Source organism: Oreochromis niloticus, linkage group LG4 (assembly GCF_001858045.2).
Source record: "Oreochromis niloticus isolate F11D_XX linkage group LG4, O_niloticus_UMD_NMBU, whole genome shotgun sequence".
NCBI lineage: Eukaryota > Metazoa > Chordata > Actinopteri > Cichliformes > Cichlidae > Oreochromis > Oreochromis niloticus.
This window is the reverse complement of record NC_031969.2, coordinates 18,587,708-18,731,437: the sequence shown is the minus strand read 5'-3', so window position 1 is coordinate 18,731,437 and position 143,730 is coordinate 18,587,708. Positions and strand designations below refer to the sequence as shown.

The 143,730-nt window shown below is 42.7% G+C and overlaps 5 protein-coding genes and 2 long non-coding RNA genes across 15 annotated transcripts in view; 6 read left to right on the top strand and 1 right to left on the bottom strand.

The window, feature by feature from the left end:
• cep112 (centrosomal protein 112) overlaps positions 1-7,052 on the top strand; it is a 130,471-nt gene extending 123,419 nt beyond the window's left edge. Inside the window, exon 29 of the transcript XR_003219967.1 lies at positions 6,918-7,052. The gene's annotated coding sequence lies outside the window, so the exon portion shown is untranslated. The remainder of the gene's footprint in view (positions 1-6,917) is intronic.
• Positions 7,007-20,149, top strand: axin2 (axin 2 (conductin, axil)). Of its 2 annotated transcripts, XM_025906966.1 has the most exons (10): positions 7,007-7,850; positions 9,583-9,714; positions 11,863-11,965; positions 13,739-13,879; positions 13,967-14,499; positions 14,591-14,767; positions 14,859-15,074; positions 15,188-15,316; positions 16,011-16,169; positions 18,862-20,149. In XM_025906966.1, exons 1-10 carry the CDS (start codon positions 7,042-7,044, stop codon positions 18,986-18,988), a joined length of 2,526 nt encoding a protein of 841 aa, XP_025762751.1. In that variant the 5' UTR covers positions 7,007-7,041; the 3' UTR covers positions 18,989-20,149. The 2 variants fall into 2 exon arrangements, with proteins under 2 accessions (XP_025762751.1, XP_025762752.1); XM_025906967.1 differs by lacking the exon at positions 18,862-20,149 and having other exon boundaries at positions 7,042-7,850; positions 15,188-15,408; positions 16,011-16,147.
• A 1,363-nt stretch (positions 20,150-21,512) lies between these two features.
• Positions 21,513-26,801, top strand: LOC102077322 (uncharacterized). 3 transcript variants are annotated; one of them, XR_001223015.3, is made up of 3 exons: positions 21,513-21,782; positions 23,781-24,005; positions 26,118-26,801. It is a non-coding gene; the product is annotated as an uncharacterized LOC102077322 (long non-coding RNA). The 3 variants fall into 3 exon arrangements; XR_001223014.3 differs by having other exon boundaries at positions 25,960-26,801; XR_003219966.1 differs by lacking the exon at positions 26,118-26,801 and adding an exon at positions 24,551-25,939.
• Positions 26,802-63,700: 36,899 nt separating this feature from the next.
• Positions 63,701-93,801, top strand: tex2 (testis expressed 2). Of its 6 annotated transcripts, none has more exons than XM_005461079.4 (13): positions 63,701-63,825; positions 65,328-65,416; positions 79,848-81,588; positions 82,448-82,648; positions 83,569-83,932; positions 84,565-84,854; positions 85,141-85,284; positions 85,408-85,507; positions 87,642-87,762; positions 88,371-88,493; positions 88,804-89,013; positions 89,505-89,625; positions 91,767-93,801. In XM_005461079.4, exons 3-13 carry the CDS (start codon positions 79,870-79,872, stop codon positions 91,911-91,913), a joined length of 3,540 nt encoding a protein of 1,179 aa, XP_005461136.1. In that variant the 5' UTR covers positions 63,701-63,825; positions 65,328-65,416; positions 79,848-79,869; the 3' UTR covers positions 91,914-93,801. The 6 variants fall into 6 exon arrangements, with proteins under 6 accessions (XP_005461136.1, XP_005461134.1, XP_005461133.1 ...); XM_005461077.3 differs by having other exon boundaries at positions 63,799-63,933; XM_005461076.4 differs by lacking the exon at positions 63,701-63,825 and adding an exon at positions 63,943-64,588.
• A 976-nt stretch (positions 93,802-94,777) lies between these two features.
• LOC102077931 (uncharacterized) lies at positions 94,778-95,922 on the bottom strand. The gene is made up of 3 exons (XR_267364.4): positions 95,671-95,922; positions 95,490-95,579; positions 94,778-95,273 (listed from the first exon to the last, which is right to left on the bottom strand). It is a non-coding gene; the product is annotated as an uncharacterized LOC102077931 (long non-coding RNA).
• Positions 95,923-96,028: 106 nt separating this feature from the next.
• On the top strand, positions 96,029-117,874 carry ern1 (endoplasmic reticulum to nucleus signaling 1). Its single transcript, XM_005461083.3, has 22 exons — positions 96,029-96,298; positions 103,438-103,558; positions 106,069-106,102; positions 106,240-106,312; positions 106,510-106,582; positions 107,579-107,701; positions 108,961-109,062; positions 109,157-109,418; positions 110,861-110,939; positions 111,283-111,442; positions 111,824-111,939; positions 112,054-112,248; positions 112,820-113,084; positions 113,179-113,269; positions 113,364-113,553; positions 113,805-113,904; positions 114,021-114,220; positions 114,578-114,725; positions 115,200-115,327; positions 115,687-115,810; positions 116,356-116,423; positions 116,514-117,874. Exons 1-22 carry the CDS (start codon positions 96,221-96,223, stop codon positions 117,030-117,032), a joined length of 3,249 nt encoding a protein of 1,082 aa, XP_005461140.1. The 5' UTR covers positions 96,029-96,220; the 3' UTR covers positions 117,033-117,874.
• Positions 117,875-121,703: 3,829 nt separating this feature from the next.
• Positions 121,704-131,680, top strand: LOC112841697 (sterile alpha motif domain-containing protein 9-like). Its single transcript, XM_025906964.1, has 3 exons — positions 121,704-121,886; positions 125,488-125,549; positions 126,248-131,680. The coding sequence occupies exons 2-3, from the start codon at positions 125,546-125,548 to the stop codon at positions 130,864-130,866; spliced, it is 4,623 nt and encodes a 1,540-aa protein (XP_025762749.1). The 5' UTR covers positions 121,704-121,886; positions 125,488-125,545; the 3' UTR covers positions 130,867-131,680.
• Positions 131,681-143,730: the final 12,050 nt, after the last annotated feature.

Here is a 143,730-nt window from a genome sequence, read left to right as displayed (position 1 = left end):
GTACTCAAATTGTCTTCACAGTCACCACATCCCAAACCAATAGAGCATCTTTGGGATGTGGTGGAACAGAAGATTCCCATTGTGTGCAGCCGACAAATCTGCAGCAACTGTGTGATGGTGTCATCTCAATATGGAGCAAAATCTCAGAGGATTGTCTCCGCCGACTTGTTGAATGATGATGAATTAACGCAGTTATGAAGGTATAAGACAAAAGAGCATCCAGACATCCATCTTTTTGAATTACGTCATAATGTTATTGTTAAATTATGAAACTAAAAGGAGACCCAGAACTGTTGAGATAAAATTTTGTGTCAATTGGTTTTCAAAGCAGAAATTGGGCTTCTTTTAGTTTTGTCATTAATTAAAAAAAAGTAGTTTCAGAACAGTTTTCCATCTTTTTTTTTTTTTTTAAATTAAATAGTTTTGATGTGCTTGTTAGTAGCTGCAGTCCTAAAAGGGGATGTCTAAGTATCTCAACCTTGATCTGATTGTCATGTGTATTTGGCTGCATCTGACGGATGAACAACATCAGATTTTTCTGGGAGTTAAAAAAACAAACAGCTCAAACTCCAAGTCTTCTTGTTAAGCGACACTCTTTGAGCATTTGAGCCCTCATCGTAGCATGCCCCCGTTGCCATGGCGCTCACTCTGTTGATACGTCACACCCTTTTAATGGAGGAACAGGAAGTGGGGATAAAGATAAAATCTGGCATCTGATGAATGGACGAGCAAGTTAATCACCTTCACAGGTCAGGGAAGGGGGGGGACCCGACATCTCCAAGTCAGGAAGGAGGAAGACGGGGTTAAAGTGATAAATTAGGGATAAGTGGGGGGGGTTAGGTTAAGACTGATTCAGAGACGGATCACTGTCCTGTCAAGCATGGCAGAACTGGGGCGTCCAGCTTGTGAAGTGTCTGCATGGTGCTTCAGTGCAAGCAGCAGAGGAAATGAAAGTCATTACTGTCAGTGTGGAGTGAGCTTCATGGCCCAAACGGGATTAGACAGTGCATCCGACATTGTTTCTATACATTGTTAGACTTAAAAGTCAAGCGCAAAATGGGATTAAAACGAGGGGAAAAAACCAATAAATAACCTCCAACGCCCCCCCCCCCCCCCCCCCCCCCCGGCCTCTTTTATTTCTTCTCTGTCTTCCCTACCTACCAGTTCCCCACCTATTTCATAGTCTTTTCTCTTTCACCTGTCTCACTTCCCCTTTTCTGCTCTCTGGGATACATTTATCTTTCCCTACTTCTGTTTTTTTCACACACTCCTCCCCATCATCATAATTCACACGTAGGCGCAGACTCCCACTCGCACTTTACATTCTCTGTTTTGCAAATAAAAAAAATAAAAATAATACATCCTTCTGGGGCCAATTGGTGCTTGAAATCCAACTTTACTCCCCTCAAACTGAACCCTTTCAAAAACAAACCCCCTCCACAGCTCGCTCTCTTTTTTCCCCTCCCTTCCTCCTCTTCCTCTTTCAAAACAGCCCCATAACAAACTGGTGAATTGTTGCCCTTCCTTAACTTTTAAGGGTATTATGCACCATGTCCAACTTCAAAGCCTGTCTTAACTCCACACTTTAATTGTATCTTCCCCAGCTCGCTGCATGCTATTTGATTCTGCTGACAACAGCACTTCTCCCACCGTTCTTCTCCATCCTTCTCCACCTTTACTCTTCTTGGTCCTTCCTTAAGTTGTGTGTGGACACCTTGCACCACCATCAACACTGCTGCACCTCTCTCATCAGCTTCTTGCTCCCTTTAGAGGCCATTGTCCCCCCCCGGTTGTCACCTGCTTTGAAGAGGTGGCCTCCATTTCCTCTCTCGGCAGTCGCTTGTCGCCTGGAGTGTGTACACACCAAACAAACTTGAAACAGTAACCCCCTGTCCTACATTGGTTAGCCTCTTTATCTGTTCTCTCTCTCCCTCTCTGTCTGTGAGAGCTGACTTACACCTCATGGCCCTGGTTGATAATTGCCGTAAGCTTCCCTCTTGGTTTCATTTTCCATTGTCCTCCCCCAAATTCTTGGCTCTGGCTTGAGATAAAGGGATGAGTACTTCAAAGGGGTCTGCAAAGAGTTTAACCCCGAGCCGAAAAGGAACAGCACACAATACTGTAATTGAGAGCAGTTAGTGATCACAGAGCTTCTGCGCAGAGAGGACAGCACCGGTGGACTCGCACACACGCACACACTCTTAGTGTTTATAGCTACAGCTGAAGTGGCCATCAGCGGTTGGGACAGCCCAAGGCTACTCATAACCCATCCATAAAAAAAGAAAAACTTTCCTGTTCTCTGAAGTTAAATTCAGTTTTATTTATATGGCGCCAAATCACAACAATAGTTTATATTGTAAGGCAAATACAATAACACAGAGAAAACCCCAAGAATCAGACGACCTCCTATGAGCAACCGTTTGGCGACAGTGGGAAGGAAAAACTCCCTTTTAACAGGAAGAGGAGAGGGAGAAGTAAGCCATCTGCTGTGACCGGATCGGGGTGAGGGGAGGAAGATAAGATAAAAGATTCTGTGAAAGAGCCAGAGATTAATAATAAATAACTATTAAATGCAGAGAGGTGTATAAACACATAGAAGAAGAAACTCTCAGTGCCTCATGGGAAGCCTCCAGCAGGCTATGCTTCTTTCAGCATAATTAAGGGAGGATTCAGGGTCACCTGATCCAGTCCTAATTATATGCTTTATTCAGGAAATTTTTAAGCCTAATCTTAAAAGTAGAGAGAGTGTCTCCCCAATCCAAACTGGGAGCTGATTCCACAGAAGAGGGGCCTGAAAGCTGAAGGCTCTGCCTCCCATTCTACTTTTAAATATCCCAGAAAGAAAGCCAGCACTCTAAGAGTGAAGTGCTCTACTGGTGTAATATGGTACTATGAAGTCTTCAAGATAAGATGAGGCCTGATTATTTAGGACTTTGTATGTGAGGAGAAGAATAAAGTAAATTTAAAGTTGATTCTGGATTCAACAGGGAGCCAATGAAGAGAAGCTGATAAGGGAGAAAAATGCTCTCTCTCTTTGATTTGTCAGAATGTTTTCCATCAAATATGAGTTAAGGTGAAGTATTGAGATCCATGTTGCGCATGGAGAGAAAAAAGCAGTCAACATTAAAGAAGTAATGGGCTTACACCTGATTTATGTGACTCCCCCTCCCTCCCAATCCAACCATCTCTATTTATAGAGCTCTTTGTAGCAGGTCTGAATTTGACCTGTCCCTGTAATAATATCTGCCCATAAAGAGAGACAGTTACATCCCATAACCTCTCCCCTTGAAGCCTCTCTTTTCAAAGATCTTTTTAGTGGAGACAGAAACCCCTGGGCAGCCCCGCTCTCAGGCTGGTCACAGACCTGAGGTCAGCTCCTGAGGGGCAGCAGGGAAAATCCGAGCTGTTGAACCACGGAGGGGGTTGAAGAGACAGGACACGAGGGTCCAACTGGCCCCTGGTACCGGCAGGGGGTCCCTACCATCACCCTGGTGATGTCTTCCACCCTGATGTGTTTACTGTCAGAGGTCAGCCCTGGCTGTCCAAAGTTAACAAAGACTCACTCTGTCAGAGGTGCTGTTGGTATATTACCCAGATGACCTGTATAACCTGCACACAGACCTCTGCTATGTAGATTTTGGTGAGATAAGAAATTGTGCTTGTGCTAACATTTTTCTCGCCCCAAGTCTGACTCATTATTATTATTATTACTAATGTCTTTCATGGGACAGGGTTTTCTCCTTCATCAAACACACAAATTTTGGTGGCAGTTTATTCTTTTGACCCAATTCCAGTGTTTATTCATTACTTTTCAAGTGTTACAGCTTCCTCATAAAGCTGGTTGAGTTTAAATGACAAATTATCTGCTGGGCTACACAGCTGTTCAACTTTTTGCCGGGATAGCGTGTTTGAAATAGACACAATGGGAATGTTTTTGTGCAGGATGTGACAGAATTTGAAGGCGGTAAAGTGGCCTTTGAATGATGAGTAATCCCTTAGTCATCATGGCCTCTTCCAATTTTCTCTTTTATTAACCTTGATGGGAAAAGAGGCATCAAGGGAGAAAGTCTCACAGCACCTTTAGCAAACAGGCTGATCAAAGTGGTTCCCGTCTTTGTACTGTACTTTTTTTTTCTTCTTTTTTGGATCCCTGTCCGCTGAGACAACAAGGACACACACAGACACCTACTGTCTCTCTTTCAAGAACATAGGCAGTCATCTTGCACAAAGGGTCCCCTGTGGTGGCTCATTTGAACACTAAAGACCCCTCCAAAACACCACTGAGTCTGTCCAGTAAACACTATCAACACTACTGTAGCCACCACGGTACAAATAAAGGAAGTGCAGCTTCTAAAATGTCCATCTCGATGGACATTTTGGCTGCCCGAGCTGCTTTCCAACCCCCTTTTCATGTTATCTCAACACTGCAGTTAAGGAGTAGAGAGCTTCATAGTCAGAAGTGCAAAGAGGACTTATTCTTGTGCTGCTTAAATGATGTGATAACATCTGTCAGTGAACTTATCCACTGTGAGCAGATGTTTTAATCTGCTGTGTATGCACGTGCCCTTCTAAGCCACTGGTAGGAGCTGTGGAGTGATAACAGCACTGTGATTTCCCTTCCTATGGCAACACACTGTATCTTTATAAGCACTGGAGATGGTAAAGTGACTGTCCTTTAGTCAAAACACACGTTTCCACTGTTGGGAATTCCCTTCAGTGTCTTTGAATCCTGCAGCGGCTCAATGAAACTTTCATTACTCTGCAGGATGTTTGCCCCCCACCCACTCCCCTAAACCCCCCCCAAAAAAACAAATCATATTTGTCCATATTACACGTGCTATTTTGAAACGCGCCGTTGCATTTATTGTGCAACCCCATGAAAGAAAAGAAAAAAATGCCCGCGTCTTTAAAGTTTATGTAGCAACAGAGGGATTGTAGCGATAATGCCATTGGGGCGGCAGATCAGTTACTTCTGACGCTCCAAAGCCTCGGGGAGTTGGCTCAAGATTGCCTGTCTTTGATAAGGTCCTCACACTGTAGCTACAACTTCGTGGTCTAAGAAAAGCTTGCCAAAAGATGGGGAGGGAAAGGTCAGGAAATAAACCGAGCAGACTTTAAACAATATTTCGTCACCAGTAACTGCAACAAAACTGAGGGGTCTCCACCACTTGTTTCGCTTTTTTCTTTTCTTTTTTTTTTTTTTGAAGGCACGAGGTTGCAATTGTTTTTTATGCAGCTGCCGGGACCCGGCAGTCGGTTCCTCACTTTGAAGTGCGCTGCTCCAGCCTCTCGGTTCAGTTGGTGTTGGAGTCGCCTACAGGAGAGATCTACTGTGCGGCATGGCAGCCTGAAACCATAGGGAGGAGAAAAGGAGGAGGCAGAAAAGCGTTATATATTTTTTTCTTCCTCTCTCGAGTGCATTTTTCTCTCCGTAAACCGACTCGAATCTGAACGGACTGTATGTGGACGCGCTGAGGAGACCAGCATTGTGGATTATAAGCGATTTTTTTGTATGTGTGTTTATGTATATGTGGAGGGAGAAGGAAAAAAAGAAGAAACCCGGAGTTTTAATTCGAGCTGAAGAACTCGTGGATCGATGGTAAGTTGCAAGAGTGTGTGCCTCCTCAAAGTGGCCCCCATTGGAGTTCTCTTTGATGTGCTGTTGACTCGCCTTTGAAGTAATGTTCTGAGGGTTGGGGAGGGGGGATGATTGGTCGCTTTTCTTACTTTTAAAGCCCAAGGAGGAACTGAGTCATCTCTGTTCCGTGCTCACTGAAATTTCCTTTGCGATAATATTTCTTACTTATATTTTTACATATTGAAGTAAGTGGTCGTTTCTATATATATTTGTGTGTGTGTGACTTTCTTCCCCTCACAAGATCAGACAGATCAGAGACTTCGGTGCACTTGGAGTCTGGACGTTTATTTATTTATTTTTTAAACCAGAGCTTGTTTCGTCTTTAAACGCAGCGTTAAAGAAATATGTGACAAGTGTGTGGGGGTGTAATCTGCGTTATCATTCTCTTTCTTTCATTTTTCGGTATCCTGTGGGAAGCTTTTGACTTGTAGCTGTGCCACGAGCTCTTTTTTCTAATCTCTTGACATGTTTAACAGTCGAGCGGTGGATCGGTGATACTAAGTGACATGTTCAAGGTTGCACAGCAGCCGCTAATACACTGTAACTACCGCTGATGCTTCGGGGACACGTTGTAGCGATCGTCTGTGCAACAAACTGGGGGATGTTTTAAACAGTTGTGGAGGCTAAAGCTCCACAAGCACCAGCCTTGCTGCCCGTATTAACTATTTCGGTCACGTTTTTCCATCACTTGGAGTTTGTCCCACATCGGTGTCCTACAGGTACTTGAAGCAGTGGCTCGATTTGGTGTTTTTTTTTTTTTTAAGATGAGATGTAGAGAAATGAGAGAGTGGCAGGGACGGTAGGGGTAAAACGATCCGGAAGCGGCGTCCGTGCGTAATGCTTTGGCATTTTATTGGGAGGAAGAGGAGTTGGGGGGGGGGGGTACATGTCTTATTAATTGGCGCTCAGGTCTTAACCCACTTTGACATGCATGTAATTACTACTTCTCGTGATGTTATCGAAAAGGATGGCGGTGATCCAGTACAGACATCGCTTAGGTGGGTGCCCCCCCTTTCCCCTCTTGTTAAATGTTTTAATTTAACCAACAGCGCCTTCTGTAGAAATCACATCCCTTAGTTGAGATATGAAGAAGTGCTGTTTATGTAATTCTGCTGCAGCTGGATTCCCCCCCCCCCCCCCCAAAAAAAAATCTGAACTAGTCTGTCTGTCTGTTTCTGTAAAAGTCAGCGAGGGTCTGAAAAGGCTCTTACTGCGTTTCTGCCCCCCTTTGAAGTTGGGGCGGATCTGGTTTTGATTAGATCAATACTTTGTGTTTCAGAGAGAAGCCGGGCAGCCAGAGAGAAGCCCCCCCGCTGACATAAGAGAGTGAGGAGATTACAGTAGAAGCTCAGAGGAGGTGGAACAGCACACACGCGGGCTCTCTCCTTGCTGCCGTCAGAGCCATGAGCCGGGCGCTTATGGACCATATCGCCAGTAGTTTCCGCGAAGATGCGCCTCGACCCCCTGTGCCCGGGGAGGAGGGCGACGCGCCCTGCTACCCCGGCAAACTCCCAGTGATGAAACCCCTGGAGTCCCCCAAATCCGTTCTGCTCGGCTCTCCGGGCTCCTCCGCGAGGAGGAACGAGGATGGTCTCGGGGAGCCAGAGGGGAGTGCCTCCCCGGATTCCCCGCTTTCCCGGTGGACAAAGTCTCTGCACTCTCTCCTCGGGGACCAGGATGGCGCTCTTCTTTTTAGGACATTCCTGGAGCGAGAAAAATGTGTGGACACTTTAGACTTTTGGTTCGCCTGCAATGGATTCAGGCAGATGGACCTCAAGGATACCAAAACGCAGAGAGTCGCCAAAGCAATTTACAAGCGCTACATCGAAAACAACAGCATTGTCGCCAAACAGCTGAAGCCCGCGACGAAAACCTACATACGGGATAATATTAAGAAGCAGCACATAGACTCTGCCATGTTCGACCAGGCGCAGACCGAGATCCAGACCGACATGGAGGAGAACGCGTACCAGATGTTTCTGACCTCTGACATTTACCTCGAGTTCGTGAGAACTGGGGGAGAGAACCCGAGTCACGTCAACTCGAACGGGCTGGCGGACCTGAAAGTTGTATGTGGATACCTGCCCACGCTCAACGAGGAGGAGGAGTGGAGTTGTGATTTGAAAGCTAAAGCACTTATTGGACTTTCGGCTAAAGCGCAGAGGGCCCCCATTTCCCTGAGGGCAGTGGAGGTGATGGACGGGGGATTCAGGTATGGTGCTTTTACTCTGTTTTCTGGTGCAAAGTGTAAACCTGTTGTTGCACACCAGAGGCAACCGTGCAAGCATTTCTCTCGTGTTCAAGTGCTTTTTCTCAACACCACATTAGTTTGCAGAAAACTGGTCAGCCTTCCCCCTTCCCTGTCTTTCACTCTGGCCCCCTCTCTCACCGACTCCAGCAGCAGCAGCAGCAGCCCTCTGCTGGCGCTCGCCTGGATTTCCGGGGCTTTGAAATAGTTCCGCAGAGTGAGGGATCGTCTTCCACAGGAAAAGTTCACAGAGCACGCTGGCTCTGGCCCCAGCCAGCAAATAATAGATGATGACATTGCTGTGCTATGCCTCCTCTTGTACCACACTGTCCTCAAGCTTTTGGCAGAGAGATAAATGTATAGCAGAGCTATAGATGGCACTTTGAAGTGGCTGTTTTGTAGTCTCATTCGGGTGCTTGCTAGGCCTTTTTCTCTTTTTTTTCCACGTTGCATTTAAAGGAGGGCGTTTAAGATTAAGACTGCATCCCAAATAAATTGAAGTGATTCATGAGTTTAAAGGACAGCAAAGACAGCAGTGTCAACTCTGGGGCATCCTCTGATGTTCCTGTTGCTAACTTACAGTGACAGGCTGAGCTAAGCTGACAGCTACCTGCTCAGGACAGCAGGGATTGGCAGCTCTCCCTTTTCTCTGCCCTCCCATTGTTGTCACCCTTTCAGATTCAAAACATGTGCTCTTAATTTCTCCCCCTCCCCTTTTTTTCTCCTTCCCTCTCCCCTTACCTCTTCTCATCTGACTCAGATTCTCTTTAAAAAAAAAAACATAACAAACGGCAGCAGCTACAGTGCAGAATCAACACCCACCACCACCACCACCTCCCCACCAAAAAACCATCTTCACTTTCTTCTTCCCTCTTTTCTTGTTTGCGTCAATTCTCCTCTGATTCCCTCCTTCGCTGCGTTCCCCCCACCCCAACCCACCCGCCTTCTCCACTTTTATCTTTTTCCTTTGAAAACTCAGGGATAGGGACTACGAGGCATGCTTTTGGAGCGAGAGTGAAGGTGGGGAGGAGGAGGAGGTGGGGAGGGGGAAAGGGAGCGAAAGGAAGGAAGGACAGAGGGAGAGGAGGTGGTGGGGTAGGGGTGGTGGTGGTGGTGGGACGCATAAAAGAAAGGGAGGGAGGAGAAAGCATAAATGAGGGGGTGAAAGAGGCAGGGAGGGAAGAATGCAAGGCCAGCTGTGTTAAATACCTGACTCTTTGCGAGCCCCTCTGAAGGTCAGCCCGGAGCTGGGGGCCTACAGCTTTAGTCATGCTGCGTTTCTGCCTCCTCGTGAAGAACCCACCTCTCCCCTTTCTTTCCTTCCCTGACACACTCTCATGCATCCGCTCCATACTTTTTTCCTTTTTTGGGTCATTCCCCCTCCTTTCCTCTCCTCCTGTACCATGGCAAGAATGCATACACAGCGGGAGATGTATGCCGGGGAAATGGAAAGAGAAATTATGGGATATTTAAGAAGCAATAAGGAGAAAACTGAAGTTTTCCCAGGCCTCAGACTGTTCTGTCACATCCATTCGTTGTTGTTGGGAGCAGATGAGTGAGGTTATAGTTATAGTCCTCTGAAACATTCGAAGATGCAGCTTGTTTTGATGTCACCTTCTCAAAATGACAAAAACACAATGAATTTGCACCCACCTGTTGATTCATATTAATCGGATTTTTGTTGGAAACTTCTCAGGTCATACAAGAGAGGAGACTCACTCAACCCCTGCCATTCAGGCTCTTTCGCTCCTGTCAGCAGCACGAATGACAGCGAGGTTTCCAGTGACGCCTTGACTGATGACGCCATGTCCGTGACTGACAGCAGTGTGTAAGTGGATATTATCAAAACATGCATTGTGTGTGTGTGTGCAAAAATGAGAGCAAATCTCAAAGAGCTTTCTGTTTGAAGCTGTAGCCATACTGGAAGAATAGCTTGCCACTGGTGGATTGTGGCTCCTTTAAAAACACCCAAAGATGCACTCCAGTAGCCAGGACGTGGTGTAGATTAATGCTAAGCTCCATCATAAAACACTTTGCCACTGGAGTGTATATGCAGAAAGACTTTGAGTCGATTAGAAGGAATGAGTATAGTAACTTTACATTTGCATCTGTGGACATGAGCAGTGTTTTGATGTCAGCTGATTTGCTTGTTACACTTTCTGATTAGTGTCTCGCTGAGTCTTGCCCTGCTGGGGCTCTCCTTTCCTGTTATTAGGGAGTTTTTCTTCTCCACTGTCACCAAGATGCTTGTTGCGGTGAAGAAAATCAAGAAAACCTCATTTTTAAAAATTGACATTTGTCTAAATTAGCTCTGATTGATCACTTATCCAGGAACTTATAAATCAGTTGCTCATGTTGTACATATGGTTTGCGCTTATCTGTGTACGTGCCTTGGCGCTCGTTCTTCTAAAGGATTGCTTGGCGTAATCACGTGTCTCTCAAGTGACAAGGTGCTATGAAGTCGTGTGGTGCACAGCACAAGGCCAGATGTGCTTTAGTCAGCTGGCTTTTGGACACAAAGCAAAAAGAAAAGTTGGTGCAACAAGTTGCTCTTTACCTCGAGTCACCTGGGAGGCAGGGGGGGTTGTCGAGGCACGGATGGATGCAGTAACTATGACCAAGCTAATGAAACTCAAAGGCTGACACATGGTTGTTCAGCTGAATTAATGGGCTGGGTTACACATAAATATGGCAGCTATAAAGGCTTTTTTTTTTTTCTTTTTTACAATGGGACGTCCTCTGTTCTGGCATATCACTACACAGCCTTGCTTCAAAGAGACCGAGGCCTATATTGCCCTGTTCCGCTGTACTTTGCCCAGAGCCAGTGACAAAGCCCTGGCCACAGGGACGCAGCTTCCCCACCTCATTTTCTGCCCGTTCTGGCCTTGATCTGAATATCTGCCTCGCTGCTTTAGGTCAGTTAAAAAAGACCCATAAACATTTGAATTTCATTTACAGATAAAGGGGAGAAAAAAACAGAGAAAAGGGAAAACGCAACGGGGGAGGAGGCGGTTGGGTGGGAAGAGAAAGAGAGTAGCGGAGGGGGGATTTTTGCTTATATCTTATTTATGGATTTGCTTGGACGCTGGGGAATGCAGCTGCGCAGACTTCAAACATTACCTTATCTTACAAACCAGCCTTTTGATGTGCGGAGATCAGAGGCTGGCTGCAGCAGCGCTTGCCAAATGAAGATTGGGGAGGGGAGGGAGGGGTTGTTGCTTATGCGCATGACTGTGGCATTTCAAAGCAAAAGTGGAAAAGTGCTTCTCAGTTAGGCTAGGTCACCAGGAAACTGCTGTTTAGCATGGAAGGAAAGAGATTGTTTTACACTGTCAAGTGCTTCGGTTTGAAGCTCTGCTGTTTGTTGTTTGATTCCCTCTTTTTTTTTTTTTTTTTTGTGAGTCAGTCAGCCCTTCATCCCCTCAGATTTAACCAGGTTACCTGCACCCTTGGGTCCTATCCTGCAGTAACTCTTTAAAAATGTATAATGAGTAGCTAATGCTAACTGTGTCCTCAGCTTACCATAAAAGTCAGGAGGGAGATGCTAATGCTGACGCTACTTTTGGCCCATAAAGCGGAGCACAGTAACTGCAGTGTGCATTTGTGTGTATGCTGGTGAAAGGAAATGGCCAGCAGGGTGCCCAGTGTTGTGCTGGAGCCAGCCCTGAAAATGAGTGTCGTTTCTAGGGCAAATAAAACCTCACTCATTGCAGCGTAACCCAAGCCGCTCGGAGGCGGAAATGCTGTCATAATTTACCTCTGAGTAGCCTTTTTGTTCTCAGATTAAGCCTGAAACATGAAAAGCTAAATGAATTGGAGAATTAATAAATTAGATTTGTTCTTGCCTGAACTGTGTTTGATCTGCCCATTTGACTAACAAGCTTCTTCCTGAATGTCTGTTTGGTCTTTAATGATGTATCCGATTGGGTAATTGACCTTTGTCGTCTGTCTGCGCACCCCCTCTGCCCCTCCCCAGAGATGGCATCCCTCCATATAAACTGGGCTCCAAGAAGCAGCTACAGAGGGAGATGCAGCGCAACATGAGGATGAACAGCCAAGTCTCGCTGCCTGCTTTTCCTGTAAGTACACAAACGCACGCAGATACACACACGTGCATACGTACATGCATAACTTCACATACACATGCTCAGAAGCCTCCATACCACCCTGTGTTCGGGTCTCTCTGGGTTCTATGAATAGTATCGCACAAACTGTATTTGGCATCTTCAATTCAACAACGCCAGCAAAGATCTAAAGAGTAACGTCAAAGACCCAGCCTCCCACTCTCTGTCGCACACACACATACACACACATTCACATAAGCTCGCATGCAAACACAACCCCGCTCCCTACCTTTGGTGTCACCTACACCCCCATTAGGGTTCCTTGAAGTCTGCGGGAGACGGGGGGGTCTCTAAGCTGTTTATCGCCGCAGCGCTCGGAACACACCAGGGTTTTTCTTCCCCACCGATGGTGTAAATATGGAGAACAGGGAGAGATGAGGAAGATCTCTGCCGCTTTATCCCGAGGGCTCTGAAATCAGCCCGGTTCCTCAACAAAAACACAAAGATACTCAGACACATTCACACGCACGCACATTCACGCACACGCGGCGCTTTGATCCACGGATGAATGGAACAAACGCACAGGGAAGTGACAACTTCCAGCAGAGCTGGCCCCCTTTTTTTTCCCTTTTTTTTCACAGCCCCGCCACCCTTCCAACCCCCAGCACACACACACACATACAGAAACACAAATGCTCAGCCAGCCCCCTCCCCTAAAAGTGAAGGATCTAAGGGGAAGAGTTTGAGCATGTCATGTGAGCTCTCAACAGGTCAGAGGGGAGTTTGTAGCTTAAGGCTTAAGAGAAGCTAACTTCATGTTGAGAGAAAAAAAAAGTCCGAATCGAAGGCGAGGGGGGGCACAACTTGCAGTAGTAGCTGTAACAGAAGCAGCTTGTTAAAACAAACTTAAAGTAACTCCCTTTTTTTTTCCACATTATGAGGTATGCAGTAACTGTTACTGTTGGATCTTGCCGCTTTCACTCACTCTCCCCCTTTTGCTTTATTTTCTTTTTTTTTGGCTTTTATTCTTGTTTTTGTTTCCCGTCTGATTTTTGGCGATGGCTGCCATTCCCATGGTGCACCAGCTCCAGGCACCATCAGACAGCTCCTCTTTTTCTCACTTTTTTCTCCCCTTTATCCCGACTACAAAGGCTTATGAGAAATGGGGGGGGGGATCAAGAAAATCCAACTGCAAAAATAATTTTGCTGTCACTTTACTGTACGTTAAAGATGCCCAGCGTGTGGGGGTGGGGCTAAATTACCTCAACCTTTCTGATCTCCCATCCTGTTTTTCTGGCACCTTTATCTCTTTCCTTCAGTCCTTCTCTCTCTTCATTTTCTCCCACACACATCTCAACTTCTCCCAGTTTCTTTTTCTTTTTTTTTTAAATCCCTCATCCTTTTCCTCCCTGGAGTTCTCTTCCACCCCCTGTCGATATGTGGCTTTTATTTCTAGATGTAAAGCCACTGCTTCCCATCAATCTATCCCTCCATCCCTCCCTCAGCCGCTCTATTCTCCCCCCACTGAGTGTTTGATATTTGACGAGGAAGGCTTTGAAGTGAGCTGACTTTAAAGAGGCCTGCTGATGATGACAGAAGGAACCAGCCGAGGCCCTGGCCCAGCATGACCATGCACCAGGCCTGCCAACCCCTGAAAACAGCCCTGTAGCCATAGGTGCCAGTGCGAGTGCCCTGATCAGTACTGCCATTAGTGGCATAGTAATGGAGGGAAGGCATGAGTCTTGGAGTTTCTTATATATCTTCTTTTTTTATATATCTCCTCTACAGCGTACTCGCCATCCACCCAAAGAGATGATACCAATGGAGCCGGCGCAGTTTGCAGCCCAGCTCATCGCCCGCCTGGAGAACCTGAAGAGGCAGCAGGAAACCATGAACACGTTGGAGGAGAGGCTGCAGCAGATTCAGGAGGTTTGTGTGACTCTGGTTCTTACTGGAGAAATGAAAGATGAAGATGTTTTGTTCTGGCCTTGACTTAGTTTGCCTTGTTTTTGTCAGGAGGAGGAAAGAGAAGATGCCGAGATCATGGGAAGTGCTCCCGCGCTCTCACCCCACTCCTTACCCCTTCTCTCTGCCTCCTCTGACGAGGACCCCCAGGCCATCCTGGACGAACACCTTTCCCGCGTCCTGAAGACCCCCGGGTGCCAGTCCCCCGCCGTGATCCGGCATTCCCCTCGATCCAGCTCGCCAGAACACCGGCCTTTCACCCGCGCTGGCTTCGGCGTCAAGGGCCTGGTGAGAACCGGGCCTTCCAGTTCGTCTGTATCCAGCCCCAACCAAGGGGCGATTACCCTATCCCTGGGTCCCAACAGAACCCTCGTAAGCAGGCAGAGCACGAAACACATCCACCACCACTACATCCACCATCACGCTGGTCCGAAGTCTAAAGAGCAGATCGAAAGGGAGGCAGCCCTCAGGGTGCACAGCGTGTGCTCCGGCAGCAGCGAGTGCCAGCCCTGTCAGCCTTACCAGCGCAGCCGCAGCCTGGGCAGAGAGATGTGTGGGGCCATCACCGCAGACAACAGCATGGGGTCAGTCCCAAGCACTTGTTTCATATTTGTCTCCCAGTTGTTTTTCCTTTTTTGTCAGTGTTTAAAATAAGTAGTGCAATTTCTCTTCTAGGCGTTCAAGCTCTCTATCGAGGCGGGTGTGTCGCTCAGGGGCTGAGGATGGAGTAGCGGAGAGGTGCATGGAGGACTGTGGACCCTTACAGCTGCCCACTGACACAGCAGATCCCACCCAGAATGTGCTGCAGTGGATCCTGGAAAGTAAACGACAGGGCAGGCATAAGTCTCACAGGTGAGTGGAGGCTAATACTAGGAGTATCTGTGTGAGTGTTGGGGACACCTTTTCATGTTGTTAAAGTCATATTTCCCCGTCTCCCTCTCAGTACCCAGAGCACCAAGAAATCCTTTGGAGGCTCATCTACTCAGACACACACGTGGGGCGGGGGTGGAAGCTGCGGCCACCTACGTGGTCACCAGCCGGCCCAGCCATTCATCCAAGACCCAGCTATGCCTCCGCTCCCTCCTCCCAACACTTTGGCGCAGCTGGAGGAGGCCTGCCGCAGACTGGAGGAGGTATCCACCAAGCCCACCAAGCAAAGGTACACACAGACTTCAAAGAGCAGATTATTATTAAGTAACGCTCTTGGTTATAACTTTAAACTATTCCAGATGTGCTTTTTAAACTCAAGTCTTATTTCATTTCTCTTCCCAGACATTCAGTGTCCAGCCTTCAGCGAGAGAAGACCCACCTCACGCCTGTTCAGGGCGGGGCGTCTGTCCCCCTGTCGCTCGTCAGTCCCAGCCCCGCTGGCGTCCCCGCGACCAGTCTCCAATCAGAAGAGTACGATGCCTCTACAGTCCTGCCCTCCCTCTCCTCTCCTCCTTTCTGCTCCTCTTCCTCCTCCTCTCAGCTATAGCCTCCAACTTCCAAGTGTACTTTGACCCTTTTTAACTCTTCCCACTTGTCACCCGCACCACTTGCTTGCACACAGATAGATGAGAAGCAGCTAAGCTACACACCACACACATTACACCCCCACAGACACTCACTTATTTAAAGCTTTGTACACCTAGCACTGCCTCTTACGTCTGCATGAATCGTGTGCATTTGTGCTGTGCATGGAGAGTGTGTGTCTGTGCGTGTGTGCAGTCACTGCACCACCTGACCGAGACATCCCTTTTCATATATATGTATCATTTCTATTGGCTGTCCTTCAGTGAGCTGGCACTAGGTTGGGGCAAGCAGAGCTTAGCAAAGGGAGGGTTCCTCTGAAGTGGGCCTACAAAGCCTTGGACGTAGCTGAAGGGGAATTGATAACACCATGCACACACAAGCACAAACTTATAGACGGCACTGGGTCACTCCCTCACTCACGATGCTCTTAGTTAATGTATTTCTGGTCTCTTGTGGGAAAAATTTAGTAGATTGCTTGTTGGAGAACTTCTTATTTCTCTTTTGTCGAGATGTTGTCTGGTATAGTGAAAGCGCTCGCTGCTTCTGACACCCTTCCTCTCCGTCTTTTGTTTCCCGGCAGGTGTAAAAAGGGTTCAGGAAGCCACGCGGTGAGCAGCGGGGAGACAGTGGTGACGTACTTCTTCTGCGGTGAGGAGATTCCTTATCGGAGGACCATGAAGAGCCACAGTCTGACGTTGGGTCACTTCAAAGAGCAGCTCCGCAAGAAGGGCAACTACAGGTGTGTGGAGGCACATTAAAATATACAGATCAGTTTACAAGTTTTACAGCAGTGAAGTAGATTTAGTGACCTAAATACAGTTAACTTTTTATGAACTGGGATTAGTTCATTGGCCTTGATATAAAACAGTCTTTGTGCTGACTTGTAGACAAAGTTTACAGTGGGATCATTTGATTTCCAAGGTGTGGAAGTATCTTCATGTCCAACATTACTGAGGGCATGTTAGACACAGTGACCAATCAGAATGATGGAGACGCAAACCCTGCTACCCTCTCTAGTGGTAAAATTCTGCCTTTGAATGGCGGTCAGCACCTGCTAGCATAAAACCCTGAAATACTGTCTCCGTGACTACGTGAAGGACTGATATCAGCGTTTGTTTCCATTGGTGTCTGCACTCAGGCAGGCCTCTGGATAAGTGAGCGTTTGGTGCGAGGGGTGCAGTGAAAAGGAAGGGACAAGAGGGGGGAGGGAGGGTGGTGCAGGGGTTAGTGGAAGAGTTTGAACTGGAGCGATTTTTGGGTCCCATCTGGTATTGATTTCCATGCTAAGGCACACTTAATACACATGGCTTTGAAGCCCCAGCCCCTTTCATTTCAACCAACAAAGACTCACACAAATGGCCAGCGTGCAAATTCTTCACTGATGCTATCAGGGCCTCCTTTTTTTTCCTTCTCTGGGGTCTTGTGTGTGTGTGTGCGCGTGTACCCGCGCGTGCATTAATGTGCTTTGCGTTGAACGCGCACAGTGTTTACACATGTTGTAATCATTTTATGGATATTTTTGAAAGGCATATAGTTAAATGCCAGATCCGCTTGTTTGCTCTGCTACGGGGCCTTCACCCAGGCCGCTCGGCTCCGATGTGTGTTTGTGGAGAGAGATTTAATTTGATTGTTTCTTTCCAGTGGGCATTAAAGGGGGAAAAAAGATCAAACATTTATTGTTTAGACTGCCACGGTCTCCAAGATAAGCACGGCCCAAGTATTGTGTTAATAATTACAGGTATCAAACTGGTGATGGGGGGGGAGAGAAGAAAAAGCAAAAGAACTTAGCAAAACCTCTTCCTGTCCAGATGTCCACAACATTTTCAGATCAACAAATGTGACAAGCACTTAGCGCCGAGTTCTCCACATCTGTCTGTTTGCCCCCACCCCTCCTTACACCCCTTACTTACTCTTCTTTTCTCTCTGGCTCACGAGCTCAGTTCTTCTGTCATACCATCCACATTTTTTGGAAAGAGAGCTGCACGGCGCTTTAATAGCAGCCAGAGAATGTGTGGAGTTGGGTCATTTCAACATGGCAGCGGTTCAACAAAGAACAGTACTGCTCGGCCCTGCCAGACGATATTGGTGCCAGATGTCAGTGCAAACGGAGGGAGAAGGGGAGGGGAGGCAGATCCAGCCACATAAAACATGTTCCAGTGGAAATTCAGGCTCTCTGTGTCTCTGTCTGTCTCTCTTAGCAAGAAAAAAAAAAAAGAGCGATCATAGCTCTTTGAAGATTTTGTTTTTTTTTAAAGTAGGAGGGCCTGACTTTTCTTTCTTCCTCTCCAGATAGACAAGGAGGAAACAGTTATCAGGCGTGTCCTTCGCTCTTTGATTTCATCTGATCGGCACGCTTTATCTTATTTACTCACTTCGTTTTCCTAAAAGGAGGTCGTTTTATTTCACACCCTGTGTCGTTGCCCTTTATTAGTGATTACCCTCGTGTTAATTAGCACACGTGCACGCTTGTGCACCTCTGCAATGCTGCAGTTCTGGTTTTATAAGTGTTGCATGTCTTAAAAACAAAGAACAACAACAAAAAATGCTCGCAAACATGCCCGCATTCCAGTCACCACACACCGAGCAGATCGAGGAATTTTTCCATTACATAGTTAATGAGTGGATTTCGAGTCCCGGTTAACCAACCCACCCCTGCTGATTTCTCTTCCTCTAAAATAAGGACTGAGGGGGGGGGTTACATCATTATGGCCCAGTGAAGTCATGGCTGACGAGAAGCCCCTCCTGAGTTTTCTTCTTCTGCACACATACACAAAAGTCAGCTGCCTTTCCTATAGGTCTCAGTAAGCGCTCACACTGTCAACACGGGCGAGGAAGGACAAGGCATAGTGCTTGCTCGTTCTCCTCCTCCTCCTCCCCCTCTACTTTGTCTCTTTTCTTTGTCCCTGTAATAATGAACCGGGGATGAGGAGTGAGTGAAAGCCCTGTGCACGAGCGGGTGTGTAGGAGTCAGGGGTAATGACAGGCAGACTTGCAGGCACCCAAAATTTCAGCCTTTGTCAAAGGACCCCTTCATTTGCACATGGGTCTAATTGGCCCCTGTTAGCCAGGGCAAAACTCACAGCAACACAACGGGGGGAAGAGAAGAGAAGGAACGGGAGAAAAAGTAAAAGAGAACAAGTGGAGGGAGGGATGTGGAGAGAGGAAGCCTGCTGTTTAAAACCAAGTCTTGTCAGCAGCAGGTTCCACCCTGCCCTGGTATCAGCAGGCTTGGCTGATTGTGTACTCAGTGGCTCGGTTGCAGATAGCAGAAATTAGACTTTATGTTTCAAAGGGGAGTGGCAAAGGGGAGCGTTTGACTTATCAGGTTTTCTTCTTCTTTTTTCTTTGGACTTTTTGTTTATGAGCTTTAAAGTATCTTGAATCAAAGGGAGAAGTACTTTAGTGTTAACGCTTTCATCTCTCGGTCACAGGTACTACTTCAAGAAGGCCAGCGACGAGTTCAAGTGCGGCGCCGTGTTCGAGGAGGTGTCCGACGACTGCTCCCTGCTCCCCACCTACGAGGGGAAGATCCTGGGAAAGGTGGAGAGGATGGAGTGAGCGCTGCCGGAGTTGATCAATAACTCTGCGGATGCCCTCCTTCATGCGCTCTCACACACACATGTATGCAGCGTGTGTGTGTTTTTTAAGCTAAGACTTGAAGGACTGGAGATGTTGTTGAAGGAACGCCGATTGTTGGGCATGCGGACTGGAAGCGGGACAAGATATCCACATTACCGGACTATCAAGTGAAAAGCTCACCTAGAAGTGAAGAAAACGTGGACTTAATGCTGCTGGGCTGAAAACTTTCCAAAAGAGGAATATCTAGAGACTCTAGGTGAATGACCACTTGTCATAGAAGCAGGGCGCTGTGGGTTTAATTTGAAACTGAGAGCCTACTTGAACCCTCCCCGTGCCAGTGTCTGCCTATAGTTGCTCACTAGCGCATTACTAATATGTATACGCAGATATACATGTACATTGCATTGTATTGTGATGCTCGTATTGCTGTGTAAAGATTTCTATAGCTATTTATTGGAAATACCCCTTTCCCAAATCCTATCCTTCTTCTACTTCCATGGACAAGCTGCTTGGAGTTGGACAAACTTCTCAAATTATCCACATCTGTGAACGCCCCACCCTACTCCACCCAACCCTCTCCTTCTGAGCATCAGTTCTCAAGCAAAGGTTTTTATTCCTTTTCAGCCCCTCATATTGAACTGTAAACATCAACAATACCTCTTCAAGAACTCCACTCCCACTCCGGGACATCTCCGCTCTCCTGGCCGGAGAGCTTACTGCTGAAGCTTTGAGAATGGCTCTCTTATCACTTAAAAGTTCGATAATATATTTACTACTGCAGTGCTATTTGTGGATGTGTCCCCGTCTGCTCTTAGGGGTGGGGGGGCCGTCAGTGTGCTATGGAATTTAAAACAAAAAAAGAAAAAAAATGCTATTAATGTTTAATTCCGTACTCTGGGACTGTGCCCAGCTAGCCTTGATCTGTCACGTCTTAGTGCCTTTGTTTCAGTGGCGCAGGCATCGCACAAATAGCCTACATATTTACGAGGAGGAAACTGCCCTGAACAGGTCTTTGAGTCCCCAAAATGTGTTTACACCATATTCATATTTACCAAGAAAAAGTTCTATAATGTGTTCCCCTTTGTGCTTACCTGTGAGTGAGTGTGAGTGTGTGTGTGTGAGTGATTGAGAGTATTTTAAGCCTGCACTATGAGCTGCAGATGCTAATGATGGTGGTGATATATATCTATCTATCTATATATATATATATATACACTATGTTCATAGTGTCTTTATTTGAGTACAGTAGCTGTGCCTACATGGATTCTTGCCATGTTTTTCACCCAGTTTTCAGGGTCCTGTTACTCCCTTGGTTTTTACAAGGGGCCTTATGTTGAAAAGATATTTTTATGCCTTTTAGTATCATCATGTTTATGTTTTATGGTATTTTTCATGGCTTCCTTGGTTCTTCTTGTAAACTGTAAATTATGCGTTCTATAGAGCTCAGTTGAAAAGATGCCTCGGTACTTTAATTATTGTAATTATGAAGAGATGTAGCCTTTAATAAAATGTTCTATTTTTCAAATTAGCAAATTGCTTCCTCTGGTTTCTGTGTGTGTGTGAGTGTGTGTGTGTGAGAGGGAAAGAGTTTTGATTGGACTTTGCTAGCTCTAATTGGGATATTAGGATGGTGGCGCGTCTGTGTGTGCTTGTGTTTAGAAGCAGCTTCACCACACACATACACACACCCCTGCTGTGCAGAGTAAAACTCATTGGATCCAGTGAGAAATTTCCGCCAGATTTGCATCCATTATCAGCTCTTAATGTACTCCCTGTTGGAAATTAAAACATGCAGCATTAATTTGGCCACTAGAGCCTCCGTGTGTTTTAGGGGAAGAAGCAGAAAGAGACCGGGAGAGCTAAGTGTGTGTTAATGAGACATTTGGCAAATATATGTCATAAGTACATTTTACTCAGCTATTTACATGGTAAAATGTTTGGCCTCCTGTGGCACTTTATGAACTGCGTGTGAGGGTATAATGTGCTCTTTTGCTCAGTCCCAATTAGGGCAGAGGGATGAGAACTCTCAAACACGATGCTGTTTGAGTAAAGGTTACTCATGTAGTCCGACAGAGAATCCCAAGACCGTCTGATGGGCTACATCAACTTTGTGTCTCTGAACTGAACGGTAAAAAATAATCTCATTTACTGGAAAAGGTATGTTTGGTTAAGTGAGTCCAGGAGGCGGGACGCATGATGTCCGCTCGCTCGCTGTGGATTCAGCGGCACGATCAGATATTACATGGACTTTGCACTGCAGCGGTGGGGCATTAAAGACTGCAAAGAGTCAGATATGACTGTGCAGTGCACGTGTGAAGGGTTTTTCTCCCCTGATATTCTCATAGAGTTGTTTTATGCCCCCGTGATTTCCCATCTAACTCCAGACTACTCTGCATATGCAGTGTTTTTAAGAAGTTTTTCAGCACCATCATTTTCTAAACAATTAGCAACTATGGGTGAACACAGTTGATGCAACAGTGAGTCGGAGTGGTGAAGCTAATTCAGCATATGTGTGTGGGGTTGGTTTTTTTTATTTTCCTTAAAAATGAGGTAAACACAGGTGTTACTAATGACATTAATGAAGGTTTTGTTTAATATAGCCTTAATCTAAGTGATTAGTACCACCTGTGTTTATCTACTGTTTCATGTGAAAGAGGTCTGTCGGAGGCTCTGGCTACATGCAGTCATGGTAAAAAAAAAGAAAGTATCCTTTTTTCAGTTTGAAGGTTTCAGGTATGAGGACATAAAAATTCTGAGGAAGTTTTAAAATGAGGTAAATACAGCTTCAAATGACATTACTTGCTACACCGTGTCATTATTTGTTCAACAATAATTAAGCTAAATGGCAATTCAGTAGCTTGTACAACCACCATTCGCAGCAATAACTTGGAGTAGTCTCTTGCATCGTTGTTGAGGGATTTTCGACCACTCTTCTTTACAGTGTTGCTTCAGTTCATCGAGGTTTGAAGGCATTCGTTTACACACAGCTCTCTTAAGGTCGCACCAAAGCATTTCAGTCAGGATTGAGGTGTGTGCTTTGACTGGTTCATTGCAACACCTTAATTCTTTTCTTTTTCAGAGATTCTGTTGTAGGATTGCTGCTGTGCTTGGGATCATTGTTGCATCACCAAATTTCTGCCTGTAGCTGTCTGATGGCCTCACATTTGACTAGTTTGCTACACAGAGAAGTTCGTGGTCAACTCAACAACAGCAAGGTCCCCAGCCTGAATCATCACCCCTCCAACACGGTGCTAGACCGTTGGTATGAGGTGTTTTTGCTGATATGTGGTGTTTGGTTTCTGTCCTGAGGACAGACGTCCTAGAAGTCTTGTGGTTTGTTCAGATCCAACTTGTTGTTTTTAAAGAGTCTAGGCTTCCTCCTGGTCGTACTTGTTCATCCATCCATTCTCTTCCAGTTATCCTTTTCAGGGTTGCAGGGGGCTGGAGTCTATCCCAGCTATCATAGGGCGAGACATAGGGCCTGGACAGGTCGCCAGGCTCTCGCAGGGTTAACACAGAATGACAGGCAACCATTCGCACACATTCACACCTATGGACAGCTTAGAATCACCAGTTAATCCAACCCCACTTGCGTGTCTTTGGACTGTAGTACCTGGGGAGAACATGTGAACGCCACACAGAAAGATCCCAGCCAGATGGTAGATTCAAACTCAGGACTCAAACACAGCTCTTCATGCTGTGAGGCACGCCCCATATTTGTTCAGCCTTTTTCTAATTGTTCTTTCATTAACTTTAACGTTTAACATACTAACTGAGGCCTGTGGAGCCTGAGATGGAGACTTTCTCTGAGCATTGCACGATTTGACTTTACTTGGACGTCCACTCCTGGGAAGACTGGCAGCTGTAAAGATCTTCTGCTCAGACCGATGGGCAGCAATTGCCCCTCTAAGAGCAATGCCGATGACATTTAAGTGTGCATTAACACCAGACTTAGGTGCACACACTTGCTGATGATCAATTAATCAATAAAGTGCATTTGATTTCCTTCTACCATGACTGTGCGCAATACTTGTTAGAAACTCCTTTTTAGATTTTTTTATTGCGCTTATGGGACGTCTTAAATTAACACTGTCCATCTTTTGCAAAACTGTTCCTCAGTGCAGTATCAGGTGAAACCTCGCGTCCTTCAAGTTTCATTGCTTAAGAGTGTTGCTTATGCTGCCTTTCATATTGAAAGGGCATCATGATATTGTTAAAATACCATTTTCAGCCCTTTCATCAGCAAAGGTCAGTGCATACACTTGAAGGCCATCTTTTAGAATCTTTAGAACTAAGAGGCCCTCACAGAGCGGCGCTCCACTGTCAGAAGGCCCTGTGAACCCACCTTTGTATGGGGAGCTATTTTAGATGGGGTCATCTTTTTGAAGGATTCATGGGGTTGGGAAGACTCTAGACTGCTATTCATGAATGTAGGAAGGCTTTTTAAACGTGAGTGAGCGATGCATTTTGGGGTTGTTTCTTTGACCGTTAGCTTTTATATCTCTTTTAGCTTAACACTCAATTAGTGCCATAGAGATCCTGAAACCAAACAGTGCTCCTTTGTGCTGGTTCAGAGTTATTGGCATTAAAGATTGTGCGTTCATGTGGTGTGGGTAAAATGGGTTTCTAATTTCTAATGGGAGAATGCACATAAACATTACTTCAAGTCTGAACAACAGCTTAGAGAGTTTAGAAAGCCTTGCTTGGTCTGTTGATATCCATGATAGAGAAAAGAGTACTGTCTCTCTTTCTAATCTGTGTGTTTTAAAAGGACAAGAAAAACACTGCAGCTGAAAGACCAGGAAAGGAAGGATTCAGGAAATGTGACCATCTGAGGAGCACGGGAATGCACAATGAGGGATGGGCGCAACACATGGGCACGTAGCGTATCACAGGGGATGCCACATCTGTGATGCCTCACAACATCCCGGCTCAAAGACTAGCATATTGGGCCCCTTGCTTCCAAGGCTATTGCTCATTTACAGTCTCATCTTTGGTAGGTTACCCCTGATACATCCTTCCTAATGACAGGTTGACTGGTTGGTGCCCAACGTTTAGTCTGTGGCTGTAAAACCTCATTTGACACAGTGATCATCCTGCTAGCCATACTGTGTCATGTGATAGTTTAAAAGGTTTCAGGAAAATGCATGCATGTGAGCATGTGTGAGAAAGGTGCTAGATCTAATTTCCCAAATAAATTTACATGTAATCAAATGACAGTGAACCCGGCAGGATCGAGACCATCGGCCAGTTTCTCATGAAAGCATTCAAAGTGTGTTTGCCGATTAAAAAGGAAGGCAAACAAAAGTTTGTGAAATTGAGAACAAAAGCAAGAACTTTTACACATTAACCTGTTTTCTGTCCAATTCTACATTTATCCACTGATATCTGTCTGTTGGATCTTATGCAGTAAGTACTGGCACATACTTGGGTGCACAATTCAAAGTAAGCAGCTGTGAACTGTAATCAACTGGCACGACTTTGAGCCAATCTGCCACCTCAGCCGCCCCCTCACATCTCTGCTTGCTATTGTTTCACCAGTTCATATCCAAATTCTGCTACCTGTCCCGCCCACACGATGTGAGATCAAAGGCTTCTGACTTGGAACAATGGCAAACAGGAACCCAAACAGGATGTGGAACCAAAATCTCACAGAGGCACGCTGAATGGCAAATGCGAGCCGTTGACGTTTGTGCGCGGTCGTTACAAAGCCCATTTTCAAAAATGGATTGTTAGTGAAGAAAAGGTGTGACCTTGATCCCATCCCCCCTTCAGAGTAAAGCCCTTTCAAAGCAGTGGTAATGCACTTGCCACATCCCCTTCCTGAGCCTTAAATGTTTGGGATTTTATGGCGAAATGGCACGGCAGTGTGCATTAAAGCACACGATAAGTTGATCCAGAGTTAGAAACACAAAACTAAAGAACAGCTGAGTTGCTCGCTTTCTGTCACCGCAAACCTCATTTTTTAAAAAAACAACAAAAAACCCTTCAGTCATTTCACCATAGACTTGTAAAAGAGAGCGAGACCCCCAATTTTCCGTCCAGGTTTAACAAACCCCATCATTTAACCTGCATCAGCAACTGCAGTCGCAACCATCAACCCAGACAACCAGTGACTGTGGTCAATCAGCGGCCCACGTCTGGATCCTGAGTAGACGCCACTGTGGAAACTGATCCCTTCACCGTTTAACCAATCAAGTGACCTTACACTACTTTATACTAACGATGTCATGTTTAGACAACGGCTGCTTGGCCATGGTGAGCTGGACGGTACCCATAAGAGGGGAATTAACAGAGTTATCACTGTAAGGCATAAACTGGATCTGCATTGTCATTGTGGACTTATAAACGTCCTGTCGGAAGGCTTGAGAGGAGTAGCTGCTCTTTTATCCAGCGGTACAGACATTGTATTTTCCTCACCAATCAAACAGCAAGAAACTGAAGAGATTATGTATCTCACTGTGCTTTGCGGAATAAAGAAGACAGGGGCTTGACACTGAAAGCCAGAAACCCAATCTGCTGCCGCTGCGGTGAAGCAGCGCCCGGATGCTGTGCTGCCAAAGGGCACTGAGGACATGAGGCGTGATAGCCGGCCGGGCCGCGTTGGGGAATTCTGCGTGCATCCTCCCCACAACTGAAGGGAAGGCATCTTTTGTAAAGAGAGGGAGCGCCTTTGTCCTCCTTTGGTGTTTACGTTTGTCTTAAATTTCACCTAGTGCACAGCGCGGCTCCACCAAGCCACAGGATAGGCATTGTTCTGGGCCCCGTGCAGGAATGGTAGCCTGCAGTCACCTTCTTTCTGACTGTCGCCATTGTCCCACCACCAACCCCCCAAACTTCTTTGTTTTTGCTCCCTGCCTCAGACAGCTCAGATTGTTGCCTGATGTTGCTTCCTCTCTTCCCATTGTTTCCATGTCTCCTCTAATGTATGACTTTTCTTCTCCTTCTAGGTCGATGTGTGTGTCGGTTGACTGGGTGGTTGGAGGGGATGAGAGCGTGGGGTGTGGAGGGGGCTGGAGTACACAGAGTGCATGTGCAGTTTTATGGTTAACCACATGTGTTTTTGAATCTTTGAGCTTCCACGTTTTTTTCCTTTTTTCTTTCCCAGGGTAAGGAGTCGGGGGAAGTATATAGCATGAGGATGGGGTGGAGAGAGGGAAGTCGAGCAGGGGAGAGAAATTATTAAAGAACCAGAAATCAGACATGTGGTTCTTGTTTGGGGTGCTACATGCAGAGATGGTGGGTTTGGCTTCTCTTTGCTCCAACCTGCATGTGTAATCTAAACATCCCACTGATTATTAAACAATATGGATGCCTCTCATGCCCCCTCGATGTGAACCAGAACCAGATAAACACAGCAGGATCACAACAAATTAGCAGCAGCCACGAGGCCAGCTTTTTTCCTCAGTGAACAAGCAAAATTCAAGAACACACCACTTTTCACAAATCTTACAGATCAATATTTTTTCCTTTGTAATATTTTATCCTTTTTGTTGGTTGTAGCTACGTGGGAGCATATTAGCATTATGCAACAAGACTCTGGGCTCGATACACAATGTAGTAGAGTTGGACCACGTGAACATTAAACATCACAGCACGCCTTCAGTCTGTTGGATACAAGCATCACCCACACAGCTCCACTCATCTGGGTGATGAGCTGTTTTACATGCGCACACCCTGAAAACACCAAAAGGCCACCATATCATACCGCCGGACCTTTGGGAAAATTAACCAAAATTCATTTTGTCATGATTATTTATCTTAGAAGTAAATGGATTTAGTTATGGATCTAGTTACAGGGATAATTTTCAATAAACACCAGGTTACTGCAATTTCATTAAAGAAGTAAACATGAATTTTAACAGCAATAATATTTCATAGATAATACAAAGTTTAATTGTAAAATAAAAACTCATTTTGCTTTGGTTCAAATAAACCTGCTTTGTTTTTCCCAAAAACCGAAACCTCAGATTTTTTTTACTACAACATGATGACATCAGCATTGGTGTTATAGAAATCTAGTGTAGTATATTCATCTATATAAAATATTATGTCATTGTGAAGTCATATATTGTATTTGCAAAAATAATGTTTTAAAGAGCTCAAACAAACAAAGATCTTATGACTAATATGTTGCTTGGAGATGATCCAGTGGAAACTAAAGCTTTTTCCTAATTCGTGTGAGCCTGGCCTTTGACCTATGACCCTGAAGCATTACACAACAAAATGGTGTATTTTTATTTTATCTCTATCCATGTGATTGGAGCAGAATTGGATGAAATCTTTGGCTTCTATGAGCTGTCACAACCTGAGATTTTAAGATATATTCATGTAGTGTGTAATTTTGCAAAATCTTATGGTGTCATTGTGACGCCGTAAGGCATTGAAAGCATTTAAAAAGCGTTGTACAGCTCTGTCCATGCCCTGTCATGTGATATATTACTCAATATGGTTTCTTAAATTTTTTTTCTAGGTCAACTTTGAACTTTGGCGCTAACATCAAAGGTCACAGTCACACACTCATCCAAAAGTATTCATGTCCCACAAAGCCTAGCATGTTGTTGTGAAATTTGTAGGTGATCCATAAAAGTATTGTGGGTAATATAAAGTTTTTACTAATTTTCACATTTGGTGTGACTTTTCCCCTAAAATTCAATCAGCTCGAGCTGTTACTGGCATCCACCATCACACAAAATTTAAAAATAATATCTTGAATAATCTTGAATTACACTGCTAACAAACAGACGAACCAACAAACAGAGCTGATGATTACTCGCTCCCTCTTAGGGGAGAAAACTCTCTCAACTGCTTCTGACAGCGTCTCTAAAAACAAAATTTAATGTGACGTCTTCTGTTTGTATGTTACATTTGTAAGCGGGGTAAGACGGGGGCCCTGCAATGTGAATACGTTAACCTTATTTGTTATAAACATTTCAATTATGTAATAACATTGTAATAATACCCTGATTTTGTAGTTACACTAGTAAAATTGTATGTAAGTTCGTCTTTTTATGATTACTTGTTAACTTTGAATAATATAATGGTACCAGGCAACTTTAATGAATGCTAAGTTTACTCTTTTTTCACTATACTGCTACTCAGGCATACAGTGTATATGCTGGTCTGCACAAACAGTACATACAACCGTGCAACATGATGCAGTGTTTAATGTTTAATCACTTTTTTTGTTTTAGAAATGTGTCACTTACATTTTACATTTTTGTATATTGACTACAAACTAGTTAGATCACAATTTTTGTTTAATATCTGTTTATTTTTTAATAATTACCTGAGGTAGATGCTTTATATGTTTGACTACAAAACCAAATTAATCCTAACTCATGGCCCACTTGATAGATTTTAAGCTCTTAAAGTCCTCAGCAGATGAAGACTGCTCCATAAGGTAAGCTTTTTAAAAAAAAGAACAATGAAAAAGTCATTACATGCTAACCGTACACAATCATAATTTCTGGTTATTTGCTTTTCATCTTGTCGGCATCCTGCGACCCCCTTGAATTATGTCATCTCACCAGCTGGGAAAAGAAAGAAAGGGAGGAAGGTGAGAGCGCCAAGGAGCACGGTGAACTGTGAGCCGGAGTCCTCACTCCTGATGGTCTGCCTGGGAAAAGAATGGATCTGGCTTCACATCACACGCAGCTGCACCAGCACAGTCTACGTGTGAGCGCACACATGAGTGGATTCACATGCATGGACGTGCGTGACTGGGAGAGCTCGCAAAGAGAGGGGGATTGCTTCAAAGTAGTTGGAGAGTCTGAGGAAAAAAAGGATAACAAGGAAGGTGTGAGAAGGCAGAATAAAATCAAGGAGAGTGTTTCAGTTCAAAAATAACACCTCATAAACGTGATAAAAGAAGCCATGAGGCCCGCAAATATGGATGATGGCTCCACGGGTAGAAGGGGAGAAGTGAAAGGGGGAATCGATTAACAATTAGACGAATGGTTAAAAAAAGTATTGGATACGTGTTGAATGAAACTTTTTTAAGTGCAAAGAGAGGTGGGGGAAATGAGAGAGGGGAGGAGAAGTCTGTGATGACAGCAAAAAATGCCAAATGTGGAAAAAGAGCTGCAGTGCTTGTGCGTCCCTGGCTGGGTGTGGGTCAGAGCTGGAGTAAACAAACCCACAGCTTTGCAGAATGTTTGATCTGTTCGACTATGAAACACTGAGTGGAGTAAACAGAAAAATTAGCCTGGGTCAGCTACAGGGGGGAGCTGTAGAGGTTGTGTGTGCATGTGTGTGTGTTTGGTAGGGGGGTAAGTACATACACACCAAAACAAGTTAGCTGTTCCAACCCAAAAGCAAACGAATGGGGATTCTCACCATCGTCTGTTACGACCACTTTTCAGCACCTCAAACTCGGCCTGTCATCACTTATTTTGAGTTCCAATGAAACGTGGAGCTTTCCAACAAAGTGAGCTTCTGAGTTAAACAAGGATGTTATTCTACCAAATGAATGGCCTGAGTAATGTAAATCCAACATAAATGTTAATGGGAGCTGTCCTCACCAGAAAAACTCAAGCAAAAGTTGTTAGCTGTCATTTGTTCAGACGTTTTACAGTGATCTTTAAATAGCAGCAGCATAGCAGGAAGATGGTTTTATGTTTTATGTTTATTTAAGGGGTTCAGCACACCAAGAGGGACCACCTTCTGCCTTAAGAACAGCCTTAAATCTTGATGACATACACTGAACAAGGTTCCTCTGAGGTTTTGAGCCATATTGACATGATAGCATCACACAGTTGCTTCAGATTTGTCGGCTTCTGATGCAAATCTCTCCTTCCACCTGACCACAGGTGATCTTATGGATTGAGATCTAAGGTCTGCAAAGGTTTTAGGTACAGTGCACCAAGATGGAAAGTTATTAGTGTATCAAGCGTCATCAACTGGCAGTTAATCACTGCATCTAGGCATTGAGACATGGTCAAGATGAACCTCTCAAGTTTAAATAGAGCATCAAAATGGGGATAAAAGGTGATTAAAGTGACTTTGAACAAAGTTATTGGTACCAGACAGGCTGTTCTGAGTCTTTCAGACATCTGCTAGAATTTTTCACACAAAGCGATCTCTAGGTTTACAGAGAATAATCTGAAAAAGAGAAAATATCCAGTGAGTGGCAGTGCTCTAGGAGAAAATGCTTGTTGATGTCAGAGGTCAGAGGAAAATGGCCCGACTGCTGATGGCAAGAAGTCAAACAGCAACTGAAATAAACACTTGTTCCAACCAAAGGTATGCAGAAGAGCATTTCTGAATGCACGATGGGTTACAGCAGCAGAAGACCACACCGGGTGCGTGTCCTGTGAGCTAAGAACAGGAAACTGAAGCTACATTTTAAATGGACTCAACAAAATTGCACACAAGAAGATTGGAACACTGTTCCCTGGTCTGATGAGTCTCAATGTCTGTTGGATTGATTTGGTTGGTAGGGTCAGAGTTCGGCATAAACAACATGATACATGGATCCATCCTGCCTTGTATCGACAGTTCATCCTCCTGGTGGCGTAATGTTGTGAGTGATGATTTCTTGCCTCACTTTCAGCCCCGTAGCACCAACTAAGCATTGTTTAAACACCACTGCCTACCTGAGTATTGTTGCTGACCACGTCTATCCCTTGATGGGTACCCTTACAGTGTACTTATCTTATGATAGCTGCTTCCAGCAGGATAATATACCACGCTAGAAAGCTGAAATCATCTTAAACTGGTTTCTTGAATGTGGCATTTCACTGTGACTGTGAGATGAAATGACCTCCACAGTCACCAGATCTCAGTCCAATAAAGCACTTTTGGGATGTGGTGGAACGGGAGATTGACATGATGGATGCACAGCCAACAAATCTGCAGAAACTGTGTGATGCTGGCATGTCAGTGTGCCACAAAGAATTCAGGCAGTTCTTCTTTTTAAAAAAAAGTATTTTTAATCTTTATTATGACAGGAATCCTGGGAGGGAGAACAGAGGGAAGACACATCAAATGCCCTAGGGCAACTCAAACCTGAGGTCTGTGACATAGCTTGACAAGCTTAACCCAGTGAGTTACACCAGTTTTCCAAATTAAGGCAATCATGAAAGCAAAAGAATCCTCAACCTAGCACTAGCAAGGTGCAAATAAAGTGACTGGAGAGTCTATATTCCTGTTTGATTTATTCACCTTAAAATGATAAAATGATCTTATGCAGGTTTGAAGTCTTATTCAGGATGGAAAAAGCCACTGTGACGCCATCTGCCCTCCCAGCGCTGACAGTGCTGAAGCCTTAAGGACATATATCCCTTCTCCACCTCAGAAGTTCACCGGTGTGTTTGATGCCGATGCCAAATTTTGAACCAGTTCTGCGTGTTTCAACAGCTAAAGCTTTTAGCCAGGAACGTTAGTTTGAGCGTGGCTCCAACAGCTTTGTGGTCTAGTACCAACTGACAATTTAGACTACCATTGTTGTATTTGGCAGTAATTTTGTGTATACAGTAACATCATCCGTTTCTCCAGACTGGCAAGCAAATTCTTAAAAGTTTAATTAATCTGAACCACCACTGGTACCAGAGCTAGACCCATGTTCATGTTATTGTAGAGGGCAGCAGTCCCCAACCTCTTTTAGCACCACGGACTGGTTTATGTCCAACAATATTTTTACAGACCGGCCTTTAAGGTGTTGCGGATAAATACAACAAAATAAAACCAGTACTGGTACAAAAAAAGAAAGAAGATTTATTCATAACACACGATAAAAACGATTAAAAAATAACGCTAAAAACTGATAAAAAAACCCCCTGAAAACCCTGAATTTCACACCCAAGCCTCAACTCTCGCGGCCCGGTACCAAACAACTCACGGACCAGTACCGGTCTGTGGCCCGGGGGTTGGGGACCGCTGCTTTAGGGTTAGCTTAACTTGGATTGAGCTAGCTAGTTAATTCAGTTGTATTGAATCTCTCATGAATCATTGCGGTCACCGAATTCACTGATTGAACTCTATGCAAACAAATTCACAAATTGTGCCATTTAATTGATGTTGCTCTTGGAATGATGGTTAGACTGGGACCATAGTCCCAACGGGGGCGCCAGGCCGGCAGAAGATGCAAATAAGTTTTGCTGGCACGGAAACAAACACTGTCATACACTCAAGATAAAAGCTGATGTGCAAAGCCCGTCAAAGATACAACACTCAGTTTATCAGCCTGCTGACATTGAACATCAGAGACATGGCGTTACTTTGGTGGACCTCGGCTACCTTTGAACGCTCGTTACTTGGCTGAAAAAGAAGCACGTCGGGCAGAAGAATCTTCGATGCGCCTTTGCCTGTTTTTCCAGCCTTGAAGAAGTTAAAATTAGTCTTTTAAAAGGCAGAATTCAAAGCTGTGAGCATGAAAAGGAGGGCAGAATGAAATGTCGGCACTGCAGTGTTAAAAGGGAGATGGGAGATGAGAGATCCTAGTGTCTGACTTTGGTGTGACTTCAAAAGGCTGTGTTTAAAGCGGCAGGCCTTAATGCTGGCCTGATAGCAGAACTGTCATGTCTGTGTGACCTCCCACAGCTGGCCAGCCAGGGACACAGGACTCCTGCCATGTGTGTGTGTGTGTATGCGCTTGATGATGTCTCGATGTGTGTGTGCAGAAACTTGTTTGCTTTTTTTGTATGTTTGTGTGTCAGCACTCTTGTGGCTCTTGCTGTGTGTCTTGATGTGATTGTCTGCGTGCCCTTTAATGTTTGTGTTTTGATGTCAGTATATGTGTTTGCCTAAGCTGTGAATTGGTGTGTGTGTGCACGCGCACACAGAGGTTGAAGATCTAAGCCGGGCTCTGCCCTCTCTCTCTATGCACAGGGGCCTTTTTTCCTTCTTGTTAAGATTCAAACGCTGATAGGCTTTGAACTGCAGCTGTAGACTCTGCATTCATTTCACCACTTTAGCTCAACTAGCTAAAGTTGCCATTGCACTGCCTGCAACACTATATTGCTACTGCTATTACAGACCATCACACCAGTCGCATTAACTGCACAGCAGTGGGCGAAGGCGTGCAGCTCTGTTTATAAAAGCAAGGATTTGCCTTTGATGTGGCAAAACAGACAACTGGTCTGAACATGATGTCACTTAGCTCAACTTTTTGCTTGTGGAGAAATACAGTAGCTCCAGTGTTTTAAACTGAAGAAAGGTATATTCATTTAAACTGTTGCGTGTCTCTCTTGGCCTTCGCTGCTTTTACAGTCACCTTTCCCGACTGTAACGTGTTTGCCTTGAAGTTTTGCACAGATTAATGTTCCCTTGTGGTTAAATGAAAACAGATTTGGTATAACGTCTCTAATGACACTAGCAAAAGGCCAGCCTACAGGAGTTGTTTGGCAGGTCTGTGGCGCTTTTTGAAATTCTTCATTCTGTATTTAATCGTGAGCTGAATAAATTTCCAGCGCGGATACAAATTTTGCTACGTATGGAGGATGTATGTTGTGCATGACACGTGAAACAAACGCAAACAGAGAACCTAGCATCACATTCACAGGGGGATAACTTGGATTTATAATATATATTTTTTGAAAAACATAAATTTTAATAATTGCTGTAAGTGTTTCAATGTTCATGCAAAGTTGTTCATATTGGTGCAGCAATTAAGAAGGATATAGGGTGTATATAAACATATATACATACGTACACTGTGATGATTATGTTAAGATTTTCTGTCTGTTTTAAAATGTGCTGATATTCCCTTTAGCTTCTATTGTGTCAAGTATCCATCCCATTCTAGTAATAGGTAACAAATTAGCTAACAGGCTAAACTGTGCCTGTTTGTTTCAGCGTTCTTTGTGTGACTGCTAGCATGTTGAGATTGCCATTTAACCCAACAAACTGTCACAGTCCTGTGTTTTGAGTTCTGGTATTATTCTGTATTATGGGTTTTGTTCTGATTCTCTAGTATTGCTGTTTTGGTTATGATGATCTTAGCTCTTAAGTGTGATTCCGTGCTCCCTCTGTTCTGTTCTGTGTCTTCCCTGTGACTCTTGTCTCTGTGCCTCCCTGTATGCCTGGTGTCTTATCCCTAGAGAAGGTTTAGTCTGCTCAGTTTTATCTCCGTATGTTATGTGCTTGGTGTTAAACCTGTCATGCCCATGTCTCTGTGTCAAGTCTGCTTTTGTGTCCCCCGTCTTGTCTGTGTAATTAGTGTCAGCCATGTCTCCCAGCTGTTCCCTCTTGGTCCTGTTCACCTCTTGTATTTAGTGTCTGCGGCTTCCCCTGTTTGTTGTCGCGTTGGACCCTCAAAGTTCTGTTCCTCATCTTACCAGTTAACGTTGTCTGTTTTAAGTCGCCAGCAACAAAGCTGAGTTTTTTTAAGTTTACTTTTGCCTCCGTGAGTCCTGCACTTGGGTCCTTCATCCTGCCTGCCTGCACACAGCCATGACACAAACCACTTGCTGTTTGGCTAACGACCTTTCTGAAACATTTTGTAACTGAAACTTACAAAATAGACCTTTTTTTAAAAAATTAATTGTCACTCAAGATGAGTGGTGACCCATAAACTCATCAGGAAAGACAGAGAGCTGTTTTTTTCTATAGATTTCTATAGGATTGTAAGTAGGATTGCAAGGTTTAAGGCTTCATTGGCTTCAGTTTTTTTTTCTTGGGAATTTTTGTTGAAATAATATTTGAAGATGGAAGATGTTTCTGAGTTCCCATTTGAAATTTTCATAGAATTTGCCCCCTAGAGTTGCATCAACCCTGACTTCACAATCCAAGATGGTGGCAGTGCACATAAACAATAGTAAAACTTTTAATCTGCGCTGCCACTGTTGTATCTTTGTAACATGCCAAATGAGCTACACACAGAACACCGACCAGGCTTTTCCGACTTTACTACTGGAATGGGCTAAAGTGTAGAGCGATGTCACTCTTTGCTCCAACATCTAACTTCCGAGAAAAATGGAAAGCAGCATATGTCTATACTGCCTATGGGGGTACACACAGGAAGAGACTATGGACAGATTAAATGGTGATGTCAGGAAGGGTACCTGGCATAAAAATCTGCCCAATTAAAATTTTGATTTGTGAATAAGGGAGCAGCCAGATGTAGCTTTTAATTTGCAGACTTATCATTAGCCTTTTGGCTAGCACTATGTTGGTTTTTGGAGCCAGAAGTGATCATATTTGGATGAAAGGGTGCTATTGCTATGAAGCTTGGTTTGCAAGCTGCATCCATAAACTTTACAGGGAAGGAAAGATCTTTGTTAATTAATAGTTAGTAACAGACTAGTAAAATGTTTCACCCACCAAAGGTACAATTTACGGCGGCCCTGAGAGGCCAAACGGACTGCAACTCAAGAAAACACCAGCAATAACAAAGACGCTGCAAAAGCACACAAAAGACAACGGAAATAGGAAAAAAGAAAACAGAACGACGGACCATGCAACTGGTCTGTCGGGTTATTGTTTCCCCAGAAACACTTCCCTTGTGCTTTTGGAAATCTGTTTTTTCCTATTTCTGTTTTAGTTTTTCCTATTTCTGTTTTGTTTTTTCCTATTTCTGTTTTGTTTTTTCCTATTTCCGCTGTCGTTTTTCCTATTTCCGTTGTCTTTTGTGTGCTTTTGCAGCGTTTTTCTTATTGCTGGTGTTTTCTTAAGTTGCAGTCCGTTTGACCTCTCAGGGCCACCATAACAATCTCCCTGGATGGCCTGCATTGCTCACTAAGCCATTTTATCAGTCAGATAACTCCAATAAAAATCTCAAAAAAGGAGTTCAGGGACCCTAATTACTGGAGGTGCATCCTAGCACACAGCTACTGGCTACAGGTGCCTTCACTGGGACCTCTGTTAATCAAAGTGGCCATGGCCCTATAATTCCCTCTTGGTCCTATAATATCCAGGTGACTCTATAGGGATGTACTCGCCCTCAACTTCAAGTAATAAATAGCAGAACTTCAGTTTTTGGGAGACTTAAAGCAAAGACAGATGAAAAGGTGACTTGAGTTGAGTGCAGTGCCCACTATCACTAATGCAACCAGCTGTCATCTACAAAGCAATGGGTGAAGAGTGAGTTGCTTTATAGATGGGGCTTTCTCTTCTGTAAAAAGTTCTCTAAGAAGCGTCTTTAATTTCTAAGACTGAACTCAAACATTGCTGATAATCGCCGTCATCTTGACAGATTAATGAGTCTGAGTTTCTTTTATAGCGCTTATCATCTCGCAGACGCTTGTCAGTTTATTTTCCTCTTGCTTTCTGTCCCTCGTGTTCCTTTTGCTGCTTCTCCGCTTATCTGTTGGAGCTGCCAGGCAAGAAAAGGCGAGCAGTCTCCTGCTCTTTTAAGTCCAACAGGCGGGATACTGCTGAGGACTGCCTCTCTTCTCCTGCACTTGTTTGTTCTCATTTCATCTCCCTCTACCTTCTCTCGGGAGAGAGCGAGCCGTCCGGCGTAGATGTTGCCAAAAGACCACCACATACACACAGATTTAACGCACCTGAGTATTACACACACACACACACACACACACTCTCTGAGGGGAGCCCACCAGGGAACCTTTCTCTGCATACGCATCCTGCCACGTCCATATCCTCGTTTCTTGTTTTGAACTAAGCTGGTGAAGGGTTCTGTATGCGCCTATCAGTTGATCAAATAAAAAGTTTCCAGTGGTCACCTCCGGGCGTCTGACTGTGTGTCCGCTTTGCTGACAGCGGGAGAGCAAAGGAAACATCGGGAGACGCTCCTGTCACACCCTGATCTCTGCTTTGATGAGTCACATCAAACTGTGTCCACATCTAAACGTCATCCTCAAAGGAAAAACTGGGGGAGGTGTGTGTAGCTTATTTGTGTGGAAGACACACTAAAGGGGAAAAAAAAAGAAGAAGAAGAAGGGGAGTAAAGACACGCATAAACAGTGGACTGAGCTGTTGATAAGGTTTACTTACTTAAAAGTGCCAGATCCAGACACTGCAGTTTACTTTAAAGCTTTGTTCGTACAGGGTTGTGTGTTTGGTCGAGAAGCAAGTTGCCAGGGAGAGATAATGGACTTCTAAAGGGATATTAAGTCTTGGAAGTCTCTCTCCGGGCCATTCAAGGGCAGAGATTTAACTACTATCCACTCAGTTGTGAATTTGCATCTCATACACTGGCTCAACTGTTTCTACAGATCAGGTTTTATTCCAAACCGTCACATGCTCGCGAGGAATCTGTGATGATAAACCCCCGTGGAGAGCAAAGTCAGGTATCCCGATGATGCTACCGGACTGGATATGAATTCAATCTACTGTTCCTCTCATTCGTATTCTACTTCCTGTTTCCCTTTAGCTGTTGCTGTTATTGTCAGTGTTGTTTTCCTTCTGTACTTTCTTTTCCTTCAGTTTTCCTGCGTTGTTATGTCCTCTGGCTCTTCTTGGCATTGTGTTGAAACAACAGCTGCCAATAAAGCGACTTTTTCCTGTGATGAAGATTTAATGTGCTTGTCAGATGGCACAAATGGCATATGTTTGCCCCTGTTGCTGCTGCTCTCCAAATAGTCAGCCCAGGATCAGGTTGGAGGCATGCATTTATTAATCATCTCCTGGAGGTTCTGGTGCGGAAGTCGTGAGCAAATTAACAAATACGGTTTGGCACCAAGGTGAAAGTGTTTTGGGAAGTATAGTTTTCTTTGGAATATGTCACTAACTTATTTGGATATGATCCTTTTTTCATGTCAGTCAGATTCTCTGCTGTGAGCTCACCATCTTCCCTGCTAGTCTTCAGTCTTTATTGAAGGGAAAAAAAGTTAACCAAACCTACCTGCTCCTGTGTGAAAAAGGAATTGCCCCCTAAACCTAATAACTGATTGTGCCACCCTTGTCAGTATGAAATGCAGTCACATGTTTGCGATAACTGGCAATGGCTTTTTCACATCACTACGAAGGAACTTTTGTCCACTCTTCTTTGCAGAATTAATTCAGCCATGTTGGAGGGTTTTTGAGCATAAAGGTCTGTTTAAGGTCACACGAAAGCATCTAAATCTAATTTAAATCTAGGAGTGTAACCAAAGTATGAGCTTCAGGGCATGAACTAGTGTCTGGATATTCACCTTCAGGACTTTCTGGTAGAGAGCAGAATTCATGGTTCCTTCAATTACTACAAGTTGTCCAGGTCCGAAGCATCAAAGCACCTCCAGATCATCATACTACCACCACCATGTTTGACTGTTAATATGTTATTGTTATGAAATGCTGTTAGTTTGACACCAGATGTAACAGGACACAAACCTTCCACGAAGTTCAGATTTTTGTTTCATCAGCCCAAAGAATATTTACCTAAACGTCCAAGGGATCATCATAATGTGAGATGAGCCTTTGAGCTCTGTTTGGTCAGCAGTGATTTACACCTTGATACCCTCCTGTGGCTGACATTGATACCCACTCTCTTTCTTATTGTTAAATCATGAACTCTGATCTTATCTCAGCAAGGTGAGGCCTGCAGTTCTTTACAGTAGATGATATTCTGGGTTGGTTGGTGACCTCTTGGTTGATGTGCTCTTGGAGTAATTTTGGTAGGCCGGTCACTCCTGGAAAGTTCAGCCCTGTTCCAAGTTTTCTTAATTTGTGGTTAATGGTTCTCACTGTGGCTCACTGGAGTCCCAAAGCCTTAGAAAAAAGCTTTGTAACTTTTTGCTAACTGATAGGTGTCAGTGACTTTGTTGTTCACTTGTTTCTTTAGGTCGTGGCATGATGTGTTACCTTTTGAGATCTTTTGGCTCGCTTCACTTTATCAGACAGGCTCTATTTAAGTGATTTATTGGCTGAACAGGTCTGACAGTAATCAGACCTGGGTGTGGTGTGGTTAATCTCAGGACATTTAAGATTTAATAAAGGAGGCAGTTACTTTTCCACATAGGGCCAGGCAGGTTTAGATAACTTTTCCCCCTTAATAAATGAAATCATCGTTTAAGAACTTAATTTTGTATTTACTCAGGTTGTGTATATGTATCCTTTTAACCCTGCACGAATTTGAGAAAAATTCCAAAATAAGTTCAGACATGTGCACATAGTTGTTATTGTTTTTTTAAGTCTTTAAAGATGTTTGCTCTACAATTATTCCACTCTGGAAAAAGAACAGAAAGAAAAAACAATTAGATTAATTACCATGACATTCATGCCCGTGATGGGTGTATGTAATCTTCTGACCACAGCTGTAGGTGTGTGTAGAACAGGCAGTCTCACCCTAAATCTCAGTCTACAGGACTTTCTAAAGACAACTTGGAGGTCTTAATTAGCAGAAAACTGAGCGGCTCCTTGAACAAAATGAGCCTCATCCTCTCTTTACATCTACTAGAAGACAACATAATAACATGCTCTTCCATTCACTCAACTAAGTGAGGAAGGGCAGAGCCTTGTTACAGAGATGCATGAAAGGCAAATAGGATTGTGACATACAGTGAGCATAGACATTTGTGTCCCTGTGTCTGGCTGGATTGATGTATGTAGCGTGTTGCGTTTGTCTCCATTAGTGCCACCCTCCCACCTCCGCGCTCCGCGTTGTTCCGATGAAAGTGATCCAACATCCTGTGCCAGCACGGGGCCCGGCTGGCTGATTAAAAATGCTAATGTCTCCCGTTGGGTCTTTGATGCAGGACCCAGGACCACAAAGCCAGCCAAGGTTACTAAGGGTCTGTGTAATCCTTTATTCGGGGCCCGACGCAGGAGGACACCCAGCTGAGAGTCCTGACAGTCACAATCAATCATGCCAGGGACGCCTCACACAGGTCCGCTAACCCCCTGCTACATGTTCTGCTTTAATTAGCAAACACTGGAGAATCACAAGAGCCGCCGCACATGCAAACGCACTCACAAACTTAGAAATACACATATTACCGTCATCTTCTGCTAAAGTGGCTTCAGATGAGCATCAATCTGCACGTCCTAAGCTGTCTAATGTGTGTGACTTAATTACTGCTGCTAGTGTGGGTGATGAGAATCAGATGTGTATGTGCATGCGTGAGAGAGAAGAAGTCTTTGCCTTTTCTCCCCTGACAGCAAAGCAGTGATGCTTTAAAGAGAGAGAAAGTGAGTGAGGGATGAGGACGTGTGTGTGCGTGGAAGGGGTGGTAAAGAGGCAGAGGATTGAGATGGGGGTTATTTTGAAGTTTGCTTGACATCGTGTTAACAAAGCTTGGCTAATCCCTACGGATGGAAGGCTGGGCAAGAGCTGTGCTGATGCAGTCGTGTGTGTTTCTGTGTGTTTGGGACACATGCTAAGGTCTTGTCTGTCTCGTAACAGCAACACATCAACACAAATCTGCAGCTCCTCACCAACATTCACATCCATAAATGTTCAGTATTCAGCATGGCAGCTCTGATGAAAGCATTTTATTTCAGATGAACGCTTTATGAATTTTTACCAAACTGACCCTGACGTTATATTTTTGTTATTGTTGCTGGAAACCTGGGCACAAACTGAGAAGTTTCTGCACTGATGTCATATTTACCGAACTTATCACCACTTAGGTCTGTTAGCCTTGATTCTAAAACGCTGTCCTGTACCAAAACACACACACAAACCTGGTTATGATGAAAAGATTGTGGTTAAAAATTACAAAAAAATGCATCTGAGATTTCTCATCCATCCATCTTTTTTGATCTTCACATCCTTACTTGATGATCTGTTACGTAAATCTGGGGTTTGGGATCCACATGAAGAGGATAAAAATGTTGGTTGCGTGATGAATGAAATTGTTTCTCTGAAGTACTTTCAGACCTCAAAGAAATAGCCAGTGGAAAAAATATCGATCGGGCGATGATTAAAAGTCTTCTTCAGGTTTCTCATGTGATATCATGCGCATGTTGCATGAGAGTTGTTAGCCATATTGGATTTGATGCTTGGAAAACGTGTATTCCCCTGCTGATCGGCAGTGTTTCCTGGAAGTCCTGGAAATTCCTGGATTTTGCAGTTTGAAATGGGTTGCAAAGGTCCTCCACCAAAAACCTTCTTGTGATTGCTTTGGTTGCATGTTTGTCTGCAAATACTCGCCAACTAGTCTTAGTACAGCTTGATGAAACTGGAAATGGAGAAGGTTTGCCTTCGAAAAGGGCGCTACTTTTACTTTGAAGGTTTATGACAAACTTTTAACAGTTTCACCACAGCTCGGAGAGTCGCTGGCCAGTGCTTGTAGAAAATTTCGTTACTTCCATTCAAATTATGACCACAGCAATGTGCTGGCAACCGAACCAATCACAAGGAGGTTTTTGTTAACTGGTTGGGGAAAACACATTACCTATCAGCTAGTGATATTTCCCCAGCCACTGCAATCAACCTGCCAACTTAATGTCTAATGTGCGTGACTTTTCAACCACTTGAAACCGGTTGGTGCATGCTCATTTTTACCTCACGACCGGTGGTTGACTTGGACCTTAATCACGCGATCCTACTCAGTCACCATGATTGTATGGGGCACCATTTGTAAACTTAAACATTGTCACATGTCCAAAATGGCGGACAATTTAACATCACATGGTTGCAAAACCTGTATGTGGGTCCAAGTCAGGTAGTCGCTTTCATAACAGGATGAAAGTAAGTCTTCATGTGGACATTTGCTCTTTAAAACACACTAACAGCTGCGGACACCATAAACAAGTTTTAAGGACTCATTCATTAGCAGTATCTTGCGGAAGAGGGCTCCTTGCTGTCTTCACTGCCTTAAGGCAAGAGAAACCTATGCAGGTTGTTTTTATCGTCTTTGTTGAGCACTTTGGGTTTGCGTTTGATGAATTGTGCTATATAAATAAAATTGCAATTACCTGAGTATGACTAGCCTAATTTATTTCAACCATGTACACTTTTCCACATAAATACTAGTGGCTACACATACAACCTGGAAGTAGACTGGAATAACAAGTAGTATAACAAGAACTATTCATCAGTGGTGAAATCTTGGCCTTTATTTGCAATGAATGAATATGCATGTAATTCTTTGGCATGTAGGGTTTCATTCCATTTGCAAAAACAAATACATGGTAGTACAGACGGTAAAGTTGCACACCAAAGTTGTTTTGCTGTGTAGTCAGACATTTCTCTCCGAGTGTTGTTGCACTGAGGGACTCTGTGCTCTTTGTTGTCTTCCCTCAGTGTTTTTAAAATCTAGAGGTGTAAATAGTGTAAACAGAAATCCTTATATTTTACGGATCTGCTCACACCATCTACATGTAGCCTGCACGGTTAGCACAGCACACGGTTTGAATAGCATTTGCAGTTTCATGTTGTGTATTTACATACTTTGAGAGGCTGATATTAGAATTCGGTGCAGGTGGGCTGATGTAGAGCTTCCCTCAGGAGCAGAGTTACTTTGCTCTTTGTAACAAACTTCTGAATCCGCTGCACACATAGTAGGCTCAACTCCAAACAAAACCTGAGCATACCTTCTTTTCCCGCTGTCACGCTCTGCTTTTATTTTGTATATTCTTAGCTTCCCCAGCCCCGAACACTTGGCACAAAGCTGCAGTGTGGCCTCATCATCATCCACTGTACTCAAAAATAGAGTGCTGCTTTCACTTCAGAGCTGGGCCAACTCCTGTTTGCTCTGAGTCCTGACAGCGGAGCAGCCTGGTTGGAAGGTGGCTCAGAGAGGAGACAGAGCAGACCAAATGTCTGCATGGGACTTTTTTTTTCCAGGTGCCTGCTGGAATGAATTTGATTAGTAACTGGGAGGGAGCACCGAGGCAATCAGTTTGGCATGAAACAATCTGGTTCATCTCCTCTTCCTCCTCCTCCTCCTCTTGCTTCACCTTTTTGGTGCCACACGTCAAGGGGAGGCAGGAATGCAGAGAAGGGGAAGCAGCAACAGTGAATGTCCTTTTCCCTAGAGCTATCTGGCAGGGTTAGATTACAAACTGAACACACACGAATGTATGCACACACGCACTCGACTCTTTGTGGTGAATCTACCTCTTGTCTCACCTTTGCCCATTCTTGGTGGTTGAAATGTGAGAATACGCTGGCTCCAGGGCTTGGCTCAGGTTGGGGCTTGGCACGATTTCCACTTTTTAAGAAGAAAATCGACAAATCCTTAAGCCTTTTAGGAAGCCCTCTGCTTTTAGCTTTCTAAATTGTCAATTGAGGTCAAATTGATGTTTGTGAATTACAATGATCTGATCCGAGTACGTAGTGGATGCAGAAAAAAAAGAAAAGAAAAAACAGCAGGATTGATGGATTGAGAAGCCAGCCGGCTTGCTGATGAGTCGGCTAATCAGTCAGGCAGCTAGAACATTTATTCAGGCTGTCAGTTAAAAAGCCATTCAGCCAAGCCAGTAAACCATACACTGACTAGAAAACACAGAATTGAAAAGACAAGCAAAACTGGAGAGCGTTCAGTGGCGGCTCCTACTTTGAGATTCCAAAGGAAGCAACACTGTCATCCAACACTTTAATTACCCGTGTGCTGTATGCCTGCATATCATATCTGTGTGAGTGTCTGTGTGTGTGTGTGTGCGTGCAGCAGTGTCAGACCTGTCTGACCAGATAGGATAACTGTCACCTCTCATATTCTCAAATTAGTCCCCCTCCCACTGCCACCGCCACCTCCTATTATGGGGCAGCCCATACCAAGTTTCAGCCACGCACTTTTCAACACGTTTCGGTGTTGCTTACACTGAGATCCTTGGCCCTCATTTTTCTCAGCAGAAATGTAAACATATCCTCCTCTTTCTCCTTTTATCTTTTTTTCTGCAACTTGTTTTTTACGCTTTGAACCTGACAGTACATGCTGAGACCCTGGAAGTGTGTGCTGTATGTCTGTCTGTATATATAATGCAGGAATTCACACGCAGCCATAATGTTTTCCTTTAAAAGGAGTTAAATATTTTCCCATTGGATTTTAAATTCTTGTGTCGTGATTTGGCAGAAATTTCAATCGCGTACTATAAAGGAAACTCTCACAGCCCCCAAAATAAAAAGGATCATACCAATATCATGTTTTTGAAGGTAATGCATTAACAATAGTGTTTGAGAAAAGATTAAATTCCAAAGAGGAACAGGTTAGAATTAGTGAAATCACTCATCACTCACTATTTATTCACTAACTGCAGGACTCAGAGACAAAGGGATAAACTAGAAGAGGTAACTTTATTGCTATTACTTAAAAACACAAAAAAAATACAAGAAATCAGGTGAGGCTAAAAACTAGAACTCACTAACAACATGAGAAAACACACTGTGAGTGGACAACACAACAGAGAACAGATGGAGACGCAGACAATATAGATACAGGTCACAATTGTGGTGGAGTGGATACACCTGTGGAACACAGCTGAACAGAATCTAAACACAAAACACAGCTAACAAACTAAACATGACATACATGAGACAAAGAACTGTCAAAATAAAACAGGAAGTGACACACACACACACAATACACACTAACACTAAGATAAATTAACTTCAGAGACTGGGGAATAAACAAACATGGAGAAGTAACAGACTGGGGAGACAAAAGGGTGAAACACAGAAAGAGGCGAGCATGGGAACATGAAGCGAGAAAACACAAGGACAGGACTACAAATGTCTTAGCTAGACAAGACGGGGAACGCAGACAGCCACAGAGACAGCACACGGAGTGATCAGACAGACTCGGGTATATGACTGGGGAGACTGAAAGGATAACAAAACATGGAGATAAGACAAGGACAGATTGGACACGAAGGGAACAAACATGAAAAAAAAATAGAAATCAAGAACTATAAATAACAAACTCAGAGGCACTGGAAAGTAAAACACAGTCATAAACTAGAATATAGTTATCCTATACTTTAAAAGACGTAAACAACAAGAAAACAAAACTCAAAAACTGTGTCAAAGACCCAGGACCATGACAGAGCACTGTTTCATCTGTTTAGCAGTATTTTGCTGAATCTGAGCAGTTCATCCTGCTGCTTCTATCTGCTGTCACATCATCACTAGTGAGACTAGTGGGATTACTTTTTCATGTAGGGTTAAATAGCTTGTTCCCTCAATAAATGAAATCAGGATTGAAAAAATACATTTTGTATTTACTATCTTGTCTAATAATAAAATTTGTTTGACCTAACCTGAAACATTTAAGTGTGATTGATAATTTGCAAGAAACTGAGAAATCAGAATAACTCAGAAAATAAAAAAAGAAATCGATGTCTGAAGATATGTTTTGATTTCCATCTTTTGCTCTGTTTCCAGATGAAACATTTGCACTTGTCTTGCTCGTCTCTGTCTACGGTCTGATAGGAAGCCTTTAAAAAAAACCCTCATCATTTCCTTTTCATGCCCTATTCTCTATTCTTTCAGATAGGTTTCTTACAATAGACCTGCAGAGAGAATTTGTTGACATTATTTAAGTTTTTGTAGTTTTGTGTTGTAAGTACCGAGGCTCAAGAGGTAGAGCAGGTCAACAACCACTTGGGAAGTTGGTGGTTTGGTCCCTGCATCCTTCAGTGTGCATGTTATCTTCTTATGTTATAAATCTAAAGAGGCAAGGTTAAAGCACCAGTACTTAAAATGACCTACAGTACATATATTTTTTCCTGTAAAATGTAAATGTTACCCACTTATTATGTCCACTAGTAAAGATTTGAAGATAAATATACTTACATAATTACATAATTTATGATAAAATAGACTGAAATTCCATGTACTTCTTGGTTAATCACACCCTTAATCACAGGCTGTATTGTAAAGTTATACCAAAAGAAGCTAATTAGACAGGTTTTAAACAAACCTTCGGGGTTTCCTGATGTTTGTTTTGGGGCTTATTTCTCGGTTTAACTTGAAGTAGTTTAACGGTTGCTTTGCTTACAACCTTTGCCTCCATCTAAATCCTCACCTTTATTGTGTTTTGTTGTCGCAGCATCCCCCACGTCTTATCTCTTCTCCCCATCTCCAGCTGTTCTCTGAATACTTTTTTCCCATCAAGCCAAAGCTGCCCTCCTGACCCGTCACCTGCACATGCTGACTCAAGGTGTTCGCTTACCCTCCCTTCCCCTCCGCCAAGTACCACTGATATACACAAACGTGCACCTGCAGCCAACAATAGAGGCTTTATGCAGGGTGGGCACACTGCTGATCCAGCCGGCCGTCTATCAAAGGCTAGGATCTGGACACGGGTGGATATCATATCAAGGCCATGGTGCTTCTGAGGCTTACTTAAAAAGTGCACCAGTCTGAGAGGTGCATGAGTTTTTACTCGTGTCTGTTTAACAGTCCTCATCAGCCTAAACAAGGGCATTATCCAGAGTGTCACAGCTTTGTCACGTTAAAAGTAGAAAAGCCTCTCTCCACCACACAGGGGGATAAAAAGCTCAGCTGAGCAGTCTATGATATGACTGTCTGTCATTACATTTTGCAGGCTAAAGCCAGTTTTGACCGCGTCTAAATCCTGTGTTTCTCCTCGCCGTTGATGCATGGCCTCAGACATAACACAACATCCCCATGGCAATGACATCACTGTCTAAATAACATGCTTGTTAGGAATCTCCCTTGATGTCTGTCTCTGCGCAGAGGGATAAAAGTGGGCGAATGAAAGAGAGGGCAAAAGCCATCAGACGCATCTTCAAGAGCAGCTTTGGGCTTCAAAGGTAAACCTCAGGCGCTGTGACAGAGAACAACGGCTGATGACGTCACGGAGGGCGCAGGACGTTTAACCGAACCTCCTTGCAGCCTCGGAGCCTTTTCTTGAGCAGGAGGAGAAGAAGACAAAGGTGCACGAGAGAGCTGAGGAAGAGAGGGAGAAGCGAGAGAGAGAGAGGGAAAGAGAAAGATCCAGAGAGAGCAAGGGTTCAAGGGGGTCGGTTTGTGCACACATCAGGGCGGCAGGCGAGATCACATCCACAGGGAGCGTTCCTGTGTTTGGGATAGGAGGGAAAGATAAATAAGTCAGTATGGCTGCACAAAGAGCGGCAAAGGAGGAAACGGGAATGTTGAGATTCCAAAAGGAAAATTCGTGCCTCCCGCTCTCCCCCTCACACATAAACACACACAGGCAGGTTCAGATGGAATGAAATGGTAAACAGACGTGTGTGTGTGTGTGTTTTGTAACCATGGAACACGAGTTTTAGAAGTTTGTTATGGATTTGTTTTCAAACTGACGGCCTTTCACAACAACTCCCTTCCACTGCTGCGTGCTAGCGGATGGCGTATGTTTTACATCATGGCTCTCGTCCTGATGCCTCGGAGTAAATAATATGCAAACAGCAAACTAGCTGGCTGCACACCGCATATCACTAGGTGCTCTTATTTTCGTAGGACCGAACTTGAACTAACTGCTTTTCTAAATCTTAAAGAAAGTAGAGCATACATGTCTAACTGTTGTGCTATTTGGATGTATTTTATCTGTTTTTATCTGCCTCATGCCCTCCTTTCTGACTCGGCTTCTCAGTCCCAACTGAGGTTAAGGAAAGAAGGTTGCAGTTATTGATCTCTATTGGAAAACTCATCCTAAGTACACCAGCATTGCTGTGCCAGGTGTCCAACTCCAGATGTGAGTGAGTGCTTTGGTCAAGGGTTAAAAAAAAGCAATCCATCTGGAATTTTTATGATGACACCAGAGCCCTCCCTTAACATGGGTTAGGATGGCACTCGAGCCATTACTCTGCCAGTCGGCTCTTTCTGGATGATTTCCGGTGTCGTGATGAGGTAAACCGCTAGACACAATGGGACTATTTTATCACAGATATGTCAGAGCTTGACATTGGCGCTCTCAAGTCCTTGCTCATAGAGGGTTGTTTGATTGCTGGAGTTTTCTCTGGATTATTGTACCATATAGTATAAAGCACCTTGAAGGGATTGCTGTTGTGATTTGGCGCTATATAAATAAAATTGTTTTGAAATGAACTCTTTGTTTTTTGACTGACCAGCTTAATGAGCAGAGTAGTACCTGTCAACAATATCCCGCATCCACACATCTAAACCACACGTTTTCTTCTACACTTACAGCTAAGTGCATCCAGAAGCATTTTTCCTTGAGCTTGCAGTGAGGGAGTAATGAGAGGACACTGGCACTGCACAATAGCCATAAAAATCCAAAGTATCCCAAACAAACTTCATCGTTCCCCTGCCGGCCTCCCCTCCCCTCCCCTCTGATCTCTCTCCTCTTTCATCCTCCTCTGGTAAGACCCCCCTCTTCCTCTCCCTCCGTTGTCCCCATTCTCGCTCCTTTTCATCTCCAGGCAACAAGGCAACGGCAAGGTTTGAGCAGAGAGGGAGGGAGGGAGAGAGAGGGAGAGCAGCAGACGGAGAGATAGCGAGCTGCTCTTGAAACTTTTGAGACAGCAATGTAAGGAATGCAGGTGCCTGCTGTGAAGACAACAAAGTGAGGGGGACCTCCATAGGAGCGCAGCGTGGCCGAGCAGCACGTCGGTGCGAGAGGAGCCAGCCCACATTTCAGCTCGGCTGAGCCGCCTCTCATGTAAAACACTTGTTCCAAAGTTCACTTTCAAAGATATGCTTGTTGCTGCATGAGGCTACGTGACGCCAAGTCTAAGAAGTCTAAGAGCTTTGCGTTTATCATTGTTATCTGGCTTTCACAAAAACTCACCTGAAATATTTGTTTACCATGAAAATTCGTAGCGGTAGATAAACACATTTCATGCAAAAACAAACTTGAACTGAGCATGACCTTGTCTGATATTTGGGGCACATTCTGTTCATCAGTGTTGTTCCGTGTGGTAATAAGAACAGAGAATAAAGACATTTTAACTCTCTTTTTATTGTCTGTTTTTCCCGTCATAGCCTCCTCCCCCCCCCCCCCCCCCCCCCCCCTTTCTCGAAACATCTGCATTTCTGTTAGTCTCTCACCTTCTCGCCCTCTTTCCTGGGCTGTGTTTTATTCAGCAGAAAACAGAGTAGCCACAACACAAGGATACCAGAAGGGATTGAAAAGGAGCACATGAGGGAAGAGAAGAGAAAAGAAGAAAAGTTAAAAACAGGAGAGAGCTGCAGAGAGCGCGTGTGATGTGGCTGAGTAAAAGGACACAGATGACAGAGAATATTTTAGACACAGATATAAAAGAACATTATTTAGTGGTGCTGTGTGTGTGTGTGTGTGTGTGTGTGTGTGTGTGTGTGCTGTTTGTGCCAGTGCTTGAAAGTATGTGTGTCATATATGTATAAAATCTTGACTAGACACATGTGTGTGCATAAAAAAAACAATTTCTGCCGGTGTGCTTGGTAGTTTGTGTGTGTGTGTGTGTGTGTGTGTGTGTGTGTGTGTGTGTGTGTGTGTGTGTGAGTGCGAATTTGTGTGAGCAGCTGCTCATCTGCCTGGTGGAGTTTGGGGGCCCTGCGGCCCTCACAGCCAGTGACTGATGTGATTTAGTGATGCAGGTCAAAGGTCAAGAGCCCCTAGTCTCCATCTGCGTCTGAAGAAAAGGCCATCAGGAAGGGATTAGGTTGGAGTCAATGGTCCTGATGACATGTGTTCTCCTAGAAACACACGCACACACATACACTTACACACACACATCGTGCTCTTGTGGATTAACCATCCATATCCATTAAGTATCAGTATTTACACTGGTGTAAAGCCTTGGTTATCTGCAATGGATTTTTAATATGGTCGCTATCGCTCTTCCCCCATCCCTTTGGTCCAAGTTAAATTGACTAGCTGGGAAATTTGTTTAAAACTGACCATTGGCTGTTGTCACTACAAATGAAGGTTTCCCTTTTCAGTTATAAATATTATGCTACAACAGTAGATGTTCATATTTAACATAGTTAAGGTTTGAAGTTGTAAAGTTAAGTGTGTGCACGTTGTGCCTATGAGTCAAAATGATCAGGATTCAGTTAGCTGGAAATGCTCTGTTTCATTTTGTTTTCTTCTTTTGAATCTGCATGATGTCAGATGCGAGCAGTTTGTAACACAAATCACTTGGTGTGTACACAGAGCCCTGCCTGTACCTGTACACAAACCTTGTGTTTATGAGAGGCAGCCAATCAGAAGAAAGTTGGCTCAAAGACAGGATTGACAGTGGATGATGTGTAGGGCTGCATTGAGGCTTGGTGTAAGATAAATAGGGATTATTTTGAACTATAAATCATGCAAAGCTACTCTGGCGTAACATAGCACGGTTATTAGTAGTATATGACTGGCCTGTTAGTTCTGGTACACCGGAATCTGTATTGCCCACTTTGTCCTTGAAAGCCCAGAAAATTCAAGCTGCTTGTTTAGTAGCTGCATCTCTGTAGACGGCAGGAGAAACCCGAGGAAAGTGCAATTTATGATGAGCCGTTTGACAGACAGACAGGCCTGCGATGGTTGAAGACAAGTGTGTTTGATGAAACATGGCAGGAGCCAAATCCCAGTCAGCCCTCTTATTGAACCTACTGAAGGAAGACTGTGTTGTGGAAAAGTTACCCAAAGTGGCTCAGAAAGAAGTGCACGCTCTTCTGCAGGTGAAGGGGGAAATGGCGAGCTGAGGGAATAATGTTTATGTATTACATTTCAAACACTTCCGTCTCGTGAGGAAACCCAGATGTAAAGGTATGTTCCTCTGCCTCCAGGATCTGACGGATTTCTTCTTCTTTTTTCTCTCTTATTTCCCGATATTTCTTTCTCCCCGTGCCACGACAGAGCGACAGAGTTTGACTCTCCATCATCACAACACACAGAGGATTTTTTTTTTGGAGCTAAATATGCATACAGGTTGGATGTTTTGCTTCTTTTTAAAATTTACCATGTGGGCAAAGTGTGTTTTTCTCACAGTCTCACACACCTTTAAGTTTGTAAAGTGGAATTTAAAAAAATAAAAAAGCCTACCATTAAAAGGACTTATATCAGTTAAAGGCTTTCCCTATAGACAAACCAATTTCTAGACCATTTCTATTTCTTTCAGGAAAGTAGCCCGTCCTATGATGGCGACAGAACTTTTAATCTTCAAACAAACCATATCCAGCTCTAGTGGGTCTTCCCCCCCTCCCCTCACTGCTCTTATCTTCTTACGAGCGTCGTCGCTGGAGTGAATTTCTATATATTCTTACTTTCTTTGTCAGCACATATAAACAAACCCAAGGCCTTCACAAATACGTACCGCCCTGCTTTCAGAAGTCTGATAAAGTCTTTCTTTTTCTTTTTTCCCCCCACGCTACTCAGAGAGGAGAAAGCGGGTTGTTAGCTCTTTGAGCCGGCTATCAGAAAATCCGGGGGAAATTACGCTGAGCGCAGCAGTCGTACAGCAAAGGGTGATTACAAATTCAAATGGATGCTTTTTGCATCAATGGAAGGCTTTGAAGACCTCTTAATGAGCAGATAGCCGGAGTTAAACATTTGTGGAACTGCCATCTTCGAAAGAGAAGCAGAGAGGGGGGAGAGAGGGAGAGAGGAGGAGAGGCGAGAGGAGAGAAAGAGGGGTTTTGATCCTGGCAGATATCTGCAGGGCAGCGCTGAGCAACTGTCTATAACGGACCAGCGGTTGTCTTCTGAGAGGGAGAGAGAGCCGGTCGAGGCTCTGTTTGGATCCAGGGGTTGATGGGGCTCTTCAGAACAAACTTGCACCAGGACAGCATCCCCGCTGCTCCGCGCTGATCAATGTCTGTCAGATTTGAAAGACTGGCACATGTGATGAAAGCTGGATTGAGATACAAAGGGGGGTGGTGGGTGGAGGGGTGGGATAGGAGAACAAGAGGGCTGCGTAGAGCTGCACGCACCACGAAATCAAATATTGAAAAGGCAATAAGAGGAAGAGACAAGGCAAGAACAGGAGAGAAGGAAGTCAAAGGAGAGCTAAGTTGAAAAGAAAGAGCGGATGCTAAATAAAGTAAAAAGGGGGTTTTGCTCAAAGAAGAGGGGGATGCAGAATAAAGGGAGGAAAGCAATGGAAAAAGAGAGTAAAGCAGGGAAAGAGAAGGTTGAAAGAGAGCAAAGCAAAAGATAAACAAACACAGGGAGGCAGAGGGAGACGAAAGAGTTGTTCCTCCATCTCAGCAAAGCAGCGGGAGTCTAGTGGAGCTTTGAACTTGGCCCCCATTAGAGGCCTGATGACGGTTTGAAGTGAACGGTTGAAACGAGCCGGAGCATTTTAGATGTTAATTTGTTTTTGTTGTGTGTGTATGTGTGTGTGTGCATGTGTGGGTGGGTGGGTGTATTTTCTCATCCTTTTCAGGGCTTCCGAATCGTTCATAGTCACACCCAATTTAACACAGCAGGATAAAATGCTTCCTTTAGCTTTGTTCTTTTCTTCTGTTTTCCTTTCGTCTCGTTTTCTCTTACCTCCTTGTTTTGTTTCCGGAAGGGAGACAAAGATTGTTACAGCACAACTTTAAGTTGAATTCAGCTTTTCTTTATTCAAAGGAGAAAACAAAAATGAATCTGTGGAGATGTTATCTTCATGTGAAACTGTCTTGATTTGAGATTTTGTTTTTGATCTTCCCGTCTTGTTTTCTCCGTTATCACTCGGAAGTGCATTGACAGGGAGATATGAATCTTTCAAGTGTGCAAATAGTTGGAATATTTTGGGATTATGACTCATTATTCTTGTATTCTTTTATTAAAGTCGAGCCATTAGAGATTTTTCTCATTTTCTTTCAGATATAAACTGTTGTAACGGTGGATTCACGTATTACACGTGCTCTCTGTAATTAGTCAGTTTTTGTGTTTGTATGATATCGTACAGCTTTCATATTCCTCTTAAGGTCTGAAGCCCCAGCCAGCTGCTGTTTAAACCCTCTGTTTGTGAGGAACAGCCAATCAAAAGAAAGCTGGTTTGAAGAAAGCAGAGCTGAATGGCCTGTTTTAGAGAGTCGATGAAGTAAGGCGCAGCATCAAGGCCCAGTATAAGTTAAATAAGGATTATTTTGAAATATGGATCATGCAGAGCTACTCTAGTAGAGTCCAAGTATACAAGTACAGAGTTAGAAATGAGTAGAATCAGTCCGCTGTCATCTTCTTTTTCCAGTTGTTTCTTGCACTGAGAATTGAAGATGATCATGAAGTTATTGCTTCGTTATTTTTTGCATGTTTGAGGTCAGTAGCCCCTTCAGGACTTCAGCACAGTGAATTCACGTTAAAACAGCTGCAATCACCATCCATCCATCAAGCTACAAATGTTTTTGCTGCGTCGCTGGGGCAGCAGCCTTTCAGAGAAGCCCCCCTCTCTCCAGCCACCTCCTCCCACTCCAGATATTCCCAGGCCAGCCCAGAGATGTCTCCGGAGTGTCCTGGGGACACGGACTTGTTCTGGACATGCCCAGAACATCTCAACCAGGGGTGCCCAGACATGTTCCCATAGCGAGCTTCAGTAGCTGGTGATCGGACTGCCAGGGCCCCTGTCCTTGACCACTGCTCAACATACATTTTACCCAATCACTTTGGTGCCAGCTGCAGGTGTTGGGACTCCTTTTTGGGCTGTGCCTGGCTGGGGCCATTGCCTAATACTCAACCTCCCTCAAGCTCTCTCCCCATGTCTGGCTAACCCTATCCTGGGCAGGCTAAACTGTGATTTCGTCTCATAGGAGTCCTCTTATTTTCCTCTTGCTCATCATCACCTAGGACCAGTTTGCCTTGGGACATCCTATCGAGGGCAAAGCCCCAGACAGCATAGCTCCTGGGATCAATGCGACATACAAACCCCTCAACCACGATAGGGTGGTGATTCACAACAAGCTCCAGTCACAAGACATTAAATTCAAGTGTGTGCTGGGAGAAGTTATCAAACAACCCAGGGAAGGTCAGCTGACGTTTTTATGGCCACTCTGACCTGTGACCCCTGGTTGTATCTCACATTTGGTCAGCAGCAGCGTGATCAGATTAGAGAGCCAGTCTGGCACCATCACCACCACCATGTTAACTCCCAGTCTTTGTCCCCAAGCCTCCTCAGTCTGGGTGACAAGTTTCTGTTGGGACTGGTGGAGGGGTCTGGTGGAGGGGGTTGTGTGTCTGGATTGGTCTAGTGTGTAAACACTGAGCGTCTGTGATCTGGTGACACATGAAAGGGATCCGCCTGGGGGGTTGCCGGCCCATCGTCTATATGTCGGGATCCCCCACCTACTCCGCCCCATACACACACGCACACACACACCCACACATTGACATCAGATTTATGTATTTATGCATTGCTGTGGCACAGCTCAAAGGGCTATAGCTGGAGGGAGGGGTGAAGGAGAGTGGAAGGGGAGCACGGCTGTTTGGTCTGCAGACAGAGACTGATGGGGTGCTGGAGGTTGGAGGGCAGCTCGTGGGTGACATGAGAGATTGAAACGCAGGAGGGTAAGGGGTGTGTGAGACATCTGGAGAGCGATGATGCTGATTTATAACTTACTGCTTTGGTGCTTCTTCAAACCTGTGTGAGTGCATGAACGTACACACACACTGAGATGTCTGTGATTTTTAAATAAAGCTGTTTTTTTTGCTCTTATGTTGAAATTATAAGTATGTTGAAGGTCCAAACTACGCATCATATCATCATAAATACTTCAAAATTAGACAATTTCGCTGTTAATTTGAAGTAGTAATCAGTCATTTTTCTGTGATTCAATTCAGCAAAAAAGTGCAGTAGCAAAATCTCAACACTAGTGGGTATTCATGTTCGTGTATCACTGGATGCCTTCTGCTTAGAGCCATTTCTTGAAGATAGCAGCCTCGGCTGACAAGAGGTCATCAGGCGGTACCCACCGTCCATTGAATAACCACAAGACTCTCTGTTTAGCAGCGTCAGCCAAGTCCCACATCCAGACCTCCAGCTCAATTTGTCCCGTTTGTGTCAGAGCCAACACGAGGGTCTGTTACTGCTTTTCAGTCCCGCCTTAGCTGACCACACACACACACCTCCCTCAGGTGACTCTCCACCGCCTGGGTGGCGAGGCATTAATGTTCCACATACACTCTAAACAACCATGTTTTGTGAAATGTGTTCAAAGTCCTGCACCAGCTGTTGTTACTGCTTGGGTCTCTCCACAGCCCTGTCAGAATAATCTTTCCTTTGCTGACCAGATGACTTCATTTGACCCAAAGGTTGTGGAAAGTGCAGCTTCAGCTCTGCTTTCATCTCTCAGGTGCTGACTGAGTAAAGAATGTCTGGTTTTGCTGTAATTTTCTCCCAATCTTGATGAAGCTGATTTGGGTTTGCTGCCACTGGGTTTTCTTCCAGAATGCTGGCAAACAGACGTAACGCTCTGTTAGGATGACACCTGTATCTCTCCTGGGTTAGTGCTACTTTTCACACAGTCAATATGCAGTCATGCGCTTTGGTTTCTTATTAATTCCACTAAAAATACTTTTATTCTCACTGGTAATGCCTTTTCAATGCTACTAGAAGTGCGGTGTTCATAGGCCACGTTGGTTGTCTACAATGACCTTGATTTTTTTCTTTGAAGACAAGAGTTTGAACTGATCACACCCTGATAGATCTAGTTGTGATCCCTCTTTCATGAATTCCTTGCGAGGCTCTCGAGATCATGGACAGCGTGCATTTGACAGCTTTGAACTCAACGGGATGGATGGGACTCTGTAGCTGTGTAGCTCTTTAAATGATGTGAGCCTTCAAGGTATTTCTAAAATGCCAAATGGAGATTTTTGTTTACCTTAATATTTCCCCCTCCACAAGAATGCATGAAAAGCCTCCTAGTTTTACTGAATTCTAATAATAATAATAATAATGATAATGATAATATGAAAAGCACCTTCTAGTGTACCTATCTACAAGTAAATACAAATAAACAGTGACTGACCATACCAACCACAAGGTCTGCTTTTGCGGATAACATGAAAAAGAAACATATAAACAAGCCGAATCATCTCTGCAGGCCATGAGTGAGTAAAATGAGATATTTCTTGACTGATTTGTGCTGGGACACCTAATGAGTTCACACTAGGATGTGGTTTGTTGCTTTTGAAGAGCTGATGTGCCATACATGATTCCATTTGAATTGGAATAAAAACTTTGCTCCGATTAAAGTTTCAAATGTAGTTTTCGTTTGAATAATTTAAAAAGATTACATAAAGATGATTTTTCTTCTTTTTTTAAAAATGAATTCCGGTTAAATTCAGCTGAAATAATTCAACCTAATCGGCTCGTGTTCTCAAAGCCGTGGCCATTGTGGTTCAAATCAAATCAAAGCTTCTAACGGTCATATTATATTATGTTTGCTCAAAAATCACAGATCAGATTTTGTCACAAAAATGAACGCAGGAATCATTTCAGCTCCCCGAACAGTCTTTTACTCTTTTCTTTCTTTGCGAACACCAAAGTCTTCAAGATTACAGAGAGAGAGAGAAAGACAGAAAAGGAAAGAAATAAAGGGGGACGTCTGGGTAACTTCAATAGCCTCTCTGTGTCCATCTAATATGGAAGGCTAGCATGCTGGGAGTTGGCCCTTTCCATTCAGACAGACCCCAAACTCATAAAGACCTCTTCTATGGCCCCCAACCTGAAACCCACCCACCAAAGCCCTCATTGGTATAGGCCTCTTCCATGGGAACTTGCAATCTGCAACGTAATCCCACTTTGGCCCCTGGAGAAGCCTTTCCAAACAAACCATGTGAGCCCTAATACCCAGGGCTTCACAAGTGGCTCCTGGCTAGGCCTGAGCTCCACCACCAACAACAACTTGGCCCTCCTTCTTCTTTTTCTCTCATTCTCTTGCTTTCCCTCTTTCCACAGATAGACGACAAAAGAAAGGGATCTCCTTCTAATTGCTTCGGAGATTGAAAAGCTGAGAGGGGTGGTGGGCGGCTACAGAGGGAAATGAGACGTAGGCTCTAGAGGCAGCGGGGGACTGTCAGTCTGGCTTTGGCCTTCCCTGGGTGTGCGGTAGCTGGGATAAAGGAGCTGGCAGGACAGCCTCTGCTGCAGAGCTGAGCCGAGTGGATCAGAGTGGAGGCGGGCGACTCCCAGGGCCTGGCTTTACAACTCCGGCCAAACAGAGGACTATGAGAACGTTGAAGAGCTTCAGCGGCTCTGCTGGAGGCCTTCTTCACACATGGGAAAGAACGTCTGGTCCTCACAACTGGGATTCAGAAACCATAGGGCCGTGGAGAGCAGTGTGTCCAAGCCAAGAGGGAGTGTCCGACACAGAGAGGGCAGAAACACGGTGTATTGGTAGCCATCCAAACATTGTGCTCTGTACGAACAGTCGAGCCACTGTTGATCAGTGAGGTCGATGATGAAGTGTGTGAACACACAGCTGGGGTGGTCCGTGACCTTTGGATCTGTTGCCATGACATGCAGAGTTGCTAATAACACTCACACTCACTCACAGACACATACCTTGACCTCTGGAGCATGCATTGCCACAAATCCAAGCCTCTTTCGCTTACTCTGCATCACCCAGCAGCAGCAGCAGCTCTTTGAAGCCTGGCAGAGGAGTTTTGCTCAGCTGTCTGCTTGCGTGAAAGAAAGAAGCTTCTTTGGCGATGATGAAAATGAAGATAGCATTGCCTATTCCTTGCAATTCAGTAATGGGAGAACTGCAAATGCAATGCAAAAATCACATTTTAAGTTTTAGTGCAGCTAGATTAAGCTTCACGTAAAGTTTAAGTTCAAAGGTTGAATATGAAAGGGCCTGCTCTTCTGCATGTTTAGTGACATGGGATCCAAAAGGATTTTGGCCTTACTAGCTCCTGAAATTTCCTTTAGTCTCCCCTCCCTGACCTCCTTTCATCCCTCCGCCTTTCTTCTTTTTAATACAAATCAGCCACTCAATGCCATGCACATGTTTTAGTGTTATTTGAACTCTGGCAGTGAACTTCAAACAGCTTTTAAAGTGAACAGTTTTTTCCTCTCGCGCTCTCTCTTTCTCTCTCTCTCTTTTTTTTTGAAAGAACACAGCCATGCTTCCAAGTACACCTGATCAGAAGGTCGAGAGATGGGGATTATGATATGCAAATGAGGCTTTGTTATCAGCGCTGACATTCGTTATAAAGCTGAACAGCGGAGAGGTAACATGAAAAGGTGGCAACTCGCTACCCCCCCTCCGCCCCTTTTTAGCATAACCTCTCCTCGCAAACACATTGGCCTACCTAAGCCCTCATTTTTCCCCCCTTTCAGATCAAAAGGTTACACCAACAAAGAAAAGCCTGTGTGGTAAAAAGAAAGTTCCCCTATTCTACGTACTTCTATATAGTCAGGAGTATTGATTGGTCAGTCGGTCCTAAGGTGTGTGCACCATCTCTTACTACTTTTAATGCAAGACCTGATATCTAGAATCATCCATGTGCTGATGAGGGTGTCGTCTCTTGTGCTGTTTAGGCAGCGCGCAGGACTTTGCAATTACCAATCACTGTAGAAAGGCTTTCATGTCTCTCCCCTGCTGTGACAGGATAAGTGTGAGGACACACACAAGTACACACTCTCACACGTATACACCGAGAGATTTGGTCTTCCTCTTTTCAAATGCACACAGAAAGATGCATATGGTTGCCCCCCCTGTTCAATCTGCATACGGTTCAGTTCAAAGGAGTCCAGGCGAGGTGGCGGTCTGTGCTACTTTTCCAGCTATTAGCCTGGCCCACCATCTGCAGTGATCTAGTGAGGAGTGGGTTTTATGAAGTTCATAAAGGGATGGTTATTAGAGCGTCAGAGTAGAGATTGGCTGTCTGGCCTTTGAGTTTAACAGCAGGGGTCCCGGGTGCTTTGATGTGAATCATACTGTTAAATAACTTTGGAGAGGTAGAGGGAGCCACTGAAACCTTACAAAAAGGCCAAGCCCTTGTTATATAACTGATAATTGACCCATTTTTGTTCCTCTTCCTCTTTTTTTTAATGTCTTTGAGTGTGATGACAACCCCAATGAGATGCAAATGATGAGCCATGTGGTGTCCATCGGTTTCCAGAGTTAAAAACCATAGTGACCTTTGAACTTCAACATAATATGGTGTCCAAGTTCAGTGCAAGTTTTCACAGTGCTTTACTTATTCCACATTTTGTCATGTTACAGCCTTATTCCCAAATGGATTAAATATATTTTTCAACTCAAAATTCTACACATCATACCCGACAAAGTGACAAATGTTAGCTTGAAATTCTTGCAAATTTTGTAAAAAAATTATATATATATAACATGATTATTCACAGCCTTTAATCAGTACTTTGCTGAAGCACCTTTGGCAGATATTACAGGCTCAGCTCTTTTTGAGTGTGATGTTACAAGTTTGGTCCACGTATTTTTGGGCAGTTTCTCAATTTATTCTTTGGGGAACTTCTTGAGCTCCATCAGGTTGGATGGGGTTCAATCAGTTTCAAGTACTGGCTCTGGCTGGGCCACTCAAAGACATTCACAGAGCCACTCCTTTGTTATCTTGACTGTGTGCTTAGGATTGTTGTCCTGTTGGAAGATGAACCTTCACCCCAGTTCAAGGTCCAGAGCACTCTGGAGCAGGTTATTGTTAATAATGCATTGTTATATACATTGCTGCATTCATCTTTCCCTTGACTCTGACTGGTCTCGCAGTTCCTGCTGCTGAAAAACATTCCCACAGCATGATGCTGCCACCACCATGCTTCACATGGGATGTAATTGGCCAGGTGATGACCGGTGCCTCGTTTCCTCCTGACATGACGCTTGGCATTCTGGCCTAAGAGTTCAATATTTGCTTTATCAGACCAGAGAATACTGTTTCTCATGATCTGAGAGGCCTTCAGGTGCCTGCTGGCAAACTCCAGGCTAGTTGTCATCTGCCTCTTAATGAGGAGTGACTTGCCCTTCTGGAAAGTTCTCCTCTCTCCACAGAGCAAGGCTGGAGCTCTGTCGGAATGACCATCAGGTTCTTGGTCACCTCCCCAATTAAGGCCTTTCTACCCCGATTAGTCAGATTGGGCAGGTAGTCAGCTCTAGGAAGAGCCCCGGTAGCTCCAAATTTACGGCCACTGTGCTCATTTGGACTTTCAATGTTGGAGAAATCTTTCCTCAGATCCGTGCCTTGACAATTCCTTGGACTTCATGACTTGGTTGGTGCTCTAACATGCGCTGTCAGCTATAGGACCTTACATAGACAGGTGTGTGCCTATATTTTTGTTTTTCATTTTTAACAAATTTGCAAGAATTTCAAGCACTTTGCCGTTATGGAGTATTGCGTGAATTTAATCCCATTTTGGAAAAAGGCTATAATGACAAAATGTGGCGCGGGTGTAACGGTTTGAATACTTTCGGGATGCACTGTAGTGCATGATGCTGCCCAGTTTGATGTTTGGTGTTTAATTCCCTTCATTCGTGCTGTTGTGGGTGGAGGCTGGACTCAAACAGAGAAGGTGTTTTGAACCATGACGTCCTCCCTGTGGGAGGTGAAGAAAGGAATGTCGTCCTGGATTTAAGCCTTTTCACAATTTTCCATCACAGTTTTGGGGTTAAAATGATGGTTCAGACATGAAATATTAGATAAGATTCTTGAGCATCAGATGGGAATTAAGGCCTTTGTAACTTTCCATCATAATTATCAAACTGTATCTAACTACAAACTGAGAAAAACTATGACACGAACTTCTATACCCTTTGTCTTTAATAAACACTAGATAATCCACACCTGCTGCCACTTTTTTCTGGAAGATCCTCTTTTGTTAAACATTCCAAATGGGCTGCGACTAAGGGTCTAATTCCCTTGTAATTAAATGTAATTTCAACATATTTTGTTTGAAATTACAATATAATTATAATTACCTACAAATAGGGTCAACAAGTTAAGTTTTTTACACTAAAGGAGACACCAAGTTATTTAAATTAGGAGCCTATCCCAGCTACGAGAGGCGGGGCACACCCTGGACAGGTCACCAGCGTGTTGCAGGGCTAACACAAAGAGCCGGACAACCAATCACAATTACTTACTCACTACTTAAATTTACTGACAGCATAATTATTTCTCTGTTTCCTGTTGAAACTGGACTTGATGCCCCCTTTTTGTAGTGTACCTACCTTTTAGTAGGTAAATGTAGGTAAATATAATTACAATGTGGTTTCAAATAAATTAAATTAAAATTGCACTTTATGACAGGGAAATTACACCCTTAGTCACAGGCCGTATTATAAAGTATTACCAAATCCACCACTCATTTGGTCCGATCTCTGCCCTCCTCGTTAAATAACCACTTCTCTCTCTTCCATTTTGGTCAAATGCCTTTGTGCAGAATTGGAGGTCAAAAATAAGCCCAAAGTTCCACACAGAGCTTAAAGAGCTGACAAATATTGTTTACCCAGTAAGACTTAGATATACACTTATCAACAAGTAAAATGTTTTTAAGAAGATTTGACAACTTTGTCGAGAAAGATGGGAGACAGACTGCAAGACATCCACCTCATGCACCATGTGTCAGCTGCTGCTTTGTAGCCTTGGTCCTTATGCACTTATGCATGTGTCTTTTCAATTTAAAATATAGAAAAATATATGCACATATAAAACACAGGTTATTCTTTGTTAAAACCTTTGTTTCTTCTCTTTTATATGCATTCAGTTTTAATGTGTTACCTTGATGGATAGATGGACTGAAGTCTTTTTTAACAGCAGGGACACTGGAGCGAATCAGAAGACCATCCTGCTTACAGTCTAACCCATCAGAGGAGGATTAACACCATGAGCATTCAGATAGATGTTAGTATCTCATCAGAAACATAAATGGCTCAGTTTGACATTGCTCTAACTCTAGCCTGAAGGTGAACAGGCTAATCCCTAAGTCCATCATTTAAACCTTATATTCAGTACAAAGTAGGACAACCACAATATATCAAATGATGGAGCAGATTCACATATTTTTTTTAAAAATACACGCTTATTTTTTATTTTCATGCCGAAAGCATCTTTCAATAAAAAAGATAGGACAGTGGCGTGTTTACCACCGTGTTGCATCATCTCTTCTTAAAAACAGAGAAAAATAAATAATAATAGTAATAAAAAAAACTCTGTAAGTGTTTGGGAACTGAGGAGACAACTGCTGTAGTTTTAAAAGCAAAATGTTTCCCCTTTCATTTCTGATATGTTGTGGCTTTTTTTCCCATAATGCACCCAGGTTTTCAGTGGGTGACCTGACTCCTTCACTGTGGAGCTTTGCTGCTGTTGGAGGCACAGAATATGTTTTGAGGTGAAAAAAGCTTTTAGAGAAAAGACAGCATGTTACTCCACATCTGTGTATACTGTTCGTACTACAGATGATTCTTATATTCTTAAACAATTTTTAGATTTAGTGAATCCCTCCTGAGCTTTATTTACTCTCTTGAATGCTCCTTTATTGGCCAGTTGTTTTAACAACATGTTGATTATTCAGCATGAGCTATGTACAGTTTTTCCATCCTTTGTTACTCCATACCAGTTCAAATTAAATGTTTTCTTAAACTTTACTGCTCATTATACACATGAATTAATAGGTAAAATTTCAGTTTTAACTTTTGATTTGTTGTTTAGGATTGTTGTTGTGCTGAAAACAAAAACAGCAGCTGGTAATCAAATGCTTACCAGGTGGTATTGCATGGTGGATCAAAGTCTGGTGGTACATTTCTGCTTTTAATATTCCATCAATTTTGACAAAATCTCCAACACCAATGGCTGAATTGCAGTTCCACTGTGTTTTACAGATATGGGTTGACTCTCACTGTGGTACCTCTCTACTGAAGTCCTTCATACATATTAATGACACGCTGAAACAAAATTTTCAAATTTGGATTAATCCCTCCATAAGACCTGTTGCCACTGATTTTTGGTCTAGTTCTTGTCTAATTTGGCATCCTTCAGCCTTTTCACCCTGTTTCCCTTCCTTAAGCATGGCTTCTTGATCTGTCCACTCAGAACATTTCTCATGAGGCTTCAGTGAACAGTAGATGGATCAACTGAAGGTCCAGATACATCTCTCAGGTATCTGAGTATCTAAATATCTGAAGGTCTTTGCTGACTTTCAGATACTGTTCATCTGCTGTTGACAGTCTTTAAGTTTATTATTTTTAGCTCTGACATTTCTTTTATCCCCCACTTCTCCGGTTTTCCCAATCTTTTAAGGAGATATCTTGAGCATTTTTAGTTGATACAACTAAAGAAGTGGGAACAAATGATGAATTTTCTGACAGGCTGCCTGTAACAAAGTGTGTAAAGATACAGTTTAAAGTTGGTTATTTTCTAAGTTGTCTGTTATGTATCGTTAAACAATAGTTTGTCTCAATTTAAGTGACTTTTTATCCTTGAATGATTCATAGGTCTGTGGTAATTGGCTTAACAAAATGGTCAGGTATAAGTATTGGACTGAAAACGACTGAAAAAGCAGCTAATGTCCAAAGGGGGAAAAAAACTTTCACTTTCAGATCGTTTGGAGAACTTTTGCTCAGGACCACTTTCAAAACCACAAAAAAAGTCTATAAAGAAACCAGGTGTGGCTCAAGACTTCTGCACAGTACTGTATATGGTGTTCTCTGGAAAGCTGCTTCTCAAATGAAGGACTGGAACACATTTACAGCAACAAGAAACAACTCCACCATAAACCGCAAGTCATGAATAAAGAAACTCAAACAGGGCATTCTGTTAAATTTTCTTACACCTACAAAGTGCTTTTTTATATATTATCTAAACTGCTTTAACATGTCGTCCAGGTCCTCCACCAGGGCCTCCACTTTAATCAGCAAACTGTGATGAGAGAGACTGGGTTTACAACACTGTATCATTTATTTGGGATTTGAGTTGATTTATTGAATTTTGAATGCAATCAATGCTTTTCTGCGGCCCAGCATTAGCATTGACGTCCACTAGATGGCCCCCTACACCGATAGAAAGGAGGTTGCTGCTGGGAGTCACTTCTGATCCAACCACAGATATATGCAACAAACTTACTGCAGTGTAACCGGAAGATCAGTCGATTTTAGTGTGCAGGTTATATCAGATGAAAGAGGAACCGGCTGGGCAAAAATCCAAAAAAGGACGCACGTGGACGATTTCTCTTGATATAATCACATCGATCCAGTAGGTGGCAGCCTATTCAAGCTAATATAATCAGATTAAAGGAACCCAAATTTAGACAGATCTCCTCAGTGCCAGAAATGCTGTACACCTAGTGGACTTGATCCAGGGGTAGGCTGAGCTCTCTGGGTTTTTTGTTTGTTTGTTTGTTTGTTTTTTAACTTGATGGTGAATGTAAAAAATCCATGGCGTCTATGAGGGGATAAAGCTGTTTTTTAAACTGTTTTGGAGCCTTCATGTTTTCATCAGCTGATCAGGTTCTCAGCTGTAGGCAGCTCTTTATCAGAGAGAGACTTTGCTGTTTGCGGAGGGAAATCCGCGTCTTGTGGGCATACTGCAACGCCGTGACGCAACTCGCACTCTCCTGCTGCATCACTATAAAATATGAATCACCAGTGTGCCGACGATCAGGACCTGATTTGGGTGTAAATATCATGTAAATGGTGAGGAAGGAGGGGGGTGTGGCGCAAAGTATCGGCCATTCACCAAAATCAGGACAAGCCCGGAGCTGGTGCACTCGTGCACAGGGAGGCAGGTTTGATCGCAGTGGCGCTGCCTGTGTGCTCGGACTCCGGCTGGGTTCTCAGGCCAGCCAGCCAGCCTTCGGCAGCCATCCCCGCCGTGCCCCGTCCCTCCGCAGGCTCCGGGCTGCAGATAAAAGCGCTCCACGCAGGGACTCGCGTCGCGTTACGCAGCTTCAAAGCCTGGATGCAGGGCGAGCCAGTGGCCTGGGGATGATGATGCGATGCCCACGGTGTGATTAAAGGTGCGTTTGGGGTTTGTCTTCTTGTCACTTCGATCTCGGTGTCACCTGTTCGGCCCATGGATGCGTTACAGTCAGACATAAACCAGCGCAGAGCTGAAGCCGAGACGTGCGGGGGGACAAAGGGGCGGATGGAGCTGTAGGTGCCGTACCTTCTAAATATTCCTGGTATGTTAAAGGACCAAAAAAAATGTTGATTTCTTTATTAGAGCAGCCACACTTTACTACAGCTCTCAGGATGCTTCAGTTTTATCAGAGTACACTGAGAACTGTGGCGATGTCTCAGTGGTTGGACCATGTTGTAAGTCACAGCTAGTAGATGAGACGGGTTTATAGGAAGTGGCTGTGTCTGCTGGCAGGTGACAGATGCATCAGCTGAGGCTCGTTATCCATGAAGCCTGCTGTGTGCTGCACAGGTCTGCATGGATAGCTCCTCTCACTCTGGGCTCTGCTTTTAGTGACAGGCCACAGCGTCACATCCACACACAGCAGTAGATGCTTTCATCATTGTGTAACTTTATGACAGCTTTGTTTATGTCAGGAATGGATCACAGCAGGTCTGTAATGACACTGCTTTTCTTTGTGGGGGGTGCGGTCTGTGTCCAGTGTCCACATCTGAACCGGTTCCTTAAGGAGCTGGAGGCTGACTTACTAAAAGTGTGTACAGTCTTCCAGGAAAGAGACCGAGGAGGGACTGATGGACACATTTGAATCTGACAATCCTTTTCCACTGTTTTCCCAGGTACGTCAGCATCGTGATCCATGGCTGTGCTGTGTGTGTCCGAGCAGATTGTGATGCGAGAGAAGATTGAATGCCTCTAAAATCTCAAGGTAAGACACCCCCTCCCTTCTTTGACCTTGTGTGTGTGTGTGTTTGTGTATATCTGTGAGGTGGTTGCGTTCAAATTGATCCATGGCCTTGAGCGCTGCTCCCTGCCTCACTTTTCTTCTCCTTAATTGTCTTGTTCATCTTGACTTCTCTTACTCAGTACCAAACATCTATCTCATTAGCGTAAAAGCACATTTCCCTGTTTGAAAGCATACCTGGAATTTCACTTGTGTACATTTTATACATGCACACACGCTGTGTTTAGGACACAAACATCTTTGACGTGTTTTTCTGCATGACAGGGGTTAATAACTTTTCATAGGCTTAATTAGACAAATTGCTTTGAGGGTGAAGCAAACAGGGGCAGCTGAACCATCTGAATAAGCTGTTGTTTTTTACTACAATATGAGCTAAAAACAGGTTTTCACAGCTGTGTGAGGCCGAGGAGTTGGATGCCATTGGACGGGTCTGCTGTGTTTCTATGTTTGCTCGCTACAGGCCGTGAACTTTCATGGTTCAGCTGCAGTTTATGTTTAGTTTAAACTTAAAATAAATTCAGCTCGAAGTCGTCTGACAAGCTGTCTCTGAGTCAGCAGTTGACCCCAGTGTTTCCTCTTCGCGGCATGAACGACAGGGGTCAGCGTGTGTGATGTGTTAATCCTGTTAACACTTATGGATGTATGCTGTTCTGTTCAAAAGAACAGTCGTCTGCACGTTTATTGTGTTGTTGTACTTTCTGCGTCCTGGGGAAAGAGTACCATCAGTGAGAAATAAAGAAATATGAAAACAATGGAGTATGCATGCTCTATAGGAATAATAAGAGGAAGGTTATAGACAAAGCATGTGTGGTTAACTATGTATTTATGTTACAGTACCTATGAGAAGCAGTTTGTCTATTCAGGTATAATGTCAGTGCATTTTGGCAAGTTTTGGGAAGTAAAGTTGTCTTTGTTAGCCTTCCCACTTTGACCATTTTATAGCTGGTGTCATACTAATGTGCCTTATAGCTCTTTCACTTTCATCTCCCTGTATTGTTTACCAAGCAGGTGCAGGTTGAAAGCATATAAGATAATGGGCAGTGCAACTCTAACAAATGTTCCTGATGACGGTGTAAGAGACTCACATGCATTAATTTGGTTTTAACTGGTCTTGACTGGCTGCTAGACTAAAAACATTCTTCATATAGCTTTGATCAGAGGGTGATGTTAAGCCTTTATGTTGTAGCATTTATTGATATCTTTGATCTTTGAAATTAAGGTTTTGCTAAAAATAAAATATACAGTCAATTTTGTTAGGTGCACCTTGCTACTACAAGGCTGAACCCTGTTTTGTCTTCTGAGCTGGCGTCATTCTTCATGATGTAGATTCAAAAAAAGGTGCTGGAAACGTTCCTCTGAGATATTTTGGTCCATATTGACATGATAGCGTCACCCAGCTGCTGGTGAACAGGCTAGAAGCATGGCAAGAAAATATCCCCCGCACCATTACACCACCACCACTAACCTGAAGCATGGATACAAGGCGGGGTCGATCAGAGTTTTAATGTAGTTTAAACTGAGTGTTGCAGCAGTGTTTTCCACTATTCTATTGACCAAGTGGTGAGCCTGTGTGAATTGTAGCGTCTGTTTCCTGTTCTTGACTCACAGGTGTGGCAGTTCTGGTGTAGCCCATCTGCTTCAAGGTTTAACGTGTAGTGTATTCAGAGATGCTCTTCTGCATACCTTGTTTGCTGTTGCCTTCCTTCAACTTAAAGCATCACTCTCTGTAAACCCTTGAGATGGTTGTGTGGGAAAATCTCACTAGATCAGCCGTTTCTGAAATACTCAGACCAGCCTGTTTGGCACTAAGAACCATGTGATATTCAAAATCACTTAAATCACCTGTCTCCACAATCCCGATGGTCGATTTGAACTTGGGGACACTCATATGGACCCTGCTACTCATGGTAACCATATTGTTGCAGGCATTTAGTGATCTAAGAGAAAAGATTCCCATAAACTAATATTCATTATTGGCTACCTCTTTAATAACCTCTGTGTGTGTGCCTCCTGCAGCTTGGGCATGTAAAGTGTGTCTTCTAGAGCAAACATACGTATTTATAGCTGTTTGTTTTAACAAAATGTCTGAATTGCTCCTTCCTGACACAATCGTTTTTTAATCTTTATGTCATTGTTCCTCTTTTGTTTCACCTACTGATAAACATTTACCATATTTGGGGACGATATTAATGTTTCACAGTGAAGATCATGTAATGTTTGCAGGGAACAAGAGTAAGCTATATGATTCTCACTCTGCAGTGTAAGCAGATGAATGGTGGGGTTGGAAACGTCAGGTTATGTAAAAGTCATGGCTCTGCAAAGTGTTCTGTTACAGTCTGTATGTATAGTCATCTCTCAGCACCAACTGTTTACTGCAGCGTGAGCAGTGTTTTTAGCAATATATGCAGTCAAATGGATGTCACCGGCAGACTTTTAAGGATAGATCAGGAGTAGTGACAAACTATTTCTTCGCCCTCTTTGGCACCTCACCAGGTGGTGACACTTTAGGTGACTTTCTTACATGGCCTGAGCCAAAACTGTCCCTGGCACGACTTTATTGATGCTCCTGTAGAGCAACCGAGTGTGATCAAATTCCTGCAGCCAGGTTCTAAAATAGTTCACAATCATTTTGTAAGTAATATTCAAATGTTGAATTTCCTCACTTCAAATGCACCTCTGTGGTTTGAGGTGTGGAGAAGAAAATGCAAATTAGCAGCTGATTAGTTCTACAGAAATTTGCGTTTCCTTACGAAATCTTGTGGACTAATTTGAAATTTAACTGTCATCAACTGACTGTAAAACTCTGTCTTCCTTCCTCTCTCTTTATTTATATAAATTACAATTTTATAAAAGCACTCGCTGACAAAGCAACATACTGGGCTGCACAATGATTTACTGCAGCTGGAAAAATAATTCACTCTGGTGAAGATGCATGAATTTCTCTTTGCACTAAACAAGAGCGAGAATAATGGGTGGTGCTTTCCTCTTGTCGTAACTATCTTGACAAACAGGAAGTTCGATTTAGAGAGAAAGGAGGAAGTCTGTGTTGGTTTGATCACGCAGAGAGATTTGACCACACGGAAAACACACTTGATATTGCCACACTGCGCTTGGCATGAAAGCCGTGTATGTCCGGCCTGGAAATTTCAGTGCAGTTTTATAGTGTAGGGTCTCACATATACACCTGGACTTTACAATTAACTGTTAATTGTTCATGACCTGCTTGGCATGTCATGAGCTAAGGACCGCCCCGGTGATGTTCCATATTTTACATACGCCATTCATTCATTGTTCAAAGACTAGGAGGCTGTAATCTGTTCCTTCATTACTGTGAACACGGGCATTGTAGTTTGCTTTGACTCAACCCCGCTTAACTCTAAATACTCATTTCACATCACCAAATGTGTATTAATCCAGGGCTGAAAATAATCCCCAACAAATACTGTCTAATGACAGTTTGCTAAAAGCACTTTGTCATTTCCGCATGAGGTTATGACATGATCGTATCTGCAGTGGTCTGGTTTTTCTTTCATGCAATCTTCGCAGAACATGGCTCAACTTATTACAGGTGGATTTTTGAGAGATTTCTCGTGTCAAGCCTGATTTTAAACTGCCTGTGACAGTACAATGTGATGGCTGGATTGTGGGTGTCCTACTTAAGAATGAGAAATGGAGCTTTTCAGCTGCTGACAACTCATGAGGGTATTGCAGGCTCTCATTACCACCACTATTGTTGAGTGTGTGTCTGATCACAAGCTCAACAAGCTAGATATAGGGGGAAAAAAATGGCACATTTCAACACGAAGAACCATTGTTTGAAAACCGCCCCCTGTTATTTTATGTCATTAATATGCTAATGAGCCCCTGTGCCGAAGCCTCTATTGTGCGGCACTTCACTGTCAAAAACGAGCCGCAAAGAAAGGAGATTAGATATTTCGAGCTGTTTCATTGGGCTGGAATCGTTTAATGATGTTGGTTTTGCAGGCTGTGTTGATACTGTGAGTCTAGTTGGTAAATACTGCATACAAACATAGATGTGAATGTAATTTAAATAGTTCTTCTTAATGCCCTGAAGGCTTGCAGCAACTTTAAGGAGCAATCCATGAATAGAAATTGAAAATCTAGGTTGCTTCCCTACATTTAGGCCTCTTTAATGCTGGCAGTTTGTCCTGTCCCTGTGAACAGAATATTACAGAAATATCTTAAAGGAACAATGGATTTGGGAGATCACGATCACAAGCCTTGCCAGGCTTCAAGCTATGCGCTTGTAGCTGAGCCAAGCTAGTTCTGACCAATAACAACCTTCCTACTGGCCAGCAAGGTTACACAGCTATGGTCCTGCTTTAGGTTTTCCATTACATCATTTCAATAGGCTTTTGCCTCACCATTTAAATCTGCCCAGATTTAGATTAATTTTTCACCAAGATCTTGTGTTGATGATTGGAGAGTCAGACTGCTGCCTATTCCTCTGCACATCCCCAAAGATTCGTAATGGGATTGAGGTCTGAACTCTGTGGTGGCCAATTATGTGTCGGCACCATCAGGGAAGAAAAAAAAATCCATTGATGGAAAAACATCCATTTGCAATGGAAGACTCGTACCTGCTTGTTTAGTTAAATCCATGTGGTGCCATTTTTTTTTGCCAGGCAGCATATCACAAGCTGAAGGCCTGTTAGGCCTGTGCATTGGCTAGTTTCTGTATTTTTAGACAAAAGCTACAACCATTAAGTTTGCAAATGCGCTGTATTAGCCTCCTGGTGGTGTTAAGTGCTTTCACACTTAAAATTCAGTTTGAAACAACCAGGTAAATCTTATTGCTTAAATTTGTTTTGCTGCTCAGCTAATAGCAAATGGCAAATGTCCACTAATCAAGGTAAGCTTAAGCAGGAATTACACTTTCCACGTCCACAAGTCCACTAGGGTTCACTCAGATTTCATCATCAGATGGTTAGTGCAAGGATCTGTACGGACGTACGTGTGCCTGCCTGTTTTTTGGGACCACGTAGACTAGTCCGCAGAGAATTTACATTACAGTGCACCAACTATGCCTGCGCCCCAGGCAGTGGACTTCTAGTGGAGGTAAAAAAAAAAAATAACAGGATGAGCACTCGGCAGTCAGATTTCCAGCTGTCCATGTCCACAGTGGAGTATTATCTAAGCTTAAATCATTAATGGCTGTATAGTGAGTGAAGGTAAATGTGATTTGGTGCTCCTCCAATGTTTCCCAGTTAGCAGATAGCATTAAGTGAGTGGATAGCTCTACGTTAATTGGGTGAAGTATTAGATTGAACGGATGGGTTTTCTGAATTCCTGCCTAGCATATGAAAAAGAGCATGCTCTTTTCCAAAATGTTTCAACAACTTTCCATATTGATCCTGGCACATCAAGTTAGGACAAGTAGTCACTTGGACTCAAGTGTCCACATAGGAAAAAATACACACTTATGTGGCAGCTAGAAACTGTAGAAAGTCAATGACATTTGGGGATTTCAAGCAACAGCCGGTGGGCAGGTCCCCAAATGAAACATCTCTTAACTTTAAGGTTAAGAGGCAGGGTGGCCCACTAATTGCCAGCTGCACTTTCACTTGTCGCCCAATGTGGGACGTTCACACATGAAGCAATTCTCTTGTTGCGCATTGCTTTATCGCCAATGGTCGGTTGCAAGCAGACATTCCAGGAAACTTTTGCCTAGGTAACTTTTTAATCTATTTGCCATCTTATCACATGTCAATCATCTGTTTGTTTGTTGAAGTCGTCAGATGTTGCTGACTCTCTGTGGTCTCTGGTAACCAAATCACCACAAATAACCTCCCTTAACGCCCACTCACATCCTGGTTCTTCTGACCTCAGCGGGGCTTGGTTTCACAATAAGTTCACCCGAAACCTTGGCTGATTGTGACCTACACCCGTTTTCACACCTTGGTTCATGTGGTTAGGTACAGGTGTTGAACTCCAGGCCTTGAGGGCCGGTGTCCTGCAGGTTTTAGATGTGTCCTTAATCCAACACAGCTGATTTAAATGGCTAAATTACCTCCTCAACATGTCTTGAAGTTCTCCAGAAGCCTGGTAATGAACTAATCATTTGATTCAGGTGTGTTGAAACAGGGTGATATCTAAAACCTGGAGGCCTGGAGTTCGACACCCCTCGAATTGGATCATTAGGGGGTCCATTGTCCCTATTGGGGGGACACTCCCATAGGGCTTAAATCTGGGACTCTCCACCATTTGACCTTAGAACTAAATAAGCTTCTCGGATGAGAGGTGAAACGTCTTCAAGCAATTTAAAGAATTCCAGATGCTTTTCTTTCCAAGCTCCTTAGACTCTGGTGTACATGCAGCTCTTAATTTTTGTCAGCTTCAAGGTGACCAACTGAAGAGACTACCAATAAGAAAGATGAAGAGTGAAGCTGAACATGACTGGTTGTGTCTGTCCAGGATGTACCCTGCTTCTTGCCCTAAGACACTGGGGATAGGGTTCAACTCCCCTGTGACCCTGAACTGAATAAGCAGTTAAGAAAATGGATGTGCATTTTATACTTTGTCAAAGATCACTGTGACATTTTAACACTCAGGAACACATTTCACTTTTGATCTGATACTTTAGTAAGTTGGGAAGTGTTTGCTACCTACAATATATTATATAAGTCTGACAGACGATTCATACTGCAGTATGAATCGTTGGTGGAAGGTGTGCAACCTGAAGGCTGCAATATTAGTGTCTATTTCTGTCCTACTTTTTTTCCAATCTAATTTCCTTCTGTGACTTTCAGTTACTAAGTGTGTGAAAACCTAACAAAAACTGGCACTGTATCTATTGCTCTCAGCCACAAACAGCAGCACTATTGTTTAATGTTTCAGCAATACAGACCACTTATTTGTGACAGTCAGCTTTATCCACAGAGACACACATTTTTGTCTTTTTTTTCTGCCCCTCATGTCTCCCCCTATTCCCTCCGTTTCTCCATTCATCGTGTAATTGGATGGATTATGACTAATGCCAAATCCTCCAGCTGTTTTCGGGTCATCAAGCAGCTTTTACATGGATTATAAATAACTTAATATGTTTGTACTGGATGCCTGCATGTTTGTGTGCATTCAGTCAGGATTGCATGTTCGTCCGCCTTTTGATCTGTCAAATTGGGTAAGACGCTGCCAGATTTGGATATCTATCCCAAATGTGTTCTTTATCGAAGCGAAGCGTCAAACCAGCTATTTGAACAAATCAGCTGCTTGTGATGTTGGTAATAGGCACATGCTCATCTCAACACTCAAAGAGAAGATTAAAGTTGGCTTAAGTTGTCAGGAGAAAGTTTATTGATGTTGGCAACCATAATCAGAGTTTATTAATTGATCGGGCACATTCGCATCTTAGACAACACAATCCCCAAAATGACCAATTGATGTGCAACACATTCTCTTTTTCACATATCTCAGAAGTTTTGGCATTTCTTTTTCTTGTTCTGTGGCTTTGTACCCACACATCCTACACACACACACACACACACACACACACACACACACACACACACACACACACACACACTGAAGACAGTTCGCTGACAGCCTTGTGCTAACAAACCCTCCACACCACACACTCCTCGGAGAGCACGGTTAAGGAGCGAGAAGGAGCTGCCCTCCCTAACAAAAGGATGCAGACACGAGTGCAGAGCAAGATGAAAGCTTCTCGGTTGGCATGGCAACCACCCCGATCATCTGCCGCACGGCGAGGCTGGATGTTTGACGTGTCGATGGTGCATTCTGGGTTAGAGAGACAGAGGACGAGAGGGAGAGGTGAAGAAAACTGGTTTGATCCAGCTCAGTTGAGCGTGTGCTCTTTATCTCGCTTGGCTTTTATTTTATTGTTGTTTTACGTCTTTCTTTAAGAGAGAGCTGCATGATTCAGCTCACCATCAAACCGCTCCTCAGTGTTTCCTCTGAGCTCAACCGGAGCTCATCAAACTACCAGCTCGTGTACTTTCAGACCCTGGAGGTGGACTGTGTTAAGCTCTGTGTGCTTGTGTGTTTATATGAGAATATTACACAGCAAGTGTTGTTGTTGTGCAAACGTGCTGGTCTAACAGGCTGAGTGTGAGACAGGAAGTGGTGATCACTGCTGATGTGAATGCCCAAAAACAGTCAGTAAAACTGACATAATGTCCATTAAGGGGCGGTACAGTATCAAAAGGAGGTTTCACTTTTGCATTTGGGGGCTATTTAACTTACATAACATGTCTTATTTTAGACTTTTGCAAAACAAAATGTTCAAACATGTCTTTATTTTAAAATACTGTCTTGTGTAACATTCACTGTTACACTTTGCTAGTACTGGGCTGGACTCTCTTTTTCCTTCAGAGGTGCTTCAGTTCCTCATGGTGTAGAATTTACAAGGTGCTAGAAACGTTCTTCTTAGGTTTTGGTCCATTTTGACATGATAGCATCACACAGTTGCTGCTGATTTGTCAGCTGCACATCCACAATGTGAATCTACTGTTCCGCCACATCCCAAAGGTTGTATTGAGATCTGGTGACTGCTTAAGTTGATTTGAGCTTTGTAGAATCCAAGCTGCTGGAATCAGATCAGAAAATGGATACACTAGAGTCATAAAGGGATGGACATGGTCAGCAGCAATACTCAGGTAGGCTGTTGCATTGCTATCTTCTGTGTGCTAAGAAGATATTCTGTACACCATTACACTACCAGCACCCTGAACCATTGATACAAGGCAGAATGGATCAGTGCTTTCATATTATTTGCACCAAATTCTGACCTTTCGCAGCAGAAATTGAGATTCATCAGACCAGATGATATTTTTCCAATCTTCTTTTTCTCCAATTATGTTGAGCCTGCGTGAACTGCAGCCATTCCCTGTTCTTAGTGGACAGGAGTTGTAACTTGTGTGGTCTTCTGCTGCTATCGGCCATCTTTTTCAAGCTTCAAAGTAAATGGTAAATGGTAAATGGCCTGTATTTATATAGCGCTTTTCTGGTCTCTAAGGACCCCAAAGCGCTTAACATATCCAGTCATTCACCCATTCACACACACATTCACACACTGGTGATGGTAAGCTACGTTGTAGCCACAGCCACCCTGGGGCGCACTGACAGAGGCGAGGCTGCCGGACACTGGCGCCACCGGGCCCTCTGACCACCACCAGTAGGCAACGGGTGACGTGTCTTGCCCAAGGACACAACGACCGAGACTGTCCGAGCCGGGGCTCGAACCGGTAACCTTCCGATTACAAGGCGAACTCCCAACTCTTGAGCCACGATCATTGCATTCAGAGATGCCCATCTGAATACCTTGGTTGTAACAAGTGGCTACAGTTTCTTTCCTATCAGATTGAAGCCATCTGGTCATTCTCCTCTAAACTCTGACATGATTCACACAGAGAGCAGCTGCTCACTGCATACTTTTCTGACCATTCTCTGTAAATCTGATTATGTTTGGAAATCCCAGCAGGTCAGCTGTTGCTGAAATACTCCAGCCTATATGGCACCACCAACCATACCAGGGCACTTAAATCCCCCTTTTTCACAATTGTGATGCTGGGTTTGAACTAAAGCTAAAGGTCTAGACCATGTCTGCATTCTTAAATGTGTTGAGCTGCTGCAATGTGATGAGCTGATTACATATTTGCATTAACAAGCACTTGAACATAATGCCTAACAGAGAGGCTGATGAATGTATATGCAAATAAGAGTTTGGTTAACACATTTAACATAAAATTTGAGAAAACTTTCAATGCAAAATGTGAAAAACACATTAAAGCCCATTTTCTCTTTTTTTTCACACACCGAGCCCGAAATAAATTTGCCATCATTTACTTTACAGATTTACCGAAGGTTTGTTCGCATATCAGAAACGGATTTCTTCTGGCTGCTGACAATAATTTAGAATTTTTCTGAATAATAAATAAAGATATTCAAAATCCCCCTCTAAAAAAAACCTCTAATGTTAACAAATTGAAGCACGAATTCTGAATCTGGCTTCAGCCATTATTCAGATTCCTGTTTTTAAAACCTGTGAAATTAGCATACATTTAAAAGTCTAATTCCTTATTTGCATCTCTAAAAGAGCCATTCGAAACACTTGGAAAAAGAAAAAAAAATCATGTTCTTGGTAAGTAACCAACTCCCGATAAGCCACACTGCAGGAACTACAAGACATTATCACAGAACTTTACAGACGTGTTGTTGTAGGCTAGATATGGAATATTGTCACAAAAGTTAATGTCATTTAGTAGCGATTTTAAATTGTCTTTGTCTGTTGAAGATGCTATTATACAAACACTAATGCTTAAAACCATCTCTACCCACTATCCTTTTTAGTCTCCCATCTGTGCGCCGTAAACGACCAGTCTGGTGTTGGGGGACAACACCTCCACAGCCTCGCAGAGCTATTTTAAGAACTGCTGCTTGTGCTTGTGTTGCTTCTTCTCCGTGAGAGGCAGGTCAGGGACTCCTCGGCTGATGTGGCAAATAAAAGCGGGCGTAGTCCGGCTTTCATGTTGGTCTATGATCGTGATGAACTCTCTTCATTTGTGTTCGACTCGTCTGATTTAAGTCACGGTGGGAAATGTTTGGATCATTCCCCAGCTGACACGCTCTGACTCACCCTCTGTACAATATGCTGTATGTAAGCAAACAAAGTCCAGTACAGTTTGCGTAATAGGGCCAGGGTGCCCGTGATGACTGGGACCTGCGTACTCCCCAGAGCGAGCAGCAGAGCATGAAACAAGGTGCGTCATGTGTTTACCTGCTCTAAGCTTTTGTGTGACTCTTCAGCCTATAGTGTGCTCGGCGACAAAGCCTCCTCGACCTTTGTGTCTTTTTCTATTTCTCTCCCTCCGCTCGCTTTAGCTGCTCAGACTATTCTCCCCTTTGTCTCAGTTTGTCTGCACCCTACTCATCCAGGCTACTGTGCACATCACGAGTCCACAGAGTGTGAGTGTGCGTGCACTAGTTAGTGAGTGAGGCCTCTGTGTATCTCGGTTGTTAGTGACAATCAATTGCGCCATCACCCCCCCTCCCCCCTCCATGCATCCTGCGTTCATCTCCGATCTCTCTGTCTCACTCAATTTATCTTCCCGCCGTCGCCCTCCCCTTTCAGTCCCTTCGCTGACTCGCTTCTTCTTTTGATGTCCTCTCTGTTCTCCTCTCGCAACCATTTTTCACCCCGTGGGCTCGCGTTACTCCTGGACGCCTGCTTTTATTTCTTTTCTTTTCTGTTTGTTTATCTAAAGGTAAAATTTCTTTGCAGACTTTAGGCGAGGTCACGCCGGGCTGTCCTGAACACCCGCCAGTCACCTCGGTGCACTGTTATTTAATTACAGGGATGCACTTAATAGGTTGGGATTAACTAGGAAACAACAACAACTTGGTACTGGCCCTAAAAATCCAGTGTTGACTAAAATTCCCACCTTTCCTTTAGCAGCCCACTTCCATTAATATTCCTTCTCATGTTCCCTTTCTGTGTCTAATAATGGATAGGAGAGAATTTCTGTGGAGTAGACGGACTTTGAATTGAAGCAGGATGTTGGTATTGGGCAAGGATCTTTTTGTGTATAATATTGATTAGCAGACACTACATTACAAAAACACTGTTTTATGTAGAAGTTGTCATTGAACACCTTTTACGCGGGCCGCTGTGCCCTGTGCTGACATGCTTGTTGCCCTGTAGCCTGTTCAGCCTCTTATGTCATTATGTTACCTTGCTGCTTTTAACCTCCCTCCCTTTCTCTGAAGTCTCTCCATAGGGCTGGCTTGAGCTGATTAGAGAGGCCATGCTTGCTTTGATTAATTGGATGAGTCTCGTCTCCATGCCAGTCTCCTCTCGTCTCCTCTCCTCTCACAGAAGTGGCTAAAACAAACACACGCAAGGCGTTTAATGGCAGTGGAGCTTTGATGACAGGAAGTACCCGAAACTGTGGGTGTGTCAGGAAACACAGTGTTGGTGTGAACCTGAATAACACCCATCTTAACATCAAATCTTACATCTACAGAGGAGAACAACAGCAGAATACCTTAAAATGTGTAGGTGCGTGCAAGCGTGCTGTTTTGCATCGATTCAGTGTGCGATTTTTGTCTTTTGGCTGCACCTTGCTAAAACCTGACTCTGAGAAAACTTGGAAACGTTGCTCCCTGCTCACCTTGTCAGCCTCCATAATGCTTTAATTCGTCCTTCAGGCTCTGATGACAACAACAACCTCTCCCATGACTCTGTCTCCCCACTTATTTGTCTCCTCTCCATGCTCTCCTCACACTCTCATCCACTTCCCCTCATCTTTTTCGTCCTCCCTGTTTTCGCTCTCCGTCCTTGCCGTTCTGCTGTCTTTAAGTGAATTCTGCTTCAAAAGCTTGTCTCTGAAAGGTCGTCTGCTGCTTCCGCAGACCCCCTGTGGCCTTTCATCTTTCTTCTTTATGTTGCTCTTTTTTTTTCCCTGTATCTGTCCTTTTTTTGTTGTTTTTATTCGATCTGCTCTGCCCCTAGCACTTACCATGGCAGAACCAACAGCACACACACATATACTGAAAATGACACACACAAAACCTATTGTAGCTCAGCCAAGTGAATGGCTGGCTGGGAAAGTCAAATGCTCTGTTATTCCATCCCGGCAAATGCAATCTCTGGAGATACAGTGCCAACCAGAGAGCCCCTAAGGGGCACCGAGGCTTTCTCAGAAATGCAGACAATCACACAAGCTAACTGCTATGTTGTCCCTCTCCCGTCCCGCCTTCTTCCATTACAGACCTTTTTTTTTATCAACCAGCTGAAAGCCCCAACACCAAAGAGGCTGCATGGTGCTGTGTGCACAAACAGCATGTTTGCACATATGTGTGCTCTGACTGTTTGCTCATGCTAACCAAGGATGAGGTACCAATATGGGAGATGTGGAAGAATAAACAAGCACAATAACTCAATAACGACGCGAGGCCTCATTCGGTGAAATCATTGCATGATGAACGCCTGCGGTTCCACTGTGTCGACTACACAAAAGACGCCTTGTTTCTGTGATCGCTTCAGCTGAACGGCCACTTTGTGGTGTCATTATGGCCCGTATATTGTTTTGGATTGGTGAGGGAAAGTGGGGGGTTTTTCTTGTCATGTGAATGTTTATATCTTTTTCAAGGTCAAATAAGGTCAACCCTTTATAAAATCTCTTATCTTTCAAACTGGTCTTAAAATTCTGCTGCCTTTGTTTGTATTAGCTACATTCAGGAAGTCATACTGGTATATGTGGATTCTAAACATCACGTTATAGTTTGCATCCAAATATCATGTCACGTTTGAACTTTGCTTACCTGTAATGCTTTATTTTTGTTGTACTGCTAACTTTAATGTTTAAAAAGAATTCTCATGAAAAACCGCCCAGAGAGTGAGCTGGCCTGGGGGAGGTTTGAGCTCTTGGAGTGCTCCTTGTTTTGATCCGTTCTCATCTTCACCTCTTCTCAGTATTTAACCCGCTGCATTCTTCCCCCTTTGGAGGGTGGAGTTAAACACAGCTGAAATGTTGATGGCCCTTCTTCTCGAGGCTTGTGAGTTCTGAAGTAACCCATTAATCATGTTGCCATAGTGGGATGAGTGACTGGGTGCTTGTAAGACAGAGCGAGCGAGAGAGAGAGGCTTGGCCTGAGAGCGACTCGGTCTTCCGGCTACAACCTTACATAATGAGAGCTAATGGGTTGGGGAACATAGACATACCTGTCCAGTCCACTCACATTAGGGTGAACAGAAAGCTGCAAGGCTGTTCTTTTCTGTCTCAAGTACTTTGTGTACAAGGAGTGTATTTAGAGCTCGTGGGGGTCTCTGCAGTTGTCGCATGAACTTGAGAACTCTTGCATCAACAGCACCTCGTGTAGGAATGTGTTCAGTCAGTTTAACTGGGTAGACCCTTCTTTCAGCTTACCATTTATCAGTTAAGGGCAGTTAGCAACCAATAATTTCATGGTGCATAGTGAAAATCTTGAAGTGTTTATCCATCATGTTTAGCCATTAATGTATTTTGTGCTGCTGGGTAACAAATTTAATAGTTTAATCTATACTTTTATCTACTTGGGTGTCAGTCTCTATGGGTGTCAGTTTTCTACTGCTTATCCACTACTTCCAGTAGTTTTCCGCTCAGACCTTTTTGTTCAGGCCCGCTCAATTCTGTAATTAAATTGCAATGTAATTTCTTTCCCCATTAGTTGAACTCATCTTTCCCACCTATCCCCTGGCTACTGCAGAAGTGGCCCTCAGGGTACTTGTACGTCTGGTTTGAAATCACTGATTAAATCGAATTGCCAGTTTGTACTACAAACACTACAGCCTCCCTCCCCCCTGCACTGATGCACTATTGCTTCATTGTTTTTTATTAACCACGTGTTCCCACGGTCTCTGTGTTCCTCCCCCCAGGCAGTGAGCCCTGTGCTGGGTGATGATGAGCAGTCAGGGCGGCAGCAGTAGGGGAAGTGGCCAGCATGCTGACACTCCTCCCCCTCGTCACACCCCCGGACCCAAGCTGCAGGTGCAGCGTTCCCACTCTCGCGACACCATCACCATACACTTCTCTGCTCTGGGGAAAGAGGAAGACGATGAGGAAGAGGAGCTCTTTGGGATACCTGCTGGATCTGTTAAAGACAAGTCTGTCCTCGATGGTGCAGGGGGGCTTCAAGGTCCAGCTTCAGCAGCTGATGACCGGTGTGTCGCTACAGGCTTGGAAGCAAAAGAGGAACTGCTGTTTGAATCTGCTGGTGCAGACACCCCCTCGGGACCTGCTGTTCTCCCAGTTTTATCTACCACCTTATCTGTGCAGCCCTCAGACCCTCAGCCACACACACACTCTCCTGCCTTGACTATTAATCCCACATCCACCCTCTCCTCCAATCCTCCTGCCAGCTCTTCCTGGCCATCTGAACGGCTCCCGGTCAATCCCTCGCCCGCAAGCTCCAGCTCCTCTTCACCATGCAAGTCTGCAGCACTGTCATCCTCCAAGCCTTTTCTTAGCCTGGTCAGGTCTTTGTCCAATGACGTTGAGTCTCGAGAAACTGTCCCTTCACTTTCCACCGTAGCGCCAACCCACGCCCGTCATCGACACTTAATGAAGTCTTTTGTTAAGTCTCTGTCCACGGACACTTCCAAGGCTGACCATTCGGAAGGGCCTCTTCAGCATCAGCAAATACAGCCATCCCATCGGCCTCCACCTCGCAACATGCAACTCTTCAAACAGTTCTCCCAACCCCGTTTATCCTCCAGTCCCGTCATCGTCACTCAAGCAGGTGGAGACTCTAAAACAGCCCCCTCCTCCCCCATCATGTCTCCAGATGGTAGGTCCTTCTTCAAAGTCCAAGAGGTGGAGGCCAAGATAGAGGATACCAAGCGGCGGCTATCGGAAGTGATGTCAGACCCTCTGCAGCTTTTTAGTAAGATCATGGGGGATGAGTCTGGTACGGGGTCTGCTGGAAGTGCTGCTTATCGTGCCAAATCGCTGTCCTCCAGCGCGTCGGAGCTCAGCGGAGTAACGGCGGTAAATGGGCACGGAGAAGGTGGCAACAACTACAGCATCAAAGAGGAGGAAGGGGCAGAAGGAGAAGACGAGGAAGAAACCCCCACAGCTAAGGGCCCAGAGTCATGTTTTTTCTCTTTCCCGTCACTCGCGCCAGCCCTCACCCAGGCCTCATCTTCTGCCCTCCACAAATCTCCCTCTCTCACTCTGGGCCGCTGTTCAATGTCAGCCCTGGTAGCTCGACAGGAAGACGAGGACTTCTGTGAGCTTTACAGTGAAGACTTTGAGTTATGTACTGACACAGAGACACCGGACGGTGATCGTTCTGGGTCCCGGCAACCCCATACTGGTAGCACTGGTTTGTGCAGTGAGCTCGATCCAGAGGAAGAGAGAGCCGAAGAGGAGGCCGAGACCTTACCCGTGACTGGCCTCATTATTTTAACACAGTTGGTGTATTGGTATTTGGTCCTTCCTGTGCCACCCTGTGTATGCTCAGTAGTGCACGGGATAATAGCGGGGTTCGCGTTGGCCTTGCTTGTGCTTTGGCTGTCATCCCCTCAGCCCTCCTCATCAGCGAGCAGAAAAAGGAGGCGAAGGATAGAGCAGTGGAATGTGGCCCAGCTGGATATCAAGGAACCAGGAATATTCAAGGTAAAGGCAAAACATGTGACTTCAAAAGTAAACTTGTGATTAGTTTTCCCAAGTGTGGTGCCTATGTTCAGTTTGCCCTTATTCTGAAAAAGACTATATGTTTCTACTCTGTTATTTCAGTTGAATTGCCTTTGTTAACAGAGTGCCCTTTGGGACCAAAAAAGTAGGAGTGTGGATGAGAATTCAATCTGTGCAGCCTCTTGGGGAATCACGAGGTTGTATTACACTTCTTCTCCAGTGATGGCTCCAGTTTTTCTTTAAGCGAAACATTTTAATAAGAGCACCACCGTTTGCTCCTTATTCTCAAGTAACCTCAGAAACTCTGAAGAGAAATCTTTAGTAATTTGACAGAGTTATGCAAGCATGTGTATGTTTGTGTGCCTTAGTGGATAGCAAGCTGTTGCACAGGATAGCCTCATGGCTGGAGGCCACAGCTGTTCCAAAAAGAGGAGTCTGCAGAACATGATACAGGCAGATGAACGACGGTCCCTCGGGCACACAAGTGTGGGGAAGCGGTCCAACAAGCTTTATCTTTTTCTTTATACTTGTCTTTCTTTGGGAATACACAAAGACTCAGATGCCCCACTTTATCTTTTGCTGTGTTGCATAAATTTTAAGCAAGAATGTCTTTTTAAATCAATGGTATGTGATACATAGTGGAGATTCAATAAACTGCAGTTTTTGGCACTTTAATGGTGGTTTCATTTTTTATCTCAGGAGGTTACTTAGTTAATTTGAGCAAATTAATTCTCTGGTTTTAAACTGGAAATCTGATGTATGTTTAAAAGACTGTGCAAAAGTCTTGAGAGGTGACTTTTAATTCATTGTAGCTGAAAAGTCTTCTGCTTCTCTCTCGCAGGGCTGGATGAATGAGATCCACAGCTATGACCCGGAGACGTACCACGCCACCCTCACCCACTCTGTTTACGTCCGTCTAGAGGGCTCCGTCCTGCGTCTGTCCAAACCCAACCGGAACATCTCCCGCCGTGCCACACACAATGAGCCTAAACCTGACGTCACTTACATCAGCCAGAAGATCTACGACCTGACTGACAGCAAGGTGCGGTGGCTTAAACGAGCCTTTTGGTCATGGAAAGAGAGATTTTTGCTAACACCACTCAAAGACGAGGGCGAAATTAATGTATTAAGTGTGTGTGCGTCTCCTCAGTGTATTACTGTGCTTGATGATAAGCTTAACATATAGTGACATCGAGCACACGTCCCGTCACATTTGCCTTTGCCCGACTGCATGCTCGCTAATAGGTGGTGCTCAGTGACAATCACAGCTTGTGACTCGTACACTGTGTGTAAACATAGAGTGAATATCACAGGTCACTGACCTTATATACACAGTTGTGTATCTTGTGTACTAGCATGCTGATTCAACAGTTTTGCATATCTCAAGGCACAACTGACATTTCTCATGTCAGTGTATCACAGAGCAAAAGGTTTCATCATGCACCCTTAACCGACTCTTCTTCTCTGGTTTCCTAAAGTGGCCTTTCTGAGTTATTATTGTAGATACTTAGTGTGTAGTTTATTCAGACACTCGTACAGGAAGAGCATCCCTGAAGGTCTAATTTCTGCTCATGGTGTTATTGTTTTGTGTAATCTGAGATCCGATACCGCTCCAACCCAATACCACCACAGGGATGAATGAAATGCTGCTGTCTGTGTTAGAGAATTGTTGGGCTATAGCAAGAACAAAAGCAGAACTACATGAACCTTTACAGCCCTGAATGGTCCCAAATCTTGGTTACTTATCAACAGAAAACAGGCATATTCTTACATTTATTGCGACCAGTTGTTTCCACTCATACCCTCAGGTATGAATCTGCCACATAAAAATGTGAACACTTTTTTTCTTTATCTTCTTTTCTTTATAATCATTCTGTTGCCCTAGAAACACCAATAAAAAAATAAAGAAATCACTCGTGTTCATGAGATTGATTTAGTGAAGTCAGTCTTTATACCCCACAGATATACCTGATGCCTCAGAGCCTGGCTAGGAAGAGAGTTTGGAACAAGAAATACCCCATTTGCATTGAGCTGGCCAAGCAGGATGACTTCATGTCCAAGGCCCAGGGAGAGAGGCCTGAAGGTGGGGAAGAAAAATCGACAGTTCAGAGTGAGAAGGTGGATAAAACGGACAAGGGCGAGAAGGCAGAAGGATCAGCGTCAGCAGAGGAACCCAAAAAACCAACCTTTGGAGGCGGGGATCTGACTATCTACCTTTTCGGGAGGACGGGTCGGGAAAAGGAAGAGTGGTTCCGTAGATTTCTTCTAGCATCCCGAATGAAGTCAGAGGGAAGAGGTGGCAGTCTGCCTAGCATCTGCAAGAATGGTGAGCTTTCAGACTCAGCTATGCACACTTTCCCAGATCAAGGTGCAAACACACACACACACACACACACACAAGCATTTGTTATCCATGTTCTTTCTTTCTTTTTCTTTTTTTACACACCTGTATTTGCACAGACACGCGCTACTCCTCGATGTCAGAATAGCCGTTCTATTAAGTAGGCAACTGCGCAGCAATCAGATCTGTGCATAAGCCCCAGCTTAGGGACTGCCAATCCCCTCAACTAAGTGAACCGATGAGTGTGGTGGGTCAGCAGGATTACAAGCACAGAGCATCAGCGTATTATAGCATCACTTTCCACAGTGGGATGTAAGCCTGTGCGGAGGAGGCCTTATACAAAGAGAAATGCCAAAATTGTGTGGGTCAGGAGATAAAGGTAGTAAAGGTAGGGCTGGATTACTGGAAAGCAGTGTAAAGCATGCTAATTCAGAGTGCTGCAGTCTACTGTGAGAAAGGAATACAAAAATAGCTGACAGCTATCTAAGGCTAATTAAATTTTGAGCATTTATTATTATTGTATACAAATCTGGAATCACTAAAAATGTTCCGTGTTCAAGCATAATTGTGTCAAAACACCCCCTTCACATCCCACATTTCCTTCCTTCCATTTGTAGCCTTCTTACCCTCCCACAGTCGCAGTAGCAGCATTCAATCTGTCGGAGGCCTGGAGGCTGACAGCAGGAGCAGCAGCCGGGGAAGCCTGGAGGAGCTGTCTCAGTCTCGTCACAGAGAGACCACCGCCGCTCTCTCCTGTGGCTCTACTGCAGGCTTGAAGCAGAAGATGCTGTTGGACTATAATGTCTACATGGCCAAATACGTGAGTCCCCAGGTGCCGCCTAGAAGCCCGACTGCCACTGACAGCGCTGGGAACAGCCCGGATAGCAGCCCCCAGACTACCAAAAAGGTAGGAGACAGATGGATGCATGTCAGGCTGAATAGAAAAAGAGACTCATTCAAAGTGGGCATCTATCAAAAGCCCCCCTGGGTTCTGCACGTCTAAACCACAATATCAACTAAATCAGTCTGTTGTCACCTGAAGTTACCCCAGAGAGCTCCGAACCACTGGCACCTCAATGAATCTCACTGAAGGGTTGCTGGGAGCAAACTCAGTATATCAAGCTCAAGCTTGATGCACAAAATGATTATAGATATTCAAAACTGCCATTCATACATGTATGTGTGTCCTTTAGCTGCGTAGGAGTTCAGAGGAGACTGCGGAGCCTGAGGCCTGGGTAAATGCATTTCTCGGAAGGATATTCTGGGACTTCCTGGGAGAGAAATATTGGGCCAATGTAGTCTCCAAAAAGATCCAAATGAAGCTCAGTAAGATCAGGGTGAGTAGTAGTAGCAGTAGCTATAGTTAGTAATATCCAAATGCAAGAAGATTTCTTCAAGAGATAGAAGTTTGTCTTTGCGTTGACTGTATTTGTATCTTTTTTGTACATTTTGTCTTTTAGCTGCCATATGTTATGAATGAGCTGACTCTGACAGAGCTAGACATGGGCTTCTCCATTCCTAAGATCCTCCGTGCCTCCAAACCTTCAGTGGACCACCAAGGTAGGAAGAGAAACTACACTAGGTGTCTTATATTTTTACAGTTTTCTGGGTGCTTTCAAGATTTCTTATTTTTATCTTACTCGAGCCACTTATTAATTCCCTGTCTTTTCCCCAACCCGTCGTCTTCACCTTTCATACCATATCTCCATCTTATTCCTCTTCTCACTAGATTAAGCCATAACCCCCTACCCTCCAACGCTCTGTCCTTCTCTCCTCTGGAGTCTGGCCTTTCTGCGTGCCTTGCGCTATTAAGCCACAGTAATTAAACTTCATGTCTTGGCTCCCCCTCATCCATTACTGAAACACTGACTCACCCAGCCTGCCTTGAGCCCGAGCAAAGGGACTAGTTTGACACAGAAACAGAGCAGAGATGTGTATTAATTCCAACTGCACCGGCTGGTTTAAGGCAAAAAAAGAGATTGTCAAAAGCTTCAGTCATTTGGGGTGTTTTAAAAAATGTTGTCATTTCTTAAAATATGATGATTATACACTTGCTAGCCATTTTGTTAGGTATTGTTCAACTGGTCGAATGCCTCATTAGCCAATGACATGGCAGCAACTTAGTGCATTTAAGCATGTAGACATGGTCAAGATGACCTGCTAAAGCTAAGGCTATAATTGACCAAAATTGGACAACAGAAGAAAAACGTTGAATGCTGAAGACTTCACTGGATTCAAATGGCCTCCACAGTCACCAGAGCTCAAGATCTCTAGAGCACCTTTGAAATGTGGTGGAACAGAATGCATGGATGACAAATCTGCAGCAACTGCAGCAACAACACGGACCAAAATCTGTGAGGAATGTTTCCAGCACCTTTTCGAATCTGTCTCATGAAGAATTAAGACTGTTCTGAAGGCAAAAGGGGGTCCAACTAGCAAGGTGTACCTTATAAAGTGTCCAGTAAATGTAAATGTAATGAGGAGCCGCCATATTGAAATTTTTGTTTATCAATTTCAGATTAAGAACATTCAGCTTAAGTCTAAAGATTCTTGTTGTTCAGTTGTTGGAGCTACATTTGCAGGGTGTCTGCAGAGCTCACAAATGTGTTAAATCTGAACCGATCCATCCTCAGATATATACTAACAAAGCATCATTAGCCGATGATGAAATGTGCGCTTTCATCCTGCATGAACTGAACACGCTTTGTTTGCAAGCTTGTGATTTCTTCGCTTGTGTGATGATGGCAAAATTGAGGGAAAGACAGCTTCTCAATGCCTTATTTATGGGGAGACATGGCTTGATTGACAATGTTTACACTGTGCTTCGATAACCGCACAATACACACAAACTTTGATGTTTGTCGGTTGTGCAAAGATGTGAAAATGAGCTAGAGGCTTATAACAAACAAGTGGGTATAACATTCTTTACATTAGTGTATGCACAGAACCATTTTAACCCTCTTAGCATGCAGACATTTCATAATTAGCTCAGAGGAGAGTTGGGCTGAAGCGTCACTTTTGCAGTTGCTTGGTCATGCACATGCTGCACAAATGGAAATTATTAATGTGGAGGCAAATTCACCACACTATATGTATGACAATGAGAGCAATTTAAAGGAATATCTAATGCAGGATTGCTGTGATGTTTCCTGGTTCTACATCTGTCTGTGGTAGAGATGTGTTGGCTCCTTCAAATTTAATGAGAAAATCCAGACGGTCTCTTCCTCCTGTTTGTCTCGTGCGAGACACTGAGACACTGTCTTCCATGAGGTGCCTTGCTGCTGTCATGTAGCTTCTCTCTGGCACTGCTGTCACACAGACTGTACGAATCAATGAGCATTTACAGGGAGAGGGGAAGTGAAGAGGAGGGAGGGGGACAGACAGAGGGGATAATAAACGTCAGTTACCGGCTGCAGACGTTCACTGTGCAAACAGCAGGGGGATCGTAATCTGAATAATTCTCCTGCCGCCTGCTGAGGAGTGGGATGTGTAAACAGGAAGTAGCCTGATAAAGAACTGCTTCCTGAGAGGTGAAGAGGTGACCTTTTTTTAGGTAGATGAGCACTGGAGTAAACCTTGGAACAATTAAACAGAAATCATTAGGTTATTATTGATTTTCCTTATGGTATTGACGAGGATGTCAGCAGGCATGGGTTTGGCATAAAAACCATCATAAGTCTGTTTTTTTTCTCAGGTTTGTGGTTTGATCTGGAGGTCTCCTACACGGGCTCTTTCCTCATGACGCTGGAGACCAAGATGAACTTGGCCCGTTTGGGAAAGGAGGGCGAGGGCCTTGGAGAACATGGGAAAGACTGGTGAGGCTTTAAAAGTGCATTTCTTCTTTTAAGCAGAATAATGGAGCTAATGAAGCTCGGTCTGATTTTATTTTGTTTTTAAGAAGGCTTCCAGATTTTACAGAGTCGTCCTCCACAGCTTGTCCTGATTCCTCCATGTTTGTTTTTTTCTTATTGTCTCATTCTCAGTGACAGTGCCAAAATAAAATGTGTGAAGGATTCGATTTTCTGCTAAAGAAAACCAGCTCTGAATCGGATGGTAATCGGGTGCATTTGCATTTTTAGAGCCATATTAGATGTCACATGCGTTTTTCACAGTTCCTCCCCTTTTGTCGTGTTGCCTCTTCCCTCCTTCTCTTTATATACTAATCCTTCCTGTGGATGCTTACCGCTATGGATTTGTCCAGTAAACAGTTGAGTTTGGGAATTGGATGCCTACAGTTGCTGTCACTGAAACAATACCTTTTGTTACCCATTTGGGTTATTGGATCCTTTTTTTAGTGAGATCGGTGGAGAAGTAGTTCCTGGGATACATTTAATGGGAATTAATATTGATTGATAAGGGTTCTTTGCAAAGCCACTGAGGCCTGACTTTGCAACACGAGTGCTTGTTTATGTGTGCGTGACAGGTCAAGGCCACGGACATACTGTCTGGCAGACAGTGACGAGGAATCGTCTAGTGCCGGCTCATCGGACGAGGAGGATCCTCCAGAGCTCCTCAGTGACAAACCTGTTCTGCCTGGAGGAGAGGGGTGAGCAAATGTCTCTTTCTAACAACATTAGTGCACCTCTGAATTGAAAATGAGCGGAATAAGATTCATACTGAGGTTCTGAAACAGAACATTTTTCCCTTTTCTATCCATCCATCCGCCCAACTAGCCACCCACTCAGACATACATATTTGAAAGCTCGCTGATGATTTAATGTAGCACCCGGTCACTTGCACACATAGTCCCTCGATAGTGGGTGCTGAGTAGCAAGAGATGCCGTTATGAATTAATTATGAACCTGACTCACTCCTTGTCTCCCCTCCTCCTCTGTTTCCATCATCGACTCACGTAGCTATGTGGGAGGCCACAGACCCAGCAAGATCATGCGCTTTGTGGACAAGATAGCCAAGTCGAAGTACTTCCAGAAAGCCACAGAGACGGAGTTCATCAAGAAGAAGATGGAGGAAGTATCCAACACGCCCTTGTTGCTCACCGTAGAGGTGCAAGAGTGCCGCGGGACTCTGGCTGTCAACATCCCACCTCCCCCCACGGACAGGATATGGTATGTTTAGGAGGATATGGAAAATTGCAGGATTGAGTTGGTATGTCACAATCTATGTGAATGGTTTGAGATTATAGCACTGCGCCCTCTGCTGGGCAGAAAAACACAAGCAAGTGATGAGAGAATAAAAATGTTTAATCACATCTAAGAAACGAGGGCACAAAGGTGTGTTTTCCATTAAAGATGTGGAACATTAAAGCCTTAAATACACACTGTGTGATTTATATTTGGCTTAATTAATGTGAACATCTTCATCTGGGCCACTAAATAGGTGCTAAGAAAAATTTAATTAAAACAATATATAGAAAAATCTGTTTCTGTTACATGCTATATATGTTTTGCATGTTTTCCTCCTTAAATACTGCTAAAAAAAAATTTTTAATTGAAATGAAGCAGTCATTGAAGGAAAAAAGCATCAGTCGACATCCGTTTCATGAAGCTGGTCTGAAAACTCAACATGATTATCACAAACTTCTCCTTTTGACTGTCAGGTATGGTTTTCGGAGTCCGCCTCACCTGGAGCTCAAAGCACGGCCCAAACTGGGTGAAAGGGAGGTGACGCTAGTGCATATAACAGAGTGGATTGAGAAGAAGCTGGATCAGGAGTTCCAGGTATACACTGAGAGAAACAAGCACGGTGAAATCTAATCTTAAGTCATAATAAAGTCTACTTATTGTCCATTTGTGAGTTCAATTATTAAAAATGAGGAATTGCATGGTTTTAAATTTACACTCGCTGGTCACTTCATTCACTATACCTGCTGAACTGTTCATTATTGCAAATATCTAATCAGCCAATCACATGGCAACAAGCAAATACATTAAGACATATAGGCATGGTTAAGACGACTTGATGAAGTTCAAACTGAGCATCGGAATGGGGAAGAAAGGTGACCTGAGTGACTTTGAATGTGGTATAGTAGTTGATGCCAGACGGGCTGGTCTGAATATTTCAGAAACTGCTGATCTGCTGGGATTTCCCCACACAGCCGTCTCTATGGTTTACAGAGAATGGTCAGAAAAGAGAGAAAAATATCCAGTGAGCAGCAGTTGTGTGGATGAAAATGCCTCGTTAATGTAAAAGGTCAGAAGAGAATGGCTAGACTGTTTTAAGGGCAAGAGTAACTCAAATAAGCACTCATTACACCCAAGATATGCAGAAAGGCATCTCTGCATGCAGATGGACTGCAGCAGCAGAAGACCACACTGGGTGCCAGTGTGGTCAGATAAGAACAGCAAACTGAGGCTACAATTTGAAAAATCTGACAACAGAAGATTGGAAAAATGTTACCTGGTCTGATGATTCTTGATATCTGTTGCAATGATCATTAGAATCAGAATTTGACATGGATCTGTCTTGTGTTGTATTAATGATTCAGGTTGGTGGGCTTTGGGCTAGTTCTGGTTCTAGTTGCTGACCACATCCACCCCTTTGTTACCACAGTGGACCCATCTTCCGATGGCTGTTTCCACCTTGTTAATGCACCATGCCACAAAGATCAAATCACCTTAAAACTGTGTCTTGAACACAATAACAAGTTCACTATGATCATGTTCAAATGGCCTCCAGAGTCACCAGATCTCAGTTTAATAGGGAACCTTTTGGAAATGTTGGAATGGGAGATTCTCATCATGGATGTACAGCCAATAAATCTGAAGCAACTGTGTGATGCTGTGATGTCAATATGGACCAAAGTCTCTGAGGAATGTTTCCAGCACCTTATTGATTCTATGCCATGAATTAAGTTAGCTCTGAAGGTAAAAACGGGGTCCAACCCTGTAATGAAGTGGCTGGTGAGTGTTCAGTTTGAATTTGACACTCTCTGTTTGGGAACTGAAGAATGGACATTTTATGTATTTAGCACATCTGAATACACCTTAAACTAATCATTTGATTCAGGTGTGTTGACCCAGGGTGAGATCTAAAACTTGCAGGACACCGGCCCTCGAGGCCTGGAGTTGGCCAAGCCTGCCTTAAATCAATGTTCTTTATGTAAAATACCTTTGGCCTATTAAGAATTACCACCCACGTGTGCATGGGAGGAACATGCAGATCCACACAGAAAGTTTTAACCAGTAGGTTTAAATCCAGTATGTTGTTAATACATTGTGCTATTTTCAATTGAATATAGTTAAAAATAACCTCCAAATAACTGAAATCTGTTTTTACGTTTAACACAGCACCCTAACGATTTTTGTAAACACGGGTGCATTTAGTGCATGATGTCATATCCTGTGGTATTTATCAACTGATGTAACGTTTGAAAGTCTACCATTGGCATGGCTGAGAAGCTGAAAGTTTACTCACCAAGGACAAAGAGCACCTCTGCAAACTACCGCAGCAAATTGTCCCTGTCAGGTTTACCACACATCAACATTTATCTCTGCCTCCTCCTCAGGGGCTGTAATTACGTTTTGGCCCCCTCCACAATGCTTCTAGTAAAATATAGCGCTGCGGTGCACACTGTTGTCATTTGTGAGCAAGTGTTTACATCTGGCTTTCAACAAACGCTGGACTCAGGCTTCATTGGGTTTCAGACATAACAATACAGGGTTGCTTTGTTGCTTTCTTGTTAAAAGAGATAGTTTGAAACTTTATTTTTGTTTTCATTTTGTATATTTTTGATGACAAAACTATAATTTATAGGTTCTGTTCCTCTAATAGTCTCTCACAGTGGTTTTCGAGTAAGCATGCTTCACTGTCCTCCACCATATTTATTGCTAATCCTTGTTTTCTTTTCATCATTTCACAGAAAATATTTGTGATGCCAAACATGGATGATGTGTGGCTACCCATAATGCACTCTGCCATGGATGCGCGTTCAAATGCCAACTTGTTTACTGTGACAAATGATGCCTTGAAGGATCCAGAACCCGAATCTGATGTCTCTGACATGTGAAGGCACGCTGGTCGAGGTGTTCAATGACAAGCTTTTTATCGCCGTGTCCCCGCCCCCTCTCAGAGATCACAGCTCCAGCAGTGGGCTCGGTCGGCTCCCTGGTATTTTTACCTGTACTCCAGTCCTGCTGTTGCACCGGTCCATGAAGTCCACGCTTCAGAACGATCTGAAATCTACTCATATCTGGACAGTGACTCACAGACTGACGACCATTCACACAGTTTTAGTGTGACATCAAATATTATGATTCACTCTGATGAAATAACTTTTTTTTGGGACATGGTTAAACTGTTTAACAAGTGTGTGTGTGCGTGTGTTTGTGTGTGTGTGTCATGGTGGATTGACAAATAGCCATCCGATCCAACCAGAGGAACCATAATACCTGTGATGTACAGCTGCCCCAAACGTGATAGTTGTACAGTGTAAACCTTTTACGTGACGTTTCTAATTGACTGGTTTATTGTTGCTATAACTCTTTGAGAACTCCTGAGGCCACTAAATGAAGAGCGTGTATATCTGAGGGAGCAAACACCTGACAGAATATTCCTTTAAATTTGCAGGCGATTTCGCCGAAAACCCCAGCATCTGTGATTACACGTTTCACAGGGATGTCGAGACACATTTATCAACCACTCACACTGCTGCCTGTGCCAGCTGCCTGGCACGTATATGCAAACCAATCAACGGCCCTGTGTCCATAAAAGACACCGGGCTTGTTTAGAATGAAGGACTGTCATTATGCTTTTTACCTGTGTCATAGGACTTACAGCTAAAACGGGCTTCAGAGGGGTCGTGTGAATTGAAGTACATTTGCAAACGCAGCAGCGAAACATTGCCTAGGTCTATTGAATGTATACATAGGAATGCAGCTCTCTAGCTGTGCAATGGAATAGCTCATTCACTGAAAACGTGCTTCTAAGCAACATGTTTCAAGCGCTCTTTTCGTGTTATATTCAGAGTTGACAAAAAGTAATAATTTTCTATTTTTTATTGCCAAAGCAATCTTTCAGTGTGGTTTAAAGAAAAAAAACAGAGGGTTGTGTATGAGGTAAACAGAAATTCAGAAGACGGAGAAAAATAATCTGCAGGGAGTGATTTTAATGAGCAGGAGACTGAAACACTTTTAGTTTAAATGGAAACACAAACTCAGAAATGTGTAGTTTAAAGAGCGGGGACGTCCACTCTTGCTGTTTTATTTTAAATCAATAACATACTGGATATTAGCCATATTATTTAATGCTCTCAGCATACATCCAGCTAATGAATGCTCCGTTTCTGTTGAATTATTTATTGATTTCCTTTTTTTTAAATGCTGTCTACTGTTGTACACATTAAAGAAAAACATGACATACACTAGAACTACAGGATCTTTGTAATCTGCCAAGACGCCCTGCTTTACAGGTGACTTTTACTTTATATGTTTTAAGTTCAGATGTGTGTGTTGGCAAGTGTATGAGGCAGAAAGTGCCTTTAAAGTAAATTAAACATTCCTCCATAGTGAGCCGCCATGTTTCTTGCATCAGTTGAGAATAGGTAAAGGGGAAAAAAATATGTCTGTGCCATTACGGTGTCTGTTAAGACATTCCCATTTTGGTTTTTCACGTCTCGGTGTTGTTTATTTGCACAAGTGATGACAATATCAAACATTGCTGTTGTGTTCAGTGATGTCGCAGAATGTTACGTTTCTGATCATTGTGGATCAATAAAATCTTTTTGCTCGGAAAGAATATGTATGGATTTGCTGTTCTGACAGATAAGATGAGGAATAAGAAGACGGAGCCAGATTCTCGTCAGAAGACATGCATTTATATGCTGTTTCGCTTCACAAGGTACGCCTGTTCAATCACAAGGCGCCGACTCGGTGAGTTGAGGCGTATCAAGGATGAGATACTCCAGAATGGAGAAGAAAGGTGTTTGAAGTGACTTGGCGTGGTTGTTGATGCCAGATGGGCTGATATCTACTGGGATTTTCCTGCACAATCATCTATTAAGGTAACAGGGAATGTTCCAAAAGAGAAACTATTCAGTGAAAAACGCTTTACTGATGTGAGAGGAGGGCGGGAAGAATGCTTTGAGCTGATTGGAAGGCAACACTACCCAAATAACCACTTGTTATGACTAAAGTATGCAGAAGAGCACCCTCTAATTACACACCAAACAAACCTTGAAGCAGATGGGCTACTGCAGCAGAAGACCACACAGAGTGCCACTCATGTTAGCTAAGCACAATCCACAGGCTACAACCCACAAAATTAGACAATGCAAGGCTGGACTGGTCTCTGTGTTCCCACTCGTGACCTGGAAACTCATAGCAGTTTGACCTGCTGAGAGTTGTCTCAACTCCCGCAACAAATCTGTGGGGGGAGACGTTGCATGGGTGTCGTTTGTGGAAGTGTTTATACACATGAAGCAGTGGTGGCACATCACCGGATAATATGAAGCCTGCTGAGTTGGACTTGAAGATATTCAACAAATGAACTTTCTGCACTTTAGCATTTCCAATTATAAATAAATAAATATAGTGGCTGCCACTTATGACACGATGCCGCTGTCCCATGTCACAAGTGGCATCTTATTTTTGTTAACCAGTTTTTCCTAGCCTCGTCTGCTCTCATCTGGGGGGAGAGGAATCAAGGACGTGCAGTATGAAAGACAACACTTCACAATCTAAAAATAGTGTGTGTGGATGTACATTTGCTAGACAAGAATATCCAGTATTTAACAGGCTGTATTTTTTTTTTTTTTTTTTTTGTTGACCATCCAACTTGTGCTGTCAAATTAAGTGTTAATGCTAACAGATGTGCTGACACCACAGATGGGTGTTAAACTCCATCAGATGTGCAGCTTTTGCACTTTGAGAACACTATTCATGAACTTCATCTCGAGTCTGTGTCTTGCTTTAAAAGAGAGACTTGGTGAAATAAAAGCCAAGAAACTCCAGTTATGACAAGACATGACTTGATCTTGCACTGCTCTCGACCTTTGAGTGGCCACGGAAGAGGCCAGCCAGGTTCAGAGGAGTGCCCAGAAAGAAGTTAAAAATAAGAAAAACAACACTGTTGGTTTGTAGAAAAATGCTTTATTCTTTTTAAAGATTCAAGATTCAAAGTGTTTATTGTCATGTGTCACAAGAGAAAAGGCATTTCTCTGTGCAATGAAATTCTTCTGCTGTCCACCCACAGATGTCGATTAATATATACAATAGAAATGGAACGTGAATACAAATAGTACAAATAAATACAAATAAAATAAAAAAGATGAAAAAAAAAAAAGACATGTTTATCAGTTACAATCGTTTTGCATTACACTCAAATTACTTACTGTGCCATTATCCTGAACATCCATTCACACCGAAGACCCCTGTACAGAAAATGATTTAAAAAAAGCAAAAAAAAAAAAAAAAAAAGCTTAAGTGCATGTGATTGTTTGATTACAAATCCTGACCTGTGTTAATGAGTCAACTCAGATTTCATTTCTGACTTCATTTTCATATCAGAAGTCTAACGCACGAAAACTCATCATCCATGAACCAAAGTGAAAACACATTTTCTGTACTTCATATTTCTGAATTCATACCTCGCTGCTGGCCGTCCTCCATGTGACTGTATGACACCACCCTGTCCACGTGGTGAGGTGCAGAAAACATCCACCCGAGTAATCACCATCCTATTTCACAAAGAGACCAAAATACATGGTTACAGATGGGAACTCAAGGGGGTTGTATTTTTGGAGGGGAATTTTTTAAATAAAATCTTACCTTCGTTTTCTTTGCTCATGCGGCCTAGTCAATTCCGCTGCTCAAACGCGCAGTCATTGCTTTCGGTGCTCTAACTTTACACCTTCCCATCATATATGCACTTGCAGTCAGCTGCAATAATAATAACTACAACATATGCGTGAATAAAACTTCACAGCCAAATTAAACACGACCATGCCGCTGTTCGCTTGCCCAACGGTGAGAAGCATGCTTCCCATACTGTTCGCAGACCGCTATAGAAAATGTCCCCCGGATCTATTTTATACCACATCCGGTATCCGTATCGCTTTTCTCATTGGCTCACAGACTCTCGACATTTCCCCTCCTCCACTCGTGTGGATATCTATCCCAAAGTCCAACCCCCACGGTTTTCATTTCAGGAAGAAGCACATTTAACGTCGCATCCAGTGCGGCTGGCTCGATGCCTTTAACGTTTCAACATTTACAAAACTATTTATAACACCTGTCTGCGAACCAGAAAGCGGTTTCTATGTAGTCTGCGGCCGCTCGGACCTCCCCAGCTGTCTATCCCGGTTTGAGACCAGAGAATATGGACTGGACAGTGAGCAGTCGGGCCCTGGTGTGGTGCATTTTAGCCCTGCTTTGCTACGCTGGTCTCCCACAAAAGGTAAGAGAGCTAGCTGGTTAAGCTAGCTAAACTTGGAGGACACTAACAGCAAAATTACGGTTTTAAACAAAACGTGGGCTGACATTTTTACTACACGGGTATCACCGCAGGGAGCTAAAGTTGTGTCATTGAAGCCTCTGTTTGTGTGCTTCGTGATGCCCCAACATGACAGAAGTGAGCTAACACAGATGTTAGCTACTTGGCTGAAAAGCTCTAAAATTGAACTTTACTGGAACTAAGTTTACATTTTTAGCGCTTCAGACCCGCTTCGCAAGCGAAAGAAGCAAACATGTATCGCCATTTTTGTTAAACATCTGAGTTATTGAGGAAAACGAGAAATTTTGTATTTACATGTTTATACGTTTTCATTTGCTTGTTTCAAAAACCGGATTTTTAAGTGTTTTTGTGGATTGGTGATAAGTTAATACGCAGTATCTTTTACAAGCCTCAGCACACATCCTGTCCCTTCACATCCACATCAGTAGCATCAGTAATCGCTGTAGTATATTTAAGCTGCAGAGGTGACAAACCAGGCACCACAATGTGATGGCTTGAATAAACATTCTCCAAACGCTGGAGACATTGATGAGATATTACAATTGCAAGCTCAGTTCAAGGTAATAAGAGGTGGCTACAGAAAATGTGCTCCCTCTGTTGTTGGTTTTGTTCAGCTCGAAGGATAACATTGTGCATAAATTAAGCCATCATGCAGAAACACCTGCACTCAGTAACTGCACGCAAGAGATAGAATATGTATGTATTAGTAAGTATGCTAGTGATGTATTGGTATCAAATAACTTCTTTTTTTTGCAAAAGAAATGGTTCTCACAAAAGCTTTGAAAAGCTGTAATTGGATCTGGGCGTTCTTTTAGTTCTGACCAAAACCCCTATGGCGACCCTCTCTATTATCCACCAACACCTATCCTGTAAATGAGCCAGATCCCATAGTAAAAGGCTGGAGGCAGAGACCCTTCAGTGCCCAGATACTAAACCACTTCAGCTAAGCAGGAGATTAAACTAGCTTTATAATCCCCTATCATGTCTCAGGTTACTCTCTTAGCCTGTTAAGATGGTCTGTTGGTGTAGCGAGGGTGACTGATGATAGGCTATCTATAGATTCTGACTAATGTGTGTGTGAGTGGTAGATATAAATTGAATATTTTCAGAGAAAAGACTGAATATATCTCTTTCCTTGTCACTGTTTTTTAAGGTCAGCTGATTTTTTTTTTCTTTTTTCCATTGAGGGAAGGACGTCTCTGACTAAAAGCTTGATAACTGTTTCAGCAAAACATAATATTTGTTTTTAGCTGCACTTTCTAATGCCTCACTTTACACTCTGCAGGCTGTGTATGACAACACTATATTTAATACTTTTGTCCTCAGTTGTAGTTTACCCATTGCTTGCTCACAAGAGCAGCATTTTATTTTCCTCCTCATTTTTTCAGTATGGAGACAAGATTAAGGTTTGTTTTTAAAAGAAAATGGATAAAAGGCTGCGATCTTACTGTCTTATCACAGGAGTGGATTGACTCCACTTTGACTGAGCGCGCCTGATCGTGGGCCAACATGTGACATCTTCCACTTTGCAGCAAAAGCATGGGGAGCATAGGTCCTTCAAACTTTCTTAGACCTGTCTTTGTTACACAGCTCCAGAGGAGAACTTTTATGTCTAGAGATATTACCAGGACTCCTTAATCCTAAAACGCTAACGTCTGATGTTTTGTCACCCACGCGACTGTAGTTGGGTGATTTTCATTGTGCTGCTTTAGAGCCTTTTTTCATTTTATCAGATGTAGTATGGGGAAGGGGAAAAAAGTACATTGATTTGCCATGCATTGTTATACTTTAATGTATTTTGATGGGAAGCATGCTTAAACCGCTATATTATGTCTGGTATAATGATGGTTTTGTCATCACTATAAATGAGCTTCTTAATTTACATATTTTTAATGACTTGACGTTGCTACTGCACTTCATTTGGCAGAACAAGTAACCCGATCTGTGATAAATTTTCTTGGTTCCTGTGTTGTATTTTTTTTTTTCTGCTTCCTGCACCAAAGCAAGCTGCAAGCACAGCTTATTGCTGCAGACAAGCTAATCGGTAGGACTGGCAGAGGTAATTTAGCAAGAAGTTAATTACCACACAGAGGTAGTTTTTGACTGGTGAACTCTTAATGCCATTCACAAATGTCGTTATTCCTGTTTCTATTACTATTTATTTTCTAAAATTTATATTCACAGAACCCTCACCCCTCTTATGTATGTGATCCAAAAGCCCTTGCTTCACAGCTTAAGGGGGAAAGAAGCGAAATAATTTTCTGTTATACTTTACTGTCTTTATCAACCCTGCTTTATAAAGTCTTTATTGTTCTTTGGCTCCTTAATGCGCTTCTCTGTAATCACATAATCGCCTGAGAGGTCAGATAATAAAGGAAAATACTTGTGTCTGTTGGAGTACCCTGTACTCAGACAACCAAACAGATGACTACATCTGCACACATGTTTTTATAGTCTCTCCATGGTCTGCTGCTCTAAATTATGAGGATGATGACGCTAAAACGAACAGGCCATGCTTTCTCTTAATATGCCAGGTATTTGAGGTGTGTATCAACCCAAACAGAGAGGTGAGATAGTTATCAGTATAACTCAGTCTGCTCCTAACCTCGTGTTGCACTGGGACTTTGGTTGTTAGAAAAAATATATGAGAACAAAAACAAACTATGTTTTAACCCCTGTCTGTTGGTTGGTGATGTAGTCCAGCATCTTATCAGACACGGAGGGTTGTGATGCATGTAACATGCTATCAAAGTGCTTTGTTTACACTCAGCTGGAAAGCTGCCAATTACAGCCAGTCCCGTGTTCAGGTTGGTCTGGCAAGCAACAGGCTGTGAAGCACCGTGACACTTCAGTGACTGCTAACAGGGATACCATAAGCATTGTAGTCTGTGTGCCTTTAAGTCATGCCGGGCCTCACTGCAGAAGGACAAGAAGATCTTTAGAATAAGCCAAGAATTTGGTTTCACCTCAGTCCTGTAGTATTATGTAACACTCTTGTGCAATAACTTCACATTTCTCTTTTAGAAAAAAGAATGAGGAAATGAGAGGGAGTGCACCGATATTTCACCATTAACTTATACAGCGCTTTATAACTCACATGCTCAATCATGGCTAGCAGCCAGATGCTGTCTAGCAGATGTCCCTGAAGCTGAATACTGTAGAGTATCCACCAGCTGATGAATATCAGTGTGCGTCCAAAACTAGGAGGCTAGCAGATGTTTGGAGAGTTATTTGTTTGCAAAACCAAGAGCGCTGGTAAAGGTTACAGAGGGCCTAAACTGGATTAGTTATGATTTTTCTCGTGAGTTCGGCACCCAGTGGGAACTGTCACAGATGCACATTGTTGACACAAATGCTTGTATAGGATGGGTGAGACTACAGCAGGGGTTTTGTAGGCAAATGTCGAAGGACACAGTTTCTTTATGTAGATAGTGTGAAACTTTCAGGGTTTGTTTGGCCTTGGTTTCTGCACAGACTATTAAAGCATGCTAGTGTCTTCCCATTTTTTGAGCAGAATGACTCACAGGAAGAAACAAGTGAGCGTTTTAAAATGGTAAATTTTGGAGTTTAACTGTGGTGCTCTCCCACTAGTACAGCTTGTATTACCTTTTCTATTCATTCTTTAAAGTGGGGAAATACACTCCTTTGTTTCTCCCCTTTCACTAGCAGTGCTTATCTGAGAGCCTCTTGTCTGTGCCAGATGGTAATCTTTGTGAAATGTAGAAGTAATTTAATTGAGTGCTGGTACACGAAGACAACACTTGAAACCTGGGTTGAAGAATATTTATGGTAGTCGTCATTAACAGAAAAGTGTTAAGACTTGAGGTTGATCTGGTGACCCCCCTCTCAGCCTCGAGTCTGTCAGATCCTGTGCCAATCCAAAGCAGCCTGACATTCATCCTATGCATTGCTGTGTTGCAACAAAATGTACTATATAATGGCCTGCTATTGTATCTGACTGCCTTATAGTGCTGACACCACAGCAGTAATCTGCCAGAGTAGCATCTGCTGTTTCCTCTGCATTTCCCAGCTTTGCCAGTCATTTTACAGTATATAACAGTCAGTCCTTCTCTCATTTCTATGTTGCAATAATTTCAGTTAAAGTAAGTCTTGGGTAACATCGTTTAGCTGTTTAACTGTATTAATGATATTTGAAGCACACGTAAGCTGAACACAGTGTCGTAATCAAGTAGTGGTTTTAGAGATGTAATTACAGACCAATACAGAGGTGTTAACTGTTAAATAAACTGTTGGATACACTACTGTTTATATATATATTTTTTTAAGCCAAAAGATTGTTTTGAGTGGGCCTGGTAGCTTGTCCAATACCTGTTGCAAGATTGAGAAAATATCTCATCAAATGATCACGGTAGAAGGACTGATCAAGTTGGGTTTGTGCATTTTTCTGTGGGGAGGGCAGACAGAGCTCAAGCATGTCCACTGGAGATTTTTCCTGCCAGAAACTGTAAGATGCCCACGACTTGGTTATCAAGAGTGGAGTTTCTAGCATTCCTTAGTGGGTGACTGGAGCACTCTTCACCCACAGTGTTGTTAATTCTGGCATAAGCCAAGTCATGGGGCTGGATTGTTTTGCCACTGTTATGGGTTTTGTGGGTTCAGTTGTTTTCCCTGTGTCGTCTTTCATTTTACTTTCTCTTTATTTTCTCTCTGTGTGTACCAGTTTGTCTCCTCCTTGTATACTGGCTATTTCTTTCATGTACTGAACCCATGTCTGTTCTTGTGCCACATATTTCTGAGTAGGAGAAAAAGGTTTTGAAAGGATTGGGTGGCCGTATGGCTCGTCAGCCTACTAGTCATCTGTGCAGCGGGATGCTGAAGCACTCTTCTGAGTTAATCCATTGCGAAATCTGTTTTCAAGTAGAGTGACCAAAGAAAACCCCTGAAGTCAATTTACGATTCCCTTTGTGCTCTTGGAGGCTTGGCTTACCTCTAGCTTTCATTTTATCTGGGATTATGGTATATAACTTTTTATTTAGAAAAAAAGAACTCAAAGAAAAGCTGAGCTGCTGCTGATAGAGGTTATACAGATAAAAATAGCTGCATAGGTGGTGAGTTAACAGTTCTGTATGATGACCCTTAATGCTGCTGCAGACACTGACACATCATCAGTGTCAGTGTGACATGCGGCTCTATCCAGCCACAGCTTTCTGAGTGCACACAGCCCGACCACTTACAGTCACCACCTTTCTCCGCCTCTTCAGCCAGTGGGCACTGACCTCTGGTCCTGCATCCTGTAGTGTGCACAATACAGCACTGGGAGATCAGTTCGACAGAAAGACAGGAGTCTGTATGTTTGACTTCAGACATTTGGTGTTTATAAATAGTATTATAAAGTAAGATTCCACCCTAACTGACTCACCAACCCACACACAGCTCTGACTGATAAGTTCTGGCAGTTTTTGTCTGGCTGACGAGCACTTCAGCTTCCACAATCAGTAGACAAGTAGACAAGCTTCAAACCTCATCATTTCTAGACAAATGGTCCGTTTCCATTTCTCATGCAAAGCAGACAAAATGTAGTCTAAAGTCGAGCTGGATACTTCGTGGCAGCATGACAGTAGATTAACTCAGCCAAAGGCCCAGTTCGATAAGCTTTTCACCAAGTAACTCTGTCTGTGGTGGTAAAGATTGAATGGCAACAAAAATGTTTTTATTTATTCGGTTTTTTATTAAGATATTTTATCATTGACCAATTAGGAAATCTATTAATTGGTTCTAGAAAAGTGTTTCTGCCACCCTTAAACACTTGATTGGAGAAGGGCATTAAGAGTAAGATTGTGGTACTGTGTTTGCATTCGTTTGAATTGGTATTTGACTACGGAGAAGGGTATGCAACCTACAACCGCATGCATACATACATGCTTGGGTAAAAAAAATAAATAAAACTCGTGGCACATCCTGTGGTAGGCCCAATGCTGATTGGTTAAAAGGTTGGCCAGAACAGAAAAGCCAGCGGCCTTTGGGTTCGTCGTGAATAATGCTGCGTTCCGGATATGTCAGAACTTGGGAATCAAGTGGTTTTTTTGTGTGTTCTTTTTTTTTTTTTTTTTTATTTATTTATTTTTTTAAATCAAGGTAGATATTCTGGTATCGATCGCAAAAAAGCATAATCCTTGTTCTGTTGCACTGAAACACCACTACAGCCTGGCCAGTGCTCTGTATATGGCTTATTTAATGAGGCACAAATACAGAACAGTACTGATTTAAAGTTTTACAGTTTTAAGTTCAGGGTTGCCCTCTTGGATTGTTAGCTCAGGGTTTCTGGGGGCTTCATCGACTTTCCAAGTGGAAAATCAGTTCAGGGGTCTTTCTAGATTCAAACTTTGACTGGGAACTTGGAAATTCTGGCTTCAGATTTTTTTGGAATGCACCACAAGCATAAAAATAATTAAAAACGGCATTAAAAACACAGGCATTGGGTGCAAAGCAAACTTTCTATTATTTGTAACACCCATTTTCTCTTTAGCTGTTTGTATGTTTTATCTTTGCGACTGGCTGAAGGACCAACAGCAGCACAAACAGTTGTAGCCCACAGACCACATGCTTGTGAAACTGGCCTGCAAAGTTTCCTAGGCTCCATGTGGGACCAATGTAAATGCATGAAAAAGCCATAAGGGCTTATCCAGTAACCTTCCCCCTCTCATCCACCCTGTCAGCTGCTTTCTTATTGCCTCTTCTGCTGTATTGATTTAAAGTTCATTGATTTTTATAGGGGTGGCAAACTCCCTGGGGCAAATGACTGCCATACAAGTTCTAGCAAAGGCTAGTTATTGCAGGGTGATGATGAAAGCATCTTTTTGAGGGTGTAACATTTTCTTGCGTCTGATGCCTTCGTCTTGTAGTGTAAACAATTTCAACATTTTCCTAACGCTTGCTTCAGCCGTCTGTGCTGATAATTAATGGCTGACTGCAAATGAGATTGCCGTTCTTTCCCAGTATCTGATTATGATTATTTTATTTTATTTTATTTTTTTTAACTTTGCAAATGTGATCATTTTTATTTGCATCAACCATACATAACTTGTTGTATTAAAAGCTGTTTGTGTTTGTGCTCTTTGTAGGGGCTTTGCAGTGGCAGCACAGTGTCGCTTCCTGAAAGCCTGCTCTTTGTGTCCACCCTGGATGGAAACCTGCATGCTGTTAGCAAGAAATCAGGCTCTATTAAATGGACTCTAAAAGAAGGTAAGAGGAGAGGACTGGAGTCAGGTTTAGGTCTTTGTTTGTGTTTTTCTCTGTTCAGCACAATTAAAGCCCTGGCTTTTTTTTTTCTTTTTTTTTTTCCAAGCAGCCACAGGAAAAACGATGTATCCTGCTGCTTTTGAAAAGGAAAAAAGAAAGTATCAGAGAGATGCCTCAGGCTAATTTTAGTTAAGTCATGTAAGCTATACTAGAAAACAACAATAAGATGTAAACTTAATAAAAGAATTTAAAAAGAATGAGCTACAGGTGACAAAACTATTCTTGTCATTTTAATTCAGTTTCATTTAATTTTATTTATATAGCGAATCACAACAGCAGTCGCCTCAAGGCGCTTAAATATTGTAGGGTAAAAGATTGTAATATTGGAGAGCCCCAACAATCAAATGACCGCCTTTTATGCAAACACTTGGCAACAGTGAGAAGGAAAGAAAAAACCCTTTTAGCAGGAAGAAACCACAGGGATAGGCAGCCATCTACCAGGACTAGGTGAGGGGGGGGGGAGATGGGACAAAAGGCACACCATCCATGAATTGCATACTTCATAGATAATACTTGGCTTTCTTGTTAAACTGGCCTGTTGATTTGCATGGATGCAAGGTTGTGCAGTCTGTCAACATATTAACACTAGGATTTAATTTTAACATCACATTGAATATTAGGCAATATTTAAACCCAATTTATTAAAATGGTGTAATGCTGTCTAGGGCGTATTTATACTGGTAATGACTGTAACCATGTGAACAAACTAAAAGCAGTTAAAAGACATCTATACCTGTGAATTATATTGTCAAGATAGTTATTGACAGGCGGTGTTTTCTAGGCTTGAATCCTATTTTCAGTCTCTACTTGAAGAGAGTCATTTGAAAGGCTCCATTACGCATGAAAACTGGTTAATTATTAACTGAGAGAGGGGAAAATATAGCCTGTAATCAAGGTCAGAGTGGGCCAGGGTAAGCAACGTTGCCGTACTGCACATGCACTGTGTGCTGGGATTACCATGTTAATGTAGGAACTGTATGTTTGGGAGTTATAGTAGATAAGATACACAAAGGGATACTTGGAAAACATTCAAGAGACATAATACATCAGAAACTTTCCCTTTTTCCTACATACATTTCTGATACTTTTCTGACATTTTGAAGATTGGTAAAAGTAGAGATGTGGGCCTGTAAGTCCGTCTGCTACCCCAATCATTAATAATGAGAGGCAGAAGCTGCCTCCTCCGCATCATCTGTTTTTCTGGAACAACTACTGAATATAAATGTAACCAGTTTTGTTCCAGGCTTTGCACACACCTGTTGTTGTGCGTCTGTCAGGCAACTGTAATCCTGCATAACGAAGAGGAGGCAGGAATCTTTTATCTAGACCAAGGTGGTACAAGTCAAGCCACATGCTTGCACGTGCACATGTCCTCTTACTGTTTGCTTATTACTCCATGTTGGCTTTGTAAACATACACTTGTATTGGAGCCGGTCAGGGGGGTAACATCCTTGTATGTAGCACAGAAAAAATATATTGTTTTCTCCACACCCTCTGTAACCTCGTTGAATGAATGCTTATACTGTTCTTTAGCACCTCCATATAATCTGTGCTTACCCCCTGCTATTGTTGACCCCTTTGGGTGCTTCCACTGAGATCAACTCCACCTGGTCCACACCCTGTATGTTCACAGTGTAAGGGAGGTGTGTGTTTAACCTGTTTAAATGGAGGCTTCACATTTTGACTGTTGTGTGTCAAGGAAGCACACTGGTATTTTAAAAGTCTCTCTAGTGGCTGGCCGTATTAGTGTTTTCTCTTTTTTTAAAAGGGATTTTCCCTTCTTTTAGGGAACTGCTTGTTTGTTTGTGTGACATGGTAGGGAAATAAGAGACTTTAGAAAAGATGTGATGAAAAAGTAACTGAAATGATGACAGCAGTAATTTTTCTTTGAAAATGAACCATCAATTTCTCTTTTTGACAGATTAAATGATACGAATGCTTCTGTTTCATGTTCATATGAAACTAGTTTTCACCTCTACTAAACAGCTTTCCACCAGATAGTCCAAATGATTGCATTAATAGTAATACAAAGAGCTTGAAATATTTACTAAACTGGCAGAATTTCAGGTGGGAAATGCCCTGAAAGCTTCACAATGCCTCTGTTTCCTTAGCAGGGCAGGAGTAGAAAAAAAAAAAAAATTCTGTTGTAGTATGAGCTGAGGAAAATTATCACAGTTGTAATTATTTCCAATAAAACAATCACATTTTGTGCTCTAACAGTTGGTGTTTACATGTTTGATTTATTCACTGACAGCTGTTTGTTGACATGACTGTTTGCCTTTGATGTTTGCCACAGGGGGGAATCCATGTTCATTTGGACTCTGTGTCCTCTGCGATTTTAATGTCACCAGTGCTCATGTCATCCTCTTACTCAACCGCTCCTGGCAGTGCTTTTCATTGTCGGTTGATATTCTTGTCACTCCTGACTAGCATCTTCTGGTCTCTCTTCACAGATCCAGTTCTTCAGGTCCCCACGCATGTAGCAGAGTAAGTATCTTTGTGTTCACACGCATCCTTGTGTATTGTGTCTAACTGTCAAAAGTTGATGAATGCAAATAATTGTGGCAACCTGTTGAGGTCATCTTGAGCCATGATCCTGATGCCGTTTTTCTTCTTTGAACCAGGCCGGCCTTTCTGCCCGACCCAAATGATGGCAGCCTGTACTCTCTAGGCGGGAAGAACAATGAAGGCCTCACTGTAAGAGGAAACAAACTTATCACACACTATAATCTCCCCCCTCTTTACTTCTCACTTCTCTGTTCGGGGGAAGAAGTATCTAAAAGTAATACTGTCTCATTTTAACTTGCAGTTGTGGGGATGAATAGATTCCATATATTATTTTAGGATTGCAGATTAATATTGTTTTCTAATGTTCATTCATTTTCCTTAAACAGAAATTACCCTTCACCATCCCCGAGTTGGTCCAAGCTTCTCCCTGCCGCAGTTCTGATGGAATCCTTTACATGGGTAAGGTGCATTCATAAATAAAATGATTAGGACCCTTTTGATTAAGCTCAGTGTTTTATTTTCCGTGGCTGTGTGCAGTCCATGTCCTGTGTATCACCTTGTCTAACTGAGGTGGTGACCTCAACAGAATATATCACAGTGGTTTTCTTTTCCACTCAGCCTGCTGTCATTGCCTCTGCTCTTTTGAATTTGCAACAGTTAGCACAGAAAAGGTAATCTGCTGTGGTTACTATGTGTCATTGTTAAAAGAGAAGCGGCTGCTATTTGCCTCCCTGTGGTCATTATCAGTGAAGGTATTTGCTTTCATTTAACTGACACTGCAGCCAGCAAAAGCATATTGGAGCTGACAAGTGTTACAAATTCTCACTACTTAAATTTGTTCATGTATGAATTTTTTGCCAAGTAGATTTTGGAGTTATCAGGGCCAAACAACCGTCCCTCTTTGTCTGGTTTCTCTCAATCAATCAATCAATCAATCAATCAAGCCATTTTCTGCTTTATGGCTTTTGTATTGATCTATAATTAGGAACGACTGGCATTGCTTCTACACCCTGCATTGACAAAGTAGGCGAGGCAAGGCGTCCGTAAGCTGCTTATTGAATTACAGAATGGTTAACACCCATTTCTGTCAATCTTTAAATCCATATTGTTTTCCTTGGCCAGTTTTCTTTACATGTGGCAAATATACGTTAGGTGTTTTGCACTCTCTGCTGCTACACCTTTGTTTCCGTGTGACAAAATGAAGAGTAGGAAGTAAAATTGGAAAAGCCTCAAGAGAAGGCGCCCTCTTTCAGTACAGACACACACAGTAGTAGTAAAATAAAGCAATAGTGAGAATTCAAATGTCACGATTGGATACATAAAACCCCGCCTATGAATATGTAAATATGAAATGCAACAACAGGTTTGTAGGACATGATTATGAAATCGCTTTTGCAAGGAGCAGTTTGAATGTTGAAATCTTGGTAAGCAATTGTGTTATGTGCTCACACACAGGTAAAAAGCAGGACTTGTGGTATGTGGTGGATCTGTTGACTGGTGAGAAACAGCAAACCCTGACCTCATCCTTTGCTGAGATGTTCTGCCCCTCTTCATCTCTTCTCTATCTGGGACGCACAGGTAAAAGCAAAACCAACCCAGCAACACGGTTAACTGACACAACAATAGTCTCTGCGGTTCATCCTGTTCGGTTGTTGATTTTAATCAACTAAGTTTATTTGTCTTGCATACTCTGGTAAGCCCAGACGGTTTGCAAACCATTGTTTGCCTCTTACTCATCCAATCTCCAACCTCGCCTCAAAGAGAGTGCTATCCCCTGATCTGCCCTTGCAGACTTTAATGTCTGGGTTAAACAGGATGTTATGGTCCAGCAGAGGTAGGCAGTTCACTGCTCGTCTGCCTACAGTGAGCTCTGTTTTCAGATGGGTGCAGTGTGCAAAATATGTAGTACAACCTGTCTGTGGGCCACTCTTTCCTTGTACTGTTGTTGGTCTGTGAGCCAGTAAGAGTAAAGTTTACAACATAAAAAAAAGCTGATGTGAAACAGTGTTAATAACAATGAAAAGTGTCACTGCGTTCACTGTCTGTGCTTTTCATGCTCCTCTCCCATTCCTGGTGAGCTCTGCTGTTTCTCCCTGCTCTATTCCACCCCAATCTAAGCTGGAGGAGTGCAAATGAGTACGTCTGGGGGTGTGTGAAAACCCCCTCTCCCCCTTCTATCTTAATTGTATACACAGACGGGCACATTTGCAGGAGCATGAAAGCTTTAGCTGTAACTATAACTGTAGACAAGGAACTAGAGTCCTGCAAATCTCATCCACCCATCCATCATCTCCTTCCTTTTCTAGGACTTGGTTGTGGGGGTAGCAACCTAAGCAGAGAAGCCCACACCTCCCTCTCCCCAGTCACCACCTCTAGCTAAGCCGGGAGAACATCTAGGCATCTCAGTGTGTGCAGTTTTGGTAACCACTATAAATCCTGCACATGGTGTTAGGTCAAAACTTAATTTGTAAGGACACTGCATATAAGCTGAATTTTCTTTCTTTGCGTTCCCATTGTTGTGAATCCTGTTGTTGCAGAGGAAGTTGAACACCACTTTACATCTTTCTTACTATCTGAAATTGATACTAAAAGCTTTTTGTAGGTTACTTAAGAAATCTGCAAAATACTTTCAACTGCATCCCTGTCAAAAGTGGTCATCACAGCAGGCAGCTTAGCATATTTGATTTGGAAATATTTTCTTCTGGATCAAACCAGGCATCTTTTCCTTGTTAAGCAAATGTGTAAACCACTACACCACAGAGCACGTGGCGAGTTTGTGTAAGCATAAAAATGTCTTCCTTTTGTGAACATATCCCTGCTGTTCATTTCTCTGTTAGAGTATACCATCACCATGTATGACACCAAGAGCAGAGAGCTGCGCTGGAATGCAACCTACTCCGACTACGCCTCCACCCTCCCTGACGATGACACCAAATACAGTAAGATCCTTGGACAGTCTGTGTGTTTTATAGCTTTAGTTTCCGACAGACTGACTACAACATGTCTGCTTTTTTCTTTTTTTGTCTTCCTCAGAGATGGCTCATTTTGTGTCCAATGGTGACGGCCTTGTGGTGACCGTGGACAGCGAATCTGGAGATGTCCAGTGGGTCCAGAACTATAACTCTCCAGTGGTGGCCATGTACATCTGGCAGCGCGAGGGCCTCCGCAAAGTGCCCCATACTAACGTGGCCGTGGAGACCCTACGTTACCTCACTTTCATGTCTGGAGAGGTTGGCCGCATCACACAGTGGAAATACCCATTTCCTAAGGAGAAGAAGCCCAAGAACAAATTCATGTAAATTATGCTTTTGTATGCTTCACTGCTAAAGTGGATGTTGCATGCTGGTTCCTGGAGGTCAGAATTGTTTTTTTCTGAATATTGTTAGAGCCAACCAAAATGATTCATTCATTTTCTGGAAACAAGCATTGGCTAAGAGTTCTCTCAGGCATGTTTCAGCATTTTGTGTGAATCACACTAAGAGGGTGGAATCAAAATATACTTTTATTCATGCAGCCTTTGATTGCGTACTGTTTGAGTCGAGACATGCAATATCTAAGTGGCTGCCAGAAGGCCCGAGGCCTGTACTATGAAGCAATTTAAACATACCCAGAAGTGCAACTGTCCACTAATCAAAGAACTGGGTGTTGGATCTACAGCTTGCCCTGATTTGTTACCAGCATGTAAATGTGCTTTGTAGTTAAAAAGACTTTTATGGGGCTTTGTTAGACTAAAAGTGTTACATAAAAGCAGACCATATACCAAAAGCAAAATGGCAGTCGCACAACGGTGGTTATCAACTCTGGAGGTCAACCCAGGTTTTCCAAATCTAGCTGCGAGCACGTCCACATAGTATCAGTGTTGGTCCCAGATAACCTGTTGCAAAGGCTGAGCTGAACATTATTCACGAGAAAAACAAATCATCTGAAAAATGAGCACTTTACAAATAACTGGGGTATCACTGTGACATTTTAATTACAACTGTGTCTTTATGACCTATGAAATAGTTTCAGCCTCATTCTTTCTGCTGCAACCCTGCTGTTGTTAAACTAATGTTAAACATTTAGGGGCAAGTAAAGTAGAAATTCAAATAGTATGCAGGCTTGTTTACTGGTCTCACTGTCTCAAGTACTTTGGTTAACAGGTTGTGTAACTTCTTTACACTGACAGAAAGGAGAGTTTCACTGACCCGGCTCACTTAAGATCAAAGTGTTCTGTATGTGGCCTTTGATGTAAAATGAGTTTGACATCCCTGGTTTAGACCATGATGTTAAGTTTCCTACGTTTTTTTAAAGACAATTAATTGTTTGGCAGTGATTTTTACATGGACTGTTCTTTTAGCTTAAACACAACTTGCTCCAGAGCCGGTTAGATCTACAGAGTAACTAACATGTACCAAAGAAACGAGTGGCTCGCCTCCAAATCCTTGAAAACCCAGGTTTATACCAGAAGCTTCCTCGCTAACCTAAAGGCCAATTCTGTATTACAAGCCTCTAGTTTCAGCTCTTGTGTCGCACTCTTGTATATTTTTACGTCTTGTATCAACACCTGCTGATGAAAAACATTCAACGGGTTTCAGTACTAGATCCTCTGTGAAAGTTTCGCCTGTATAGAGAGGTGATTTCAGGGAACGTGTTTTTTTGTTTTGTTTTGTTTTTTGGAAGTGGTTTTAAATTTTTCATGGTGTGTAGATTCTGTTGTTAGGTTGCTTTATTTTGACTCTGCTATTTGTTTTCCAGGGCTACTTTGTATGTGGGCAAATACTCGTCCAGTCTGTATGCTTCTTCCTCCCTGGTGCACGATGGAGTTACTGTGGTGGTGAGTGATGGCTGCATTTCTGTGTTCATTTTAGTGAAACATAAGTTGTGCATGACAGAGCAAAACATCAGTCAACCATCCTCATAGGTGATCTCCCTGTGTCAGGGTTTTTTAATCTGTCTTTATTGTAGTGAGTGGTTTTCTGGAAGGAATGTTAAAAAGCTTGTGTGGGTACATCATGCCCATGTTTTGTCTTAGCTTGCCTCAGCTCGGGTTATTTTGACTCACAGGCCCTGACTCCCTAACATTACTGTACTCTTGGGCTACATAAGAAGCCCATGAGGAATCTGCTTGATTACTCTGACTCGCTAAAATGTTTGTATTTGTGTTTGTGTATGTTTAGCCTCGTGGCAGCACATTCCCCATGCTGGAAGGCCCGGATAGCCAGGAGTCGGAAGAAGACAAGGAGTGTGTCATCACACCCAGCACCAGCGTGAAGTTCAACGCTGCGCTCCGTGAGCGGAACCAGGTCAACTTTATGAGGAACTACCTGCTTCTTATAGGTACTACGCCAGTATAGAAACCAGACAGTAATATTAGGTCTAACCTACTAGCTTATTTTATTTTATTTTCCGAGTTGATGCAATCAGGAAGTGGGTATCACACCTTTTGTTTATGTGTGAAGGTGTGTAAGCTGGTGGGTTTTGCACACAGGTTTCACACAGTTCAGGACCTTAAATGATCCCATGTTCTTTCAGTGAAGATTTTGAGCCGACACTGCCCTCTGCTGGATACATTGTGGACCCACTATAGGCTTTTCTTTGTATTGAAACACAAGGCTGAAAATTATAACAGTTGAAATTGGTTTCTAGGTGAATGTTCATGAGTTTCCTAATGATAATGATGACAGTAGTGATATTTTGAAAATATTCTTTGTTTATCAGGTCACCATGAGACGCCTCCAGAAGCTCACACTAAGATTCTTGAAAAATTCCCTGACAGCTTCCCACGCCATCAAGCCAACGTCATCCCACCAACGACTGACAAGAAAGTAGAGGAGGTGTGTCAGTGTGTCACCCATGAGTTATTTTAAGGTTTTATGCAGAATTTTAATAAATGTACTCATGCTTTTCTGCCTTTTTTCTCATTTTTGTGTCTCTTTGCCTTCATGTAGAAGGTTAATGACAGCGGTATGGATGATGGGCCCCCTTCAGCTGTCCCTGAGACGTCTATCCAAGAACCTGGGACTGGTGGCCGCGCTGTACGCCCAGAGGCCCCGGTGGATTCGATGCTTAAAGACATGGCTACCATCATCTTCTCCACATTCCTCCTGGCTGGCTGGGTTGCCTTTGTGATTACATATCCCAAAGTAAGTCAGTTACAGCCTTCCATTGAACTGTTGATCATTTAAGATTAATGGTGACCTATAACTGTGAGGTCTAAAAAAACTGTTATGAAAGAAGTAGGAAGACAAACCCAAAGTATTTAAAGTTGATTAGCCATAAAGCATTGTATTAGTTTTTAATAAATAATTGTAATACATAATTATTCTTTTCCATTTCTAACTAGTTCACGTGGAGCTACTGTTAACTATTTTATATAAAACGAGGTTATAGAAAAGAGGAAATGAAGCCTGATCAGTTTGTTTTTGGGGTATGATCACACTTTTTAAATTAAATTTTAGCTTTTGCATCTCTCAGAACTTCTAAAATTGTGCACTGGCTTTTCAAACATTAATTCCTGAGAAATATTGTAGAGAATTTATTAACCTCCAGATTGCTACTAAATTGCTTTTCACCCTGGGTTCAAAACCAAAATGAACAGTTATTGTCAACTAAAATAGTTGCTAGGTGACAACAAGCTTAACTGCTGTGTTCACATCACTCACAGCTACTAAACCGTTGACTTGGAGCGTTAACATATTATTTCTCTTCTAACAGAGTATGCACAAGCAGCAGCAGCTGCAGCACCAAGAGTTCCAGAGACAGATGGAGGAGAGGTTGGAGATGCTGCAGAGGCAGCAGCCTTTTCCACCTGCAGACATAGGCATGGGTTTGACTCTAGAGAGCGACTACCTGGAGGTGGCACACATTCGCTCCGAATGCTCAGACCACAGCAGCCCCAATGTCACCCCTCGTGCCTCCAACCACTCCAACTTGTCTGTGTCTGAGCTGGGGAGCTCAGCCAATGAGCACGAAGATGGAGGTAACGACTGGAAACTTGCAGCCACGCTCTTTAGGCTTGTTCAGCACGTTAATGGTTTAATCTAGCTTTCACTAACCAACACTTGTATTATCAGAGGCAGACTCCAGTATTGTCAGAGTGGGGAACATAACTTTCCATCCCAAAGAGGTCCTGGGACATGGTGCTGAGGGGACTATTGTGTACAAGTAAGTTAACCAGCTAGTGGTTATTCACAGTGGTGGTTTTTTAAACTGTAAAACGCTGATGACCAATGTTGTATTTTTACCATTTCTCCACTAGGGGTCAGTTTGACAACCGTCCAGTTGCAGTGAAGAGGATTCTCCCAGAGTGCTTCAGCTTTGCAGACCGAGAAGTTCAGCTGCTGAGGGAGTCTGATGAGCATCCAAATGTCATCCGTTACTTCTGCACGGAGAGGGACCGTCAGTTCCAGTACATCGCCATTGAGCTTTGCGCTGCCTCCCTTCAGGAGGTAATCACTGACGTTTTTGGGAGTATGGAAAAGCTGATTTTAGGTTTCCTTAAAAGTGCCTTACTCCTGTGTAATTTGCATGTAGTTGTCTGAATTTAAGTCTACCACATGATGGTTTTCATTGTCACTTTCTACCAACAAGTACAATAAAGGACTTCCCATGTTAAAAATAATGTTGCAAAAACTGTCAAATTTTTAAAAAGTTCTTATAACTCTCTGATAGTGCTAATGGCTGTCCTTCATCTCTCTAGTATGTGGAACGAAAGGATTTCAATCGTCATGGACTTGAGCCTGTTATGCTTCTCCAGCAGACCATGTCTGGACTGGCCCATCTGCACTCCCTCAACATCGGTATCTATCACTGAACACAAAATAGTGTTCATGTTCTTATTATCATTAAGTTTTTTGTGTGACTAAACAACTCTTTCTGTCTTTTTCTTTTCGTCCTCATATTTTTTTGTCTCCAGTCCACAGAGACCTGAAACCTCACAATATTCTAGTGTCCATGCCCAATGCACACGGTCGGGTCCGCGCCATGATTTCAGACTTCGGCCTGTGTAAGAAGCTCGCAGTGGGCCGCCACAGTTTCAGTAGGAGGTCTGGGGTGCCCGGCACTGAAGGCTGGATCGCTCCAGAGGTCCTCAGCGAGGACTGCAAAGACAACCCGGTGAGTTGGTGGTAGTTCTGCAGCTCAGGAATTATTACTAAGTCAACTGTTACTGTCTCTATTGAGGAAATAAAACTTCCAACTGATGCAAGTTTAGCTAATACTTGATATTTGAAGTGGATGCTTTTGAGAGTAAGAGGGGAAAAAAAGGATTGTAGAACCCAATCCAGGATTAATAACAATAATACTAATATATATGTTGCAACAATGCTTTTAAATTGGTGTTAGCCTACATGCTGGATAATTTGTGTAAACAGAAGAAACCTTGTTAATGATGATGGTGGTTGGTGGTTATTGTTCTGTTTCATTATATACACAGCTGTGACCTCTTCTTTTCTTCCTCTCTGTCCCTTGTAGACCTGTGCAGTTGATATCTTCTCTGCTGGTTGTGTCTTCTACTACGTTGTGTCCCAGGGAAGCCACCCTTTTGGCAAATCACTGCAGAGGCAAGCAAACATCCTACTGGGCTCGTACAGCCTGGACCATCTGCAGAATGACAAACATGGTGAGGATTCAGCTTCTGGTTTTAGTAAAAGTAATGCAGGTTAAGTCAGATGATTGTGTTGTTTGAGGACCTCGGGGGTTTCTCATTTTAAGGCAAAATAATTTAAACCTTTGAAGATTTTCCCAGTGTGTCCAACCTCTCAGTCATGGAAAGGTTTCTCTAAACAGCACATCCTGATAGACGTCAGACCTGCAGACAAGAACTGGTTCATTCAGACGAGAAAAAACAAACCGATACAAACTTGACAACATAGCCGAAACATATCACTGAAAGTAAAAAGAAATGCATGTTTAAGGAGATACATATTCAAATTTTGGACAAAACAGTAAGTTAGAAAGAGGAGCAAAAGATGCAACTTTTTCAAGTGTCTTTGAAAAGAATTGTTGTTGTTTTTGTTTTTTTGTGTGTCTTTGTATTTGTATGTGTTAAGAGGTGTGGCACATTGTCAGAACTGCTATGTTTATGTCTTACCAGGTGACATTGTAGCCAGAGATCTAATCGAGCAGATGCTGAGCATGGATCCCCACCGGAGGCCTTCGGCTGAAAGCGTTCTTAAGCACCCTTTCTTCTGGAGCCTGGAGAAGGAGCTGCAGTTCTTTCAGGTTACTCTTGTTTTTACCCTACCTGGTAAATTTACTGCATGCTGTAAAAGAGACTCCTCTGACACTGTTCCTGATGTGGTTTAAACCTTGCCAGTATGTAGTGGTACTGCAGACTAGTCTGTGTATAGACCCTGAACTTCCTTAAAATGTTCTAAATGGTGTAGAGTATGTTCAGCTTCCCTTTTTAATAATAAGCTTCTGTATAAATTTTAAAACAAGTGCTTTTGATCACTGGGATATTAACTTCTACAATACATTTTTTATTTAAATAATACAATAATATTGTCATTGAGAACAACACTCCAGGCTGCCTGACATATTATATTCACCGGGTGTTTTTTGTTTTTGGTTGTTTTCAGGATGTGAGTGACAGAATAGAAAAGGAACCGCTGGACGGACCAATTGTGAGACAGCTGGAGAGAGGGGGGAGGGCTGTTGTCAAGGCTGACTGGAGAGAGCACATTACAGTGCCACTGCAGACTGGTATGAGACTGACTGTGCACAAACTCCTGAAGCCTCTTTTTGTAAAGCGGTCTTCTTGTTTGTTGTGTTAAATTAGACTTGACAGTATTACACGTTACACAATGACACTTGTACTAGTTCATTTTACAGCTTGTTTAAGTGCGTCACTGTATGTTCAGTTGCATGCAGCATCCTGCTGCCAGAAAACATTTGAGCATGTGGTTAATTAAGCATGCTACTTCCTGTCAACAGCGCCATTTGACCCAGTATCACAACAACAGATTCTCCATGGACCCTGCGCTCATTTTTATTGACTTATAAAACATTTGGAACAGATGTAAATGATTAATCCAGAGATAATGTAGATAACATAAAGGCATCACATTTAATAAAGATGAAATGGTAACCATACCTTTTTACATGTTTTTAAATACAAGAGACACTTGGAAGCATGCTCAGTTCAAGCTGCAGCTTCACTAGTTTCAGGACTTCCTCTGTACTGATTCTGTGTTTAAAATTCATTTTTATGATCGATGCCTGAGCTCTAAGTTTTCCTTGTGTGGCAGATCTGAGGAAGTTTCGCTCCTATAAGGGCGGGTCAGTCAGAGACCTCCTGCGTGCAATGAGAAACAAGGTAAGAGTTTTTCCTTTATAACAAACAGCTTTGTGCTAAAGTGAGCCTGTTTTGCCACCATCACATTCATGGCTGACCTTACTTCAACAGAAACACCATTATCGAGAGTTACCCGCTGAGGTCCAGGAGACTCTGGGCTCCATCCCCGATGACTTTGTCTCCTATTTCACCTCCCGCTTTCCCCACCTGCTGATGCACACCTACCTAGCCATGCGGACCTGCGCGCCTGAGAGACCATTCCTGCCTTACTACTGCTCTGCAGAACAGCTCGCTAAGACACAGGCCCAGTTAGCTCACCATGGGCCGCAAAGACATAATGAGCCATGCACTCAACACCTGCCAACACACACATCCACAGCTTCCTCACAACCCCAGGAGTCGACACATTCGCCACTGCCGGAGCAGGTGTGTCACACAGCAGCTGCTGAATCAGTGCCCTCATCATCACATATCCCGGTTCAGACAGTGCAGCCGGCAGAGCCAGCACCGTCCACACAGACTGACTCACACAGTCAGACCTCAGAATCAACTCTCAGGCAAAGAGAATCCAATCAGCCTGAGGTGACCCCACTGACAAATCCTCCTACATTGGACAACAAACCAGTGTGAACTAGACTAGAGCTAGGTGGATCCAGCTCAGATGGGAACATTGCCTTAAAGTGTGAGGGAGACAAAAGGAAAGGTTGGACTCCTGGGTGTGGCTGTGTTGTGAGTTGGTGAGGACCAGGCCTGCAGTGCCTGGGATTCACCGCCAGACGCGGCCGCTGCATCCTGCATTAAGTGCCTTCTGCTAACCTGCATTAAAATGATCCCCAACACAAGACTGTCCACGAGGCACCCTGAGAAATCCAGCAGGGTGTTGGATGTTTTATTGTAGCCGAACTGAGTGAAGAAAGCTTCTAATTTTATTACGGCATGTCCAAAAAGGTGTATCTGGTCTCCAGTGTGGGGAAACGGGTCCAGATGTTGTTGAACACTTGGGTAGTTTTATTGTGCAATGTTGTGTACGTCTTGGTGAGCCTGTTCTCTGCACAGATACTGTATGTATATTTTTGTACAGACCAGGTCAGAATTTGGATCATTGACGATAAATGACTTGATGTGGCCGTTGTGCCTTTTTTTTGTTTTCCACTTTTTAATATCACTGTGCTGTATGTGTACAGATGTTTTAAAATTGACTATGCTAAATGTGCTTGATTCCAGTTAATGCTGCTGCTAGACTGCTTCTCTTTTGTCAATCAAGACTATTGAGCTGACTCATTAAGAGTGGGCTCATCCAAAGGGTGTTCAGGGTGACGTCTGGATACAGTGGGGTTTTTGTAATCCTCTTTATAGAGTCAAATTAGGAGTTTGGAAGTCAGGCTGCAAAATGCTTGTGTAATAACTTTTTCAGGGGTGTCAAAGTGAAGTTAATGACTTGCACATTAAATTCTATTGTTTTTATACTGATATTTTGTGTGTTTTGAGCGTGCTGCATGCCACAGTTTTGTACGGTCTGTCATATTTGTCTACAAACTGTAAGATTAACAGTTTTACCTGCCGTCGCTTCTGGCAGCTGGTGTTGTCTGACTTAGCAACAGATACTATTAACTCTGAACCTCCTTTGGCATTATTATCAGCACAAAAACTGTGTGCCAGGAACTTAATGGCATGAGTTTCCATGACTGAGCACTAACATGTAGGTGCCCCACGACCTTTGTCCATGTAGTGTATCTCAAAGGTTGGAAACGGAAGCCAGAAGTACCTGATGTTACCTTTCTAAGATGCTTCATGTAGTGTTCAGGGTATGAATGATTTGATGGCCTTAAAGTACAGAAGATGTAAAGATTATTTTGGGTTGCTGTGCTTATTCTACTACCACTGGAAAGGTTCACCTGATTTTTGCCTAATTTCTGAATTAACCATCAGCAATAACACAAGACAAACCTGCAGGTATGACAAAGATGTGGGGCCTGTGCTACTTTTATGATCCTTTAATGTGTAATCATAGACATAGAATCTACCATCAACAAAGGTACAAAGAATTAACTCAAATAGTGAGCTGTCAGTAATTTTCATTAATAGCAAATAATTGATTTTACCTAATTCAGTGAATCCTGAGTTTAAAAAAAAAAATAAAAAATACCAGTAAAAACATCAAATCATGAACAGTTTTGACACACAATGCAAGTAATTTTTTTTCACAAATGGTCTATTTGTGTTTATTGTATTTTAGCTTTTCCAGCAATGTTTGCATATTATCATATTTTTCTATTAACTGGACAAAATGACCAGCTGGCACGGATGCAGAGTAAATGACATTATATAATTAGGACACCTTTTAGCTTTCTGAGCTTTCAGGGTCAGCATTGTACTCATAAAGACCTTCAACATCAACATAATATACAGTGGCTTGCAAAAGTATTCGGCCCCCTTGAACTTTTCCACATTTTGTCACATTACAGCCACAAACATGAATCAATTTTATTGGAATTCCACGTGAAAGACCAATACAAAGCGGTGTACACGTGAGAAGTGGAACGAAAATTAAACATGATTCCAAAGATTTTTTACAAATAAATAACTGAAAAGTGGGGTGTGCGTAATTATTCAGCCCCCTTTGGTCTGAGTGCAGTCAGTTGCCCATAGACATTGCCTGATGAGTGCTAATGACTAAATAGAGTGCACCTGTGTGTAATCTAATGTCAGTACAAATACAGCTGCTCTGTGACGGCCTCAGAGGTTGTCTAAGAGAATATTGGGAGCAACAACACCATGAAGTCCGAAGAACACACCAGACAGGTCAGAGATAAAGTTATTGAGAAATTTAAAGCAGGCTTAGGCTACAAAAAGATTTCCCAAGTCTTGAACATCCCACGGAGCACTGTTCAAGTGATCATTCAGAAATGGAAGGAGTATGGCACAACTGTAAACCTACCAAGACAAGGCCGTCCACCTAAACTCACAGGCCGAACAAGGAGAGCGCTGATCAGAAATGCAGCCAAGAGGCCCATGGTGACTCTGGACGAGCTGCAGAGATCTACAGCTCAGGTGGGGGAATCTGTCCATAGGACAACTATTAGTCGTGCACTGCACAAAGTTGGCCTTTATGGAAGAGTGGCAAGAAGAAAGCCATTGTTAACAGAAAACCATAAGAAGTCCCGTTTGCAGTTTGCCACAAGCCATGTGGGGGACACAGCAAACATGTGGAAGAAGGTGCTCTGGTCAGATGAGACCAAAATGCAAAACGCTATGTGTGGCGGAAAACTAACACTGCACATCACTCTGAACACACCATCCCCACTGTCAAATATGGTGGTGGCAGCATCATGCTCTGGGGGTGCTTCTCTTCAGCAGGGACAGGGAAGCTGGTCAGAGTTGATGGGAAGATGGATGGAGCCAAATACAGGGCAATCTTGGAAGAAAACCTCTTGGAGTCTGCAAAAGACTTGAGACTGGGGCGGAGGTTCACCTTCCAGCAGGACAACGACCCTAAACATAAAGCCAGAGCAACAATGGAATGGTTTAAAACAAAACATATCCATGTGTTAGAATGGCCCAGTCAAAGTCCAGATCTAAATCCAATCGAGAATCTGTGGCCACATCTGAAAACTGCTGTTCTCAAACGCTGTCCATCTAATCTGACTGAGCTGGAGCTGTTTTGCAAAGAAGAATGGGCAAGGATTTCAGTCTCTAGATGTGCAAAGCTGGTAGAGACATACCCTAAAAGACTGGCAGCTGTAATTGCAGCAAAAGGTGGTTCTACAAAGTATTGACTCAGGGGGCTGAATAATTACGCACACCCCACTTTGCAGTTATTTATTTGTAAAAAATGTTTGGAATCACGTATGATTTTTGTTCCACTTCTCACGTGTACACCACTTTGTACTGGTCTTTCACCTGGAATTCCAATAAAATTGATTCATGTTTGTGGCTGTAATGTGACAAAATGTGGAAAAGTTCAAGGGGGCCGAATACTTTTGCAAGCCACTGTAAAATGATCAATTTCCAGTAATTGAATACAATCCCTCTCATAATGTCTAATAAAAATAAAATTTGTTTCCTGGAGTCTGGAGGTTTTTCACACTAAGCCGAGACCCAAGTAGTTCAACTGCTTCCTTTGGCAGGTCCAAATCTAATTTTGGATCAAGTCATTAAATTCTGGCTGAGTGAATAACTGGGGAGCAGATGAGCCACTGGATTTGGATGTGTAGTGAAGTATCCACAGTTGATGGAAATTATATCTGGACCATGTTTGCAATTGCCACTTCTGAAAAAAAATGTGATATAATGGAGCAAAACTTATAAAATATTTTTTGAAGCCACCAACACAGAATTAGTAAAGACAAGGTGTTGGATTTCATCCTGCAAATATGATGCAGGGTGATGTTATTTATAGCAGCTGCCCTGTAAACACATTCTTCCACATATGGGGTGGATATTCACTTTGGTTACTTAGAACAACTTGGTCTCTTTGCAAAGCATAACATACACAAATCCTGTTTATCATACAGACGTAATGATGTGGATATTATTAGGCTTTTACAAGGTAAATATACATTGCTCTCATATGAAAATACAACTCATTAGTTTCATAGTTTTTTAACACATTTAAGGTAGTTTGCTAGTGTATAGTTTTTAATGTTTAACTGACATGAGCTGTTTTGGTTACTTTTCTCAGGCTGCTGGTGCTGTACTAGAAAGACAGCCTCTCCTTGCTGAAGCTAAGGTGTGGCTCGAATAGTTTACTTATTATGGTGACATTATTTGTACTGCTCAGGTCGAATCAATCCAATGTCACTTCTTTTAGATTTTTGTGTAACTTAGTTCATTCTAAATTTTTATGTTGACAGTTGTTTGGCCACAACTTACAGCTGGGCTAAAGCAATAAAAACAAGAAGCATATTTGTCATTGAAAGAGGAAATGTTAATTTATCAGACATCCATAACCTTGCATTGATTAAGGTCATCAGAGTTCATAACAAATATTGGTAAGTTTGAATTTTCCTTTTCTTAAACGTTTCAAAAGCCCTGTTTTGTGCTCAGATGCTCACTCATCCCGGTTTTTACAGCATAATACAAAGACAGGGAACACTAATGTAAAACATACCATACTATGTCCAATATGCTACAACACTAATTAGATCTATCCTATTAAACAATGTTCATACATTTTGGCATTTATTTTGTCTGAACCTTTTAAAAAGCCTTTTCAAAATACCTTTATCTCAAAAATTAAAACGCAAACAGCTTTTTTCTTTTTAACAATCACGTGACGCTTATTACGCTGTGGGCTTTCCGGTGCAGGGGTCCAGGGGTGCCGCTCTGCGGGCTTGTTTCTCCAAAAACGAAACTTGAAACTGTGATCGAGGATACCGTGTGCAGCATAGCAGGAAACGACACATAACATAGCGGGCTTGAATCACGGGCGGCACTTTTCTTTGTATGCCTGCAGGGACTGTTTTCCGTCAGTATTTCTCCAAGGTAAGATAATTGCCTTGCCATATCTTATAGATCTAATAGTTTTTGTCTCACTTGTAGGTTGAAATCACGTCTTCTTATAAAAGTTTTTAGTGATTCTTATTGTAAGAGTTAGCCTACGTGTTTGAGTCACAGATTACAAGCACATGAAAAATATTTGCTTTATTAGGTGTTGTCTCAGACACTTTACAGTTAACAGCAGCTGTCGAGAAAAACTGTGACAGAATGTTTTGTTCTCATGCCACCTGAAAAAATGCCTTATTACAAACACGAGCGCTGTTTCTCGTCATTAATCAAACAAAATAAATGAATAACACTACACCATTCAAAGTGTAAGAAATGTGGCAGCTATATTGAAACGCTTGCTGGCCCTTATTTGGACAGTTATAACAAAATTACCTTTAATTTTACTGTTCACCATAAAAAGTGCATTTGTACAGCTAGCAGTCAAATCTGAAACCGCTTCTGAGTTTCCCCCAAAATCAGGTTTATACCCCAGCCCCCCACTACTTTTTTCTTTATATACTGGACGTAATACTTCCTACCTTGTCCTTGAGTGATTTAGATTTAAGTGTGCCTCTGCCTCGACATGCCTGACGTGATTTCAAAGGGGCCGGGCTATAGAAGAGGGTCAAATTACAATAGCGAAGATTGGACTTTAAAGTGATTTCTAGCATTTGTTACACTACTGTCAGTAAAATATATAAAAAAAAGTGCTATGCCTGAGGTGATATCTAAAAATATCAGCTAAACATCCAGGAAGCAAATCTCCTTTTCCACCACATCCCAGAGGTGCTCTGTCAATTGAGGTCTCTGGATTGAGCTCTGGTGACTGGTAGCCATTTGTGTACAATGAACTCACTGTCATGTTCAAGAAACCAATTCAATTCAATTCAATTCAATTTTATTCATATAGCGCCAAATCACAACAACAGTCGCCTCAAGGCGCTTTATATTGTACAGTAGATCGTACAATGATAGATACAGAGAAAAACCCAACAATCATATGACCCCCTATGAGCAAGCACTTTGGCGACAGTAGGAAGGAAAAACTCCCTTTTAACAGGAAGAAACCTCCAGAAGAACCAGGCTCAGGAAGGGGCGGGGCCATCTGCTGCCACTGGTTGGGGTGAGAGAAGGGAGACAGGATGAAGGACATGCTGTGGATTTTTGGGATTATTTGAGCTTTGTGATAGTACGAGCCCACTGGACTGTTGTGATTTCATATAAACTTTCTTTTGTAACCAGAAGAGGTTTGGTTAAAACAGTGATTCTGGCTCTGAAAGCAATCTTATCACAGACAAACAGAAGAAAATTGTATTGGAGGTGAAAAGGAACGCCATTTGTCCAGTACTTTACGCTGCACAGCTACCTCTGCTTCTGTCGACGCCCCCCGTTGCTACTTCAATCATGAAACTGATCAATGATCAGCTCATCGGCTTTTCTCTCCCGTCTCTCGTTTGTTTATCGCCCACTTTGCGCCAGAAAGAGGAAGCCAGCGGATGTTGTGCTAAAAACAGCAGCACGTTTAACCTTGATAATTTATTTAATATTACTTTCTAGTATCAGCTGATGTTTGCTGGAGCCACAGCCATACAAGCTGCTGGTCATGATATCGGTTTGGATATGTGGTGAGAGGGAAATATGAAGATGAAACCAGGAGATGTCTTTACTGAATCATCAGAGCTGAACAGGTGATGGAGAAACAGGTTTACCTTTTAGGTGACATGAATGAGTTGAAGGGAAGTTATGAACTGTTTCTAAGAGACAAATAACACCAGGATCCTTTTCTACGTAGCTTACAGCTGGTAACTGTGCAGGGGCGGGTCTAGTAAAGTTTTGCCAGGGGGCCAGGTAGGGCATTAACAGGGAAAGGGGGGGACAAAGAAATACTTTTATTATTCTCATTTAAAATGTGTCACTTTTAATAAATAAATATCTGAATCTTACAACCAAAGTTTTCATCTGATGTAAAATGTATAGAAATCATACATGTACCAACAAGACAGTGTACATCACTGTCACAGCAGTACTTGTTTTCATTCAAAGGCTTTATGGCTTTTCCTATAATACCTGGTGGGCCGGTCTCTCAAAATGCCCAGGCCGATTTTTTTTTTGTCCCAGTCCAGCCCTGGGTGTACCCCACCTCTCACATAAGCAGAAGAGAATGGATGGATGGTTGGCTTTTGACCATAAATGGACTTTTTAAGGTCATGCCAAAACAACTCAATCAGATCAAAGTGCAGACTTCCACATTAAAATCTTAATTTTTCAAAATACTATATATATTCATGGGTGGACTGACTAGTGTGCTTTAGATCATTGTCTTGTTGCATTATTCAAGTGAGCTTGAAGGGAGTGGTAGAGAGCAGAATTCATGGTTCCATCAATTAGAGCAAGTCATCCATGTCCTGACGCAGCAAAGCAACCTAGGATAATCACACTACCACCACCATGCTTGAATGTTGGTATGATGTTCTTTTTTATGAAATGCTGTGTTACTGATTCAGTAAAAAGGACTAGATGTTACAGTCCCTGATAATGCATTGCTTTAGATGGAGAGACTCTTGATGGATGGCTGTTATGAGGAAAGGCAGCCCAGAAACTTTGCCAGCAGCACACATCGTTGTGTGCCTCAACTTTCAGTCTTTTACCCAGGCTAATCTGCCATTTTCCTTCCTTGGTTAGGTTTAGGGATTAGAGATCTGATCTAGCTTATCATTTTAAAATTTGGGACACATTGTCAGTAGTGGACCTTGGATTCATCGGGTGTTTCGGCCATTATCACTAGACACCCTCATCCAAGGAGGCCCTGCCAGGGTTGATCAGGCCCTGGAGTGTGTCACTGGTTTATGTTAGAATTGTTATTTCTCTTCTTCTTTCTTCTGTTTAGTTTCCTACAGTTTAGTTTCTATCTATTCACTGCAACTGAGAAATAATACTTGCCTCTTTAGCATTTATGGAGCCCAACTTCTTCAAAGGGATAGAAAAGGTGATAGAGAGAAGTAAGACAAAAGGGACAAGACAGGAGAGAGCAGAGAGGAGAGCCGGAAGGGGGGCACCCGATCTGGCTTCCCACACCTCCCAGCCGGATCGGGCTGCGCCTTTCCTCTGATCCCAATCTCTCTAAGCAGTTTTGCTGTTGTACTGGCAACAAAGCCCCTGCTCCCCACTTCCACTGGGCGGACCTTGATCTTTCAGCCTCTGTCCTCTGCCTCAGCTGCCAAGTTGGCATACTGCAGCTTCTTACGCTCAAACGTAAGAAGCTGCTAGTTTTATTACAGACATGACAGGACCCCCCAAAACTCCCAAAAGGTTCTGTCTTATCAGTCCACAAAATATTTTTCCAAAAGTTTCTGGGATCATCAAGATATTTTTAAACAAATGTGAGAAGAAAGAGCCTTTGTGCTCTTTTTGGTCAGCAGTGGTTTTCTCCTTGGAGCTCTCCCATTGCCATTTTTACAAATTTTCTTTCTTATTGTTGAATTGTTGAGTTGTCAGCTGTTTCCTTAGATTGTGGCATGATATGTTGCTTTTTGAGATCTTTTAACCTACTTCATTGAAATTATTAAGGACTTCATGTCATTGTGTGATTTATTTGCAGATAAAAGGTGATAAGTAAAATGCAGTGCTAATAATGTGACAAAAGGAGGAAGAAAATCATGGGTGAGTAAATTTTGTTTCTATGAGATGCCTTTTTTTTTTTTTTGCATATATGGTACTTTCAAGTATCTGTAGCCTACTTGCAATTTAATGTTTTCTTCTCTGAGAAAACATTAAAGTCTTAAGCATTCCATCTTAATAGACTTTATCAACAGAGAATAATAAAGATATGTACACACAGATAAAAAACCCCAATAAGTCATTTTTAGTAGTTAAGCTTTCACTTTCACAGGTTTCGTAGGTGAACCATCAGTAGCATCCTTTAGTATATGTTTTGATTATACAGACCATAATGTTACTGTTTTGGTTTATCCTTGCTGTTCTTTTCCCTGTTATCTCCTTGCTGCAGGCTGTTGTTTGCAGGTGTATGTATAACTTGTACATATATTTCTTGTGTAAATGTAAATTTGTCTGTGATTGTGTTAATACTTACGCTATTGTGTACTTCACACACATGGAGAAATGACAAACTGCCTTTCATTGTTCTTGTAACAGTGACAATAAAAGCTATTCTATTCTATTGTTTTGAACAAAAAAAAATGCTTCAATAAATAAGGAAGTTTAAAATTAAGACGCGAACTATTATATTGTCAGCATTTCGCTTAAAGATGTAATTTATGTCAATTGTCACACATCTCATATTTTTTTTAACTCATTTTATTAATGCATAATCAAATGCATGCTTTTTTGTGCTCTCACAGCTGACATACCTCAGCAGTCACCCAAGAATTGGACTGAATCTGAAGTAAGCACCTGGCTAAGATCGATTGGAATAAAGGAACATTACATACAAAAACTCTATGAAGAAGAAGTAGATGGACAAATCCTACTTGCACTGAATGAGGACTTTCTAAAAACAAAAATCTGCATGAAGTCAGGGCCTGCTCATTTGATTATTCAGAAAAGAGATGAGCTTATCAACTCTCAGCAAAAATGTCAAGAGAAGAAAAAAACTACCGGTTCCAAAAGAACTGAGTTTGAGGAAAAGAAAAGTAAGAAATCAGTTCAATGTCTCCGAACAGTAAGTGATGGTCCTCCAGCAAAAACTACACAGAGCAATCAGGAGAAAGAAACTGCTCAGGAACAACGTGTGTTGATCTCAAAGGAAGACTGCAAACCACGGCCATTCGATCAAGAAGGGACTAATTTCTTATATGTAAAACACAGCATCCTGCAGCCTGAATCAGGTGCTTTTAATCTGATATCACCATGCCACGAATTTAAGTCTTTTGCTGTAGCTGCTACGTTGGATCGCACAAGACTCCAAGCTAAGTTTGCCAAAGAGGTTCTTAAATTTGCAGCTGGTTGTATGAACATCAGATCAAATGGAACAATACACTTTGGTGTGATGGACAGCAAGGAGGATATAACATATATGCATGGCGAGATAATTGGTATACCTGTAACAGACAAGGATATTTATGTCGATGCTTTGGACCACATTGAAAGGAGTTTCTCCTCTGACAAAGAGCACATACGTCAGTGTGTGCGACCGCCAAGGTTCATTGAGGTCATGGATCGACAAAGTACAGAAAAACAATATGTGGTAGAGGTTGACATTGTGCCATCAATAAGTATTGTCAAGAGCAAAGTCTATGCAGTCCGTCTGCCAAACTTCAAAGAATCAACAAACAAAGTAGAGTTTGAGAAAGAGACGATTTTCCGAAGAGTGGGTTCAAAAACGGAGCCAGTGAGTGACAAGGACCTAAGTGACTTTTACCAAAGAGTCAAAGATCGTGATGCTCAAAGAGAAGAAGCAGAAAAAAATCATTTCCTTATTGCTCCAGAAATGTGTCAAGACCTTGGAAGGAAACTCACCATGCTGATGACCAGTGGTAAGAAATTCATTGAAAAGGAAAAATGGTTCATACTCGTAACAAACAAATTCAAACCTGATGACCTGATGAACATTGACTGGCTGATTAACATGAATATTTTCTGCGTGTTCGACTTTGACCCAGACTCAAAGAAATCAGGTCTTTGCAGTAGATACCTTGAGTACCGTGCTGCAAACATGCATTCTCTCCAGAGCTACAAGGTGTCCACTAGCACAAACATCAAAGAATTAACAAGTAAGCTGGTTTTGTTCGATCAAACTAGTTGGATCTTTTGCAATGGCCGTACTGACTTCAAAGGAAATGAAACTCCATGTGATGAAATGACTTGGATTAAGAAAAGCATGATTCAACTTAAAAAATCTGTGTCTTTGATCTGTAATCAGATTTTGTCAAAAGGTACATTCCAGGTCATATTTCTATTAACATCACCAGTTGAGAAACCACTCTTGCACACCTTCTATGAGTTTTTCACAGACATGGAAGGCCATGAAGACATCATCTGCATCTGTGAATCAGAGGAAAACTTCCATAAGTGGCAAAGTTTTGCAGAGGATTCATGTGGGAAAGAAGCTGTAAACAATTCCAGTGTTGTTGGGATGAAAATGAGCCACATTAATGCAACCCTGCAACATATACAACCTGTGAAAACGCATGCCAGTAAACACTTGCCAGTCTTTGTGGGAGGGACATGTGTTCTTAAAACACAAGTAGAGGAACAGATGTACTCGCTGGAGATTCTGACGGTCAATCATTGTGATGAAACAAGCAAAGAATTCATCAATGAGGAAAAAGAAAACACTGAAGGCCAGTTCTACCATGGTGGGAGAGTGACTTGGTTGCATTTCTGGCTTGCTGAGAACAAATATGCTGGAGAGGTCATTGAAAGAGATGCTTATCACGATACTTCCAAACTTCTCAACGATGCCTTGAAATATAATGCAGACCAGACTCCAGTGAATATCATAAACATCTACCATCACCCAGGAAGTGGTGGAAGCACTGTGGCAAGACAAGTGCTGTGGAACAACAGAAAAAGTCTAAGGTGTGCAGTTGTGAAGCCCTCATATCCAGTTTCTGTTGTTGCACAACATGCAGTTGAACTAAGAGAATATGAAGAAAAGGATCCACAGAGGTGTCTTCCAGTGCTGCTCCTCATTGAAGACTCAGACAAAGAATATCTAGATGATCTCAGGAATGAACTAGAGGGTGCCATAAACGAAAAACAGATCCAGTATGGTACTCTATGTTTCATTTTGCTGAGTTGCAGACGTTCCCATGATCCAGAGAAAAAATGCAAGGAGTCTCCTTTACAGAATGTGTCTGTCACTCATAAACTATCTGATCAAGAGAAGAGAAAGTTTTCTGAAAAACAAAAGGCACTTAACAAAAAATATGACTTTAACTTCATTCTGACATTTGTTCTAATGAGCAAAGGATTCAGTGAAAATTATGTTCAAAAGTTTGTGAAAAATCTGCTCCAAGGCATTAACCGTCACTCTGTTGAATGTCGTCTCATTCGTTATGTAGCATTGCTGAACACATATGTTCAACACTCTTTCATCTCTCAGTCTCACTGTGAAGCTTTGCTCGCCTTAAAGTTTGACTCAGAGAGGTTTCGTCGACATGAGTTTGAGAGATCTCTCAGCGATCAGGCTAAACTAGTCTTCTTGCACCTTCGAGATGACAAGACACACATTGAATCAATCAGAATCATCCACCCACTTGTTGCAAAAGAAATTCTTCAGCAACTTCTGGAACCCCAACAAACTCAAAGCAGTTTGGCGATGGATTTGCTCCACGAGGATGTGCTTTTTGAGCATAGTTTAGAAACAGATGACTATCTCACATTTTTGAGACTGCTTTTTATTCGAAGATCCAGGATAACTGAAGAAGACAAATACTTTTTGAGTTTGTTCTCTCCTTTCATTGAGCATGTGCGTGGAACCGAAGAAGGCCCAAAGAAAGCGATAGAGTTGCTCGAGGAAGCATTCAGGCTTTTCTATAGTGATGCATACTTTGCACAGCAACTTGCTCGTCTTCATTATACTTATGAAAAATTTGAAGAGGCCAAAAACTGGGCAGAGACAGCAGTGAAACAGCTGCCTGACAACTCCTATATACTCGACACAAAGGGGCAAGTGTACAAGAAATGGTTCCAAGCAAAATGTAAAACAATCGAAAATGTACCAAAGACGGCGCAAAACACAGCAGATGCTGTGGAAACTGCACTGAAAGCACTTGACTGTTTTCAAGAATGTCAGCGAGCAGCTGAAGCTGAGAGGCAACATGTCAACACTTCAGGGTTTTATGCTGAAGTTGAGGTTGGGCTGGGCCTTCTCAAACTGATCTCGTCAGTGCAAGTATTTGCAAACAGATCCAATGGTCATTCAGAGTGTATGAAGTACCTAACATCAGATTACATCCCAGTGGAAGTTAAAGATGCTTGGGAACCATTTCATGGCCGTTTAAAAAAACTGCAAAAGACAATAGAAGATACCTTGGAATGGATTTCAGAGGACCTGAGCTACTTCCAGACACACATTGGTGCAGATGAAGAAGAAATGCCTGCAGGCCCTGAGGGGAGGATATGCAATCCACTGACATGGCTGGCAAAACTCTCATCTGAGTATGGCAAGTATTTCAGCAAAGCTTATTCTACTGCAGTCCTACAGCATGGGAAATCAATCCCAAACAACCTCACTTCTTTCCAAAAATTAATGATCATCTATGATTTTGGTGGTGGCAATATAACATCGATCTTTTCCACGCTAATCGATCACAAAGATGCAGTGCAGCGTCTAGAGCATATCCTCTCTCTCTACCCCAGTAATCCATTAAATACCAATTTAAGTCAAAGAGATATTGTCAATTATATAGCAGCCCACATTTCTCTGAACCACTTGTCACCAAAAAATCGAAAGGTGGCTCCTCTGAAAAATCTACAGGCACTTTGTCACAAGTTCACATCTGGCAAAGTGAAATGTTTGTCGACGGCACTGTTCTTGTGTACCATGCTGTCCTGGCCAGATGATAATGACAGTGAGCATGAGAAAGAAACCAAATATGCATTTGTGCAATCAGCAGTTGGTCACCTGGAAAGAAGCTACCAGACCAAGATAAAAGACAATCCTTCGAAGAGAAAGATTTACACCCATTTTTGTCTGGGCAATGAGCATGGGTTGGACAAGTTTGTCCACAAGAAAAAATTGGACAGAATCCTTACAGGCATAAGTTTGCCTGAGAAACGTAGGATGTGGTTTAGTGGTGAGGTCTTCACGAAGCCAGAGATCGCCAGAATGCTAAAACCTGTGTCTGGATGGACTAAAGATCAATTAGTGTATCTTGAAGGTCCTAAGGGAAGAAAGTTCAATATCAGGCCTGCTAATGCTTCTTCAGTGCTTAAAAGTAATGAAAACATCACCTTCTACCTGGGGTTCACTTTCAGAGGCCCTGTTGCTTACAACATAGTTGTGACAAAATAGTCAACAACCGCTGCCTGTTAATGTCAATCCAAGTTACTTTAAAGAGAATTATAGATGTTAAAAAATTATGGATGTTTTTTTAAAAACACACAAGCCTTACTTTTTAAAAAAAGGATAAAGCTAAACAGTTGTAGCATGTAATGATTATGTATGCAATTTTAATGTCAGTCAAAAAAAACATTGCTCAAGTGTCATAAAAATAATTAACCACTGTTTTGTTTAGTTGTAAATGTATTTAATCTGGCCAAGTTATTTATCCAACTACTTTGTATCATGATTATGTGGGTGTCACATTTTGTTATGCTTCATTAGTCTCATTTTAGGTTGTACTTCTATTCTGTGTAATTAGTGTATATTTGCATTGTTATTCTATTAGTCTCAACTAGAATACACTTTGGGGCCAACTTTTTCTTATGATATGTGCTATTAAAAGGACGGCATAAATTACTCTGCATCTAAAAATGATTCGGAATAACAATGTAAATATCATTATTGTCATGGCTGGGTATGTCTTCTCCAGCTGACCTGCCTGTGTGTTTGTTGCTAGTCTGTATTCCCTGTGTTCTCTTGACCAACTGTACTTGGATTTTATGAGCTGGTTCATATTCAATGTTGATGCACTAAACAGAAAAACAAAATCTACCAGCTACGCTAAAAGTAAAGCATGTATGGCTTGACTACAATGTGAGCCTTCTGTCAGTTTTAATGCAGCTTTCCATTGATGTTCCATGACAGGAAAGTTGTTTCCAAGTATGAGCCCTTTATGTGTACTTTTCTAGTATATTCTTGTGTATTTTCCAGGATAATTCAGGAAGCAGCATAATTAAATGTGAACTCTTTAATTTTCTTGCCTATTTACTTTTTAAATAGATTGGAAACTGATGTAAAAAAGTTTTTCGCAGTCAGAAGAATAAAACTATTGCATAGATGTTAACTTTACTTACAACACGATTCTTTAGGTAAAAGTGCAAAACAGTAATTTTATGTGCATCTTTTTTTTCCTTTAAAGATTTTGCATTTTATTAACATACATGACTAAGTAAACATAAATGTCCTTAAAATATGTATAAAATAAATTAATAAATAAGGTGAATACATTAAACTAATTGCCCCCCAATTTTAGCTTTCTGGTGTCGTTTCTTTGTCAAATTGAAATCTCCAGTTCTGCTCAAACTAAAAGAATGGTGACATTATAGGCTTTTTATAGGCAAATGTTTTCAGCTGGGGAAAGGTCTGAGGCCTGTACTGCAAAGCAGAATTTGGTCATATCCAAGTAACTTCAGGTTTAACTCAGGGTTTTCTGTACTGCAAAGGTACTTCACTTCTTACTACGGTATATTGCCATGGTAACTCATGATGTGAAGTGATTAGAGATCAACAAGAAAACTCACTGCTTATCGGCCAACGTGTTCTCCAGAAAATAGTGTCACCATTTTTTGAAAATCCCTTAACTGGATTACTGTGTGCAGAAACTAGGAATGTCTAACTTGTTTGTTTTCTTGATGATCATCTGTAACATAGATGCAGCTTTATTCCTTGATTTTTTTTTCTCCCTGTTGACCGCAAACCATTTTACTGTAGTATGTGTTGAATGATTCCTTGAAAGAGAAAATGACCTTTTAAGACGTTGACTCTATTTCTTCTAATTCTACCATACCATACCATCTTTATTTATAAAGCACTTTAACATAAAACCAGAGTTCACAAAGTGCTGCACATACAAATAGCATAAGCAAAGTAAAAATAAAATAAAAATAAGATAAAATAAAATAAATAACTAAAATAAAATAAAACATGTTAAAACAAATTGAGTCAACCCCCTTAAACAGTGCCAAAGGCTTCAGCGAATAAGTATGCTTTAAGAAGACTTTTAAACTTAGAAAGAGAAGAGGCCTGTCTGACGTACAAGGGCAGATCATTGCACAACTTTGGAGCAGCCAGATTTTAAAAACAACCCTAAAATGTACAGGTAGCCAGTGGAGTGAAATTAAAATGGGGGTAATGTGCTCAGACTTTTTTGTTCCAGTTAAAAGACGTGCTGAAACATTTTGCACAATTTTCTCTATTTTATTCTGTTTATGCTATTTGTATATGTACTTTTTTTTAAAAGTGCTTTATAAATAAAGGTGGTATGGTATTGCCAGCTACTGTCAGTTTATTTTCTTTTGTGCTTTATTGGCTATAGTTGAAAACTGACATCCCAGATTCAGAAACCTGACATTGACCTGAACACAAAAGAAAGAACATGAGAAAAAAAAAGATATTTTTAAAAGTTCCAATCTGATGCTTACTGTACTAATAGCTGAAAACAATAATTGTATAGTCTACCAGCATGCTAGACTTGTACAGCGACAATGGTATATATCAGGACATTGTTATAATGATCTTCAAAATATAAGTCAGTTTAACAGCTGAATTTGTGTGCACAGTGGGGCAGAAACATATTTAGTCAGCCAACAATTGTGAAAGTTCTCCCATTTTAAAAAAATGAGAGAGGCCTGTCATTTTCATCATAGGTATACCTCAACTATGAGAAAACATTATACAAATAAGCAAGATTTCTGGCCATCTCAGACCTGTAACAACTTCCGTAAGCAGCACCTCTGTCCACTCGTTACCTGTATTAATGGCACCTGTTTGAACTTGTTATCAGTATAAAAGACACCTGCCCACAACCTCAAACAGTCACACTCCAAACTCCACTATGGCCAAGACAAAATATCTGTCAAAGGATACCAGAAACATAATTGTAGACCTGCACCAGGCTGGGAAGACTGAATCTGCAATAGGTAAACAGTTTGGTGTGAAGAAATCAACTGTGGGAGCAATTATTTATTAGAAAATGAAAGACATACAAGACCTCAATCTGGGGCTCTACGCAAGATCTCACCCCATGAGTTCAAAATGACCACAAGAACAGTGAGCAAAAATCCCAAAACCACACAGGGGGACCTAAAATGTCATATGGTCATATGAAACCAAAATAGAAATTTTTGGTTAAAAACTCTACTTGTCGTGTTGTGGGGGGGGGGGACCTCATGCTTTGGGGCTGTTTTCTGCAAAGGGACCAGGACGACTGATCCATGTAAAGGAAAGAATGAATGGGGCCATGTATTGGGAGATTTTGAGTGAAAACCTCCTTCCATCAGCAAGGGCATTGAAGATGAAACGTGGCTGGATCTTTCAGCATGACAATGATCCCAAACACACCACCCGGGTAAAGGAGTGACTTCATAAAAAGCATTCCAAGGTCCTGGAGTGGCCTAGCCAGTCTCCAGAGCTCAACCCCATAGAAAATCTTTGGAGGGAGTTGAAAGTCTGTGTTGCCCAGCGACAGCCCCTAAACATCACTGCTCTAGAGGAGACCTGCATGGAGGAATGGGCCAAAATATCAGAAACGGTGTGTGAAAACCTAGTGATGACTTACAGAAAACGTTTGACCTCTGTCATTGCCAACAAAGAGTATATAACAAAGTATTGAGATGAACTTTTGTTATTGGCCAAATACTATTTTCCATCATAATTTGCAAATGAATTCTTTAAAAATCAGACAATGTGATTTTTCTGGATTTTTTTTTCCATCTCATATTGTCTCTCACAGCTAAGGTATACCTGTGATCAAAATTACAGGCCTCTCATCTTTTTAAGTGGGAAAACTTGCACAATTGGTGGCTGACTAAGTACTTTTTTGCCCCACTGTATGTGTGCAATCACCTAGGTATATAGTTTACCAGGACAATTGTATACATCGGGACATTGTTATAATGAGCTTCAAAATACAAGTCAATTTAACACAGTGCTCAAAGTTTGCACTTTTCAGTACACTTCTTTACTGCAGCTGTTGACTTGCATACATGGCTTCAGCTTTTCGGCTACAGCCTTCACACATCAACAACAGGATCTAGTTCATTCTGTTTTAAGCCGGCTCTGCAGTCAAAAACAGGCTCACTGCAGCCACTAAGAGTGAATAGTATTAAACTCTCACTAAATTGTATATTTTTCATCTCTGTTCACAAGTTTCTGGATTTTTCTTTTCTTTTTTTTTCTTTTAAGACCAGGACTGCCAAACATGGGGAAAAATAAAGTTCAATGTTCACATTCTGTTTAAGTTGTTGCTTTTTTGAAAAGGTGGTGAAGACTAATGAAGCAGCCTAGTGACAAAGGTTACAAATAGTTGTTTGGCATGAAAGTTGTTTGTTTTTAAAACAAATTACTGAAGGATTCATTGTGAATGAGTTTATGTAAATAAAGTTGCAGCTAGGCATTTCTGTCATTGTTTTGTTTAGATGGGAAGTGAAAATATTTCTTCCTGCCATGTGGGGAACGAGAACCACTGGGTTAACAGCTGAATTTGTGTGTATATGTGCAGTAACGTAGGTATGGTTTACAGGTACAATGGTATATATCTGGTCATTCTCATGAGTTTCAGAGCATAAGTCTGCTGTCACGTCTAGTTATGATGTGCGTTACACAAAAGGACCCGACACACATATTGTTGCAAGCTGGTGAATGTTTAAGTGTTTTCTTGTAGCTTTTTGTTTGTGCAGCTTTCCTACTGCACTCTCCTGATCAGCGCACATTCAGGAGAGGCATGATTAGATGATCAACATCGCTTGGGGTGGTCAGTCTTCCCTGACAACACACCCTAAACCCACTGCTCCACCCCTCCCCTGCAGCCGGCTAACAAAATACATTCCACCACCTAGCCCCCCACCCCTGCACACAGTTCTTTTAGTGTGTGAGATATAAACGAGGTGCCCTGGTCAGTCAGGGCAATGGTTTTTCATAATCTCTGGTCAATCTCTTTATCTTTCCAGGTCATCGAATTGGGAGATGATAGCGAAGGTAGCGTAGGCCCCTGCTAGCTGTCCCCCAGCAGACTGTCCCAAGCAGCCAGGGAAACAAGAAGGGTGGGTGACAGTGAAGAGGAAGCATGGTCTTAAACAGAAGCCATAGGTACACCACCAACCTGTTCATGTGTCTAACAGTTTTTCCCCAAATTGCTGGCTGTCTGAGTGGTGTCCAAAAAACGATGTGGGCTTCATAGATAATTGGGAAACTTTCTGGAGGAAACCTGGTCTTGTTAGGAGAGACGGCATCCATCCCACTTTGGATGGAGCAGCTCTCATTTCTAGAAATATGGATAAATTTATTAAACCCCCCAAAATATGACTATCCAGAGCTCCTCCTGTTACCCACCCCCCAAAACAACCAAAACAAAACCCATATCCGTAGAGACTGTATCAGGTCTCAAACAGACAAAAACAAACTAAAAACCAGCAATAAACAACTTAAACATAAAAATCAAAAAGAAAGAACAATACAGTATCCACATCTGAACCAAAGAGTAAAACAATGAAATGTGGATTATTAAATATTAGGTCTCTCTCCTCCAAGTCTCTGTTAGTACATGACTTAATAATCGATCAACAAATCGATTTACTCTGCCTTACAGAAACCTGGTTGCAGCAGGATGATTATGTTAGTTTAAATGAATCAACACCCCCGAGTCATTCTAACTACCAGAAACCTCGAAGCACAGGCCGAGGGGGCGGTGTGGCAGCAATTTTTCACACCAGCCTATTAATTAACGAAAGACCAAGACAGACTTTTAATTCATTTGAAAGCCTGATGCTTAACCTTGTCCACCCCAGCTGTAAAACTCAAAAACCAGTATTATTTGTTATCATCTATCGTCCACATGGGCCTTACAGAGTTTGTCTGATTTCTCAGACTTTTTATCTGATTTAGTGCTCAGATAAAATAATTGTGAGTGATTTTCTACATCCATGTAGATGCTAAAATGATATCCTCAACATGGCATTTAATCTGTTAGACTCAATTGGCTTCTCTCAAAATGTAAAAGAACACACCCACCACTTTAATCACACTCTAGATCTCGTTTTAACATATGGCATAGAAACTGAACATTTGGCAGTATTTCCTGAAAACATTTTCACTGCTATGCAGATGACACCAACTCTCTGTCCATGAAACCAGATAAAGACCAATTAGTTAAACTGCAGGAATGTCTTAAAGACATAAAGACCTGGATGGCCGCTAGCTTTCTGCTCCTTAATTCAGATGGGGCGATCGTGGCTCAATAGTTGGCAGTCGAAGGTTGCCAGTTCGAGCCCCCGGCTCCAACAGTCTCGTTTGTTGTGTCCTTGGGCAAGACACGTCACCCGTTGCCTACTGGTGGTGGTCAGAGGGCCCGGTGGCGCCAGTGTCCAGCAGCCTTGCCTCTGTCAGTGCGCCCCAGGGCAGCTATGACTACAATGTAGCTTGCCATCACCAGTGTGTGAATGGGTGAATGACTGAATGTAGTGTAAAGCGCTTTGGGGTCCTTAGGGACTAAGTAAAGCACTATACAAATACAGGCCATTTACCATAAAAACTGAGGTTATTGTACTCAGCCCTGAAAGTCTTAGAAATATAGTATCTAACCAGATTCTTACTCTGGATGGCATTACCTTGGCATTACCACTAACACTGTGAGGAACCTTGGAGTCATTTTTGACCAGAATATGTCCTGCAGTGCACATATTAAACAAATATATAGGACTGCTTTCTTCCATTTGCGCAAGATCTCTAAAATGAGAAATATCCTGTCTCAGAGTGACGCTGAAAAACTAGTTTGTGCATTTATTACTTCTAGGCTGCACTACTGTAATTCATTATTATCAGGATGTCCTAAAAACTACCTGAAAAGCTTTCAGTTAATCCAAAATGCTGCAGCAAGAGTCCTGACAGGGACTAGAAAGAGAGAGCATATTTCTCCTGTTTTGGCTTCCCTTCATTGGCTTCCTGTTAAATCCAGAATTGAATTCAAAATCCTGCTCCTCACATACAAGGTCTTAAATAATCAGGCCCCATCTTATCTTAATGACCTTGTAGTACCATATCACCCTATTAGAGCACTTCGCTCTCGCTCTGCAGGCTTACTTGTTGTTCCTAGAGTATTTAAAAGTAGACTGGGAGGGAGAGCCTTCAGTTTAGTTTTGGGTCGTGCTTTGCAATGAATCTAAGTTTGAGTTTACCTTCCACCTCCGTGAGTCTGCACATTGGATCCTCCTTACCACCACTCCTGCCTGCACATCAGCCCTCACATGAGTGTGTTTCTGATGGTTGTAGACACTCATTGTTGTACCTCTCTCCTGATCTACCATACATACTCTATGGAGTAGATCAAGAGAATTTTAATGCATTTAAAAGGGACAGTGTGTATTAAAGAAAATAGTTTCTTTGCCATGTTGTCTTCAATGTAGAGACAATACAGGTTTAATCTTTTAGGTTGGGTATTGTTTTTGAATGATTAATGGGTCAGTGTCAAGTAGCTTAAACAAATATAAAAAAAAATACTTGACAAAATGACTGAAAAAGCAGTCAATATTCAAAGACAATCGATGAAAGATATTCAGAATTCCCAAGGAACTATTGCTCAAAACCACTTTATTTATTTATTTATTTTTTTTTTTTTTACTTTTTAAAAATATTACTCCTTGGAAGCCAAAAGAATAGAAGGGCGGCTCAAGATGTATGCACACTAGTGCATAAATCTATATATATCTTTACACATTTTGTCACCTTAAAACCACAAACGTAAATGTGTTTTTGTTGAGATTTTCTGTGATAGAGCAACACAAAGTAGCTAATGAACCATTTATTTTGACCTTATAACACATTTGTCAAAATTGTTAATGTATCCATTGACCATATTGGAGTCAGGTTGATATGTATGAGGTTTAAAGAGAGCCAATTTATTATTTTTCTTCAGATTTTTTTTAGAACAGCATAGCCTTTCTCCCAGGGCTCTAGGACCTCTGAAAAGGGTAGTCTATGTAAACCACCACTGGGCGGGTTTGGCGAAAAAGGCACTCCATACCGTGTGTGTGAGATTAAGCCTAAGAATAAACTCAGCCTATGTTTATATTCTTTTTATAATTAATCTTTAGTCTCAGACTATAGAACACCACTGAGTCTGTAGTTAAGAGAATCAAAACTAAAACTGTCTTTTAAACAAATTTATTGAAATAATTCTATTGTTTGTTTGGAGTGTGCTGCAAGTCACGGCAGGCATTGGGAAAGTCAGATACTTTACCTGCAAGCGCTTGAAGCAGCTGGTCTTGTCTGGGTTAGCCACAGATACAATAAATATTGATCAAAATAGTCTAGAGTACAGCCTCTCCCTTTCTCATATTAAAAGGTGCGAAACATTGCAATGTAGCAGTTTGGCCAAAAATTAATCTGTTTTACCCCAAAAGGAATTGTTACGTGTCTGCAGGTTGCATGTTTTCTTCCCCTCCTTTTGTTTGCCATTCCCTTAGATACACAGACTGCAGGCTGGTGTCAATTTGGGAATCTCCAGCTAATTAGAGGAAGGAGGCTTTGATTGGACAAACCAGGAGTGCAAACCTTGATAAGGAGACTCACCTGTGGCTGGGCATGGCTCTCTTCCTTCCTTGCTTAGAATTGTTTGGCATATGTGTAAAGCTCCTCTGGTGTATTTCTTTTGTTTGAAGGTTATGGTGGGAGTAAAGAGGACTAGGTAAGTCTGGGGACCCCATACCCTTACTCACGTAGAGTCCTTTCTGTTAGAAACACTAGGTAAGTAGGTTGGTGCCACCCATGTAATTTTGAGCTTGTTTTGAGTTGAGGATTAGGGTCTTTTTCCTCTGTTTTTGTTTTTCTAGGGTAAGAGCTCAGCTAAGTTTTGGTTTTGTCTTTTTGGTGGGTTTTTTTGGCACAACCTAACTGTCCCTTTCTCCCCCACATTTGTTGTATGAATTTGGGTTATTGTTCTTGTGAGAAAACCGCCATTAAACTTGTTTTTCTTTATTACACTTGTACCGAGTTTCTGGAGTTGTTGAGTTACCCCCTCCTGCTCTCGAGGAGGCGTAACAGGAATCAATAATACGGTAACAAAGCTGCACAGAACTATTGTGTGTCAGATGATGTTCCTATATTTAAAGCCAGACTTTACATATTAGGAAATAAAGTTGGTGAATAAAATTCAAATATAGTTTATCCCAAAAGAATTGCAGACAGAACACTTGAACTTCTTGGAAATGATGCCCGTTTACTCTTAGATGAGAACATCAGTGTCAGATTTTGTGCACATTTTATACTTTGAGATGTTAACTACATACATAGAAACGTTTTGAGTCACACCTATTAATCTTTTAATATAGATGTATAAAAACAAGAACTTAGCCATACAGTCTACCTTTCAAATATTACTGAAAGACTGAGTTATTCTAAAGAGCTCTCTGGATTCAGTGTGGTGCTGTAATAGGATGCCACTCTTTCAACAACAACAAAATATCCCACAACAAATGGGATATCTTGTAAGGAAGAAAGTTCAGTCCGCTATAAGTGTTATTGCAAAGTGGCAGACCATTGCATAAATCTTTCCACTGCTTTGCTGACTCCTTAACTGCAGAGCTCCAAATGTCCTCTGGCATTAACATCAGCACAAAAACTGTTAACCTATACCATGAAGCTCAAGGTATTCTTAGCTAAGCAGCTCCTATAGGTGGCCCAGTACTTTTGTCCATGTAGTGCATCTCAAAGACTATAAAGAGGACCCAAAAGAAATTGTTCAAGTACTGGGTACTACCCTGTAAGCTGCTTCATGTGGTGTTTGGGGTATGAGGGGTTTATACATCCCTCCTGCCTTTAAAGCGCATAAGAAGAGGAAAAGATTATTAGGTTTACTGTAATTTAGATTAGTTGATTAGATGAAAGACGTCCACCTAATTTTTACCTAATACCTAACTGACCATCAGCAATATCATTGGAAACCAGCAGGTAAGTGCGACCTGTGCTACTTTTTATTATCCTTTAGGGCACTGCCGACAACAGAGAGCCAAAGAATTTACTCAGTGAGTAGTCAGTTGCTTTTCTTATTTATAGCAACTACCCTGTAAAAACACTCTTCCACATATGCAGGAATATTCACCCTCAACTCAACTTGGTCTCTATGCACAACATAAAATGTGCTTATATTTATCATACAAACAAAGGATGTGATATGAAAATACAACTACTTAGTTTAATAGCTTTTTAAAGTGTTTACAGTAGTCTGCTAGTGTGCAGCTTTCCATGTTTAACTTGCATGACCTGCTTTGGATACTCTTTTCAGGCTGATGGTACTGTATTATGTAAATAGTCGCTCCCTGGTTGAAACTAAGGTGTGGCTCAAATAGGTTACTTAATGTGGTGAGCATACTTTGTACTGCTCAGGTCAAATCAATCCAACCAGTACCTTTTTTTTTCTCATTTCAATGGCACTTGGTCTAGCTTTCTTTGGAACGGAGTTCATTCTACTTCTTTTTTTTGTTTGTTTTGTTGTAAGTTGTTTGGCCATAACTTACAAGCATATTGACACAACGAGGAACTTGTCACACATCCATAAACATGTAACTAATGTGATCTAGATTTACTACACTCAACGTCTTTTCTGTCTTTTTCTGTTATCTGCTCAGATGCTCACTAACTCACCTGGGCTTCTACAGCATAATAGCCATACAACAACAGAATGGCCACAGATGTGGCCATCCACTCCTCAAAGACAAAGAGGAGTTGAAAAGGGTGCAGAGAGAGTTGAGGGGACTGATAAGGAATGGGAAGGACAGCTACAGGCAGAAGATGGAGAACCAGCTTCAGCAAAATAACGTTGGTGAAGTCTGGAGAGGCCTCAGAACCATCTCAGGCCACAAACATCAGAACTCTCTGCCTGGGAGGGATGTGAGGTGGGCAAATGAACTGAATCATTTCTTCAACAGATTTGATTCAGCCATGAGGCAGTCTCCAACATCGGCTGCAGACTCACCCACCCCCACTGCTGCTGTTCCACCTCTGACACCTCAGACACTTCACACCTCCTCTATTCACCCTGCTCACTCCTCCCCACCCCCAACAACAGCATCCAATACACACTCAACACAAGGCTCCAGCTTGTCTCTCTCAACCACCCAGGTTAGGAGGGAACTGAGGAGGATTAATGGCAAGAAGGCAGCGGGTCCAGATGGCATCAGCTCGAGAGTCGTCAGGTCCTGCACGGACCAACTGTGTGGTGTGATGGAGCACCTCTTCAACCTGAGCCTGAGGCTGGGGAGAGTCCCACAGCTCTGGAAAACCTCCTGTGTTGTACCAGTGCCAAAGACTTCACGCCCCAAGGACCTCAACAGCTACAGGCCGGTGGCTCTGACATCCCACCTGATGAAGACCCTGGAGCGGTTGGTCCTGGCTCAGCTTCGGCGCCTTGTGAGCTCATCACTGGACCCACTTCAGTTTGCCTACCAGCCAGGCATTGGAGCGGATGATGCCGTCATTCACCTCCTACATCGCTCCCTCTCTCACCTGGAGACCGCTGGGAGCACTGTGAGAATCATGTTCTTCGATTTCTCCAGTGCCTTCAACACTATTCTTCCCTCGGTTCTGAAGGACAAGCTGGAGAACTCAGGAGTGGACCATCACCTCACTACCTGGATTTTGGACTACCTCACCGACCGACCACAGTATGTGAGGACTCAGGGCTGTGTGTCGGACAGGGTCGTCTGCAGTACGGGGGCCCCACAGGGAACGGTTCTGGCTCCATTCCTCTTCACCATCTACACTGCAGACTTCTCCCACAACTCCACCCAGTGCTTCCTGCAGAAGTTCTCTGATGACTCTGCAATAGTCGGCCTCATCACTGATGGGGACGACAAGGAGTACAGAGGACTGACTCAGGACTTTGTGGACTGGTGCCAGCTGAACTACCTCCAGATCAATGCCAGTAAAACCAAGGAGCTGGTGGTAGACTTCCGCAGGCACAAACATCATCCACTGCAACCACTGAACATCCAAGGTATGGACATCGAGGCTGTGGACAGCTACAGGTACCTTGGTGTTCATCTGAACAGCAAACTGGACTGGACTCATAACTCAGACGCCCTCTACAGGAAAGGGCAGAGCAGACTGTACCTGCTGCGGAGACTCAGGTTGTTTGGAGTGGAGGGCCCACTCCTGAAGACCTTCTATGACTCTGTGGTGGCCTCAGCCATCTTTTATAGTGTGGTCTGCTGGGGCGGCAGCATCTCTGCTGGGGACAGGAAGAGACTGAACAGGCTGATCCGAAGGGCCAGCTCTGTACTAGGATGCCCTCTGGACCCAGTGGAGGTGGTGAGTGACAGGAGAATGGTGGCTAAGCTGTCATCCCTGTTGGACAACATCTCCCACCCCATGCATGAGACTGTGACAGCACTGAGCAGCTCCTTCAGTGGGAGACTGCGGCACCCACGGTGTGGGACGGAGAGATTTCGCAGGTCTTTCCTCCCCACTGCTGTCAGACTCCACAATAAAGACTTTTGCAGCTGATCAAACACACACATCCACACATGTGCAATAACACTAATGTGCAATAATCTTTTCTGGCATCGTTGTATTTTTACTCAGTTGTATATAGCATTTGTATTCTATTTTTATCTTATTGTATATTTTATTCTATTTTATTCTGCTGTATATAGTATTTTATTTTATTCTATTCTGTACAGTTGTGTACTGTATTTATTCTTATCTTATTTTATTCTAATTTTTCCTTCACAACTTTTGCACTGTCCACTTCCTGCTGTGACAAAACAAATTTCCCACGTGTGGGACTAATAAAGGTTATCTTATCTTATCTTATCTTATCTTATCTTATCTTATCTTATCTTATGTAAACTACTTCAGTACTGTGCTAAAAATTAGGCCTACTCCATTAAAAAATGTTCATTCATTTTGGTGCTTCGTTTGATCCCTGAGCTTTTAACAAACATTTTTAACAATTTAACAATTAGACAGAACAGGTACCCTCATATTTTGTGTATTTGTTTCCCC

What these genes read in the sequence shown, in the direction of transcription:
- axin2 (XM_025906966.1), top strand. Translation starts at nt 7,042, where the DNA reads ATGAGCCGGGCGCTTATGGACCATATCGCCAGTAGTTTCCGCGAAGAT. An exon ending in TCCGTGACTGACAGCAGTGT is followed by an intron (nt 9,715 to 11,862) that starts GTAAGTGGATAT and finishes GCCCCTCCCCAG; the next exon opens with AGATGGCATCCCTCCATATA. An exon ending in TCTCGCTGCCTGCTTTTCCT is followed by an intron (nt 11,966 to 13,738) that starts GTAAGTACACAA and finishes TCTCCTCTACAG; the next exon opens with CGTACTCGCCATCCACCCAA.
- tex2 (XM_005461079.4), top strand. Translation starts at nt 79,870, where the DNA reads ATGATGAGCAGTCAGGGCGGCAGCAGTAGGGGAAGTGGCCAGCATGCT. An exon ending in AGGAACCAGGAATATTCAAG is followed by an intron (nt 81,589 to 82,447) that starts GTAAAGGCAAAA and finishes TCTCTCTCGCAG; the next exon opens with GGCTGGATGAATGAGATCCA. An exon ending in TGAAGCTCAGTAAGATCAGG is followed by an intron (nt 85,285 to 85,407) that starts GTGAGTAGTAGT and finishes TTTGTCTTTTAG; the next exon opens with CTGCCATATGTTATGAATGA.
- ern1 (XM_005461083.3), top strand. Translation starts at nt 96,221, where the DNA reads ATGGACTGGACAGTGAGCAGTCGGGCCCTGGTGTGGTGCATTTTAGCC. An exon ending in ACGCTGGTCTCCCACAAAAG is followed by an intron (nt 96,299 to 103,437) that starts GTAAGAGAGCTA and finishes TGCTCTTTGTAG; the next exon opens with GGGCTTTGCAGTGGCAGCAC. An exon ending in GAACTACCTGCTTCTTATAG is followed by an intron (nt 111,443 to 111,823) that starts GTACTACGCCAG and finishes TTTGTTTATCAG; the next exon opens with GTCACCATGAGACGCCTCCA.